At 38.6% G+C, this 144,179-nt stretch overlaps 1 protein-coding gene across 1 annotated transcript; it reads right to left on the reverse strand.

The window, feature by feature from the left end:
- Positions 1–12,838: 12,838 nt before the first annotated feature.
- sema4ba (sema domain, immunoglobulin domain (Ig), transmembrane domain (TM) and short cytoplasmic domain, (semaphorin) 4Ba) lies at positions 12,839–93,007 on the reverse strand. The gene is made up of 15 exons (XM_063004558.1): positions 92,854–93,007; positions 68,996–69,357; positions 45,589–45,749; positions 43,167–43,229; positions 41,290–41,388; positions 39,649–39,760; positions 39,310–39,426; positions 38,670–38,827; positions 30,287–30,468; positions 28,193–28,343; positions 25,656–25,866; positions 22,420–22,535; positions 15,992–16,149; positions 15,767–15,858; positions 12,839–14,645 (listed from the first exon to the last, which is right to left on the reverse strand). The coding sequence occupies exons 2-15, from the start codon at positions 69,141–69,143 to the stop codon at positions 13,885–13,887; spliced, it is 2,529 nt and encodes an 842-aa protein (XP_062860628.1). The 5' UTR covers positions 69,144–69,357; positions 92,854–93,007; the 3' UTR covers positions 12,839–13,884.
- Between the last annotated feature and the right edge of the window lie 51,172 nt (positions 93,008–144,179).

The following is a 144,179-nucleotide window of genomic DNA, read 5'->3' on the forward strand; positions in this document are numbered from 1 at the left end:
ATTTTTGCTTTACAAAAGGCTTACACGGTAGACACTTAAAAACCAACACACAGTCATGTGAAAAAGTTAGGACACCCAATGAAAACCTTTGTCTTTTTTAACATATTTAAACATATGAACATTTGAGCTTTATTTGAACAGTACTGAGAGACTGAGCTAATATAACACCCCCACATTTATTACTACTTAAAATGTCTAAAATTAGAATCCGGTGCACCACATCAGCTCCACTGATTAGACCATCGTTAGAGGACATTGGAGTTTTATTTAAACATCAGACATTAGTTTGGTTTGCTCTTGATTGTTGAAGTGAGTGGTATCACCATGGTGAGATCTAAAGAGCTCAAAGACCAGGACTTCTGGAAAAATGTGCTTTGGACAGATGAATCCAAAGTTGAATTATTTGGGCACAGTAACAGAAGACATGTTTGGTGCAAACCTAACACAGCATTTGAGCACAAGAACCTCATACCAACTGCGAAGCATGGCGGTGGAAATGTCATGGTTTGGGGCTGCTTTGCAGCAGCAGGGCCTGGCAAGCTCTCCATTATAGAATCCACGATGAATTCTTCACTGTATCAGAAGGTGCTTGAGGAAAATCTGTCCAAAAGCTGAAGACCATCTGTCCAAAAGCTGAAGCTGAAGCGGAGGTGGACCATGCAACATGACAGCTACCCAAAACATTCTAGTAAATCCACTCAAAAGAAAGAAATGGAGAGTTCTGGAATGGCCAAGTCAAAGCCTGGATCTTAATCTTATTGAGATGCTGTGGGGTGATTTGAAACGGGCTGTACATGCAAGATACCCCTGAAACCTCACACAGCTGAAGAAAGAAGGAGGAGTGGGAAAAACGTTCTCCCAGTCGATGTCAGAGACTGGTAGATGGTTATAGGACACGTCTACTTGAGGTTATTTCAGCCGAAGGGGGAAATACCAGCTATTAGGGCAGAGGGTGTCCTAACTTTTTTCTCACAATTTCCATTTTTGTTCATGACATTTTACAGCTTGAGTTTAAATGTAATTTTTTCAGTTTTATTTGTTTAGTTATATAAGCTCCATCTCTCAGTACTGTTTAAATGACGCTCAAATGTTCATATTTTTAAATATGTTCAAAAAGACAAAGGTTCTCATGGGGTGTCCTAACTTTTTCACATGACTGTACATGGTAGGCAATTGAGCAAAAACAAACTTCTTTCAAGAATTATCCAGGCATCAGTTATTCCACTCAGCTGTTTCTCTTTAAGGTGTGGACTAGTTCTTATCTAGAGCCAGTTACCTTTCTATTGTTTCGTAGTTATTTGTAAAGTGCCACTTGATATTGACAGTGAAAAAAACTGTTACAAGTCCCTGTGCTAAACATATTCTCTGCAAATTCAAATATTTTAGTGGGCATATGATACTTGAACAACATTAATTAAAAAATTATGTAAGTCACTATTGTGTCAGATCTTAACTTACTACATCCATATAACATTCCTCAGTGTGGGTTGCTTCTCTTTTTCTCTCATCTTAGTCACTGTGCAAACAGAGTACTCCACCTATACCTACACAGAATTGATATGTTGTTAAAAGATTCAGTTCTAGTTAAATTTTTACCGCTCCCTGGAAAATATACAAAGGCAAAGGTTACAACGAGGAAACAAAGTTATTAGCTTCACAGATTTGGAGTGTGTAATTTGTGTAATGGATGAACCTGAATCACAGGTTGATGGATATGCAAAGACGGTAGAATAGAATAGAATAGAATAGAATAGAATAGAATAGAGCAGAACAGAATAGAATAGAATAGAATAGAATAGAATAGAATAGAATAGATAGATACTTTATTAATCCTGAAGAAAATTAAGGAATGGTGCTATGAGGTTTTGTTAAATTTTGCAATTTTAATAACATCTTGCATTCACATAAGGCAACTTTATACTTATATGGGTGTCCAAACTACAGCCTGCGTGCCCTTTGTCCTGGGAGGTATTTCAGACATTTATTTAAAAGTAGCCCGCTATTAGGCCGTTTTTTTTATCTAGTTTGAACACTGGGTGTCGCTATAAACCAACCTATAATGCTCCCCATGTCCTTACCTCCAACTTCATTAACTTCTGGACAGACATGGCAGCTCCAAAGAAACTCCAAAGACAGACTTTAGGCACGTTAAGAAAATGAATATTTGTTCAATGATTTCAGAGAGAAGTTTTATTGTTTAATTAGTCAGTGGCTCTAAAGTGTGTAAGTGTAAAATGTTTCCATTAGGTGAGTGAAATTTGCAAAGTCTGTCAAAGATCATTACCGTTAGTCACTCAAGTAAAAAGCATGTGCTATTGATAGTAATCAAGTAGGCCTTTTAATTTTTTTTAAATTATTATTACACAGCATCTGTGGCCTATCATCTGGCCCCCAACAACAAAAGTTTGGACACCCCTGCTTTATACTACAGTATATACGCTAGACCCTTGAGTTACGAAAGGTTTACCATACGAACATTTAGGTTACGAACAATATTTTTCATTTTAACGTACAAACACGTTTTGGATTACGAACAGAAATTCACGAAACACGTGACGTCACGAAGAAGTTGACTCCAACCGTCTCTCTCTATATATACAGTGAGCGAACATTTGGACAGCGGACAGTGTTTTTCCGGTGTTTTCTTTATATTTTGTAAAATTCAATATTAAAAATGAGGAGAAAGTGAAAAAATTTATATTTGTTGTTGTATAATTACTCCTGCCAGTAGCTGTCACTGTGTATCAGACAGAGGGGACAGTGAATGAGAGAGAAGAAGGAATTCGGCTCAGTAAAGTATTCTTTCTTTCGTGCAATGACATCTACAAAATACAACACTATTGAAATAAAGAAGGAAATAATAGAGAAATATGAGAGTTGTTGTTTCTGGTTGATACATTTTATATTATTATTTAGGGACAGTGGTAGCCTAGTGGGTAGAGCTTTGGGCTATCAACCGGAAGATTGGCGGTTCAAATCCAGGCAGCCACTGTTGGGTCCTTGAGCAAGGCCCTTAACCCAGTTTGCTCCGGGGGCGCCGTACGATGGCTGACCCTGCGCTCTGACCCCAGCTTCCAAACAAGCTGGGATATGCGAAGAAAGAATTTCATTGTACTGTACATCTGTATATGTATAAATGACAAATAAAGTATATCTTCTTATATAAAAAGAAGGAAATTTATTATGGTGTATGGTACAGCACACGTACTGAAATGTGATGTGGTGTGCTTTTATGTACAGTACTACTGTGTATTGTTGTTTATGATTGTTTATTACAGTAATGTCTATTCTATAATTTAAGATTCAAGGGAAAATATACTTGTATTTATAACAAAAAAGACCATTTAAGACATTACTTAGGTAATAAAGGTTAGGTAAGGGGGTGGTTTGGGAGGTCTGGCACGGATTAATTCTATTTACATTATTTCTTATGGGAAAAATAGGTTTAACTAACGAACATTTTGACTTAAGAACAGCCAGTCAAGTGTCCACTGTACTTATTCCACCACAAGGGGAGGCTTAACCACGCATTTAATCATGGTCACAGAATGGTCACAAAAGTCGTGCACTTCACTGTGATTATTTTACACGAAGGGTGATTTCATTGCAGGGTTACATGTTTGTGAGTGTATTATAGATAATGTTTAATTTTTTATGTATTTTCGTTATTGCGTTATGCTTCCTCTCTAATGGTCCTGACCCACGCCATGATTGAGAAGAGCGAACTGACACACGCCCCCTCCAACACGTGAGCAGTAGCCGAGTGCATCTTTTCACCTGCACGAGACGAGTTCATATGCCAATCAGCCTTGTGCACAGAGAGCCACACCCAGCATTATTCCTCCACTCTGTGCAGATGACATCAGTCAGCCAGCAGAGGTCGTAATTGCATCAGTTACGAGGTCCCTATCCGGCTCCCTACCTGGATGAACAACAGCCAAACATTGTTCATATGTTTACTTTTTACTGTAATTATTAGTAGTTAACCAAGCACATCTTATATTAAAGAGTTGTACATCTGTACATTTAAGTTCATTCCATTAAGCAACACACACACACACACACACACACAAACTTCCAAGCATGTTACTTATGTTACATGTTACTTACTTATCATACACCTTGGATTGTTCGAATTTGCTACATTTCCATGTTTAAGTTGTATATTCAGTGCATTGTATCGCGAGTGTGGGTTATGGAAGGCAGTAGATGCCATTGTTCATGAAAATTGCCATGTCTGTTATTTAAACTGTAAACTTTGGTATGCCGGCACCCCAGGGCGAATGCTTTAAGCATTGAACCAAACTAAAGTCCACCACACCAACTACTTATGCTGTTATTTCTAAATATTACACAGAGCCCGAAAGATAGCAACAGAACACTGGCCCAATATTAAAGAACGTTGTCACTGTCACACATCATATCTCACTGTCAGAACAACGTTGGCTGGTGTTTAACTGCACTTTCGAAATGTTGGACAATGGTTGTTAAAGAACAGAGGTTGGGGTCAAAATGCCTCTTTTTATCCAATATCAGCTGTATGTTGGTCTGTGGCAAACACAATTAAGTTACAATCAAATTAATATCCTTATAGACTATCATAGTCTAGTACTGTGTTTTGTGTCTGGCAGTCACTGGTGACATCCTCTAGAGTCTAAAGACTTAAATCATCACTAATTTTGGCTCCCAAAATGACTCATAAAGGGTAAGGTTAATGTCAATGGCAGGAAAAGTGGTGGTGATTGTGTGGGCGCTGATGTCTTGTAAAAGCTTTCATGGCTGTGTTACCACCTAGTTCTCTCTTTTAGTTATGCTGTAATAATTAGAGGTGTCAGAGTCTTGTGCTACTCTCTGCAAAACTGGTATCTTACTATTAGTGACTTCATATTACATTTTAACTACATCTTCTGTTTTTTTACCGAGTTAGTTTTGACAGGAACTTGTTTACCCACCTGTAAATTTGCAGTGCCAACAATGCTACATCTGCTGGATATGATGGAAATCTGCTGTCTGTGCACTCAAAATGTCCACAGAACGTGCTGCTGACTTTATATACACCGATCACTCATAACATTAAAACCCACCTCCTTGTTTCTACAATCACTGTCCATTTTATCAGCTCCACTTACCATGTAGAAGCACTTTGTAGTTCTACAATTACTGACAATTACTGACTGTAATCCATCTGTTTCTCTGCATGCTTTGTTAGCCCCCTTTCATGCTGTTCTTCAATGTTTAGGACTCTCCCAGGACCACCACAGAGTAGGTATTATTTGGTTGGTGGACTATTCTCAGTCCAGCAGTGCCAGTGAGGTGTTTAAAAACTCCATCAGCGCTGCTGTGTCTGATCCACTCATACCAGCACAACACACACTAACACACCACCACCATGTCAGTGTCACTGCAGTGCTGAGAATGATCCACCACCCAAATAATACCTACGCTGCGGTGGTCCTGACCATTGAAGAACAGCATGAAAGGGGGCTAACAAAGCATGCAAAGAAACAGATGGACTACAGTCAGTAATTGTAGAACTACAAAGTGCTTCTATATGGTAATTGGAGCTGATAAAATAGACAGTGAGTGTAGAAACGATGTGGTTTTAATGTTATGGCTGACCGGTGTATACTTTCTATAATTTTAGATTATCTTAACGTTATGCCTCTTTTTGGAACTATGCCTAAAACAGTTAAAATCAGTTGCATGTTTTAGTAAAATCGAATACAAAATTTTTTCTAAAAAGGTCAGTATACTCTGGTGCAAATATATTACTAAAAGATGTCAGATGAAGGCAGCACTGTGCAAATAAAATCTTTGCAAAGCCAAGCAGCATTGAGATAAACTGTTAAATCTGTCTAATGTTAACCTAATGTTAATCTAACCACATTTATTTCCAGATGGAGAGGTCTGAGTGTTGTCCATGGAAATAACAAGATCTTGGCATGGGGACATTGGCAGAAATATATGTCAGCTCTGTTTTGCTTGGGTTAAACACAATGTGTCAACAATGATAAGATATTTGCCAGACATGCAAAAACCCGAACTAAAACCTAAACCTATGGGGGGTGAGTTGAGTATGCCAGCATATAAATAGTAAATGAAACCATGCAATGATGGCTTTACATGGAAAGCAGGCCAACATACACACACCTGTTAGCATGGGCATGGTTAAAACAACTGATCTCAATAATTAGCAGAGGTGTTTAAATAGTTTAGTGTTATTGCTACAGGTTTGTCAGCTGCATAGTAATGCTGCAAATCTCACATTTGATCACATCCTAACAGTGCTACAAGATTCAGGTCTGGTGATCAAGGAGACTTTTGAAGTACAATGAACTTGTTTATCACTTTAAGATAAATTGTGTGATCTTTCTCTGTGGATTTGTGTCTGCCCAGCACTTGTGTCTACTTGTAGCGGCCAATGTTTGTGAAAATTCCAGATCAATTTTGCAAGAGCAATTTTAGCCTTTTTTGTATTTTGTTTTTGTTTTCTCCCTTTTTTCTCCCGACTTTTAGCATGTACAATTGCCCGAATTGCGTAATGGTTCCTCTCCACTAATGCTGACCCCGGCTCTGATTGAGGAGAACGAAGCTAATTCACACCCCCTCTGACATGTAGGAAGCAGCCATATGCATTTTGTCACCTACACTTGACGAGTGCATTTGTGGATCAGCACTGTGTATGGAGAGACACACCCTGATCAGCGCACTCTTTCCTCGTCTCTGTGCAGGCGCCATCAATCAGCCAGAAGAGGTCGTAGTTGCTTGCATTAGTCATGAGAGAGTCCCTATCCGGCTTAATATCCCACCCCTTTATGAACAACAGGCCAATCAATGTTCACGTGGCCGCTCAGCCCAGCCTGCAGGCAGAGCATCTTTTAAGCCTTGGACAATTTGTTGTTTTTCTTGGAGGCTAAATTCTGTTTGGTGTTAAAATGCCAAATTTATACTGAATATTTATAATGTATATCTACATTTATATTTAACTCCTTTACCACAGACACGGCCTCATAAAACAAGAGACGTACCGGTTTCTCTTCTTGAAGCACAAACTTGAATTCACTTTCCCATCTTTCATTAAATTACCTCCTGTGTCAATTTTCTCTTCTTGTACATTTTGGGATTACAGTGGAACCTTGACTTACAAGTGACCCAATTTACAAATTTTCCGAGATACGAGCTGTCACTTGGTCAATTTTTTGCTTTGTGATACTAGCCGAGATCTGAGTTACGAGCGAGCGAGCTTACGCCACCCGCCACTAGGTAGCCCAGCGAGCGTTCAGTTCACCTGGTTGCCGTACAAGCAAGTGAAACCGAGGAAAGTGTGGCGAAAAAGCCAAACGTCAGTGAAGAAGAAGAGTAAGTGAAGTAAAAAAAAATATATATTTTTTTAAAAAGTAGCAATTAAGTTAAAGTGATATTAAGCGATAAAGTGTAGCATAGTGTGTAAGTTAAATTTAGCAATATACTGTAGCATTAAGTGTGTAGCGAGTAAGTTAAGTGATAGAGCATGAAATGAAACACTCCCTCAACTTCCTCCGCCAATCTCCACCTCTGCCAGCATCTTCGTCTGATTTTCAAGGTAAATACTTAATAAAACCAGTTTATTTCTTTACATTCTCTTCTATTATGTATTATTATTTTTTTATACATTGTTATTTATAAAATAAATGTATCTTATTTAAAAACACATAACAAAAAAATCGGTGTGGGTTTTGGGGGGCTGGAACGGATTGATAGTGTTTCAGTTCATTTTAATGGGGAAATTTGATTTGATATACGAGCAAATTGAGTTACGAGCTTGGTCACAGAACGAATTAAACTTGTAAGTCAAGGTTCCACTGTATTTGTAAATATTTCTCAACATCACTTGTTGGAAACACTGCCATCTAGTGGCAGGATGCAGTCACTTTGCGGGTCACAAAATCGGCATGCATTGTGGGAGATGCAGTTTATGTACGATTTTACAGTGTATTTTAAGACAATCATACTTATTTTAAGCTCTCGCCGTGAGTTTGACACATGTGCCCCAGATTAATGGAGACTAACATACTGAAAAAACTGTTTGAAAGCTCAAAGGAATCCAAAACTGAATGGAATCTCAATAACTTGTCATTTAGTGTAGAGGTTCAAAAAGACAAAATCTTTGTCATATTTCTTTTATTTAAATAATTAAAGTGCACTTTTATGTATAGTACAATAAAAACAAAATCAGTAGTTGATGAATAATACAAAAAAGTACATTTACAAGTTTTTTCTTACACTGGCAGCAAAATTTACAAATATATCTTTACAACAAAGTATACAAGACATAAACTTAAAGTAAGTCAGTGACTTGGTGTGCCATTATAAAAAAATAATTTGGATTAAGCATATAAGCATATACTTAGCTAGCTCCATGACAAAGACAAAATAAAAACCTTGGTGGTGATTCACATTTGTTCAAAGAAGTGGCTTATTTTATAATGAATGCTGCTCTTTCACATTTCTCTGCAAATGATTTTCAGATCATTTAATCATTTAAACACAGACATGACTTCAAATGTAAATACATTTGACTTTTGTTCTTAAATCATCGTGTTTTGAGGGATAACTAGAGAGGAAAAAACAAGAGAAAGACACAGATTGTTGTTCAGTGGTGAAGGATCTGGACATCCCTAACACAATAAAAGAGGCATGCAGCTATGTTCTTCTGTTTTTTTAAGGGATTGTGGCCACAAAAAGATGACAAGAATGTCTTTTATGACTCAAAAAACAAAGTCACTTTCACAAAATGTACCATTAATGCAAAAACCTTGCTGCAGAATTGTGAACAAAAAAACAGCAGCCCAATTTAGCATTAACTGGGGCTTTAGAATATTCTGTGAGAAATATCTTTTCTGACTCAAAAACAATATAACATCATTAAAACCCTTTAATCAGACCCAGGAAAAACTGCTGAAATGTACACATTTACACAAACACAATGGCAGTTCATCTGTAACACAGTAGCAAATTTAGCAGATGGCTGCTTTGTTGAAACATACCAAATTAGTTCATTTACATAAACATCTATGCTAACTTAAATAACACAGTTTTTGCTTGAAAATAATTTTGGAATACTTTAAAAGAATTTGTCACAACATACATTCCACTGTAAAAAAGTTTGTATGCTCATATGAGAGCACTACTGTTCAGTTCAGTTCATACGCACATATGCATCATACATACATATACTTAAAATGGTGCAACATGAAATCCATCTTTGGAAGATTATTAGATCACAATGTTTAAGAATCTATTAAAATGACTTTTTGTTTTCATCTTTGAATACATTTTATAATAGCAACTGTTCATCTTTTTCACATGAAGTATGGTGTTATTGTATTAGTACAATATTATTATGTAGTTTCATCAAGCTCTGGTCCAAGTTATTAATCGCACTCTTCCAATTACTAAAAGGGAAATGGTCACAGTTAATTTGCTTTGTGATATGTCCCCCTCATTAATGTAATGCTGAGGCAGAGATAGGGATTCATTCTATATAGAAAACAAAGCAGAAAATGTTACCAGATAAATGGCCACAAACATTTGGCTAGTCACTGTATTTCTCAATTGTGTTCTTACTGAATATGAATCTTGGAATGGTTACAAACAAGTAAAAGTTTGACTTTTAATAGAAAGTGCCATTTTGGCTGCAGACTATGGAAAGATGGTGTAGATGTTATGTATTATACATGGTTATTATAACTTGCAGTTAACACTAAAAGTGTAGGACGAATATAATAACTGACAAATTTTGTCTAATAACCATAATATGCTTTTTCATCCTGGCAATGATGGTCCCTTTTAAACTCAATCACTAGGCCGCAAACAAGTAATACCTAGTTCACACTACATGATTTTTGCCCTGATTTTCGCTCTGCGACTGGTCAGCGCTAAAATTGCCGGCTCGAGAGCAACTCGGCGTTCGCTCGGCGATCGAAACTCGGCTCTCAATCGCTATGTGTGAACTACTCAACAACTCGATCCGAGCGGCTCGCCAAGTGCTCGGCGACCGAAGCGAGATTTCTAGCTTGCCAGATATCTGGATCTGAGTTGCCTGACTGGCAATGAGTATTATGTCGAACAGCCAATGAGAATGCAAGATACGGTGTGAGGGGAAACGCAGGGAAGGAGTTGTAAAAAGGTGGGACAGGGGCATAATATAGTTTCTATCAGAATACATTGGTACACACACAAGTTTCACAGTATTTCTGACCTTATCGTTCTCTACAAAACATAACACCAACGCTGCATTGCAAAAAAAAAATTTTTAACCTCCTACTCACTATAGAACAATCCATGCTGCTCACGTAGCCAAATCTACTAATTCCATTTTTTTTCCTCTTTGATTTTACGCTGCACATCAGTGCACAAACTTTGATCGCTCGCTACTTTTTGGCATGCATTTTTGGACGTGGTATCATTAAATCTTTCATCACTTTTCAGGTGTATTTTCGCCAATCAGTGTGAAATACACAATGACTTGAAAGACTCCCGATTACAAGAGATCCAGTCGTGTAGTGTGAACTTGGCATAAGGCATCAAACACTAGGGGGCAATAACTAAAACCCTTTTTATCATAATAGTTTTAAAGGCAGTTAATGTCTTTACCAAATGTCTGGCAAAATACAGCATTTTCCTTGTCAAGAAAACCAAATGTGACCATTCTCTTTTAAGTGACCGGATGATAATAATAAATTCACAAATAAGCTTATAAATGTGTTTGGCTGTACGTGGCTCCATGGTGAACATGGTAAGGAAATGTATAAACTGTCTTATTCCTATGCAGTCCAAATGCAAACAAAGCTTCTGTAAAAGTACCTCATGATAATTATTTTTCCCTTTAAAATGCAAGAAGTACACTTTTTACATTATTTTGGCCCTTTTAAAACATGCCATATCACAGTTCATTTAAAAATGCATTAATTTATTGTAAGAAAACTTGGCACAATATACAACCAATTTATTTTGTAAACAAATATGATTACTGGTATTGGTCACTACCTTAATTGGTTTGCTTCTCAATGTCAGCTTCTCACATACTACCTCTACGTGCCATGTGGGTGGATAGTAGTAGCATTACTACCCAAGACGACAGCACACCATAATAATATTGATATTGATAGTCATAGAATGATATTTATTTAAATTATACAATTACTGTTAATTAATTGGACAATTAATTAATCCACACTGTGAACCAGTTTATTGCACAAGTATTTTTTTTCAATACTTTGGCCAGTTGTTTCACGTGTATTAATCAAGATAAGTTAAAGACCTAGCAATATTACCAAGGCAATATTATTTTATTTATATTTTTTGCTATATGTATATCTATGTATTTATATAGACTTTATAAAAAATTTATCAGAAACACCATAATAATATTGGAAAAGACCCTGAGGAGCAGTGGTGGTTCAGTGGTTGAGTTAGTGGATTATTGATTGAAAGACTGCTGGTTCAAGCCCCACTACTGTCTAAATGCCAATGCTGGACAACTGAATAAGCAAACCTTTATCAATAGCTTACATTGTATTTAGTCATATTTGAAGATTGATATAGATAAAAATGTAGGATCCCATTTATTCATTTTGCTTTTATGCTGGACATTCATGGAACGGTACAGTTTTGATGTGCCTGTATCCACTGTATTCTTAGATGTAGTTTTTGGCTGGCAAAAGTAAAACCAGATCAGTTATTGGATCTTTTAACCCATCTGCCTCAGGGTTTAACATGTGTATTCTGAGATTCACCTATTCACCATGGTTATAACAAGTGTTTATTTGAGTTATTATAGCTTTTTTGTCAGCTCGAATCTGTGTGGTGATTGTCCTTTGACCTTTCTCCTCAACAATGCATTTTGACCCACCCAAATTGCTTCTAACTGGATGTTGCTTGTTTTGCACATCATTATGTGTAAAGTCCAATGTTGTTCATAAACATTAGCAGATTTGCAGTTTTTGACATACACGAACCAACAACAAGGCTGTGGTCACTAAAATCCCAACTGATGTAAACATTAACTGAAGCTTATAAAACCACTAAAAACCACCTCCTTGTTTCTACACTCACTGTCCATTTTATCAGCTCCACTTACCATATAGAAGCACTTTATAGTTCTACAATTACTGACTGTAGTCCATCTGTTTCTCTGCATGCTTTGTTAGCCCCCTTTCATGCTGTTCGTTAATGGTCAGGAATCTCCCAGGACCACTACAGAACAGGTATTATTTAGGTGGTGGATCATTCTTAGCACTGCAGTGACACTGACATGGTGGTGGTGTGTTAGTGTGTGTTGTGCTGGTATGAGTGGATCAGACACAGCAGCACTGATGGAGTTTTTAAACACCTCACTGTCACTGCTGGACTGAGAATAGTACACCAACCAAAAATACAACTGATGAAGGTCTAGAAGATGACCATCTCAAACAGCAGCAATAGATGAGCGATCGTCTCTGTCTCTGATCCACTCATAACAGCACAACACACACTAACACACCACCACCATGTAATTGTCACTGCAGTGCTGAGAATTATCTACCACCTAAATAATACCTACTCTGTGGTGGTCCTGACCATTGAGGAACAGGGTGAGAGCAGGCTAAAAAGTATGAAGAGAAATAGACGGACTACAGTCAGTAATTGTAGAACTTCAAAGTGCTTCTATATGATAAGTGGAGCTGATAAAATGGACAGTGTGTGTAGAAACAAGGAGGTGGTTTTAATGTTATGGCTGATTGGTGTATATTAAAATAACCAAAACAGAAATAAATTCATGTCTGATTCTAATTTGATCATTTTATCTCTGCATTCAACATAGATTACTTTTTTTTATTTAATAATAGTTAATTTTAGCTTTTATTACCAGTTAACTGGTTAATAGCAAATTGCCCCACGTTGCTTAACCCATATCATTATACTGAGGTAGTATGTGTGAAGATGGCCTAATATCAGCATGCCATTTCCCCTAATAAGTACTGATTATAAGGTATTCCAACTGCTACATTATTTTTCTGTCTTCATATCTCAGAATGTTTCTCTCATTTGTCTTATTAAGCTATGTTATTATTTGGAGCTCACACTTTGCATCATCTCACATTTGCAATACTTTATGAACCTCATGCTCATACTTGTTTGTATCTCTGAAAAGCAATACTGAACAAAAACAATGTGCATTTTAAGAATTCTTTTTCCTGCTAAAATCCCAGTGTTTTGCATAGTACGATTGCCTTGTACTGAGGTCATGATGATTTACAACTACAGAACTTGCATATATATCATGATTTTTTATCAAAGCTAGCACACATTGCACCAGTTACACTATATATGCTGGTTTAGTAGACTATTAAACATAAGTTTTTCCTCTGACACTCTGCTAGGCAGGGCTCTTTACTTCTTTCTGGTTCACACCTTGACTTGTCATTCTGGTTTTATTTGCCATTAAGCTATAAACTGTATTATGGTTAAAGGAAAAGTGGCATAACCAATGATGTTAATGGGTGGGTGTCAAGATCCCTGAGGACAGGCCAAAAATGGTTTGGATGGAATTGGCAGAAACGTGGCTGATTTCATAGGCCATCCCTCATCCCGGATACATCTAGAGCTATGCTCAGCTCTATAAGCCTATGTTTTTTCCTCTCTGCTGATTATGCAGTTAGATCTCTACCACCAGTAACTTAAGAGGAATATGTGGACAGACCACGAGACAAACTGGGGACAGAGTGCAAAGAAAGTAATCCATTTTTCAAGATATTTTGAAATAGCCAACAGTTACATGTTTCATTTAAATCTGTTCCTCTCATGTTTTTCTCTATTCCCCAGCTGCACATCATATCACATAAGTTTGACCTTTTATGAGTTTTAAACAATTGAGTCCTTGATCTCTGAGCCAAGGCGTACCCGAGGACGTGGACAGGTGGGTGAGATCTCTACATGGCTCTCCTTCAAGTGCAATGGGCGGTGTTCTGATTCTGAGAAGCTCTTGCTGTTCTCAGGTGAGGAGCACTCCTGGGTAGGCGTACCGCAGAAGTAGTTGTCGTGTAGTGTTTGATAGCCTTTGTGGTCTGATGTTGATGTTGGAATGCTGTTGCCATTTAGTGGCAGACTTTCAGTGGGCTTTCCTGCCATACGTGCCTTCTTCTGCGGCATGTTGGGACACTCACTCTCCTTTAACATGAATTTCATGTGGTCCCGGTTCCGATAAATCACGAACAAAAACAGGACAAACAAGAAAAACACCAGAAGAGTGCACACCACAATCAACTCATTCCAGTAGGTTTTGGTCTCTATGAACGGCGCTCGAGCCTCACCCGGAAGTATTATCGGCTCTTCTTTGGGCACCAGTTGAGTGCGAGAGCGGCTAAGTAGGGTGGTGCTCTCCTCATGTGGCTCTGCCTTCACACAGTAATTGGCTAGGAGCTGCCAGAAGCCCTTCTCTACTGACCAGCATTCGTAGTACTCCTCCATGTAGGATTGGGCCACTACAACCAGAGCTCCGTCAGGTCTCAGGTAGAGAAAATGTCTTGCACTTTTGTTGTACTTCCATCGCCTTTCAGCCAGGTTGGAGCGCAGCTGACATGGCAACACTTCAAATGTGTTTGCTGGGATTATGATCTCCTGACCTATGAAAGAAAATATTTATTAGAGTAACAATGTTGTTACAACAATGTTGATATATATATATATAATTCATAAATCAGCAACAAAGTTATTATTATATTGCCCACCATACCTTAAGCGTGTAGCTACAACACCTTGTAAAATGATCATTTTCACAATGGTTCTGAGGTTTGTCCTTTCGGCCGAGCACCAGTTTCTGAATTTGCACTATGCTGTCATCAGTATGCATGCTTTTTGGTCGCCTGCTTCGCTTTCATCTTTAATAGCTACCAGTTTCATGGATCTTATGCAAGCACGTTTTAAGTCCTCTTTTTTCTGCCATGAGTGGTAAAAAAACATTTTATCTTATGTCTAGTTCACACTACATGATTTTTGTCCTGATTTTCGCTCACCGACTGATCGCCGCTAGATGTGGCAGCTCTCAAAAAAAACTCGGCTCTCAATCGGTATGTGTGAATGGTTCAACGACTCAATCCTAGCAGCTCGTCAATCGCTCGCCGGCTCGAGAAAAATATCTAGCATGTTAAACATCTGAACCAGTCGTGTAATGTGAAAGGCATTGCGATCAGGTTGCGAGTAGCAGCGAGTGCTATGTTGAACTACAGCCAATAAGAACACAGGATACGGGGTAAGGGGAAACCTGGGTGAGGAGTTGTAAAAACTTGGGACAGGGGCATAATATAGTTTCTATCAGAATACATCGGCACACACACAAGCTTTACAGTATTTGTGATCATATCGTCCAGGCTAAACCATAATACCAACGCTGCATTGCTGCTCATGTAGCTCAATCCACCCGGATTCATTTATTTTTCCTACTTGCTTTTACGCTGCACATCAGCGCACAAACAACTTTGATCGCTTGCTTATTGTTGACGTGCATTTTTGGACATGGTATCACTACACCCCTCGTCACTTCTCATAATGACTATCACTAAATCAGATTTATCACAAAATAAAATTAACAAATAAAGGGATTATTTTTGTTAACATCACACAATATGTTTATCCTTATTTTATATCAAAATGTACTATTAAAAAATCATAGGTTAAATATAATATTACTTTAGTAGAAAATCATTGAGTGCTATAATGATGATCAGCATTTGATTTAATCACTCACATATGGATGAGGAATGTGCAGCAGGGCGAGGGCTGCTCTGGGCTTCATCACATACTGTTGTATTGGCATCCTCCACATCTTGCAGCAATTCACTAGAACAATGAAAACAAGAGGGCCATTAAATCAAGGTCAGCAGAATAGTTAACCACACTTGTCTTGCCCTAATGTTTTATTTTCAAAAATATGCATGTATCTAAAGTGTGGCAATTTCCTGGCTCTGCTGACCTTTTTGATGTGGCTCTTCTGACATCTATGCATGTCTTTCCTGTCCAACCACAATATGGGTCTCTGGAGAGAATACAATCCCCACAGCTCTGGTAAGTAGAGCAGTTAGCAACAGGGATCTCCACCAGTCCGAAGTGAGATGACACAAATAACACACCCTAAAACACAGAAGACAGAACACAAGTAATCAGTAAACATACTTGATCTTCATGATGTGGTCACTTCTTGGAAAATTAGTCTTAAAGAGCCTTAAGTGATCTTGCATTCAAAGAACTATGTGAGAAAATGTGCCTTAGAGATGTGTGGTATGGCAAGGAAGAGAGTTAATGAGTTAATGAAGCTCTTGGGGGGATGGAGGGCAAACTGTAAATGGGTGGGATATGTATTTATCTTTCTATATATTGCCGGTGGCTACTCCCTTCTGCAGAAAAATTGTGTCTAAGCATTTGGGTATTTGCTTTTGCGGTGATCTATTGGTTCTAAGAATGAATTAATAGTCAGGTGGCATAATCAGTGGGATGATACAAGTCCAGGTGTTTGTATGGACCCACTTTTGCTGCATGCATGAAGGAGAGTTGAAATGTTTGGCATAGGTTGCAGTCACTGCTGAAAGAACGAGATGATGGTGGTGGTTTGGTTAATAAACTAAGTATTAGTTGCATTTTAGTAAGTAGCATTTTTATTCAACTTGTCCGGTTGTAAGACAGGCTAGTGTACACTGATTAGGCGTACCATTATGACCACCTCCTTGTTTCTACACTTACTGTCCATTTATTCAGCTCCACTTACCATATAAAAGCACTTTGTAGTTCTATAGTTACTGATTGTAGTCCATCTATTTCTCTACATACTTTTTTAGCCTGCATTCACCCTGTTCTTCAATGGTCAGGACCCCCACAGGACCACTACAGAGCAGGTATTATTTAGGTGGTGGGTCATTCTCAGCACTGCTGTGACATTGACATGGTGGTGGTGTGTTAGTGTGTGTAGTTCACCAACCAAAAATATCCAGCCAACAGCGCCCCATGTGCAGCGTCCTGTGATCACTGATGAAGGTCTAGAAGATGACCAACTCAAACAGCAGCAATAGATGAGCGATCGTCTCTGACTTTACATCTACAAGGTGGACCAACTAGGTAGGAGTGTCTAATAGAGTGGACAGTGAGTGGACACGGTATTTAAAAACTCCAGCAGTGCTGCTGTGTCTGATCCACTCATACCAGCACAACACACACTAACACACCACCATCATTTCAGTGTCACTGCAGTGCTGAGAATGATCCACCACCTAAATAATACCTACTCCGTGGTGGTCCTGTGGGGGTCCTGACCATTGAAGAACAGGGTGAAAGAAGGCTTAAAAGGTATGTAGAGAAATAGATGGACTACAGTCAGTAATTGTAGAACTACAAAGTGCTTCTATATGGTAAGTGGAGCTGATAAAATGGACAGTGTGTGTAGAAACCAGAAGGTGGTTTTACTGTTATGGCTGATCGGTGTATAACGCTGTCGCTTGATGTTGAGATTCTCTGGTAGCATAAAGCTACATGAGGTATGCCAGTTTGGGAGAATGTACTTAAGAGTTTGTGGTTTCTTCTCCCTGCTAGTGAGTATGGTGCTTGCATTCCTGAAATTACCCTAATAGCAGGGCTAATGGTTATGGAATCATTATAATTTCAGATACTGCATCTATAGGAACTGGGCTGTGTAAATTGCAATTAATTAATGTTCTTTAATCTCTTACATGGTTGCTGCTACAACCTATTAAATAAAGAGTAAACATTGCAAATGAATAGTGCACAGTTCTGCTGTGCTGGATGCAGATTGTTCAGAATTTAAACTGATCAACTGTGTAGCTGGTTTTACTTATTTGAGTGCCTGAGTGTGGGATCCCCTAACCCAGCCTTTCTCAACCGGGGTGCTGCGGCACCCTGGGGTGCCGTCTGGCTTCGTCAGGGGTGCCGTCAAAAATATTCTGATAGTGATGGGTCGTTCGCGACGATCCGATCCTATTGAACGGCTCTTTAAAATGAACAAAAGGAACCGAGTTGCGCCTCTGGGAGTCGCTATACATGTATAAATATATTTTTTTTAGTTTCTGCGCAGTTCGGCTGTAATCCACCCAGTCCGCTTCGCATCAGTACAGGGAATTAATCAGTCATAATAAGAGCTGTTTATTGTCGAATTTCAAATCCGAAAACAGAGAGCAGAGAGCGAGCGAGACACACACACACACACACAGAGAGAGAGAGAGAGAGACACACACACACACACACACACACACACACACAGAGAGAGAGAGAGAGAGAGAGAGAGAGAGACACACACACACACACAAACTGATCGTTATTACTACCTCATTACTGTAAATATTATAATTTTTATTGTTATTATTTTGCACTGTTTTTTTAAAATATTTTATTCTATTTTATATTTTTTTGCACATGTAACTGTTTTGTATATATTTGTTCTTTCTTATTGTTATTTTTATAATTTCTCTGTAACTTGCTTTGGCGATACGAATGTCCTTAATTGTCATGCCAATAAAGCTTCTTTTGAGTTGAGAGAGCCGTAACCGAGCTACAGAGAGAACATGCAGAAAAAAAGCAGTGCTCTTAGTATAATGACAAATAATTGAGAAATAAACTATAAACTCGTTTAATTATGTTAAATCTGATTCGTTCATGGTGCGAACTGAGCTTTTCGAGCCTAACTTACATCAAGAACAAGTACAGGGAGCGACTGAGGGCTCTGGACCAGGAGCTCCGTGTCTGCCTCTCATCCATCCCTGCCAGAATAGGGCGATTGTGTGCATCATCCCAGGCTCAGGTTTCCCATTAAAAGTAAGTCACGTTTACCCCTCCCTCCCTAAATGACACCTTATGGTGTGTGTGTGCGTGTGTTAGCAGTCCGAGGGATGCAGAGTGTAAGTTTTTTAATACATTTTAGACTGGGGTGACTTGAAATTTTGCATAATTTTAAAGGGTGCCGTGACTGAATAAAGGTTGAGAAACACTGCCCTAACCAATAAATTGGGGGGCGTAGTGTGTATTATGTAAGTCAGTGAATGGGGCACTGGGTGTGTTGAGTGCGAGTGTTGGAGTGCACCAAACCAAAGTTTGGTGTGGTCTAATCACTCATATGGGTTTTAGGAGGTGTTCCTCACTTGTCCCTCCCTTTTTTTCTTTTCCTTCCTTTTGGAGAACCTCCACCACACCATACCACAGATTGATGGGAATGGGAATGTAGACTTGGTAGAGCGTAAACAAACACAATTCAGAATTTACAAGCATTCCAACACAAGCATTTACAAGCTCATAGTAATGTTGATGATTGAAACTGGCTTTTTCCCAAACCAGAAATTGCTGTCATTAAATGTTCTTTAGTAAACAGAATGTAAACAGCCAGAAATTGCTACGGTGTGTTTGACATTGTCAACATGGATTTGAGCAAGAATGACTTATGTTGCCAAATGAAAAGGCATTAAATGTGCAACTGTAAAGAAAGTGTAGTAAAATGCAATATATTGTCACTATGCTGCTATCACTCAATTTGACCACCATGCCTACTGTTGTTCTAGACTTCTCCAGCACATTCTGCAGTATTTGATACTCTTCCCAAATAAGAAGTCAACTTGTTTTAATCCTGAATCTTCCTTCTAGCGGCCTTTTCATTTGTTCTCCAAGGACATTAAACAGACATGGTGAGATGTTTCATCCTTGTCGGACTTCCTCTTTTACCCTGAACCTTGCTAATGTGTGACTGGCTGTCCTGACAGCAGCATGTTGGCTATACAGATTCCTCAGTACCAGGTGTGAGGTGTGAAACTCATATTAAGCATGGTTATCCAGAATTGGTCATGCTGTGTCATGTCAAATGCCTTTGTGAAATCAATGAAACATAAATTTAGTGCCTGGTTCCTTTTTCTTGCTTTTTCAACTGTGATCTAAAGGTTTGTGATCTGATCCTGTGTGCCTCTTTTTGACCTAAATCCAGCTTGTTTTTCAGCAATCTCTTTTTAAGCTTGGTTTGCATTCATTTTAGGATTACTTGCAACAGGATCTTGCCATCATTTGAGACCAGTGTAATGGTCCTGTAAATGCTGCATTGGAGCAAGTCACCTTTCTTAAACAGTGGAATTGTGTCCATTCTTTGCTAACTTTAATTACCACTGGCCTTTTTTACACAGACCTTTTAACCATTGCTTTCAAAATTCAGCAGCTGTTACAAGTGCTTCACATCACCCTTCAGGCATATTTGTTAGGCAACTTATATATAGGTACAGGTTTATTAATGCAGTGTCAGTGACACTGTCTCCCATTGAATTCTTAAGAACCGCCACTGCAATTAGCAAGAGGAATATAATCTATACTCGGTCACTCATTCACTTTGCTTATCCAATTAGGGTCGCGGGGGGGTTGGGGGGGGGGGGGGGGTGCTGGAGCCTATCCCAGATTTTTAATGGGCACAAGGCACACAGTAACACCCTGGACAGGGACACCAGTCCATCGCAGGGCAGACACACATACACACACACATGTACACACACCCATTCACCTATAGGGCAATTTGGTGTTTCCAATTAACCTGACTGCATGTTTTTTGGACTGTGGGAGGAAACCCACGAAGACACGGGAAGAACATGCAAACTCCACACAGAAAGGACCCGGACCACCCTGCCTGGGGATCGAACTCAGGACCTTCTTGCTGTGAGGCGACAGTGCTACCCACCGAGCCACCGTGCCACACACTACAATCTATACATTACTTATTATTTAAAAATATAACGTACCACATCAAAATAAGCTGAATAAATTACGTATAAACAGTATATGTACAGTATATTCAGTATTTATTAATTAAGTATTTGTCTAACCACTTAATTTAGTCTTTAGTGTTATTGTGGCTAGAAAGATCATAAAACCATTTTAAGTGTCTTAAAAACACTAAGGTTCTACAATGATCATAAAAATGCTACAGAAGTACTATTTCAGCATGTGTTAAGAACCAATGGGGAAATTATTCTTTTAAGTATATTAAAATCATGTTTTATATTTTAAATAATTTCTTAAAATTTTTTTATCTTGGACATTATACAACGTTTCTCAATACTTGTATTGTGTTATTTATCTGCTCTGCTCATATGTTAGGATTTATTCTTTTTATTTAATGTTTAACAATAAACTGGACTGGTCGGATAATACACAAGCCCTGTACAAGAAGGGCCAAAGTAGACTCTATCTGTTGAGAAGGCTCCGCTCTTTTGGAATACAGGGGGCCCTTCTCAGCTCTTTTTATGACTCGGTGGTGGCATCGGCCATTTTCTATGGTGTTGTCTGCTGGGGCAGCAGCATGACAGCAGCAGACAGGAAGAAACTGGATAAACTGATTAGAAAGGCGAGTTCTGTCCTGGGCTGCACCCTGGACTCGGTGGAAGCAGTGGGGGAGAGAAGGATGATGACCAAGCTGTCATCCTTAATGGACAGCACTGATCACCCACTGCATGAAACTGTGACTGCACTGGGCAGCTCCTTTAGCGACAGGCTTCTTCACCCGCGTTGCTCAAAGGAGAGATATCGCAGCTCCTTTCTTCCTTCTGCTGTCAGGCTATACAACCAGCACCGTCCCAAACGTAGACAATTACCATCACAATAATTCACTTGGTTTTTAGTACTTCTCTGTGCAATTACTTTTAAATTATGTGCAATACTTGCTGTACCTGCTGTACTTTGTGCAATATTTTTTAATAACTGTGCATTTGGTTAACTTCATCTATAAATACTGTTTATATTTTTGTAATTTTTACTTTTGTAATTTTTTTGTAACTTTGCACTTTACTGCTGTACTTTGTGCAATATTTCTAATAACTGCAATATTTGGTTTAACTTCCTCTATAAATACTGTTTATATTTTTGTAATTTTTCCATATTCTTACTATTTAGTATATGTGTACATACATGTAAACATTTTGTAATTTTCTATTTTTTGTATTCTTGAAAGCTGCTGTAACACTACAAATTTCCCCCTGTGGGATAATAAAAGGCTATCTTATCTTATCTTATCTTATCTTATCTTAAAGACTACAGAGGTTGTAGGTCTTCTGACCTTACATGGATGTATATTATACTTATGCGATCAAGTCTCATTCTGCAAAACTACTTATCAAGTGGTACGTCATTGGCACAGACTGCCTGTTTTTTTTGTTGTAACTATACAATTGTTAAATTCATTTTTAAATAAACAACAGTACGTAAATCTAGTTTACATTCAGAACAATCTTCATACAGCACAGCAGAACTGTGCACTATTTATTTCACATCATACCTGTAAATTCCCAAAGAGAAGGCTAATGTGTTATTATTGCATGATCAGTAAAATGGTATCCATATCACTTCAATTTAGTGCCTTTGCTTAAAAAACAGTCATACCTTTTCAGCATCCAGCTTGAGGTGTTGCACAGGTTGTGATTCAGGAAAGAGCACCAGCTCCTCAATTATGTGCATCTTGCCATTGGTGTTTAAAGCTTTGTGAAGTCTACCATCATCTGTAATACATGTGAGAAGGTGTTTATATACACTTTTAGTGTTAATAGTGTTAAAAAGTGTTAACAAAATGCAAAGTGAATTAACAAAAGAGAAATCTAAATCTAAAACCAAATTAATATGTGCTGTGACCACCCTTTGCCTTCAAAACAGCATACACCTTGGGATTTTGTAGGATTATACACAGGTGTATGATTAACCAGTTATACCAAACAGGTGATAATGATCACAATTTTATATGTAGGTTAAAACACAGTCATTAACTGAAACAGAAACAGCTGTGTAGGAGGCTTAACACTGTGTGAAACTTAAAAGTTAGGTTTGTGGAAGACAGTTTTTGTCCCAGGCCATTCACCATGGCAGAAACGTATTCATCATGCAATATCATCAGGAGGCATCTGAATGGCTCCAGATTTACCCTGCAGCAGGTCAACGACCCAAAACACACAGCCAATGTCATTAAGAACTATCTTCAGTGTACAGAAAAACAAGGAGTCCTGAAAGTGATGATAGGGACCCCATAGAGCCCTGATCTCAACAACATCGCCTGAGATTACATAAATAGATAGAAGGATTTAAGGATCTGTGGTTAGTTTTCCAAGATGGTTGGAACAACCTACCCTTCCATCAAAAACTGTGTGCAAGTGTACCTAAAATAATTGATGCTGTTTTGAAGGCAAAGGGTGGTCACACCAAATGTCAATCTGATTTGGATTTCTCTTTTGTTTATTCACTGTGCACAAAATAAACAGTTAACACAACTATTTTTGAAAGCATTCTTACTTTGCAGCATCTTTTCCCAATTTTTTCATACTTATTTTTTCTTACTCGAACCTTGCAGCATTAGATATTTTTATGTATTTAATAACTGTTTTAAAAGTACAAAATATTAAACATATTACACATAAGATAAAGCCTACATACATACATTTGTTACTGTAATTTACTGTTTGACTGTATTCTAAACAGACTGAGACGGCAGGCCCATATGCAAGTTAGTTAATTTTAACTGCAGATGGCAGTATTCATCTTATGATACACTACATGACCAAAAGAATGAAGCTCTCCCGTCTTTATAATGCATTTGGCCACACTCATTGCCATCACTATTTATGTTTTGTCAAATAAAGATACCTTTCCTACGAATCATTTTCAATTCAGCCCTGCATAAGCTATATCTCCATTTACTGATACTGTAAAGTGATACACCACTAAAGTTTATAGAACAGGAGCGCAGAATGTTGTAATCCATCATAATTCTTACCCCTAACCTACCTACTTCTAAATAGTTTTTGGATGTAATTTTTGGATAAAAAACCCATGCACAATGCAAGTACTGCAAATAAATTTTATGGTAAGTTTTAGAATACACTTGTTTGTAAATGGGAAAAATACTCTGCAATCTACTAAAAACCTTCGTAGAAATCGGTTGGCTGTTAAGAAAACCAACTGCATTCAAATGCAAATAGGTTTGCATATGATTTTCAGGTATTTACAGATATATACAGTGTATCACAAAAGTGAGTACACCCCTCACATTTCTGCAAATATTTCATTATATCTTTTCATGGGACAACACTATAGACATGAAACTTGGATATAACTTAGAGTAGTCAGTGTACAGCTTGTATAGCAGTGTAGATTTACTGTCTTCTGAAAATAACTCAACACAGCCATTAATGTCTAAATAGCTGGCAACATAAGTGAGTACACCCCACAGTGAACATGTCCAAATTGTGCCCAAATGTGTCGTTGTCCCTCCCTGGTGTCATGTGTCAAGGTCCCAGGTGTAAATGGGGAGCAGGGCTGTTAAATTTGGTGTTTTGGGTACAATTCTCTCATACTGGCCACTGGATATTCAACATGGCACCTCATGGCAAAGAACTCTCTGAGGATGTGAGAAATAGAAGATTAGGGCTATAAGAAGATTGCTAACACCCTGAAACTGAGCTACAGCATGGTGGCCAAGGTCATACAGCGGTTTTCCAGGACAGGTTCCACTCGGAACAGGCTTCGCCAGGGTCGACCAAAGAAGTTGAGTCCACTTGTTTGGCGTCATATCCAGAGGTTGGCTTTAAAAAATAGACACATGAGTGCTGCCAGCATTGCTGCAGAGGTTGAAGACGTGGGAGGTCAGCCTGTCAGTGCTCAGACCATACGCCGCACACTGCATCAACTCGGTCTACATGGTCGTCATCCTAGAAGGAAGCTGACGCACAAGAAAGCCCGCAAACAGTTTGCTGAAGACAAGCAGTCCAAGAACATGGATTACTGGAATGCCCTGTGGTCTGACGAGACCAAGATAAACTTGTTTGGCTCAGATGGTGTCCAGCATGTGTGGCGGCGCCCTGGTGAGAAGTACCAAGACAACTGTATCTTGCCTACAGTCAAGCATGGTGGTGGTAGCATCATGGTCTTGGGCTGCATGAGTGTTGCTGGCACTGGGGAGCTGCAGTTCATTGAGGGAAACATGAATTCCAACATGTACTGTGACATTCTGAAACAGAGCATGATCCCCTCCCTTCGAAAACTGACATAAACTAACATCCACCAGCTCCGTGATGTCATCATGGAGGAGTGGAAGAGGTTTCCAGTAGCAACCTGTGCAGCTCTGGTGAATTCCATGCCCAGGAGGGTTAAGGCAGTGCTGGATAATAATGGTGGTCACACAAAATATTGACACTTTGGGCACAATTTGGACATGTTCACTGTGGGGTGTACTCACTTATGTTGCCAGCCATTTAGACATTAATGGCTGTGTGTTGAGTTATTTTCAGAAGACAGTAAATCTACACTGCTATACAAGCTGTACACTGACTACTCTAAGTTATATCCAAGTTTCATGTCTATAGTGTTGTCCCATGAAAAGATATAATAAAATATTTGCAGAAATGTGAGGGGTGTACTCACTTTTGTGATACACTGTATTTGTATGCATAAGCATTTCTTGTTTGCAGTCAGTGAGCAAATACTACTGGAAAACCATTTCAAACTGACACAGGTTATAAGAGTTTTACCATACTCTTGTCAATTAAATACATTTAGCAATTACCATTTAGAAAAATACATTAGAAAACACAATGAAAAAAAAGAAAAAGAAATAAACTGTAATATGTGCTGACCTGTTCCAACAAAAAGCACATTGTATTCTTTGTGCACGGCCTGGACATGGTGCACAGCAATTTGCGTGTAATGCACATTGCGTTTGAGCAGCAGTGGCTGGCTGCGAATGACGCTGTCCATCAGGAAGTGATCCTTGACAAAGTTCAGCACCTTGTCTGGCATGTGCAGTGAGGACTGGATGCCCTGAGACTGAGCTGCATTAGTTATGCACTGCAAAGAAAGAAATAAAGAGAGATAAGGGAAATGCTACCACAAGTAAAGGTTCCATTTCTACACATATGCTTGTTAAAAAAATCATACAAATAAATGCTGAGCATCCGGTATGAGTATGTACAGTGGGGTCAAAAAGTATTTAGTCAGTCACTGATTGTGCAGGTTCTCCTACTTAGAAAGATGAGAGAGGTCTGTAATTTTCATCATAGGTACACTTCAACTATGAGAGACAAAGTGAGAAAAAAAAATCCAGGAAATCACATTGTAGGATTTTTAAAGAATTTATTCGTAAATTATGGTGGAAAATAAGTATTTGGTCAATAACAAACAAGCAAGATTTCTGGCTCTCACAGACCTGTAACTTCTTCTTTAAGAAGCTCTTCTGTCCTCCACTCGTTACCTGTATTAATGGCACCTGTTTGACATCGTTATCTGTATAAAAGACACCTGTCCACAGCCTCAAACAGTCAGACTCCAAACTCAACCATGGCCAAGACCAAAGAGCTGTCGAAGGACACCAGGAAGAAAATTGTAGACCTGCACCAGGCTGGGAAGAGTGAATCTACAATAGGCAAGCAGGTTGGTGTGAATAAATCAACTGTGGGAACAATTGTAAGAAAATGGAAGACATACAAGACCATTGATAATCTCCCTTGGGGTCAAGATCTCATCCCATGGGGTCAAAATGATCATGAGAACGGTGAGCAAAAATCCCAGAACTACACGGAGGGACCTGATGAATGACCTGCAGAGAGCTGGGACCAAAGTAACAAAGGCTACCATCAGTATACACACTACGCCGAGAGGGACTCAAATCCTGCAGTGCCAGGCGTGTCCCTCTGCTTAAGCCAGTACATGTCCAGGCCCGTCTGAAGTTTGCCAGAGAGCATATAGATGATCCAGAAGAGGATTGGGAGAATATCATGTGGTCAGATGAAACAAAAATTGAACTTTTTGGTAAAAACTCAACTCGTCGTGTTTGGAGGAAGAAGAAAAACCCAAGAACACCATACCTACTGTGAAGCATGGGGGTGGAAACATCATGCTTTGGGGCTGTTTTTCTGCAACGGGGACAGGGCGACTGATCCGTGTTAAGGGAAGAATGAACGGGGCCATGTATCGTGAGATTTTAAGCCAAAACCTCCGTCCATCAGTGAGAGCATTGAAGATGGAACGTGGCTGGGTCTTCCAGCATGACAATGATCCCAAACACACCGCTCAGGCAACGAAGGAGTGGCTCCGTAAAAAGCATTTCAAGGTCCTGGAGTGGCCTAGCCAGTTTCCAGACCTCAACCCCATAGAAAATTTGTGGAGTCCGTGTTGCCCAGCGACAGCCCCAAAACATCACTGCTCTAGAGGAGATCTGCATGGAGGAATGGGCCAAAATACCAGCTACAGTGTGTGCAAACCTGGTGAAGACTTACAGGAAACGTTTGACCTCTGTCATTGCCAACAAAGGTTATGTTACAAAGTATTGAGTTGAACTTTTGTTATTGACCAAATACTTATTTTCCACCATAATTTACAAATAAATTCTTTAAAAATCCTACAATGTGATTTCCTGGATTTTTTTTTCTCATTTTGTCTCTCATAGTTGAAGTGTACCTATGATGAAAATTACAGACCTCTCTCATCTTTCTAAGTAGGAGAACCTGCACAATCAGTGGCTGACTAAATACTTTTTGGCCCCACTGTATATGGTATACAGATCTACTGATTTCTACAGCACACAAATGTGTTTTATATATACAATAAAATTTACATACAGTACATCCTTGGGTACATATGTTATGTATACAACATATTCATGATATTGTTACTGTGGACACAAAATACTATTCTACCAAAATTACCCCCGTGTATTAATGCACATAGTTTTGTAATAAAATGTACAAAATTGTAGGTAGGTGTCCACATACTTTTAGCTATAAATCATTTTTGTTACAGTAAGACAATAATAACTGCTATTTCTATGTCCATTTAAATGATACGATGGTGGCTTTAGAAAAGAAACTAATTCTATTCCTGAGAGTGGCACCATAACCTGGGGAATTGATTTCAATGCTCGCCTGTGTTTACTCTGTGCATGCATAAACGTTCAGATTTTTTCACAGGCTTACTGGATACTTACAAACATGCTACAATCTGTTAATTTAGCTGCTTATGACGGATGGAGGATGACAAAACAGATAGAACTATAGTAAGAAGTGGCACACCAATAAATTGCATGCATACAGTAGGTGTACCTAATAAAATGGTAGTTTAGTGTAAGTAGAATATTAATACTGTTTTAATATTTAGTATAGTTTGTGAGAACACGTACCGCTCCAGGCCTAGGCTCCGGGATTGGGTGGTTATAGGTGTACCACTGTTGTGTTTCCCTGTTAACCTCCTTAAAGCGACCGTTAAAGGCCTCCTCCACCTGATCCATAGTAAAGGCACACACGGCTGAGCTGCCTGATGCCCCTTTGTACCTGTTACAAAACATTCACACAAATACACACATTGTTATCTTATCTTAATTGATAATGTCAAATGTCAACACGTTGTAGATATTTACTGACCACTACTTCACACTTTATAAGTGTACTTGCACTAATCTGCACTGTTAGATTTTTAAAAATGAAATAAACATATAACAAAGCCAATAAATAACCCATAAACTGGTCTGTTTGTGTCTCTCATGGTTGCCTTTTATTTATTTCAGCCCTGTGTTCCTACACCGCCTCTCTAGTCAGTGCTTCACTCTGTGTTACACAGTAAATCGATAACCAAACCTCTAATGCCAAATGCAGATGGCTGTGGGTCAATAATAACGTGATATGAACTGGGAGTGACCTAAATGCTTTGTTTTGAAAGCTTTCTATTTATGCCGGACACCATTCAGTTCTGGCAAGTGGAAGTGATCAGAACACTATTGTTATTACACAATGTTTCTAGTATCTGTTGTGTGTGATCCTATTGTATTGAAGTTATAATGCAAGAAAGTGAAAACCGTTTGAAATTAACTGGATTTATTGTTTATTTATAAAATGCTGTCTGATTTTTGTTCTAGTCACAATAACAGACATACATCGATCAACCATAACATTAAAACCACCTACTTGTTTCTACACTCACTGTCCATTTTATCAGCTCCACTTACCATATAAAAGCACTTTGTAGTTCTACAATTACTGACTGTAGTCCATTTGTTTCTCTCCATGGTTTGTTGGCCCCCTTTCATGCTGTTCTTCAATGGTCAGAGCTCTCCCAGGACCACCAAAAGTAGGTATTACTTGGTGGTGGATCATTCTCAGCACTGCAGTGACACTGACATGGTGGTGGTGGGTTAGTGTGTGTTGTGCCGGTTGGAGTGGATAAGACACAGCAGCGCTGATGGAGTTTTTAAACACCTCACTGTCACTGCTGGACTGAGAATAGTCCATAAACCAAAAAAATTATCCAGCCAACAGCACCCAGTGGGCAGCGTCCTGTGACCACTGATGAAGGTGTAGAAGATGACCAACTCAAACAGCAGCAATAGATGAGCAATCGTCTCTGACTTTACATCTACATCTACAAGGTGGACCAACTAGGTCGGAGTGTCTAATAGAGTGGACAGTGAGTGGACACAGTATTTAAAAACTCCAGCAGCACTGCTGTGTCTGATTCACTCATACCAGCACAACACACACTAACACACCACCACCATGTAATTGTCACTGCAGTGCTGAGAATGATTCACCACCCAAATAATACCTGCTCTGTGGTGGTACTGACCATTGAAGAACAGGGTGAAAGCAGGCTAAAAAGGTATGTAGAGAAATAGATGGACTACAGTCAGTAATTGTAGAACTTTAAAGTGCTTCTACTGTATATGGTAAGTGGAGCTGATAAAATGGACAGTGAGTGTAGAAACATGGAGGTGGTTTTAATGTTTAATGTTCAGTGTATTTGTAACCCAGACAGACTACAAATATGTCGACCATTTTAATTTTTAATTGTTTATTTTGAATCTTGCCCAAAGTGAAAATGTGGACTTTTAAAAAGCTGCTACATCTGTTAGCTAAAAACATCTGTGTGAATCATTTGGAAATGAAAATTCAGTACTATTGCTATTCCAGTGCTGTTGCCTAGAAATGGTCTACCTGCAAATATTACCCCGAAGGCAGAGCATGCAATATGCAACAAGTCCAGTTAGATGTTCAGAGCAATCTCTGGAACAATAGTCTCTGTATTGACTATACAAATGTTAATGGGAGGAAACCAAACAGATAATTACTGTTCTCCAAAAAAACATTTATCCAACCTGGACTGTAAATGATACATAAACATTATGATTTGTATAGTGTCATCTATTATTAAGTGGATAATCACCAATATAGGTTTTTTGCATTATAAGGGCTGTTGTTCCACAAAATGGCAGATCTCCTACCATTGAGAAGTGAAGACTCCGTAGAACAAAGTACTCTTCCAGTTCTCTTTACTTGGGGTCAGAACAAACATGTCTTCAATGATGTTAAACGGAAAGCCGTCATCGGGCAGGGAGCACAGCAGCTGGGCTTTTAGAAAAGTGGTCCACTTCTTCTGCAGGACTCTCTCTCCTCCCTTATCACCCTGTAGTTACACACATAAAATCGTCTTCTGTGAGGAATGTATGTGCAGGACTGGATTAACAATCACATGACGCATCAATTCATGACGTAAATGGACCTGGAAACCTGGACCTGGTTTCATATTTCACCTTGGGGGAGAGTAAATTATTATTATTATTAAATTATGAGCTAATCTTTAAACAGATCAGATGTAAAATTTGTATCATCTGTATAGCTATGATAAACAGTTTTGTTGTCCTGCATGTAAAGGATGAAACAATCACAGGTGTGTGTATGTGTGCATGTGCAAAGAAATCAGAAAACAGCTTCTAGTGTGGCCTCCCCTTAAACTTGAGCAACAGCAGGAACATGGCTCTCTTCTTAATGAAATGAAACCCTAATTAATTTCATTTCTAACACCTATATTTGTCCTAATATCTCACATTAAAATGACTGCAGTAAAAATAAAGAAGAGGAAGAATGCCTCTATTTGTCATATTAATATATACACGTGTACAATACAATAAGTTTAGTTCATTGGAAGCTTGCTAATATAATTATGACCAGCTTTCAATCACATTATTACACTGAAAATGCCAAAGATCACAAACTTGACAGACGTAAAATCATATTTTGTATTAGCAAGGCCCTTCTCAAAGGGAAATCAGCAAACAACCTGGATACTAAATTTGTTGTTTGTATTCAAGCTCTTATAATTAAATCTGAAGAATCAGGAGAGCTCAAGGACCAAAACGGACTGGAATGCCAAGAAAATCTTCAAAATCTAATAGGAAGTTTCCCAGAGTTTCTTCTTTGATAGACCGGACAAAGTCAATCAAGGACCTGGCTCAGCATTTGGCAGCTTTATTGGGGTTTAAGGTTGATCCTTTTACAGTCCGAAGAAGCTTTATCAGGAGTGGTCTTTTTCGAAGGGAAGCAGCCAAGAAACCACTTTTATGAAAGAGGAGCTAGGTAAAAAGGCTAAGATATGCTGGAATGAAGACCAGTATGATGAATCCAAGTTTGAAACATTTGGGTCCAATCACCAACAACATGTGAGAAGAAGAGTTGAAGAAAGATGAGTGCTTGTATCCTTCAGTGAATCATGGTGGAGGGTCTGTCCTGGTTTGGGGCTGCATTTCTGCCAGTAATGTTGGCAATATTGTCCGAATTGATGTGATCATGAATGTTAAAAAGTACAGACTGACACTGAAAGTCATGGAATGGCATCTACAGAGTCCAGACCTGAATGTTATAGAAGCAGTATGTAATCACCTGGATAGAGAGTGAAATAAAAGACTAAATCTAAAGAAGAACTCTGGCATGCGTTGAAAGAAGCTTGGTATAATATACCAGAAGATTAATTTAGAAAGCTTTAGAACAGTTTCCCCAAATAAGTTCAAGATGTGCTTAGTGCCAAAGGAGGTCATACTAAATACTGTCCTTCATCTGTCATTCCCCACACTGCTCATTTTGTTTTTGTTTGTTTGTGTGTGTGTGTGCATGCGTGTCTGTGTGTGTGTGTGTGTGTTGGGCAACTGTAGCCTAGTGGTTAAGGCACTAGACTAGTAATCAAAAGGTTGCTGGTTCAAGCCCCACCACTGACAGGTTGCCACTGTGGGGTCCTTGAGCAAGGCCCTTAATCTTTAATTGCTTACACAAAATGTACTGTCACAGTACTATAAGTCTGCATATTTTGTATTTTCTGTTTGTATCTTAATAAAGAAGCCCCCCCCCCCAACCTAGTCTAACCTAGTCTAACCTAGTCTTTCCAGTATAGAAGTTCAGTATAGGAGCATGTGGTCAAAGGCAGCATTAAGATAATAATAATAGATAATAATAAGTTAATAGTACCAGTGCTAAAATATTACCTAAGCTAGTGTTTAGATGAATTACATTCCATTTATTCACTGTAATAAAATGAATCCAAATTCTGAACAGTACAAAATAAAGTACAGAGGAATTGTTCTTTCCACTTTGTAACCAAAGGTACATTAACTCCAGTGCATATCTAACACATGGCGGTTCATTTTCCAGTCTGTCTCAAAATGCTAAAGTAACTTAAAACTCCACACAGACTAAGTTTGTGGAAATGTGCTTTTCTACATGTCATCATGTACTCGTTTCAGAACCACAGACAAAATGTTGTTAACCTGTTCAGTCAAGCATGTGATCTAAAGTGAAACTGCTAAACCACATGGCTAAAGAAACTGCTACAATTGCTCTAACAAGAAAATTTATGACCTACATAAAAGATGAAGAGGCAACACAGGACTGCAAATACTTAAGATTAAATTACAGAACATGGGCCTCTGAAAGGAAACTTGACCGTTTTAAGAGGAAAGAACATACAGAAAAGCGAAGCTCAGTGACACGTACATAATGCTCAAGTTTCTGAGGCAATTACTTGCTTCACTAACCCAAGCATATTATCCTACCTCCTCCCCTCTGTCCCAGACAGAGCTTGTTATCGTCGAATACCTGCATGTGGAAAGCTTTAACTTCACTCATCTGTGCTCTTTAAGATACACTATCATTTTTAGGACAAGAGGTACTGCAATTTAAGAATAAGATTAAATTAACAAAAGCAGAAAAAGGCAGAGAAATAAAGAAAATAGCAGAGAGAAATAATATTTATAGAAAAGTAAAGGGAGATGTTTAAACAAAAGATCTGACATGTTAGGAACAGAGTTGCACTTGTTTTCTGGAGCAACTGTGTGTTAATCCCAAAGTATAATTTTTTAGCCAAGTTCATAAACAAAGGACATATGGCGGACCTTAAGCAACAAAAATAAATCAAATAAAATATAAAGAAAAAAAGAAAGGAAAAAGGAAAAAAACATATTACACATGGAAAGAAACACAAGCAAAAGAGAGGCAATTTGGCTAACTGCCAGAAGTTACATAAGAGAGAGAACAGGGAAAATGATACTGACCCTATGCTCACTTGGCCTCTAGAAAGCATGTGCCTCACCCTTGTAATGTTTTTTAATCCAGGAAATAGACAACTCCTTACTGACAGTGAACAACATGTTCCATTGAAACAGAAAAAAACGTTCCTCTCAAACAGAACACGCAGAAGTGATCCATTACTAAATATTAACAGTGAGAATGTTTGGTGCAGACAGAATACACCCATCAGCCGTAATATTAAAACCACCTCCTTGTTTCTCCAATCACTGTCCATTTTATCAGCTCCACCTACCATAGAGATGCACTTTGTAGTTCTACAATTACTGACTGTAGTCCATCTGCTTCTCTGCATGCTTTGTTAGCCCCCTTTCATGCTGTTATTCAATGGTCAGGACTCTCCCAGGACCACTACAGAGTAGGTATTATTTGGGTGGTGGATCATTCTCAGCACTGCAGTGACAATGACATGGTGGTGGTGTGTTAGTGTGTGTTGTGCTAGTATGAGTGGATAAGACACAGCAAAGCTAATGGAGTTTTTAAACACCTCACTGTCACTGCTGGACTGAGAATAGTTCACCAACCAAAAATATCCAGCCAACAGTGCCCCGTAGGCAGTGTCCTAGGACCAATGATGAAGGTCTAAAAGATGACCAACTCAAACAGCAGCAATAGATGAGCGATCGTCTCTGATTTTACATCTACAAGGTGGACCAACTAGGTAGGAGTGTCTAATAGAGTGGACAGTGAGTGAACATTTTTAATTTAATGAACATTTAATTTTAAAAACTCCAGCAGAGCTGCTGTGTCTGGTCCACTCATAGCAGCACAACACACACTAACACACCACCACCATGTCAGTGTCACTGCAGTGCTGAGAATGATCCACCACACCACGGGTAAGAGGGGAAATCCACTTGTAGCTAGCTCTTTCTTCCTGTTCATCTGACTATGGATAATAAACTGTAATTAGTCTAATAATGATAATTTTAGAATCTAGACTTGTAGTTAAATGTACCTACTTTTACTACATAGTGATATAGCAGGCATACGGGAAATCTTGAGTAATCTCAGTCCATGTAGGGCAAGGCTGGAAAACACTGTTGAATGTACATGACCTTGGAGCCCTCAAACAGCACTGTATGAGAAACTGCTGTGCTACTGTGATAAATATAGCTACAAAGGCTTGGGAGTACTATTACACGAAGCCATACAATCCTACGCAGTAATGTTATTAAATAATCTGTCTGAAATGACACGAGTCCAGCTTAATTAACACATTAGTGCCATGAGTCACTTGTCACTACAACTGACAAATTTACAAAGATTATACATTTATTGTCCTCAGATTTTTGTGCTTAAAAGAACCTTAAAACTGTAAAATAATCACACACTCATTGGTACATTACTACACTTGTTGCAGGGCGGTAGGTGGCTAAGTGGGTAAGCACTGTTGCCTCACAGCGGGAAGGTCCTGGGTTCAAACCCCAGGTGGGGTGGTCCGGGTCCTTTCTGTGTGGAGTTTGAATGTTCTCCCCATGTCTGCGAGGGTTTCCTCCGGGTGCTCCGGTTTCCTCCCACAGTCCAAAGACATGCAAGTGAGGTGAATTGGAGATACAAAATTGTCCCAGACTGTGTTCGATATAACCTTGTGAACTGATGAACCTTGTGTAATGAGTTACTACCGTTCCTGTCATGAATGTAACCAAAGTGTAACACATGACATTAAAATCCTAAAAAACAAACAAACACTTGTTGCAACAGTATTTTTTTACCCCCGATTGCAAGGCTCATTCAAATGGTATGTGGGATTACTCTGTTCGCTTCCTATTATGTGTTGACCAATGTTAACATTATGTTCAGAGTTTTTGGCATCTGTTTTTTTCAACACTTGAATATGGGGAAGGAATTTGTTTGCTATTCATTATTATACCTAAGAATTTAGATTATTTTTTTCCAGTAGTAGTTTGGCTCTGGATGGAATGGTCTTATTTGACAAAAGTGATTAAAGGTTGTCTTTGTTTTTGATAGTTTAAATTAATTTCATGTTTCTAGTTTCTGTTCCAGTGTTTATAGGTGTTTACTTTTGTAGCATATGCATAGTTCATCTTCATGAAAACTCTTGTTTGGATCGGTATACTGTGTTACTGATAAAATGCTACCTTGAGGTATTCCCATTTGTTGTGTGTGTAGGTCCGAATAGATATTGTTTATTTTTAAGTTAAAATTTCTGTCTGTCAGGAGGTTCAAAATTAAGATGGGTAAACATCCACGTAGTTCAATTTGTTGAATGTCCTCTAGGATGCCATGTCTCCAGGTGGTGTCATAAGCTTTATCCAAGTTAAAGAATACCGCCATTATATGTTGTTTGTTTAGGAATACATCTTTAATGTATGATTCTATCCTAATGAGGTGATCTATCATACCCTTTCCTCTTCTTTAGTTTTTATTTATAATGTCCTAGCTTACTAGGAACCAGACTAAACAATGGTTTACCATTCTATTAAACTAAGTGGATTGTCTTTATATCAAATTTCCTTACTTATTGAAATCCTGCTAGTTTATTGCTGATGAGTTCTTTCCAAAAGTTCTTGTTAAGTCTTTTGCCATTTCAGTGGTCAGCAGGGTTCCTCGATATTTTAGGTGTTGAATTTTGAAGTGATTACTTTGGCATATTATGTTTCAGACTGTTTTGGTTGTTGTGTTCGTTTTAAGTCCTGAAACAAAGTTCTTCCATGTTTGTTTTTTATTTGGTTTGTTATGCTTTTTGTATTTTGTTTGTTGAGGTTTTCTATGGTAGGAAATTTATTAAAGTGTTTTTTCCGGTCTTTGCAGTCTTAAACTTGTCATTAAACCACAGACTAGGGGTTTCAGGATTTTTATGGTTGTTCTTGGTATGTTTTGTTGAAGTATTTTTATGTGTTTGTAAACCATTTATCAGGGTTGTTGGATGGATGGAATTTCTCTATGCCAAATCTTACAAACTCAGACCAGTTTGCTTTTTCAAGTTGCCTTTTTGTTTTGCGTGTTGGTGGTTACTGCCGCATAAGTCGTCCCATATTTTTCACCAGATGTTAAGTAAGATTTTTAAGTTAAGTAAGGTGGTTGTGGCCATTACAGTCTCCCATGAGTATGAACAGTGTGTACTTGATTTATTATATTGTCTAATTCTCGTAGGATTGTATGGGAGTCTGGGGGCATATATACTGTGCCAAGTGTTATACTGTAGGTCTATGGGGAATTACATGTATTTCTGTTGTTTGTAAGTTAGATTGTATTAAGATTAGGCTATGGATGGTTTTGTGTCTGATACAGATGGCTGTTCCACCACCTAGATGTTGTAATGGTGGTCTGTATAAGTAGTAAGTGGAGAGTAGTATTGATGTGCTTGGTTTTGTTCTGCTTCCTGGTGATTGGCTTCTGGAGTGTGATGCAGTTGGTTCAGTCACTTCTACATCTTTTTGAGTTTCTTTGTTTCTATTACCGTCTTGGTTAGTTAGTTGTATGTTTGGTTTCTTTTTAGTTTTATACCTATTTTCAGGTATTTTGTTTTCAATGTTTGGGGAATTGGTTAGTTTTTGAGGTTAGGATCTTTAAGTTTGAAATTGTTTCAGATTTATCTCTGTTTACCTATGTAATAGTTGACATTTTACTGTGGGTTTGGACTTGACGATTTCTGCACAGGTTTTGACAATAGGTTGCACCTTTTGACATAGGTGTATTTTCCACTAGTTTTATTGCTTCTGGGTAGCTGATTTTTGGTGTTGTCCTTTGTCTTGTTCTAGATTTGGTATATATAATTCCAGATATCCCATGTCAATTTTCTTGGGGGTGGGGGGGAGGGGTATGGTCTGTTGAATATAAGGATGTATGTATCTGTTCCTTGTCTTGTCATTTGATAATTTCTCATTTGATGTTTGTGATTCCTTGATTAACTAGTTCGTCTGTGATCTTTTCTAATTCTCCTTTGCTGACGTTTACATGGGGAAGAGATTTATACTGTATTCCAGCCAAAAAAGAATGGTGCAAAAAATCATTTCCATCTGGGCACAGTCAATTAGTATTTTCCCAGATCCTGACATTCTTTATTATTCCTGCTATTCTGATTATTGCTTTATGAATAGCAAAGTGTTTAAAAGAAACTTCCAGTGTTTTTGATTCCAGTAAAGTGAAGCGTTGCCAGTTGTCAATTCAATTGGAAAACATTTCATTGTTCACTGTCTTGGTCTGTGATTTTTTCCATGATGAGTCATGTATTTTTCATCATCCCTACTCCCCACCCCCCTCAGACCCCAACAAGGGAATGCCCAGAGCTGCAGATCTACAGCAGATGTGCAGCAGGGCGAACAACCAGGTGTAATTGGCGATTGATTGACCCTGAGCCAGAGTCACAAAAGATACAACCTATGACACGCTGACCAGCTGGTTGATTGGAGCAGGCTTCTCTAACCTCCCTGGGTCCCCACAGGGAACTATTTATCACTGAACACAACATTTAAAACAAGTGAAAACTGCACAGCCAAAAATATTGGTATTCTTAGCTTAATATTTTGTAGCATAGACTATTGAGCCAGTGGCTGTAATCAAACATTTTTTAAGATTTATTTTTTGCTGGTAGTTTGACCCAGTGGTAGCCCAGTGCTAAAGGTAATGGACTAGTAATCAGACAATTGCTGGTTCAAGCCCCACTGCCAGCCCTTAACCCTCAATTGCTCAAACTGTATCCAGTACATAAAACCATTTGCTAAATGCTGTAAATGTAAATCTGCTTTACTCATTTTCCTGGTATGCTGGGTGAATGAGCTACATAAGGTTGGTAGAGATATTTTAATCCTAATTACCTCATACATTCTCAAAGCAAAATTGCAAATGATGCAAGAAGCGTGTATAGGTGTATGTATGTATTTGTGTGTAAATGGAAGGCATATTAGACTAGACTCTACAGTTACATAATAATATTCAAAAAGGAGTAATAGGAGTAGAAAATGTCTAAGGTTGGTGATCAAGGGAGTGAACATTAGAGAAATGTGCTTGTGGATTTCCGTTGTTGGAGTCTCTAAAGGCTGCTGAAACTCTACTGTCTGATCTCTATGGCAGGTGTGACACTTGACACTTGGCTCCTACTCTGTCAGCCACATCTGCATACACTAGAACACACACTTTTTCATACCGCATTGAGAGATTCCAATACTCTGACTAACAGAATAGGGGAAAAGTAAAAAGTTGAGGGGTGTGGTCAAGTGTGTGTGTGTGTGTGTGTGTGTGTAAGAAGCGCATTATAAGAATTGTAAACACACCCGTATGGTTCCTCACCTTACACACGCGAGCTATACGTGACACAATGGTGCTGTCGAAGAAATCAAATTCTTTCCCTGCCTCGCTAAAGAAGAAGTAGATCTTATCATCGTCACCCACCACATTGCCTTTGGGAAGGCTCTCCTGGATGAATGCAGAGCCTACAAAAGCTGGGTCTGTGGAAAGAGCAAAGACAAACTGTACACTGCAATATTTATATTATATCATAACAAGGGATCACACACAAACTCACATAAAGGGGCAATTTCAATAAGGCGGTCCATTAGTAGTTTAGAAGCAAGTACCTGGTGGAAATCCATGGAAAACCAGGGTAAATGTCTCCACACAGACAGTAACTTGGGTTGTGTTCTTTATTATTTCTAATCTTTATTCTAAGTCTTTTACTAAGAGACATATCTGTTGTCATACCTGACTTAATTAATTAAGTTTCTGTCACCCAAACTGTCTTCTTTTTCTCAGCCAAGTAAGAAAACATTCATATTTATGTAGTCATTTATTTCATTCTTGGATTTTCATTCAGGTTTTCATGAGCATGAAAACATCAGCATGAAAAACACATTACATACACTCATTCTGAAAAAGGAAGAGGGTGGGACCAGTGGGACTTTGAGCATTAGCAGATGGCCTTGGCTCTTACCTTGAAGCCAGTTCAGTGAGTTTTCAGTCTTTAAGGCAGAGCCCTGGCCGAGGCTCTTGTAAATGACAGGTTCATTTCCTTGAAAGTTACTGACAGTGCCAGCATACAGATCCCCATCTACAGACAAATGATGAGTTACAGTTAGATTGCACATACATACATACATACATGCATAACTATATACAAATTACACATTACAAAAGAACATTTTAAGACATTTTAAATAATCTAAACCTTAATGTTGACCCAAACCACATTTATTTGAGTCTTCCATGTACTGTATTTTACAACAGTTTCAATGTACCTAGTCACTGACATCCTTTATTTAGCACAACATACCGGCTATAATGGCAGTAGACTTATATTCAGGATTAAAAGGGCAACGATTTCGCCCATCCTCTGTCACAATCTCCCCCGTCCCGCTGCGCACCAGAGAAAAATCTGCTGTTTCCTGGGAACAAATACACACACACATACACACACATTACGAAGGCAAAGTCAACATTTCCTGTGTTCACTTTTCATTATTAGAACCAATTAGATGTGAACAGAGAGTCTTATAGTAACGGATGTGAATAATCTAAACTGAGAGTCTCGGAGTGATGTGATTATCTAGAGGAAAGGCAATCAGACTTAAGACTACGTCACAGATTGCATGTGTGCATGTGTTTAGGCCAAGACTTTTGATAAGAGGCCTGGAGGAAGGAAATAAGTTGGGGTGTAATGTGAAATAACTCTAGGACATCATTTACTCTGCTATCACCAGAATTTCTTTAAATTCAGCATGTCAAAACACAGAATTGGGCTTGAAGTTTTTTGGGTCTCTTGAAGGTTTTTGAGTACCAAAGCAAGAGTGTAGATTCAAAAACAGTTTGTTTTGTAGCACTAACCATCCCAGTAAATATAAGCAAAACCATAAGCATTACTATGGTGTTGGTTCCTGCATTCTGCTTTAATAGTCTTCACTTTTCTGTAAAGGCTTTAATTAGATATTGAAACGTCGTTGCAAAGATTCACTTTTATTTAACAACATTATTGAGTCAGATGTTGAGTTTGTACAATAAGTCCTGGCTTCCAAATTAGGTACCGCCACTCCTGACTTCACTTTGTCTTCTGTCTTCACTAGTCTTGTCTTGTTATACACTGAAACAAAGTGTGTGACCTTTTACAAACTGTTGCTACACATCTGAATCTGAATCTGTGTTATGACCACTGAAAGGTGAAGTGAATAACACTGATTGTCTCTTCATCACAGCACCTGTTAGTGGGTGGGATATAATAGGCAGCAAGTAAAAATTTTATCCTTTAAGTTGATGTGTTAGAAGCAGAAAAAATGGACAAGTGTAAGGATTTGAGCGAGTTTGACAAGGGCCAAATTGTAATGGCTAGACGACTGGGTCAGAGCAGCTCTTGTGGGGAGTTCCTGGTCTGCAGTGGTCAGTATCTATCAAAATTGGTCCAAGGAGGGAAAAGTGGTAAACCAGCGGCAGGGTCATGGGTGGCCAAGGCTCATTAATGCACGTGGGGAGCAAAGGCCAACAGACGAGCTACTGTAGCTCAAACTGCTGAAGAAGTTAATGCTGGTTCTGATATAAAGGTGTCAGAATACAAAGTGCATCACAGGTTGTTGTGTATGGGACAGCAAAAGGGGGACCAACACAATATTAGGAAGGTGGTCATAATTTTATGCCTGATCGGTGTACATATATAACTGAAACTGATGGACCCAGGCCAAACTATCAGAAATGACCTCTGCTATCTACTTTTTAGGGAAAAAAGTTTTTGTAGGTCAAGAATTAAAATTTGTTCTCAAAAATTTAAGCTGAGCTTAGGCATGCAGGTGCTGCACTACAGCAGATCATTTTGAGGGAAATTTCGATTGACTGAGGAAATTACATAAATAATTCATCTGTGCTGTCTGCTGAAAGCCTAGAAAAAAGAAAAGTTAGGCCTGCAGTGCGGGGCTGCAGAAACACTTACAATGTATGCACAAGTAGGGCTGAAGGCATATGTCCCACACACATACAGATGAGTAGCATTAACACGGAGCAAAATCTTAATGTAGTTGAAACAGTCGGTCTGGTAGAGCAAAAGAAAGAGAGAGAGTTAATGTAGCATGTGAAATGTTTATCAATTCATGGTAATAAATGCAAATTCATTCAGAAAGCAGTAATTAACAATGTTTTGCAAGCATTTAATTAAACACAGTTTAAAGAAAAGATATTAATGTTTTACCTTTTTAATTCTATTGATTTTAGTAAATAAAAAACACATTCCAAAAGTTGAGACAGGAATTTTCAAAAACACTGGTCACCACTGGTGATGCCATCATTACTGGGTACAAAGGAACACCAATAAAAAGCTTTTTGTTCACAAGTCAGATATAGGTAAGGTTACTTTGCAAAAACTACATCAGCTAACAGTCCAACAGTTTAAGAACATTGCATGAATAGAATGATTTAAGGATATAATTTTTTCCCTCTTTTTCTCAGATTTCCCCCCCAATTTTCTCCCATAATCTAGTTGTATCCAATTACACTTTTTGCGTTACGCTTCACCTCCACCGATACAACCCTCCACTGCTGACTGAGGAGCTTCACAACTGACACATCCTCAGTACCGACTGCCTCTTTTTACCTGCACGAGGCAAGTTTACATGCGGATCAGCCTTGTGCACGGAGAGTCACACCCTGATTAGCATTATTCCCCAACTCTGTGCAGGCGCTATTAATCAGCCAGCAAAGGTCGTAATTGCACCAGTTATGAGAAACCCTGGTCCGACTCATCCCACCATGTGAACAACAGCCAATTGTTATTCATATGGCCGCCCAGCCCAGCTGGATGGCAGAGCTGAGATTCGATACAATGTATTCGAAATCCCAGCTCTGGTGTGCTAGCGTGTTTTACAGATTTACCTGATTTTATATAAATTTTAAAGAATACTGAGAACTCTTTGTGCATGGCAAAAATCAGGCGGCACATCATAAAAACCTTATTCTAAAAAACCCTGTGGACATTGTGTTCTCTGGGTTGAAAAGGAAAAGGATCATCATGTTTGCTACCAACACAAAGTTTAACAGTCAGCATCATGGTTTAAGAGTGTTAGGTAACCTGGATGTCTATGAAGGTACATACGTATTTTGGAACAACATATGGTGCCATGTAGACAAAATATTTTTCAAGAACATCATTGCTTATTTCAGGAAGACAATGCCAAGCCACCATCTTTAAAATTATGAATGTTGATATACATTTATTTAAGAAAGCAATAGATAGCACACATGTGAAAGTCATGTGTCGAGTTTGCATGTTCTCCCCGTGTCTGTGTGGGTTTCCTCCGGGAGCTCCGGTTTCCTGCCTCAGTCCAAAAACATGCAAGTGTAGTGAATTGGAGATACAAAATTGTCCATGACTGTGTTTGACATTAAACTTGTGAACTGATGAACCTTGTGTAATGAGTAATTACCGTTTCTGTCATGAATACCAAGTAACCATGAGTAACCAAAGTGTAAAACGTTAAAATCCTAATAAACAAACAAACATAGCTAGCTTTTAAACAGGTTTACATTCTGTGTGATATTAAATCATTCATAATTATTAATTTAATATGAATTTGAATATATTTTGTGTTATTTTCTTTTATACAGTTACATTTTCAGCATTTAGTAGAATCTCTTATACAAAGCAACTTATAGCTGTGACAGTACACAATCTAAGCAACTGGGGCTTAAGGGCCTTGCTCAAGGACCAAACGGTGGCAACCTGGCAGTGGTGGGGCTCAAACCGGCAACTTGTCCAGTACCTTAGCTGCTAGGCTACAACTAGCATTAGGATTTTATTGTTTTAGCATTACTTACATGTAAGGTTTTGCCCTTAAAGCTGCACTCTTCTCGCTTACTTTCCAGCGTCCTCCATGTGAACTGCAACAAATGATTGCAATGACGACAAATGAATTAATATGAATTTTATCTGTTCATTTGCACAATACTTGCACTCCAATATGGTTTATTTACGTTTTGATTTTGAGAGTACCTACACTGGTGGCCAAACCACAGAGGGAAATGACCTCTCTCTCTTTGTCTCTCTTTCCCTCTCTTAAGGGTGGCACAGTGGGTAGCACATTCGCCTCACAGCAAGAAGGTCCTGGGTTCGATCCCCAGTTGGGGGAGTTTGTGTGGAGTGTGCATGTTCTCCGCGTGTCTGTGTGGGTTTACTCCGGGTGCTCCAGTTTCCTCCCACAGTCCAACAACATGCAAGTAAGATGAATTGGTGACACTAAATTGTCCAAGACTGTGTTTGATATAAACTTGTGAACTGATGAACCTTGTGTGTAATGAGTAACTACCGTTCCTGTCATGGATGAAACCATAGTGTAAAACATGATGTTAAAATCCTAATAAACAAACAAACAAATCCCTCTCTTAAAGTCTCACTGTCTGACATGAAAACCCCAAATCTTTTTCAGCTTTATTTACACGTTTTCACATTTCACATTGAAGTAACATGAAAAAGGGTAACATTTCTCAAAATAAAGAACATTAAAAAAACTAGAATAACAGGGTTGAATAAGTAACCACACCCCTGATTTAACTTTTCATAGAGCAACATTTCAAAGAGCAACATACATTTCAATAAAAAAAAAACCTTATATCATCATAATATTACTAACCGAAGAGGTAGTACACCAAACTATGTAACAGACATTTAGTTTATTTTGCACCTTTAACTATTTCATGAGTCCCTAAAATTAATTACTAGTACTTGCACTTTTAATCTGGTGCACCAACATACTCCTCAAACTCATTAAAGCTGCCCTTAAAGAGCGTATAAACAGATGGCCAAATAACAAGCGTGCTCAGGGAGTATGGAGGAGTTCAAGACCAATTAAACTGACACAACCCTTACATACGCCCAAACGCAGGTAAATTTAAAAGGCACACATCCTCCCAGAATGCAAAGATGTATCCGCATCCTATTTCTTGTCACCACCAATAACCAGGCACATATGTAGAACAGAGGAAAGTGTAATGTTCTAGCACAAAACTTGATTCTTTAACAATAAAACCATACACAGTTGTATGAAAACAACTAACGTGTTTAAATTGCAGCATTATAGTTTAGTTTTTACCCATTCCTCCATAGATATTTGATGGCATTCAAGTTAGGAAATTGGCTAGCACATTTACCACATTTACTTTATATATTTATTTATTTTAAATAAATGAAGTGTTTGGCTTAACAAACAAAACTGGCAGTGTTTGAGGGATGGAATGTCAGAAAAGAAAGCTTATTTTTTTAAAGGTGGTGGGCTAGCAAACAAGACAGCTCACCAGAGCACCCCATATTTACATTAATTAGATATATTTCCCCACTTAGTTTTTAACGTATTTTTCTTTAGGCTTATAGCCGACTAGGCATAACATTATGACCACTGACAAGTGAAGTGAATATCCACTGACAAGTGAAGTGATTGTCTCTTCATCATGGCACCTGTTAGTGGGTGAGATATATTAGGCAGCAAGTGAACATTTTATCCTCAAAGTTGATGTGTTAGAAGCAGGACAAGCATAAGGATTTGAGCGAGTTTGACAAGGGCCAAATTGTGATGGCTAGACGACTGGGTCAGAGCATCTCTAAAACCGCAGCTCTTGTAGGGGTTTCCCGGTCTGCAGTAGTCAGTATCTATCAAAAATGGTCCAAGGAAGTAACAGTGATAAACCGACGACAGGGTCATGGGCGGCCAAGGCTCACTGATGCACGTGCAGAGCGAAGGCTGGCCTGTGTGGTCCGATTCAACAGACGAGCTATATACTGTAGCTCAGATTGCTGAAAAAGTTAATGCTGGTTCTGACAAAAAGGTGTCAGAATACACCGTGTATCTCAGTTTGTTTTGGCAGCAAAAGGGGGACCAACACAATATTAGGAAGGTGGTCATGTATACATATACAGTGTAAGTACAAAGTCAAAAGATCATACATGTGTAAATATAAATATAGTTTTACTTAAATTACAGAGAGTTTAATAATTGTTATTCTGAAAATGTTGTATTTTATTAGTAGTAGTAGTACTGAGACTGAAAGTGAAATTGCATTTGTAAGAAACTGTAAACTGAAAAATTTTTTGAGTGATCTTTATCTGTTAAACTGAAATGCTTGTATAAAGCAACACCCCAAGTAAACAATGTCTACCCCATAAGAATGCACACATATGCATGCAGTACACACAAAAAAATTTCATGTCAGCAAACATGCACGAACATGTACAAATGTACATACTTACATTACGTTGCAGTTCTGGCTTGCTGATATCGCTGAGGTTAAGTGCAAACAGAGTCTCTCTTGCACCTACATACAGTGTGTTATCTTCTGGGCTCAGCAGTAAAGTGGTATAATTGAGAACACCATCAGCTGAAAACCTTTTTACTGATCTGTCCTTTGCATCTAAAAAACAGATAGAAACAAGCATAAATGAAGGGAGATATTTTAAAAGACAGCTTAAGTAAACCTTATTGAGACAGTTATGATGAAGTCTTTGAGGAATAGATACAGATGTGCAGATACAAAACAAGTATTCAGCATCTCTTGGGGGAATGGCTAAAGCACTTGAATGGATTGGTGCCCTGTCCAGGGTATTTATTCTCTGTACCCAGAGTTTACTGGTAGAACTTGTAGAACACTGACCAGAATAAAGCAGTGAAATGTTCATAAATCCACTAGTAATCTTTCACAGACATGTGCACCACACAATTTTTTCAATGTTGACTTTGAAGGAGCAAGACCAACAGTTACACACAGAACAAAATACAATAACCATATCTGTAACCATCTCCCTTCCTACACTAGGGATGTAACGATACTAACTATATGTAACTACCCATGATGCAATGCGATTCACGATATGATTTTTTCCCAATTTGTTAAACTGAAACTGAAGACAAATGATGACAAAGTTTCCTTTTATTATTTCTCTTAAAAAATAAAATAAAATACTGTATTTGTGATTATCTTTTATTCATCTACACAAAGAATGCCCTTTTATTTCTGAGGTAGGTACAATCTATGCAAAACAATTTGGCTGAAAAACTCTAAATCTGGCAACCAGGCATATAGCACCAGTGACGTCAACCAGGCGAGGTGTATAGCGCCAGTGCCCCCTGCTGTTTAAAGTGAATATCAATTCAAATCAATTTGAATTGTGGAATTTTTTGAATTGGTTATTAACTGTCCTGTGGTGCATCATTACATCCCTATCCTACACACAAGACTCTGAACAAGAAGAAAAGAGGCACAGATGTAAATACATCAGGACACTGAAATGTAATGAGAACTCACAGTTAAAAAGGGTTGTTTAGCTGCTCAGGTGGCGCAGCAGTAAAACATGCAAGCACTAGAGCTGACATATCAAACTACGGGCAGGCTGGGCAGCTACATGAACAATGATTGGCTGTTGTTCATACAGGGTGGGAGCCGGAGCTGGGACCTCATAACTGATGCAATTACATTCTCTGCTGGCTGGTTGATGGCACCTGCACAGAGTCGGGGGATAATGCTGATCAGGGTGTGGCTGTCCGTACACAAAGCTGATCCGCATATGAACTCGCAGGTGAAAAGATGCAGTCGGCTACTGTGCACGTGTCAAAGGGGGCGTGTGTCAGTCTCGCTCTCCTCAATCAGGAGTAGAGATTAGCATCGATAGAGAGGAAGCGTAATGCAATCGAGTAATTGGATAAGACTAGACTGGGAGGAAAACTGGGAGAAATGCAAAAAAGGGTTGTGTATATAAATACAATAACAAGTATACCCACATACTTTCCCCCAATAAACTGCATTAATTGCTGTATTTATAAGAACAAAGTCAAAATACTCTGCACATTTGTAGTAGATACATGAACTAAAAGAATAATAAATAACAAATGGTTAAATATGCCTTCCCTGGTTTTCCCTCACTGTGACTGTATTAATTTACATTTAAAACTGCTGCAGGGTGTCTACAATCAGAGCAAAGTTAACAAAGAATCAAACACCATCTACATGACTGATTATCTCAGCTTTGGTCAATATTTGTCTGTTTAAAATAGCTGAACATGCACTGATTAACCATAACATTAAAACCACCTCCTTGTTTCTACACTCACTGTCCATTTTATCAGCTTCACTTACCATATAGGAGCACTTTGTACTTCTACAATTACTGACTGTAGTCTATCTATTTCTCTACATACTTTATTAGCCTGCTTTCACCCTGTTCTTCAATGGTCAGGACCCCTGCAGGACCACCACAGAGTAGGTATTACTGTGGTGTGTTAGTGTGTTGTGCTGGTATGAGTGGATCAGACACAGCAGCGCTGCTGGAGTTTTTAAATATCGTGTCCACTCACTGTCCACTCTATTAGACACTCCTACCTAGTTGGTCCTTATTGTAGATGTAAAGTCAGAGATGATCGGTCATCTATTGCTGCTGTTTGAGTTGGTCATCTTCTAGACCTTCATCAGTGGTCACAGGACGCTGCCCACGGGGTGCTGTTGGCTGGATGTTTTTGGTTGGTGGACTATTCTCAATCCAGCAGTGACAGTGAGGTGTTTAAAAACTCCATCAGCATTGCTGTGTCTTATCCACTCATACCAGCACAACACACATAACACACCACCACCATGTCATTGTCACTGCAGTGCTGTGAATCATTCACCACCTAAATAATACATACTCTGTGGTGGTCCTGACCATTGAAGAACAGGGTGAAAGCAGGCTAAAAAAGCATGCAGAGAAACAGATGGACTACAGTCAGTAATTGTAGAACCACAAAGTGCTTCTATATGGTAAGTGGAGCTGATAAAATGGACAGTGAGTGTAGAAACAAGTAGGTGGTTTTAATGTTATGGCTGATCGGTGTATGTTCAACTCTAAATCAAAGCCACTGCTTTGTATCATTATAGTGATGCAGATTGTCACCATGGCAACCATTTCCTTTTTTTTTTTGTAGGCTAGTTTTTACCATTGCTTTGTCATCCAGGAGTGGTATCCGATAAATTAAAAAATCTGAGGTTTAATTTCAAACAACGGACCGCCCCACCTGGGGATCAAACCCAGGACCTTCTTGCTGTGAGGCGACAGTGCTACCCACTGAGCCACTGTGCCACCCCAACACCATACATTAAACATGAGGTCACACTGCAAGTCAGTGGCATAACAAATGTACATTTATTTGTACTAGATGAGTGGAGTATATTTAAGACAAAACCAGGGAACACACCTTGGATTAGGGAAGGCAGCAATTTATCACAGGGTAGCACACACCTAGTAATACATGCAATGACGCATATCCATGGGTAATTTAGTGTAATTACCCACTTTCTTAGGACCCATGTTGCTGTGCGGCACCCACTGCACCATTGAGCCACTTGTTTAAAATACATTTTAAAGAACAAAAGGACATTTTGTAAAATCTGTAATATGTTCATTCTTTTATCTATCTATAAGTTGCTTGTATTTTTTTAAATATAAACACATTTTGAGGTTGATGCCTATAACACAATGAACAACAGTTAAGAGATGGGCAAAATAAGAGTCAAAAGTTTCTAGAATATTCAAGTTACACCATTTGAAACATTCCACAATAAACAGTTAAATTGGTAACAGGTGAGGATATCATGATTAATTATAAAATGAGAATACACCAGAAGCTCAGTTAAAGACAGGTCATGACTCACCAATCTGTACCAAACTTAGAGAATGAATTGTAATAAAGAACATATTGTAGATCTTTTACAATCTACCATACATAATATTGTAAAAAGATTCAGAGAATCTGGAGAACTCCCACTCTGTGTGTTGAATGAGCGTGACATTCAAGTCCTCAAATAGCATTGCAATAGAATCATCAAGCTACTGTGATAAATACAGCCACACGGGCTTGGAACTTTGGAAAACCCATGTAACACTATCTAAGTATTTTGTTAAGTTAAAAACTAAATGTCAAATTCACATTTTTTTTTGTATTTTGTTTATGCATTTTCTCCCTTTTTCTCCCGATTTAGCCCAATTGCATCATGCCGACCCCCACTCTGGTTAAGGAGAACAAAGCTTACCCACGCCCCCTCCGACACGTGGGTAGCAGGCCGTATGCATTTTTCCACCTGCACTTTGACGAGTGTGCATACAAATCAGCACTGCGTACGGAGAGACACACCCTGTTCAATGCACTTTTCATCTCTGTTCAGGCGCCATCAATCAGCCAGCAGAGGTTGTAATTGCATTAGTTTTGAGGGAGAGAAACCCTATCCAACTTAGTCCCGCCCCTATGAACAACAGGCCAAATCGTTGTTCATATGGCCGCTCAGCCAAGCTGGCTGGCAGAGCTGAGACTCGATACGATGTATTAGAGATCCCAGCTTTGGTGTTCAGTGTGTGTTTTACCGCTGCGCCACCTGAGCGGCCTGTCAAATTCACATTTAAGTGTTACAGTGTATATGACCCTGAAACATTTTGACGGTAAGCACTCTCCACCTTAAGGCATATTCAGTGGGGGCCAAACATCTAAAACCACTAATAAAATTGCTTCTCTTTTTTTGCTTTGCTCCTTTTTTCAAATTTAATGCAAATGTTTTTTAATGTTTTTGATAGGACAAATAGTTTTTGATATAGTCATATTTGTAATACCCTCTACAAATGTATAAACTTCTTATGAGTAGATCAAATTCACCTGGCAACTACCTGGTAACTAGTAGATCTATATGAGGATTTGTCCTCCAAGGAAAAGAAAAAATAACAGACTTAGTTTTGTGAGATATGGGAAAAGTCCTAAAACAGCTGCATCAGAAATGCAATGCTTTTAAAAAGGTATTCTTCATTTCACCAGGAAGTCTTATTATTGCTAACTCTAGTTTAAGACTTTTGGGTTATATTGTTTCTTTTTCTCCCTTTCGAGAGGAAACAGGCTGGCACTGGTTGTCACTACAAGCTTCAGGGAAATTTCATGGTGATTTAGTAAAGCAAAGACAAATGGTAACACCAAACCCAAATCGGGGCTTTGGAGGGATTTGTGCTGAAAGAAGCAGCTTGGCCAGTTATTCTATAGAGTCACGTCAGCACATCTTTTCTCTCATCAGAGCATACAATGAGGCGAGTAATTGAGCTCTATTAAGAAAAAGGAATGCAGGGCCAAGCAAGATTAAATGTTCTTTTTTTTTATTAATGCCTGTTTGCTGTCATTACATTATAAGCTTTAGTCATTATTATTGCATTGCCATGTTAACAGCAAGATAAAGAGAGCTCTAGAAACATTGAAAAGACAATAATCTGTTATACACTACACCATTCACTACATGCACTATTCACTACATGACCAAAAAAGTAGGTGGAATAAGCGTTTCCTTTTTCATGGTCTCTAGTATAATTGGGTTTGGCTATTTCAGTCACAACATTTAACATACGCTTAAAATAAAATCTACAAAGAGGCAATCTTCATCTACACTACTTTGCCAAAAGTATTCGCTCGTCTACCTTCACACGCATTTGAACAACTTGAGTGACATCCTATTTTTAATCCATAGTGTTTAATATGATGTCGGCCCACCTTTTGCAGCTATAACAGCTTCAACTCTTCTGGGAAGGCTTTCCACAAGGTTTAGGAGTGTGTTTATGGTCATTTTTGACCATTCTTCCAGAAGCGCATTTGTAAGGTCAGACACTGATGTTGGACGAGAAGGCCTGGCTCGCAGTCTCCGCTCTAATTCATCCCAAAGGTGTTCTATCGGGTTGAGGTCAGGACTCTACGCAGGCCAGTCAAGTTCTTCGCTCATCCATGCCTTTATGGACATTTGTGCACTGGTACGCAGTCATGTTGGAAAAGGAAGGAGCATGAAACTGTCCAAAATCTCTTGGTATGATGAAGCATGAGTTCCTTTCACTGGAACTAAGGGGCCAAGCCCAACTCCTGAAAAGCAACCCCCCACCATAATCCCCCCTCCACCAAACTTTACACTTGGCACAATGCAGTCAGACAAGTACCGTTCTCCTGGCAACCGCCAAACCCAGACTCGTCCATTGGATTGCCAGACAGAGAAGCGTGATTCGTCACTCCTGAGAACACGTCTCCACTGCTCTAGAGCCCAGTGGCGGCATACTTTACACCACTGCATCCGACATTTTGCATTGCGCTTGGTGATGTAAGGCTTGGATGCAGCTGCTCGGCCATGGAAACCCATTCCATGAAGCTCTCTACACACTGTTCTTGAGCTAATCTGAAGGCCACATGAAGTTTGGAGGTCTGTAGAGATTGACACAGACCTCTGTGCACTATGCACCTCAGCATCCGCTGACCCCGCTCTGTCATTTCACGTGGCCTACCACTTCGTGGTGGAGTTGCTGTCATTCCCAATCGCTTCCACTTAATACCACTGACAGTTGACTGTGGAATATTTAGTGATGAGGAAATTTCACGACTGGACTTGTTGCACAGGTGGAATCCTACCACGGAACCTCGCTGGAACTCAGTGAGCTCCTGAGAGCGACCCATTCTTTCACAAATGTTTGTAGAGGCAGTCTGCATGCCAAGGTGCTAGGTGCTGTGGCCATGGAAGTGATTGGAACACCTGAATTTAATGATTTGGATGGGTGAGTGAATACTTTTGGCAATATAGTGTAAATGTATGAATCTTCATATAAATGTATCATTTACGTAAACTGAAAACATCTAGGAGCAACAACTACTTAGCTGCAAAAATGTAGGCCACTAAAGTTCACAGAACTGGACTGTAAATTGTCCGTCCTTGGTTGCAACAGTTAATAAAAGACTCAAAACTGTCACAGAACTGTTTAGCAAAATGGATTGTATTTCAATAGGCAAACAGCTTTGCAAAATTCTAAATAAAAGCATGCTTAATACAATCAATGCATGTTTAGCACACTGCCATTGGAAAAGCTTTATAAACGCATTTTCTAAAGTAATAAATCAGAGCTTTCCATTTAGACTGCTGGACGATTTTGAGTTCGATGTAATTTAAGGTAAAAGGACCTGCAAACGTTGGCAATTACAGCCTAGTATTCATGTAAACAGCTGTTAGATTTATTGGCTGTTTACAAACAAGATGCTGTACAGTGAAAGAAGACAATAACCAAAACAGACCAATAAGATGCTTTAGTATTTGATAATGACGCATTGGTCCCACACAACATAATATTCTGAAAGGTATGGCTCAAGTACATTAATCAGAGTCAACTGTACCCTGACAGGTTTTACACTGGGCTTTTCATTAATGACATTGAACTTGTGTCTTTTTAGGGATGTTGACATTATATACACTGATCAGCCATAACATTAAAACCACCTCCTTGTTTCTACAATCACTGTCCATTTTATCGGCTCCACTTACCATACAGAAGCACTTTGTAGTTCTACAATTACTGACTGTAGTCGATCTGTTTCTCTGCATGTTTTGTTAGCCCCCTTTCATGCTGTTCGTCGATGGTCAGGACTCTCCCAGGACCACCACAGAGTAGGTATTATTTGGGTGGTGGATCATTCTCAGCACTGCAGTGACACTGACATGGTGGTGGTGTGTTAGTGTGTGTTGTGCTGGTATGAGTGGATAAGACACAGCAATGCTGATGGAGTTTTTAAACACCTCACTGTCACTGCTGGACTGAGAATAGCCCAGCAACCGAAAATATACAGCCAACAGCACCCCGTGGGCAGCGTCCTGGGACCACTGATGAAGGTCTAGAAGATGACCAACTCAAACAGCAGCAATAGATATCGATCGTCTCTGACTTTACATCTACAAGGTGGACCAACTAGGTAGGAGTGTCTAATAGAGTGGACAGTGAGTGAACATGGTATTTAAAACTCCAGCAGCGCTGCTGTTTTAGATCCACTCATACTAGCACAACACACACTAACACACCACCACCATGTGGTGAGCAGTGCTGAGAATGATCCACCACCTAAATAATACCTACTCTGTGGTGGTTCTGTGGGGGTCCTGACCATTAAAGAACAGGGTGAAAGCAGGCTAAAAAAATTAGACAAACAGATGGACTACAGTCAGTAATTGTTCATATTCCAAAAATTTTGCCTAAACAGGTCTAAATAAGAATTTTTTTAAGGTTTTCTAGCAGCACAGTATTGCATTATTTGATATTATATTTTTGGCTGTACTGTAAAATGCTAAAACAGTAATTACCCTCAATTATTACAGTTATGTTAGATAAAAGAAGCTAATTTTATTATTATTACAGTTATTGTTTATATTATTATTATAAAAGTCCTGTTATCTACTGGTAAATACTGATGTCTGTCACCCTACTGCCTATAAATTGTTAAGGCAAAATTTAGAGAGGGGTTACACGTCTTTCCCAATTTTACACACACATTTATGAAACTTTTTGAAAATGAAACACTGTTTTAATTTGTTTTTCATGTTTTATTATAAAAAGGACATGTTACACTTTTTCAAACTAATATTGGTCAAGCTAAATTACACATGAACCTCATATACACTGTGACATCCAGCCTGTTACGTATTAGGTCGTAACAGGGTGGACCATAAGAGACATAAAATTAGCCATTAGCTAGCAAGTGAGCAAAATCATGCTAGCATAAAAGTGAATTCAGACAAAGAATTCTCTGCTTTTTAGTATGATTATTTTTTAAATGATCAAATTGTATTGCTTTTTCTCATATATCCCATAACAGGGTGGACATGTTATGGTTGACCATATAAGACTTTTAGGATAAAATGTGGAAAAAACAACATTAAAATGAGGAGTTAGCCACTCATCTTCCACAGTTGTTTTCCCTCTAAAAAGATCATGTGAATGCCAGGAAATTATGTCAGTATGCAAAACAGCTCTTCATTTTAAGAGACAGTAGTAAGAAATAACAGGGTGGACAGCAGCCTGAGGGACGTGTGAAAAACCCTTATAATTAGCAATAAAATAAAACTCATTAAGAAAAAAAATCCAAGGTTTAGAGGGACTTAAGCAAACCTTTTAAACAGTATTGAAAGACATATATTACATATGATTAAACCTCATATATCCATCACTAAATCAGAACGTACCTAAGAGATTTTATCTCTGGTATCTAAGAGATAAAAACAGTATGTATACAGTCATTTTATTTTGGGGGGTAAAAAACATTGTGTTTAGTATTTGAAAGTGTTAATTATTTCAGTAAGATGTTTAGACAATTGTATTGTTTATTTACTTAAATTTACTTAATAAATACAAGGAATGACCCTTATCGGAAAGATATTTTTGGCTTGACAACCTTTCTACTGTAGCACTTTCTGTAATAACTTATCCCACAAACAGACGACACAATCACATAATGACATGATACTACTACCTTAAGGCATCCACAGCCTATACAGGTGCAATACCACATAATTATGCAATAAGGAGACCTGTTATTTTCCAGTGACTGCCCCTGCTAAAATGAATTACCTCTTTGCTCTTCTCAGTAATCAATTTAGGGAAGAATGAATTATGTGGGTTTTAAGGAACCTTCCTTCTCAAGCTTGCTTCTCCTTTCCTTTAAGCATACTTTAAGCATAAGCGTGCACACACACCTGTTGATCACTTCTGGAGTAAAACCACCTATTTTTTGTGTATAATTTTTTGTGTACATTTTTTATTTTATTTTATAACTAAAAACATAAACAAAGAGCATTTTTGGCAGAACACCACAAGTACATAAAAGATACTTTTGTATGTGTCCCAAACCACTTACAGTTGTACTAAATCGTAAGTCAGATTCCCAGAAGTGTCAGTTAGTGCTTGGCTTGATTTACACAGACATGATTGGCTAGGGGAAGGTGTCCAAAGTCCTGCACCATCCTACACTGACCAGGAAAAAGTGGCTGATAAAAATAAAATTAGCTTCCAATAATTCCAATTTGAATTTTTGATGTAACTGGTTCATAGTTGTGGAGCTTAGGTTAGTTCATTTAAATGGCACATCCACATTTTATGTTTGTTTGAAACTACCTGGTGATGAAAATGACCTCTTCATTGAGATGAAAGATTTGATTAAAATCCAATTAATTAAATCCACTTCAAACACCCTAATGCTGCTTTGCAATTGATTACTTTGTCTTTCCGCTTGGTAGGTCCTCAAAAAGATATCTGCAATATTTACACCAGGTGACAATTATACAAGCTCACTCCTGCCTTTTTGAGCAGCTTCCAATTTTGTGTCAGTCTAGCAAGACTAATTTACCACCTCCCCTCTAAATAGTAATTTCATATCTTGCATGTTATTGGGACCTTATTCATATAGCTGCAGAGAAAATAGGGCCTATATTTATCAGTCTTGTAATTACACAGACAAACATAACTATAGTCACACTGCAGTAATAAGTTATTTTATGATTAAGGCTATTTTATGAGTCACATTTATTGTTAAACCAGTAAAACTGTAATTAAATACAAAATTGTGTTGAAGAGCATTTTAAGAATAGATTTTCACTTTTTTATTTCCTATCCAAGTATGAATACAGTGTTTAAAAAGACAGCAAAACCTTTAGGATTTATTAAGTCAATCCACATCAAGATGGTGAAAGAGACCAGAGTTCCTAAAGACCCCTAACAGAACATCAGGGTTAAAGATGAAAAACAAGATGTAGTGCCCCTAAATTATCTGCCAAGCCCTTTAACAAAGCCAAACTAGTTGTTTCTGCCAAGTGAGTGCTGAAGTCAGCCTCTTGCTTGAGGGGTATTGGCAGAGGATACCTAAACTGCCATTCAAATGAAGATAAAATGTTTAGTGATGAATGCCATTGGGTGTTGTGGGGCTACCCTGCCCAGTGCAGTTGTTTTGCCCTGGATAAAGAGGTAAGCAGTAATCAGGCATCAAAGCATTTCTTCAGTTTGTCGCCATCGATCAGCCAGCAGAGGCCATCATTGCGGCGATTTTGAGAAAACCTATTGTCCAGCCCCTTACAGACACACAACCCAGCCAGCTGATAGCAAAACCGAGATTCGAACTTTGTGGGTTTAACATATTTTACAGCTGTGCCACTTGAGTGTTCTGCTATATTAACTGATTAATTAAATATCCATAAATAAGTTTAAAAAATATTATGGACACAAAGCAGAATTTGTCTCACTACAGGTAGGAAAACTGTCTGTCTCATTGCTGTTTATTTTAGCAGTTAACTGTTAGGCAATTAATTTAATCATTCAAATTATGGTATAAATAGAAAGTCAAGTGTTTGGAGTGAATCAAAACTACACAAACACATTAACTGAAGTCTAGAATTACATACGGCTCCACTATGCTGCCATGTTATGTGATAAAACCATCAAAAAATTTGTAGCCATAATGTACAGCATTCAAAATTCATTGCAGACTGTATGAACCCAAGACATCTTATGTTTTGTCTGGCCAACCTTATAATATTTGTTAATACTGTATAAATACATGCATTTCAGGCCTGCAACACATCCAAAAAGTTGGAACAGGGGCAATTTAGGGCTAGACAGACAAACAGAAAGAATGATGTAATTTCAAGCAGATGATGTCAACAGGTGATTGTAATCATGATTTGGAACAAAAATGGATAATTGACCTGCCTGCAGTCCTCACCTGTCCCCAATAGAGAATGTGTGGATTTTGAAATGAAAAATGCAACAATGGCAAGCTTGTACAGTTGCTTTACCATCCCAACTTTTTTAGAATGTGTTGCAGGACAGAAATGTAGAAATTGATGTATATGAACAAATGAAATTAAGTTGACCGTACAAAACATGGGCTCGGTGGGTAGCACTGTCGCCTCACAGAAAGAAGGTCCTGGGTTTGATCCCCAGGCGGGGCAGTCGGGGTCCTTTCTGTGCAAAGTTTGAATGTTCTCCCTGTGTCTGCGTGGGTTTCCTCCAGGAGCTCCGGTTTCCTTCCACAGTCCAAAAACATGCAGTCAGGTTAATTGAAGACACTGAATTGCCCTCTAGGTGAATGGGTGTGTATGTATGGGTGTGTAAGTGTGTCTGCCCTGCGATGGACTGGCACCCCGTCCAGGGTGTTACTGTGTGCCTTGCGCCTACTGAAAAGCTGGGATAGGCTCCAGCACCCCGTGACCCTAATTGGACAAGCGGTTAAGAAAGTGAGTGAGTGAGACAAAACATGAAATATCTTGGGTTCATACTGTCTGCAGTCAAAGCAAATGTAAGAAACACTCCATTTTTTTAATTTCTATTTTTTATACTGTCCCATTTTTCTGATTTGGGGTTATATTAATAATATGAATATAATAAATCAAAACAATGACAACTCTAAATCTATATCTGAAAAACTGGTTTCAAACTTGCTTCTCCCTTTCTTAAAATACATCTAAACAGCCTAACCCAAAAGCAACAAACTAATTCTACGCTGTGTTCTATCTGAACCATTCTCATGCAGAACATTTAGAGATAATGATCAGCAGAAGAAACCATACGCCATTCCGTTTAAGAAATTGCTCGCTGCTTCTCCAGAAAGAGCATTAAAACAACGAGAGAAAACATAAAATAGAAAATGGAGAAGACTTAAGAAAATGAACGCTTCACCTGGAAAGCATAAACAAATCAGGCACAGAGGTTGATATCCATCAAGAGTTTGGTTAGATGATCTGTGAGGGTTTTGTGTTTGTTTAGGGAGCTCCTCCAGGGGCCCGTCTACAAGTAAACTGAAACCTTGGTGAGTCTTGGAGTTCAGAGTAGGCCAAACAAGATTGAGGAGCAGAACTCAAATAAAGACCTCAAAGCTCTCTTAAAGACAAGCAAGATAAAAACAGACTAGTGTCTGAAGTTTATGTATGGTTTAACCAATTTAAACAGCAAAACAGCACCTACAAAAACTTGTGATTTGCAAGCAAAGTTCTTTACATGGGTCAGAGCTGAAAACATGCCATGGTGCCATAAAATAATCTAAACTGGGTTTAAATTTTCTACTCTGTCTACTATACTTAGCATTCCTTGCAGATTTTACATTACTCATCATTATTGAATAAATATGCAATTAACATGCAGGGGATTGGCTTTAAACATTCTATTAAACAACCAAAACAACAGGATATACAGTGTATCACAAAAGTGAGTACACCCCTCACATTTCTGCAAATATTTCATTATATCTTTTCATGGGATAACACTATAGACATGAAACTTGGATATAACTTAGAGTAGTCAGTGTACAGCTTGTATAGCAGTGTAGATTTACTGTCTTCTGAAAATAACTCAACACACAGCCATTAATGTCTAAATAGCTGGCAACATAAGTGAGTACACCCCACAGTGAACATGTCCAAATTGTGCCCAAATGTGTCGTTGTCCCTCCCTGGTGTCATGTGTCAAGGTCCCAGGTGTAAATGGGGAGCAGGGCTGTTAAATTTGGTGTTTTGGGTACAATTCTCTCATACTGGCCACTGGATATTCAACATGGCACCTCATGGCAAAGAACTCTCTGAGGATGTGAGAAATAAAATTGTTGCTCTCCACAAAGATGGCCTGGGCTATAAGAAGATTGCTAACACCCTGAAACTGAGCTACAGCATGGTGGCCAAGGTCATACAGCGGTTTTCCAGGACAGGTTCCACTCGGAACAGGCTTCGCCAGGGTCGACCAAAGAAGTTGAGTCCACGTGTTCGGCGTCATATCCAGAGGTTGGCTTTAAAAAATAGACACATGAGTGCTGCCAGCATTGCTGCAGAGGTTGAAGACGTGGGAGGTCAGCCTGTCAGTGCTCAGACCATACGCCGCACACTGCATCAACTCGGTCTGCATGGTCGTCATCCCAGAAGGAAGCTGACGCACAAGAAAGCCCGCAAACAGTTTGCTGAAGACAAGCAGTCCAAGAACATGGATTACTGGAATGCCCTGTGGTCTGACGAGACCAAGATAAACTTGTTTGGCTCAGATGGTGTCCGGCATGTGTGGCGGCGCCCTGGTGAGAAGTACCAAGACAACTGTATCTTGCCTACAGTCAAGCATGGTGGTGGTAGCATCATGGTCTTGGGCTGCATGAGTGTTGCTGGCACTGGGGAGCTGCGGTTCATTGAGGGAAACATGAATTCCAACATGTACTGTGACATTCTGAAACAGAGCATGATCCCCTACCTTTGAAAACTGGGCCTCATGGCAGTTTTCCAACAGGATAACGACCCCAAACACAACCTCCAAGATGACAACTGCCTTGCTGAGGAAGCTGAAGGTAAAGGTGATGGACTAAACCCAATTGAGCACCTGTGGCGCATCCTCAAGTGGAAGGTGGAGGAGTTCAAGGTGTCTAACATCCACCAGCTCCGTGATGTCATCATGGAGGAGTGGAAGAGGATTCCAGTAGCAACCTGTGCAGCTCTGGTGAATTCCATGCCCAGGAGGGTTAAGGCAGTGCTGGATAATAATGGTGGTCACACAAAATATTGACACTTTGGGCACAATTTGGACATGTTCACTGTGGGGTGTACTCACTTATGTTGCCAGCTATTTAGACATTAATGGCTGTGTGTTAAGTTATTTTCAGAAGACAGTAAATCTACACTGCTATACAAGTTGTACACTGACTACTCTAAGTTATATCCAAGTTTTATGTCTATAGTGTTGTCCCATGAAAAGATATAATGAAATATTTGCAGAAATGTGAGGGGTGTACTCACTTTTGTGATACACTGTACATCTACACAAAACAGGTGCTAGATGGGAGCTATGTTTAAGACAACATGTATTAGTGCAGGTCACACCTTTAAGTATAGTGAATGAAGAGTGATAGATTATAAGAGTAGAGAGGGGAACTCTTAGAATATTGGGCTGTTCATAGTGGCTATTTCTTTGTGCTGGGCAGCCAAACCTACCTTTGTATTTATGTATTTATTTTGAAACACAAAAACGTAAAATGTTGTAGAAAATAATGGGGAGACGGTGGATGCAAGTATCCATCATGGTGATGAGTCAATTTCTCCAAAACTGACTCATCAGTTATTTCATTTCTGTATTTTATGAATGGGATGGGAATTCTTTGAATATTGGGCAGCCAAATACTAAAAGTTAGATTAGTGCTAACTGTTCACAGGTAACTTTATGGTAAGACCTCAAGGAAAGCAGCAATAAAAATAGAAAGAATCTTACACTGTATCAGTTGGTTCGTGGTGTCACGTGATTGGTTCTCATCCGCTAAACCGCTACCGTAAAGACTACAAAAGCTGCGCCGGTTAAAATAGAAGCGCTCCGTCAGGTTTCAAATCCTAACTTTCTGTTTTGGCTGTAGGTCCGGGTCCGTATGGGACAGCTTCTGGGTCCGGACCCGGACCGCGGTCCGCCTGTTAGTGACCTCTGGTCAAGAAGATGACCAACTCAAACACCAGCAATAGATGAGGGATCGTCTCTGACTTTACATCTACAAGGTGGACCAACTAGGTAGGAGTGTCTAATAGAGTGGACAGTGAGTGGACACGGTATTTAAAAATTGATCCACTCATACCAGCACAACACACACTAACACACCACCACCATGTCATTGTCACTGCAGTGCTGAGAATGATCCAACACCCAAATAATACCTGACCATTGAAAAATGACCACTGAAGAACAGGGTGAAAGCAGGCTAAAAAAATATGTAGAGAAACAGATGGACTACAGTCAGTAATTGTAGAACTACAAAGTTCTACAATTGATGCCATTAAAATGGCATATAAACTGCATTTTGACAAATATGCCAGCCTCTTACATACATGCAGGGTTGCAGTGCACAATAATTGTACCTTAAACTGAGCACAAAAAGTTAAAGTATTTTTGGCATGACTCTGTAGATCTGATGTCTGTTTATTTATCAAATTATTTAAAGAAATGTAACTCCACTAATGAAATTAACCAGGATTCCTTCCTGAAACTTCATGTTTGTTTTATCCAGCTTTAAGTTGTCAGAGCATGTATGAACAGATCCAGATAAATCTTTTTAAAAAGAACCTACTTCAGAAACACAGCAATAAAGTCACGCACAAACATATCTCCAGCACATACAGTGTAGAAGCTTTGGAAATCTGTATGGTATTTGGCATAACTGTCAAAACACTATGGTGTCTGATACTGTTTGGCTCAAATTGCAGATAGTTTTAATACTGGTGATAATGGTGAATGTGTCACAACACACAGTGCTTTGAATCATCTTGTGTATGGGGCTTAATAGTTACAGACCAGTTAAAGTGCTCATGCTTACTTCTGTCCAGCTTTAACCCTTTACTGCACTGTGTTACATATGGCAACATACCATTCCTTTGCAACTTTCGGATATTTAAAAATAAACTTAAACCTTGATTTGCCCTTGCATGAAAGGTGGGGCATTGTTTTAACTAGTTATGTACTTGGACGGCATAACTCTGATGAGTTTGAGTCACTTGCAGAAGGGCTCCTTACACTGCAATGATTGTATCAATTATGCATATATTTGCAGCACTTAAAAAATACTTAAATAATATGTGGTAAATTATGATGTTTTCATCTTGCAAATCTAGTTTATATAAAATTATTGTCTTTTTATTCAATAAATTAAGTATGTTGCCAAACAGCAACATTGTGCAACAATGGAATGGAGCCAGTGTATTCTCTAGTTACTGACACCTGAATATTTTTGAACTAATTACACAAGAGACCTAAACAGATTGATATATGAATAGAAAAATTATGCTTGCGTTTTTGAAATTATGAATGTATTTTTTTTAGTTTAGAACATAAACCTATCAATGTTTTATGGCAAGGCTCAAAAGAGGGTGGAAAATAGGGCTGAAAATAGGGCACAGGTGGCTATTCCTCCAGATGAAAGTGAGTCTAGCTTGCTTGCTTCAAGATAAGTGTGGCAGGCTGTCTTACACAGCAGAATAAAATGTACAGCAAACGTAAAGGGAGACCGTCTCAAAGTGTTGAGTTCTGTCTTGAGGAGAAGTGTCACAGGTGACACATTTAATGGGTAAGCAGTAGGGATGTCCCGATCACGTTTTTTTGTTCCCGATACCGATCTTTAATTTTGATCCCGATCCGATACCGATTCTCAAACCGATACTTGTATTTTCTAGATATTGTCTAGATAAGAACTAGATAACACTGTTTACACAGTGCACACTTCAAGTACATTACAGTTATTCAAATTAATCCAATGTACATGTTTAACAACTGAATAGCTCTGCAGTGCTGTAGGAAAAAAATTGCCTGCATCCAAGCTATTGCTTAATGTTCTTTTACAAAATAAAAGTAAACAAACTTAGTGCAGCATTGTAGTAAAAATGAAGTGAGATAATTACAGTTTCACTTTGAACTTTATATTCAAAGAACATAATTCTGTTTAATGCAGTGATACACTAAAAATTTACTCGGTTACATAACTAAGCCAATCAGAGTGCTTGATACTGAGATGTCGTTCAGTCTTGTAACACGTAAACTTGTAAAAGCTGTATGTTATGGTCCTGAAGTTTTCATACTCGGATTAAAAGTTATTGTTTTGTAAACCGGAGTGATCCTCGACTCACACACCATATAAATAGTAAAATTCTACAGTAATGAACGCAGCTCTGCTCCTACCGCCTCGTGAAACGCTCGCATTGCAGACATTACACCGCTGTTGGACTCGTTTCACTTTCCAATTTAAAGTATTTCCACACAGCGGACATGCTGACGTAAAACAAAAGATCGGGTTATGATCGGCATTAGTAAAGCCGATTTCCGATCAGTTAAAAATGCCTTGATTGGCCCCGATCCTGATCTGTGAGATCGGATCGGGACATCCCTAGTAAGCATGCTATGGAAATGGAGCAATAAGAAAAGGTTGACTGGTCCAACAAATCTTGTTTTCGCCAAAATTATGTGGACGGCCGGGCATGTGTGCATTGTTAACCTAAGAAAGAAATGATCCCAGAATGCATTGTAGGACAATCCACCACAATTCAGTGCTCATAATGTCCTGCTACCAGATACCACAGGACTTTTTCTAAATATATATACACACACAACATCCTGGAATACAAGAATACAAATTAAAAAGTTTCCTTTACTAGTCTCAGACGTTATCATCTTTATGAAATAATTTATTTTTCTTTTAGCTGATCTTGTATATAGGGGTTGCCACAGGGGATCTGGTCCGCATACCAGACTTGACAAAGCTTTTTCACCGGACGCACTTCCAGACACAACCCTACTATTTTTATCCGGGCTTGGGACCAGCACTGAGAGGGTGGCACTGCAATAAAAATGTCATTGTTCTGCACCAATAACAATAAGACACTTCACACCAACTAAAACACACACATGACAAATGGCAAAGGGATCATCATGATTTTCAATTAAGACCAGACATTCTTACCAGAGAATGTCAGATTAAGTAAAAGCTTCATAAATTGACTTGTAAATGACTTGTATGCAGCAGCTAATGAGAAACAGAACAACGTTTACACTAAGACCCACGTACAGATGCACACAAATTGGATGAATTCGATATTTATGCCAAATAATTTTTTTTATTAGGAAAGGGTTGAGCAAAATGAAAACAGAAAGAGAAAGGACAGGGAAAAGGAGGCTAAGCAGGAAAACATTTATAGATACTAGATCTTTCTTTCCTTATTATGAGAGAAACCCATGTGGCTTAGCCATACTCACAGAGAAACATGAGGCATGCTATTGTGAGAATGTGTGGAAGTATTGCATTTATCAAAGTGCAACCACATTACAGAGACACAGATTGACACAGTGACAACATTGTCATCTAGTCACCACACACAGAAACCCATTTCACACATACAGTTTTTATGAGCCAATTTAATTTCTCAATGATGACCCGTAGCAAAACTCTTTACTTTACGACCTGTAGTGAAACTGTTTACTCTAAACCCACATGTGGCTTTGATTTTAAAATCTATTTAAAACTGTTTGTATGTTCTAACATTTGATATCAGTAACTACTGATTATTTTGCCACAGACAGTTTTCTAAAGAGAGTTTAGAGGAGTTTATGTTTAGAGGACTTTTTTAACATACTCTTTGTTAATACAAATAGGACCACTATTGATAGATACTAACCACTGAAGACCAGGAGGATATTAAGCTGTTTATTAATTACAAATTTTTATAGTGAGATTTTATAGTCAGTTCTTTTAAAATAAACAGTTATAATTAGTTAAATAAAAACTATTTAAAGTATAATTTCTTAAGTGTGCTTAACACATGGTTTAATTTTGTTCACTAGCATTATATATGCTACAATACACAATAGTAAGTATTTCTTGCTGTATTGTTAAAAGTACAATTATCTCAGTAGTTTATAACAAACACACTTATCTATATTGCCTTATTTTATGATAAAAACAGCACATTTTATGTTTATGCTTTAAGGTTCTTTAGTAATGCAGCTTACTAAATTATAGTGCCACTATTTTTAATTTACATTTTTTGGTGTTCTACAACAAACTTTATTAGACTTTGCTGAATGCAGCCTTATCAAACCAAAGGTCTCAGTTGCTAATAATAATAATAATAATATTGGTCAGATTACCTCTACATGAGCCAAAACACTGATTACTGGGCAATAATAAGCATAGCAAATCCTGATTGCTCATAATCAGAATATCACCCAAATCTCTTCAAGAACATTTAATCAGATTAATCAGATTACTGCCAGAAACTGATCGTAATGAAATTAAAAACATGCCTGTAAATGCAGTCAGTTTGACCTGAACATTTTTAAATTTGAATGCTTTCACCACACATTCTTGTAACAAAACCAACAATACAAAAGAATACAGTCCATCACAGTACCTTACCATAAGGGTGACAGGATGTTTAAAGGTTCAGCATTGTCTACTAAATATTTCTATGTAAGCATACACAATAGCTATAGACAAAAATATGTTCACAAAGGCCAGGTTAAATTCTGCACAAACAAAAACCCAAGCAAACACCTTTGCTGATGTGAAAGGATTTAGTGAAGAGGATTCCATAGACGTACATTAAAAAGAACTCTGATGTGTTTTTATGCGTGTTTTATGCAGTTTAACTACAACCCCAAATCAGTAAAAGTTAGGACAGCATGGAAAATGCAAATTACAAAATGCAGCATGAACCCAAGATGTTTCATGTTTTGTCTGTTCAACTTTATTGTATTTGTTGCATTGATACATTCATACATGCACTTCAGGTCTGCAACATATTTCAAAGAATGTTGGGATGGTAAAGCATCTCCCACTTGGTAATATAGCCATTTCTTCTCACAATACATTTAGCACTGTTGTCACTATGTCCTATTCTTCATTCAAACATGTCTTAAGGTGTGAAAAAGTATGGGCTTGTCGTGGTCACATTTTTTCATTTCACATTCTCTGTTGGGGGCAGGTCAGCACTGAAGGCAGACCAGTCCAGTACTCATACCTTCTTCATCTGCAGCCATGTGTTTTTAATGTGAGCAGCATGTGGTTTTGCATTGTCTTGTTAAATATACTGCTTTCGTAACCAAACAATGATTACAATCATTAGCACATGATTACAATCACCTGCTGACATCGCCTGTTTGAAATTACATCATTATTTACTAGACCTAAATTGCCCTGTCCTATCTTTTTTGGAATGTTTTGCAGGCCTGAAATGCAGGAATGGATGTATATACACAAACGAAATGAAGCTGACTAATTAAAACATGAAATATCTTGGTTTTATACTGTCTGTATTGAAATAAAAGTGAAAGTAAATGTAAGAAACACTTAGTTTTTATTTGCATTTTTCATACTACCTCAACTTTTGAGGGATTGATTTGGGATTCAGAAAATACAGAACAAGTAAATATTTTTACAAAGAGAAAAGAATAAAGAATAGGTTTTATTATTTATATGGTTGTGAAATATTCCACCAGCACTCTGCTGCAAGTTCTTTGTCTAAAACTGGCAGGTGAGGAGGATTACATGTACAACTCCTTAAAAAGACAGGAGGCTTGTATAGACATGCATGATTCCTGTCTTTTAGCTTCATTTAGTCCATGACTGTGAACAAGTGTTGAAGAAGGTGGGGGGAATAGTGGTATTTTTACAGCACCATCTAGGATTTATTGTCTAACATGTTTGACTGATGGTGTGCAACAAAACTGAAGAAGTAAAACACTTGCCCATGAAAGGACATAAATCACTTTTACAAAAACCATACCAAACTGCTTGTCTTGTTAAGTAAAAAAACACTCTTTACCTTAAACCTAGACATATATCATGTTCTTGTAGGGAAGAAGCACCGATTACCATTTATTAAAGAAAGAAGCAAACTATAGGGTGAAATATTAAATAATAATATTGATTCTCCATAAAAATTCACCTTTAGCCTAGGATTAGAACTATACTTATACTTACAAATATGCTATTGTCTAAATGATGAATAAAAATTGAAAGTCCTCTTACTAAAGGGAAGGTTGTTACAGAGACTTAAACAGGAAGGATTTTGGAATAGATTATCAAATAAGCTTATAGTCAGGTGCTGACACACATTTGGCCACATCTTTAATGTATCTTCTTTAATGTATATGTTACATATTTTGGTCTAAGTCAGTGCTAAAATGCTTTTTCAGTAAAGGAAGTGTTTAGTGATTACAGAGTGACTTTTGTCAGCAATATCTTAGTATTAAGTCCTAAGTACTGAAGTACTTAAGTACTCAAAAATAAAGAAATCATTAATTTAGAGTTTTATAAGACAATAACCTTCAAATGTCACATATTGTTAGTTATTTCACATATGACTGTTTAATAATTGCTCAGAGAGCTAAGTATGTTACTGTAATGATAAACCAGAAACACCCCTGGCATTAGAAGTTTGTTTTTGATTAAGCATATCCTAATCTCAAGTCTTGTCATATAAACAGGCCGATGTGTTTAGTTGAGTACAGGAATTCCGTACTGCTATCGTGACAAACCCAAAACTGGCACTGGTGTTTACAAACGCCATCAAACAATGTCCTGAATGAGTCAGGTTACATTTCTCTATCTTCCCTGACAATCAACTCTGAGCAGCTAAATCCACAGTCAATGAGGGGAATTATACAGACTTTACTGTGACTTGGTCCTGGATGTTGAGTAATACAAAGGGGTGGAATGCTGCATACCAGGGTGCAACCCTATTTAATCCAGTGCAGTTTAGTGTTTTCCACACCTTAAAGCAACTAATTAATTAATATAAATAAATAACTATCAAACTATATGAATCAGGTGGGTTTGAGCAGTATGTGGTTAAAGATCTGTATAATAATATGATTTTGTCTGGCCAATTTGAATTACTGGCATTATGGATGAAAGCATTTTTACCAGTGGTCTTTTGATGAAAAGTCAAAGTTTAAAAGCATTATCATTAAACACGCACTGTTTTGCTAGGTACATAAAAATATTCAAAATCATTTAGAACTATTTAAGACCACATGCTTTTTTAAGCACAAGTGCTAATCACACAATGCCATCAGGCAGGGAACAGGGAATGATATACTACAGTATTTGGCTTGTTAATCTAGCTGTTGATTAACTAAACTCTTGAGAGAGAGAGAGAGAGAGAGAGAGAGAGAGAGAGAGAGAGAGAGAGAGAGAGAGAGAGAGAGAGAGAGAGATTAACAATGCACCACAAGACAGTAAAAAATCGGTGCACATGTGCCACGATTAGAATCGGTTATTCATTTAAGATGAATCGATATTCACTTTAAACAGCAGAGGGCACTGGCGCTATTCACCTCGCCTGGTTGACGGCACTTCACAAAGTTGCCATGTAGGGGATTTTCCAGCCAAATTTATTTATGTGAGGATACTTTCTTTATTTGTATTATTCATTTATTTATATAATGTTGGATTTATTTTTAAATTTCATTTCAGTTTTGCACAATAAGCATCATTTGGCATTCATTATTTAGATAAATAAAAGATAAGCACAAATACAGTATTTTGTTTAATTTTTTAAAGACAAATAATAAAAGGAAACTTTGTCCTAATTTGTCTTTAATTTCATTTTGTTTAAATGCCCAATGTTTAAAAATCATATCGTGAACCCAGTATCATGAAGTATCGTATCGCATCATGGGTAGAGTGTATCGCTACATCCCTAATAGATAGATAATGCAGTAAAATTTTGTTGGACTTGGGCAATTCAGGGTTTTAAAAAAGTAACGATCTAGATGATCAAACAGTAGCTCAGCTAAAAGAGAACAGCTCCACACCAGAGGTTATTTATAACCTGACAACAGCCACTGTAGCCAGAGCTCTTACATGCTTTCAGGAAACTGAAAACATATGGGCCAGTGAGGGCAAAAATGCCACAGAATAAACATGGCTTTTACTTATAATTAACTTTGCAAATTGTACTGTATGTGACTTCAGCACAGATTTCATTTACCATACACTGTATGGCCAAAATGTTTTTGGACACCTAACCATGAGCTTGTTAGACATCCCATTGAAAACAAATGGTTTTAAAATAGAATGACCTCTATTTGATCTTTTCAGTTAAAACAACAGCTGCTTCTTTAAAAAAAAAAGGCTTCTCACAGGACTTAAAATGTGTCTGTGAGAATTTGTGCCCATTTAGTCAAACAAAAATAATCACATTTATAATAATAACAAATTTAGATAGACTAATATCTTTGCGTGTAAACAATTAGTGATTAAACCAATGTAAACGTGGATTATATGCTAAACCCATGTACTGTATGTGTATACTGCTGTACTTACTGAATTTAAAACGTATCCGTGGCATGACGTCATCCTCCATACTTTGTGCTGATGCAGCCAGATGGAAGATGATGTTGAAGAGGAAAAGAGAGCAGACTGGTGTCACCGTTGCCATCTTAATACCACTCCTTGAAGGTTTTGCTACCATTATTAACACTCAGGAGCTATGAAATGCATGAAGGACATCTCCTTGCTTGCTCTCAGTAGTATTCCAGTCACTGGATGATGTGTTGTGATGATAGATCACCGAAACTTAAGATCTGCTCCAAACTTCAACATGGCATGCTTTGACAAGGCCTCTAAGAAATGCCAGTCTCCACATGTTAGCCACCATGTGTGTAAAGTGCAATCTTCTAATAAATCTGCAATTAAAACAGAGGAAAAATGTCAGGTTACTCATGTGCTGCAAGGTAAGAAGGGTTTATTCATCATTACTGAGGGATAGTACATAGTTAACATGCAACAGAACACTTTTGGCACCTTGCTTGGTTCAAGCAACACAATGCATGTGGTAATAATTTCAAAAGCATGTGTTGGTTTCTAAATTGAACAGATGGCATTTTATGGGAACTAAAGCAACTACACTAAATGCTATATGCACTTACTGTATATTAACACTATAAACAGTTGTGTTACTTAGACACAAACCAATATATTTCAGTTTCATTAGTACCATGAGTGAGCTGAAAACCTAGGACAAACTGAACAAAAACCTTAAAGAATTTAAAAAACTGTTATCAAATCTTATAAGTTTGCAAAAGATACGAGTTTAACTTAAGGTACCCGAGCTGTTCTGCTCTGCCAGCCTGAATGATATCATTTGCAAGACATGCAAATATGCTTTTAAACAAGATTTAAAAATGAACAACAGTTGGGTAAATGTGTGTGTGAATGTATTTAGACATATAAATGTACGTGTACCTTCTTTTTATTCAGTTAAATATGAGCATATTTTATTTATATAAAGTAACTGTTGCATTCAGTATCGTGGTCAAGAGCCAGTCCCTAGACAGGGCCAAAATCCTTCACAGGATATCACACACTTACCCACTCACTTATACTCAATTACTCAGTTTATTTCATTTCAATTCAATTCAGTTCAATTTAATTCAAATGTAACATTATTGGCATGACAAATATGGACATTTGTGCTGCCAAAGCTTGGCTACAGATTTCAATAGTAACAAGAACAAAATAATAGTAAAAATGGTAACATGCTGTATAACGCACGTCCTGATATTGCAGAGTGAGATGTGGCCCTGGGTCAACAGGGGAGGTGCTTCAATCGAAATCGTTCAACCAATCACAAACTAGCCGCTATGACATCACCACATTTGCCGGGCCTTTCTCGTTTTTCTCCTTTTTTTCTATTTTTCTAATTTTTTAACCTCAACCAGAGAAAAAGCTCCGTGCCATGCACGCACTGAATCCCCTTGTTATAATACATGCTTAACATGTAGTAGTACCGTTTTTTTTGCTTACACAGAATAATATTTTACATATTGTAGCTAGCCTTGGCTTGGCTAATCTCTCATAGCTTTTTGCTATGCTAGCTAGTAGTAGTTAAGCTAGCTGGCTAACCTAATGGTAAATCTGAGAAATTTATTTCATGCTTTGCACACTGTTAATATTTTGCTTGGAACAATGATTTCCAACATTCTTTCAAATACTGAAAGTAACACAGTTGCCGGATCTTTTAGCTTGCATACTCATTACCTAGCTAGGATTAGCTAGCCCCGGCAAATGTGGTAATGTCATAGCAGCAGCTAGTTTGTGATTGGTCGAACGATTTCGATTGAAGCACCTCCCCTGATAACCCAGGGCCACATCTCACTCTGCAATATCAGGTTGTGCGCTGTATAACTATGCCATAATGTACTGGCTGTTTGGGCCAAATAAAAGTGCAATTTACTCTGTACTTTGCTTTCAGTATCCCAATCATTAAGAATTATATGATTCCGAAAGCTATTTTTATTGTGTTTGCAAATTTCTCCGTTCCTGAGTCTTTATTGTTTCAGTGTGGGTTAGTGATGTGTAGATTTGTGTAGTTGTCCGTCACTCACTTTCAAGGCAATTTAGAGTAGCCAAAAACAAAACTACTGGGATATTTTGGCAGCTAGGAGGAAACCAAACCATCAAAGAAACCAGACACATTAACAGGGTAAGGGTTAAACACTTGCCCTCTAGTTACCAAAACAATTAGGCATTAAGCTTGTATAGTCAGGTTTAGAACATGAAAGTCCTACTCCTACCCAAGATTTTTTTTTAAATTGTCTTTGCTAATTAGCTCAAGCCAACAGTTAGAATTAGGAAAATCAGTTGGGTGTTAGAAAATATAGACAGGAATTCTTCAACTAATTTTATCAGGGGTACTATACCACTTAAGGTAGGAACTGCAGCAAGCAATGAAGAAGCAGTCTGGATTTTTAACCTTATGGTTTATAAGGCTTCCACCTGAGGTTTACCAAAGATAACTGACCCATACTACCGTTCCTATCACACTACGATCACCACACATTCCCTTTAGCCTTCAACAACCAACACTATCAATACTGTAAACAAAAAGAATTGGGTTCAATATTGGGTAAAACTAATAAGAATATTTAGTTGGTTTTACCATAAAGAATTGCTCCAGTACATTTCATCATTGACAGCCACATCATTGGGCATATTAAATAAGCTTAAACAGAGTGTAAATTAAATAGGTAGTGAAACATTTTATTATAACACTTAACAAAGCCTGTAAGGCTACAAAGCAGAACCTGATCCAGCAATCATCCCTATGCATCAGTAGAGTAATGCTAAAACAGTTCCCTTTACAGCTGTCTCCGGGGCTAACCATTTAAGTGCATATATTGGGCTAATCCAATACTGCCCGTTTGAGGTAAAAGAAATAAAGAGAAATAAAAAGAAGGTTTGATGCTAACAGAACAATTGCTTTTACAACCTACCAAAAGAATGAATGGACGTAAACTTTGGGTGGGTATTCCAATTATTTCCAATATTATTAAGGACCCATTTTGATTCTGAGTCAAAAGGAATACAATTAAAGCATCCAATTTTAGGAGAGTCCAGGGCCTTTAACATGTAAAAAAGAAAACTCTGGAAAATGTAGATGTTGTGATGAACATTTGTATAGAGAGGGAAACTTGTGAGCAAATTTTGGTTTGGATCGTCAGTAGGCCATAATAGACCAGAATGCCCAGGGCAAGGCAGCAGTGTGTATGATAAACATTTGTATGATGACCCTGGATAGATCTGACTATAATAGAATGATGTCTAGGGCCAATATGATTGGCAGATGCAATTTTTTTGGGATAACTACTTAAAATGGACTGGGATGGGCTATCCATATTTAAGTCATAAGAGGACATGGCAGAGCTGGAGGATGGCGTGTATAGATTTTGTGGAGGACAGATGTTTGCTGCCTCTGACTCAGAAGGTGTAACCCTCTGCTTTGTGTTAATAAAAGTGCCACAGCGCTCAAGAGTGGAGGCATCATGCACTGGGGTGCCTGTTTTTAATGAGTCATCTATCTATGCTGGAATATTTTTCAAGCTAACTGAATAAAACTCGTATGAGCTTCGGTAAAATTATTTTATATCTACCCAACAAGCCAGTGACTACCAACAAACCAGCTGTAGCTTGCCTGAAGCTGGTAGTGAGCTAGCAACTTAAAAGAAACATGCTGCTTGCAAAACGTGCAACCTCAACTGTGAAACCATAAAAAACTACTAACTTTGAGGATATGAACAATTTTACTTGGATTGCTGAGCACAGCTAGCTAGAAACAGGTTTAGCAGTTTACTTGCTGGTGCCACATGTATGAAGAAGTGTTGTGGTTTGGTGATAAGGGTTGCCAGGTCCAGAAAAAATATTCAGCCCAAAATCTGTGTAAACCCCACCCTTCAGAAGCTGAAAGGCCCAAAATCTAGGGTGTCACAGATGTTTAAAAAAACAGGCTATAAATCGCTAAAACTACTACCAGTATACTACTCCTAAATCTCTCTTCTGTACTTCCAAACTCTTTGTTTGACTGTCTTACATTGCAGCTTCTTTGACTTAAGTTTGTAAAGAGCTATTTACAGGCTTAAAGCTTTTTTTCTTTGAAACATTTGTGCTCATTTCCCCAGCAAGTGCTAATTACAAAAAACTGTGAACACTCAAAATCTTTTTTTTTGTTTTTACTGGATGGGCAGATGATTCCTCTGAGTGGGCAAATTCTTAACTCAATTGTAGTCCACCTATAGACATGCCCCTGCAACTTACCAACACTACACGACCGACAGACTTTTGTCTTTGAACACTTTTCTTTACCACAAAACATTAGGTTTGATTTAGATGCTGGAATTAATGGCAAGTTCACACTACATGACTTTCCAAGTCGTCAGATCGCTGTACGGTTCACACTACATGACTGGATCTCTTGCAATTGGGAGTCTTTTAAGTCATTGTGTATTTCACACTACACGACTGACAGGCAATAAAGGATTACACACTACACGATCCATCACCGGGAGGAATCGCAGGCGAGTCTATCTGGTCTCCCAAACTACGTTTTGTTACAAAAACACATACAAGAAGTGACGAGGGGTTTAGTGATACCACGTCCACAAAAGCACGTCAGCAAAAGCGAAAGATCAAAGTTGTTTATGCGTTGATGTGAAGTGTAAAAGCAAGTAGAAAAAATAAATAAATCCAAGTGGATTGTGCTACGCGACCAGCATTGATCGTCTGTTCTGTAGTGAGTTGGAGGTTAATAAATATTTTTTGCAATGCAGTGTTGGTATTATGGTTTGGTGTGGACAATAAGATCACAAATACTGTAAAGCTTGTGTGTGTGCTGATGTATTCTGATAGAAACTTTATTACGACCCTGTCCCACGTTTTTACACTCCTCCCCCGGGTTTACCCTTACCCCGTATCTTGCATTCTCGTTGGCTGTAGTTCGACATAGCACTCGATGCCACTCACAACCTGCTCGCAACGCCTTTCACACTACACGATTTCGAGTCGACGACTGGTTCAGATATTTAACATGATCAATATATTTCTCGAATCGGATCGAGTCGTTGAACAGTTCACACATAGCGATCGAGAGCCGAGTTTCAAGCCTAGAGCGAACACCGAGTTGCTTCCGAGCTGCCACATCTAGCGGCGACCAGTTGGCGAGCAAAAAACATTTAGTGTGAACTAGGCATAAGATGCACAAGGGTAAAAATGCACATCAATAAATGATACTGCAAATTGATACTCTCTAATTTGGAGACAGACTACAGCCTGATTCTTTTGCTTTTTTCTAAACAGGCTTTTAAAAGCTTTCAATACTTTGATAAGTGCTTTGCAATTATCAAAATTAAAAATTACAAAAATTTAAAATGGTGGCAATGGCCACCATTAAGAAAAAATGGTTACTTATTGTTTTCTTTCCCTAGATAATAAATGCTATTTTGTTTTACTGCAAAAAAAAAAAAAAAAAAAATTAATAGCTATAGATGTTTTTATTATTTTATTAGATAGTGAAAATTATTACGTATCGTAGTAACACTGTGATATTAATGTGAACTTATTTTGTAGTTTTTTATTACAAAAGACTAAAAGAAAGAAAGAAAGTTAACTTCTTATTTCATCATCTTGAGTGCAAACCACAGACTCACTTCCGTACACCTAGGGTCAGTCAAGAGAAGCCAGTCAACCTACGACATGTTATTGGAAGGGAGGGGGAACAGGGTGTACCCAAAGAATACCCACAGCCACAGTGAAATGACCCAAAATTTCTTACAATGATTGGACGTAATATTTGCACTCAGGTCCCCAAGACCCCTAAGCTGCAAGACACCCACTTTACCTGTGTCGACATCATTTATTTTTTAATAACTTTGAGCAGTAAAACAATACGGAATTGCTAATGCTGGTTTTTACTTAGTCCAGTGAATTTGATCTATTACGATGATGAATAATGAACTGGTTTATGAACAACTGGACAAAGTTAATCTAAGCACTGTTTTCATGCTGTACTATACACTGACCTCACACTAATGTGCAGTGTCATCACTATGACCATTAAAGTTGTAACTCTCTTTAATTGGCTCCAATTTAGTTAGTTCTTGATTTTGAACATGCAGTGGGCAAACATAAAATAATATTCTCTAATCTATAATGTTATGCCAAGTTCACACTACACGACTTTCCAAGTCGTCAGGTCGTTGTACAGTTCACACTACACGACTGAATCTCTTGCACTCGGGAGTCTTTCAGTCGGTGTATATTTCACACTACACGACTAATCGGCGATGGGGGCTTTCACACTACACGATCCATCACCAACTGGAATCGCAGGCGAGCTTTTCTGGTCTCCTTTTTTTTCTTCTTTACAAAAACACACGTGAGAAGTGACGAGGGTTTTAATGACACCACGTCCAAAAATGCACGTCAGCAAGTAGCGAGTGATCAAAGTGTTTGTGGTCTGATGTGCAGCGTAAAATCAAAGAGGAAAAATAAATGAATCTGTCCGAGTGGATTTGGCAACACAAACAGTATATGGCTTGTTCTGTAGTAAAGTGGATGTTAATTAATAATTTTGTAATGCAGCGTGGGTGTTATGTTTTGTAGAGGACGATCAAATCAGAAATACTACGTGTGTGTGCCGGTGTATCCAGAGCGGTAGAGAGAACAGAGTGGCGACACTCCCATAGGGAACCGTTGGAAAGGGGGCGGGACATTTTTTCTGCGCAGCTTCCGGGTTGTGGAGCTCTGTATAGTTCCAAACAACCCATAGAGCCCCATTCATTTCCACTACTTATCAAACATTTTTAGCTGTATGTTGCTTTGTTTTAAAAAAATTATGAATTTAATGTCATTAATATACTTAATACTGTTATTGTTTAGCATTTGCTCAGCACTAAATGTTACATGTTTATCTTAATTAATAGGTATAACCCAATTTAGCTTAGTCAGTTAAGCTTAATTAATGACACACGAGTCTTTTCACCTAAAATGAGTTGATTAATCAAGAGTCTTGTTACAGAAATGATCATAAAACATTAGAACCACAATAAATCATTATACTTTTACTTTCATACTTAAGTACATTTGAAGGTAAATTTAGTTTAGTACTTTAGTGGAGGTAAAGAGTATTTTTACTTTTACTACTACTTTTACTGGAGTAATATGTTACCTTGGATATCTCTACTTTAACTCAACTAAATGGTTTGTGTACCTTGTCCACCACTTACATTAGACAAAATGAACTAGTGCATATTCATAATGAATTCATTAATGTATTACATGTAGGAATCAATTATTAATCACTCATGAAATAAGAGATGAATGAATGCTTTTTCATGTACCTGCACTATAATGTTTTTGGTACGGTAATGTGTTTATCAATCTGTTCATTCAGTGCAGGTAAACCTTATGAATCCAGCACATGACTTAGTGTTTAGCCAAAATGATTATTATTATGAATCCTCAGGAAAGTGAAGGGAGATTAGTTTATGCAAAAAACAAAACATAAAAAACTTTAATGTCTATACTGTATATTGTCTCTACTACTTAATGATATCGCATTATGTAATGTATGCTATTATAATGTACTGTGTGTTAACAAGAACGACCTATTAACAAGTCATTATAAACATCAATCTTCCACTTTATATACCAAATTGACATTAAAGCAGATGCAGTAAATGTAAACGCAGTTGAAAATACCCAGAAATTGTACAAATGTTTATTATTTGCCGTTTAATATTTCATTTACTGCTGCCTGTCCCATTTGAGAACATGACAGCGCCGGGTTTGTTTGGAACTATTGAGGGTGACATGAACCACGTGACCGCGTAGCGGCGAGATCAAGGAGTGTCGCAACTCTCTCTATCTACGGCTCTGGGTGTATCCTGATATAAACTATATTCTCTTCTGCATTTCCCTTCACGCTGTATCCTGCGTTCTCATTGGCTGTTCGACATGTCACTCATTCCCAGTTGCCCATCTGAGATCAGAAATCTGACGTGCTAGAAAACTCGATCCGGTCGCCGAGCGGTCGGCGAGCCGGTCGGGTCGAGTTGTTGGATAGTTCACACTTAGCGACTGAGAGCCGAGTTTTGATCGCCGAGTGAACGCTGAGTTGCTGCCGACCCGGAAAATCAATCGCCGACCAGTCGCCAAGCGAAAATCAGGGCAAAAATCGTGTAGTGTGAACTAGGCATTAGTTACCATCCATCTAGTGTTTGGCTCTAGTCCTCGGCCACTTCCCAGAAATGCAGTGCATTTCACAGGGTCATTCCTCCCTTTCACAAAACAGACGCTGGGGTTGGAATGTTCTGTGCCCCGGTCAAGGCTGTGGGCTGAGCCATATTGCTATAACAGGTTCACTTCAAGCATCATTAGCCTTTACTTTAAGAAGCATATTGCTGAGACGTCCCTGCTCACGGATGCCAGTGCATTCCTATTAACCTACTAACTAATCTCAAGGTAATCTAAAAACAACTCTGTTTATTAAGGACGTGTCTGGCGCACACACAGTTGTTGCATTTAAGTAAAATGTACCACTACTGAACCAGATTTATGTGAACTCTTACACAATGCTTGCTTTTTCAGCTGACTTCAGATGACTCATCTAACTGAAGGTCTATCTAGAAAAATAAAATGACAAATAGTAATTAAAGCAATATGTATGTACATTAATCATCATGTTCAACCATTTCATAAATGTTTCCCCTAAAACTCGACAGCTTGCTTATGCCTGAATTTCACTGTGTAACTTAAGTAAGTAGGGTTACATCTGTTAAACCAGTTTTATTGGAACAGTGATAAAGCAAGTTGTAGCAACAAAATATTAGGTAATAAGAAACCTAGATGATAGCTACAAATCTTTGGCAGCACTTCTAGGACAGTACAGGATTAGTTGCATAAAAAGAAAAAAACACACTGTCTTAAGATCTACAGATTGATGAATCATTCAGAGAATTAAACTGTGTTTGTGATTCTGTGTTTAACTGTCTAGTTCATTGCATTAATTAGCTCATATTTAGTTCATATTTAGCTACAGGTGGATGGTGAGACCTAAACTGTTGTACTTTGAGCTTAAAGGTGCACTTGAATGTGGTTTAAGTTTTGTTTTGTGGGTTTTCTTAACCATTGAAATAAAGTGTGTGTTCAATTTGGGTCATATTTTTCTGCAACCATGTCCAGCGATGTTGGCTTTCAGTTCGATAGGCCTTAAACTTCTTCATGATACTGGCAATTGTGGCCACAGGAACATTGAACAGTATAGATATGGTCTTATAACCTTTATGTTGAGCATGTTTTAATATTTCCTTTTTCTTATCTCTTGAATGCATGTGTGATTGAAAGGTTAAAAACATCTGTATTTAAGCAGAATAGCCATCTTAAACTATTACCATAATGCAATAATTTCTGATGACCTTAAAAGGCCAATCACACATTCAGTTGCATTTTAAAAGCTAATAGACATCTAGACATAGGTGTCTATTATGACAGACCTGACACTTTTGTCAGAAATCCTAAGAAAAATCTGATGCATCTACAATGATAAACTCATCTAACAATAGTATAGTTTGCTTTGTACCATAAATATATATTCCAAAAAAAACAAATGAATGACTAGTAAATGTTTTCAAAGAAATAAACAAAACATTGTAATACTCACAGTAAGACCCTTGCTCTCCAGAATCAACAATGTCTATGTTTACATACAAAGAAGCTTGGGTGGCACAACCACTGGAATCTCATGGGTGCTTTCAACCGGTAGGGTGTCTACATACAGACATGATTGGCTATGACAGAGTGTGGGATGGATCTGTGATGGATTGGCATTCTGTCTGGGTGTGATAGACGTTAAATGCTTAGATTGATGTTAAAAGCAACAAAACATCTTACAACTATATCAAATTTTTTTAATCATCCCAATCCCAATCAATATGAAGGCAAACTTATTTGTTTTTGCCTCACATGATGTTTGTTTTAAAATCTTTATTACATGTCCAACATGAACCCTTTCTGATATTATATAAATATTTACTAAACAGCTTCTATTTCCCTACAACTCTAATCTGCTGATGAATCAGGTTGTGAGAATAACCAGTGATGGACTAAAGTGTTTTTAAACTGTCTTTTTAAGTGGTTTAAACACAAACCATCCACATTTTTCCAGTATATCTTGGATGGCCCAAAATAAAGCATAAAAGTTTTCTTTCCAAACTCAAAGCTAAGCCAAGAACCTACACTAAATACCAACTGGAATTTCAGTTCCACAGCTTAACACAAGCTCCAGCTGTTTGAAGTACTTGCTGCTCGGTATGTCAGAAGCTAAATTTGCATGCGAGAGGTTTAAAAGTAGTGCTTAGTGTTCATGACAATGTCTGTTTCCATGTGGTTATACACTGTCAACACAAAAAAATGCATACATGGTTCATAAGGTCCTGAGTTTGGTCGTTTCTTGCTGCTTGTGAGCAGTGTCCCAAAAAGTTTGGACAGGAATAAAATAAAAAGTAAATGTTTATAGAATTTTCAAGTTACCTCACTTCAAAACAATCCACAATGTGCAGGTGAACTGATGATAGTTTAGGGTATTGTGTCTATTGTCACTCAACACAGTTTGCAGCCGCAAGAATACAATCTGAAATTACATTATGCAAGGAGAAAGACATACAGTAATTACATAAAGAAACACCTAAGAGTTCTCTGGGCCTGAGCTCATCTGGGATGAAGCAAAAACAGTGGAAACAGTGGGAACAACACAGGGGGGGATCCTAATGTTTTGGCTTATCAATATACAGTAAGTGCAACAAAGTAATGTTAAACAATGCTCCTGCAGGCTAATACATTTGGATGTACAACTTGTTTATAGTTTATAGTCAACAACGACAGAAAGGTTTAAAAGTGGAAAATGTGTTTTGAAATTGAATTTCAATTCTGTGGTCTTGGTAAAAACTACAAGAGAACTGTTTATTAAGGACAACCAATAATCTGATCATCATTCACACCACTGTGCAAGCCTTACATCCTTGAAAAAAATACAAGGATTCTAATATTTTATTAATTTGTTTAATAAAGCTATAAAGGTGTATTTTAATACATACATACGCAGCTGTCTGAGCCTCATACAAATGACACGAAGGGAAACCTGCTATCAGTCTGATTATCTTTGGTCAGGGAGTATAAAGCCACCCAGGCAATGGAATTTCAGCCTTTATTCTTTAAATATTTTAGGCAAAATTCCTACTCCCAGGCATCTGTATCCTAGAAACCAGTTTGTGACCTAAGAAGGCCGTCTGCTCTGCAATTAATCAGGTCATCACAGGTCATGTATATTCAATATCTCACTATGGGTCTTCCAAAATGACATCTTTGTTAGAAAACAGATTTGTAAAATATAAGCAAATTAAGGTGCACATAATGTCCTATGTTTACCTATAATTCCTGAGGAACCATGCACCTTCAAATTTATGGTACAATGTTAATCATTGGGAGTTTTTTCCTTGCTTGGTATCAGAGATGGGGACAGCCAGCTTCCGGCGTAGTGATGAAGCATCGCTCCCTACTTAAAATGGTGGAATACCCTACGTAGTGCACTTCACAGTAACAGATAATGTGAATGGAATGCTCCTACAGAATTGGCGCTAATGATTGTAAAAACCGCTTTCTGAACCAATGCTAAGAAATGCTGTTATTTGCATGTATTTAGTTTGCAGCCTCACACAAATGATTGTCAATGAGATGCTTGATTGGCTTTCTAATGAGTTAGTGTTTTACTTCACAACTGGAAAAAGTTTGGAGGTTTTTAATTATAAGCACATTTACAAAATAACGGATTATATTCCTAGAGGGAGACACGGTTATAAATTTAATAGCATCTGGAACAACATAAGCTAAGGTAAGCAGTATTATGGATTTTTTGCTGTGTTTGGGATTTGGGCCGCTGTGCCGTGATTTATCACGCTTTTGTTTTGCAATGAAAACTTGACTCGGACTCTAGCCTAAAGACTCTTGACTTGACTCAGACTCTAGCCTAAAGACTCGTGACTCGGACGCGTATTTTGTGACTTGTGAACATCTCTGCTTGGTATAGACCAAATGTCTATATTTTTTTTAAATAAAAAGTTGAAGCTTAAAGTTGGGGTCACTGTGGTTACTAAATGTAGGTCTACAGATGATCTCAAGTCTGCAACAGAAAAGTGGTTGCCCTGATGTCTGATACTGCCATAGCATCTGTGTCAAGAAGTCCAAGAGAGCATAACTGGCCCTGCTCGGTCTTCTGTTTGGATTGCTAAATTTGGTTCTTTACATACAAATCAGTTATAAAAAAAAGCATCTTGTCCGCAAGTCACCCACCACATGTTTAAAGCATAAGGACTGTAGACGGGCATAACATTTTCTGTATAGTGAGATGGAATTACATTTCCTGTCTTGTTCCCTCAGGAACACTGGGGTCTGTTCACACAGGTGGGAACAGATTTCATGGAAAGATGGAAGATGTTATGGCAGACTGATCATTTGCTAGTACTTTCATTTAGTACCTACAACAGACTTCAAGTTGCATCACCTAATTTCCTCTGAATCAGCAAGCAATAATATTTCTGGGAATGTGTCTAACATGTCAGACCAAGTGGGATGACGTGGAGTTTAAATGAAACTGCTATTAAGGTAGTTTATATCTACTTTTCCAAGAATCATACCTAGTATTTTTTTCTTGACATCCAGATTGGAATTATGGCAAAAAACTTCAGGCAGTGTTTGTGTTGAAAAACTTCCTAAATTTGGAATTTGGTCCTTTTGTCTGGTTACCAACTGTGTTGACTTCAGCACATTTACTGTGTGTCATTGTGGTTTTCCCTCTGGTTGTGCAGTTTTCTTCCACTTCCCAAAACATTCCACCAACTAGACTGGCTACTCTTAACTGCCTCCAGGCATTGGTAAATGTAAATAAGCAAGAATGAGGTGGCCTGAGATGAATCAGTGCTCTGTGCAGGGTACAGGGTAAGAGTACTGAGTAGCTTGGATAGGATACCTTCAGACCCAGACAGGCTTCAATGTCCTGACCATAATAAAGCAAGGAAAAATTCATTACTAAGGACAAACAAATATATATTAATATACAAATATATATTAATAACATCTAAATTAGACTGTGTAATATGTGCCATTATGTCCAAATGCAGCAACAATAAAAAGCTAAAGAAAATATTACTGTTTTTGACAATCGAGTAAACGTGAGTGAAAAACTGTGTAAAACTTAATGTGAAGTGTCAAAAGTGGATTTTCTGCGTCTGTAATTGATATGATTTTTTGTAAGAAATGTAATAGATTCATACATTTTATCAATGCAGATACTGAGAATAATGTGATTATAATATCAGTTAACATATAAGCAATGTGTATTAAATGATCTCAAGCTGTTAGAAAACAAAAGCGTATCAGCATCTTAAGTAGGGGCAAAAGTCTTTAGCTTCTGAGTCTAAGCACATGACATATGGTGAAGGTCTCATTAAATTATTCACTATGTACTCTTACTCTCTTCAACATTAAGCCTACTCCAAATGACTTTCCAATTTCCCTTCTCTTCTTTTTAAAAAAAAAAATTTGTTGTTAGTGAAGCAGTAGTGGATTGCTGGAATGCATTTGGAACTGTTGAATCAATATGTTTTAACAATAGCAAACTAATAGCTATAGCTATTGTATGTATTTATATATATTTAGGCATAACATTATGACCACCTACTTGTTTCTACACACTGTCCATGTTATCAGCTCCACTTATTATATAGGAGCACTACAATAACTGACTGTAGTCCATCTGTTTCTTTGCATGCTTTGTTAAGAGGTCAATAGGCTCAAGAGACTTTACTGTCATTTCAGCTATATACGAGTACATATTGAAATGAAACAACATTCCTCCAGGACCAGGGTGCAACACAGAACAAAAGTGCAAGACAGTACAGTACACAGCGCAGATAGACAACAGTACAATAAATTCAAAAAAGGCCTAAAATAAATACAAAAAGACATTCATAATCTAAAGCAGAGGTGTCAAACTCACGGCCCGCCACGTCATTTTATGTGGCCCGCGAGAGCTTAAACGACTGTATGATTGTTGTGATGGTTCGAGTCATTACAGAGACGCAGTTATAATTTAATGGCACTCCTGCGCCTTTAAGCCTTTAACTGCTGACATCGTAGTCATGGCAACTAACTTTGACCTTCGCTGAGAAGCCATGTGACTTTTACGGCAAAAGAACGCGGGTAGTAATGTAAACAATAATAATAAATATAAATAATTATCTTGCAGCATAATACCAAAGCATCGTCTGTAAGTAGTGGCGTTTATATTCTCAGTTGTTAGTAAATGTTTAGTGAGTATATCACAGCGGTTTAGTTATAAATTTACCGTAATTAAATACAGTTGTTACCGTTACTATAGCAATTAGTATCTTTACACAAAATTTTAACTCGTTAGCGCTATTTTACGTTTGGTTAAAGCTCATATTGTACCAGATGTAACACTTGACTACAACTGTGTGCTTTTACTGTATTAAGTTCTTTATTGTTTTTATTGTTTGTATTTTTACTTCATTCTGGTGCACACAGTGAATCACACAGCTGGGAAGCAAATAAACCAACTGTATTCTGAAGAAAGCTGTCTGTGTCTGTCTGTCTGTCTAGCTGAGAAAGGGGGATAAACTATTAGTGAGGGCAGAACAATTGTCTTAAAATACACTGTAAAAGCCTACATTAACTGCATCTCTCAAAACGCATGCTGATTTTGTGACCTGCAAAGTGACACATCCTGCCAGTAGATGATGTTAAGAAATATTTACACATGATCCTACAATGTACAAGAAGATAAGTAAGAAAATTAAGCAGAAGGAGGAAATTTAATGAAAATGAAAACAAGTTTGTGCTTCAGGAAGAGAAACAGGTGCGTCTCTTGTGTTATGAGGCTGTGTCTGTGGTAAAGGAGGACAATATAAATGCAGAATTCAGCCTCCAAGAAAAACAACAGACTGCAATCACAGCAGGATACGTTACAATCGGCCCTTTGAGGGGCACAATAATGCTGATGTGGCCCTCTGTGAAAATGAGTTTGACACCCCTGATCTAAAGAGTAATTAAGGAAGACAAGACTAAAGATAAGTGTTGGTCAGTACATGGTACTGAGTAAATGATGGGTGAGGTAGAAAAAAAATTTCTGATATGCAAATGTAGTGTTTCAAGTATTATTCCGGCATATAACGTTTCAGTTTAGAATTATAATAATTTATAATGTCCAGATGTGCAGGTATTGTACAGAATAAGTTATGTGTATCAAGTCAAGTCAGACTCATTTATATAGCGCTTCTTACAATAAACATTGTCTCAAGAGAACAGTGTTAGCCCCCTTTCATGTTGTTCTTCAAAGGTCAGGACTCTCCCAGGACCACCACAGAGTAGGTATTATTTGGGTGGTGTATCATTCTCAGCACTGCAGTGACACTGACATAATGGTGGTGTGTTAGTGTGTGTTGTGCTGGTATGAGTAGATCAGACACAGCAGCGCTGATGGAGTTTTTAAACACCTCACTGTCACTGCTGGACTAAGAATAGTCCACCAACCAAAAATATCCAGCCAACAGCGGCCTGTGGGCAGCGTGCTGTGACCACTGATGAAGGTCTAGAAGATGACCAACTCAAACAGCAGCAATAGATAAGCGGTCGCTTCTGACTTTACATCTACAAGTGGGACCAACTAATATATTTTTATTTTTAAGTGTGTCACTATATTTTGTGCATATTTCTTTAATGTGTGGTTCTCTGTGTTTCTGGTTGGATATGCTTCTAACTTCTTTTCTTTTTGTTTTGCAGTCTATATTGAACCATTTTATTTGGTGAGTTTTCATTAGTTTCTTCTTCCTAACAGTTATGTTTGATATCTGAGTTGCCTATTGGAAGATATTGTTTAAGTTGGCTAGGGCTGCATTAATCTTTATTTTGGGGATAGTTGTTTATTAGATAGGAATGGGGGAGTGTGTGGATTTCTTTGCTGTTCATCATGTTCACATATTTTTCAGTGCTTCTCTGGGTCTAGCTGGGAGCTTGTTTATAAAGATACAGTTTACCGTCCTATGATGGTTCTTCGTTATAATCACTGGTCTGTTCAGATAGACTGTAATTTGGCTATGGTCAAATAATAGTGTTAACGATTTAACAGTGAAAGCTGTGAGGTAAGTCAAGGTCCAAAGTCCAGGTTGGAAATACTGTAGTCTATGGCACTGCTGTCGAGAGCCGAAGTGAATAAGTGAATTGACCGAATGAGTCTCCTTAAAGTAATCCGTTCTTCCCATGTGAATTTACTGATGTGTCGCGTGTTTCAGAATTTCAGGGGTTTAAACCTTAAATATTCCAAATACAAATACAGAAATATGCCATTTTACCTTAATTTAAATGTGTGAGATTTTGGGTACTATGTCCAGCAAGATGTGTGTAGATGTGGTTGAGCTTCTGCTGAATGTTCCTGAGCTCACAGGTGTTTAGTTTATTCTCCTCTATTAAAGGCTTGGGCATAGATCAGTGTCTCTGGTCTGGTTTGAGAGTTACAAGGTGGTGAGGTATTCTTTAAAATCTTGGCAAATACAGGGACTACAAATTTGAATAAATGTATGTGGTCATAGAGGCAAAGAGCGCAGTCATGATGGCTTTGATTTCGTGAATGGTGTCTGAATGAAAATCTTTGCAAGGTAACAGAGTGGAGATGATTTTTGATTGGAGAATGTGTTTCTAGCTTTCTCTGTGACCGCTCTCAGGGACATTGCCACTCTTACTTGTTGAGTCCTAATGTTGTTTGTTCATGTGTGAATTATGATATGACTCTGCTGTGCATGTTTCCAGTATTTTTAGTTTAATCACTCGGTGCTTCGGAAAGATTTTTTCTAGTTCATGAATTTACCATTAGAGTCTATTAGAAGCACAATGTCCACTTGTTCTGAGCATTTTTCTTCTGTCTAATTTCATTTTGTTTGCTGTGTCTTGGGTGTGCTGGGCTGGGTGGGCTTAGTGTGCTTATTGTCTGTGTTGGCTGTTGAGAGTTGATGGGGGTCAAGGGTAAAAGTTGAATTGGGATATCAGGGATGATCTGAGTGGGGTTTCCCTGTTGTTGAAGGACAGTGTTGCTGGTTAAAGGAGAGTAATTGTTCTTTTAGACTTTGCACAGTGCTGTCTGTGCATTAGGTCTTCTCTCATAGCAGCCGTCTCCTTTCTGTAGTTGTGTTTGTCTTTCTTTATGACCTTTTGTTCTTTATGACCATCTCTCAGATGTGCACTGTCTCCATTTCTAGGCATGTGAGGTGTTTTTTTTTTTTTTATCAGAGTGATAGAGGTGTGGAACGAAGGCCTGTGTTCCATCTCCAAGTCCCTTTTATCTTCAGATGAGGGTACAGTTGTGGTGAAGTGTGTGGGGGTGGGGTGTATGAGGTGTGAATCTGGGTCTTCATTCTCTGGAGTCATCTAATTTCACCTTTTCCTCTGCAATTTTCTTTGGGATGATTAAATGACTCTTGGAATTTATGAAGGTTTCCTTGTATTGTGGCTGTTCTGGTTTTGTAAATGCTGACTGTGGATTGTGGGTTAGCTGCAATGTTGGAGTTATTCAGTTGTCTAGTCTGTTCTATATTGAACCCCTGAGGTTTACTTTTGTTGGCTTGATGAAATGGTATGACCCTTTTAAAATATTTAACAGCTACAGCATTAAAATTCATCATTCACATTAATAAAGTTGTAATATTAATCTAAAAATAATAAGTAAATACTTAAGTAAAGGATATGTATAGCTCTTACACTATTGTCCACCTACAGTTTAAGAGTACACTGTGCGCCGATGCTTCACCTTGTTTGCTTCGTGTTATGACCTAGTCTTGCATGAACAATTTTATAAGTTTATTTATGTTCTTGACTGTTTTATTGTGATCAACAGCCAGATAAAGTATGGAAACCAGTTGTTAGACCATGACAATAACGGAACCCTTTTTGACGCTATATAGTTTTCATTTCCAGCACATTTGCCATCAATCTGAAGAACCATTTCATGATGCAAAGAACCTTTTGAGCATGCAAATGAGCCACTGTCTTGATTCAAGAACCATAGTTTGTGCAAATGAGTGGTGACAGTAATCAAACACAGTAATGTAAAATTTAAATATCTGTACTTTATTTGCACTTAGAAGTAAATACAGACAAAAACAAAGTAGAGCACATCTTTGTGCAAAATAAGCAGCATCAAACATACAAACATTATTGCTACAAGTGGCAATATCGTCACGTTTCCACCCATGCGCAAGCAACTTATGCCTAGTTCACACTACACGATTTCTGCCCTGATTTTCACTCACCAACTGGTCGGCGCTAGATTTGCCGGCTCGGGAGCAACTCGGCGTTTGCTCAGCGATCGAAACTCGACTCTCAATCGCTATGTGTGAATTACTCAACAACTCGATCCGAGCGACTTGCCGAGCACTTGCCGAGCGTTTGGCGACCGAAGAGAGATATCTAGCATGTCAAATATCTGGCTCTGAGTCGCCCAACTGGCAATGAGTGCTATGTCGAACAGCCAATGAGAACGCAAGATACGAGGTGAGGGGAAACGCAGGAGAGGAGTTGTAAAAAGGTGGGACAGGGGCATAATATAGTTTCTATCAGAATACATCGGCACACACACAAGTTTTACACTATTTCTGACCTTTTCGTTCTCTACAAAACATAAAACCAACGTTGCATTGCAAAAAAAAAAATTATTAACCTCCAACTCACTATAGAACAGAACTGGGGCCAGTTGTAGCCTAGTGGTTAAGGTACTGGACCAGTGAACAGAGGGTTCCTGGTTCAAGCCCCACCACTGCCAGGTTGCTGCTGTTGGGCCCTTGAGCAAGGCCCTTAACCCTCACTTGCTCAAACTGTATACTGTAACTGCAATGTAAGTTGCTTTGGATAAAGGCGTCTGCTAAATGCTGAAAATGTAATGTAAATGTAATGTAGAACAATCCATGCTGCTCACGTAGCCAAATCCACACAGATTTTTTTTTTCTCCTTGCTTTTACGCTGCACATCAGCACACAAACTTTGATCGCTCGCTACATGTTGATGTGCATTTTTTGACGTGGTATCATTAAACCCCTTGTCACTTCTCGCGTTTGTTATCGTGACAAAACGTAGTTTGGGAGACCAGAGAAGCTCACCTGTGATTCCAGTTGGTGATAGTTTGTGTAGTGTGAAACCCCCTATCGCCGATCAGTCGTGTAGTGTGAAAGCCACACCGACTTGAAAGACTCCCGATTACAAGAGATCCAGTTGTGTAGTGTGAACTGTACAGCGACCTGACGACTTGGAAAGTCATGTAGTGTGAACTTGGCATTAGCTCATCAATGCTGGTAATAGATGATAGTTTATTCAAATAAAGCCCATGGCATCCTTGCTGAGTCTGTTTTGGCATGGTATCCTTTAATTTCACTAATATTTCTCCAGATTTTACTGCTATGAAAGAGTTGCAAGTAATACAAGTATCTTTGCTGATACTTTCACTGCACCGCTGACTAAAACAAAACCTGGGCCTTGTGCAAGAGTTTAACAGTGGCAACCTGATAGGACTTTAGATTAGTAATCCAGTACCTTAAACAGTAAGCTCCAACTGCCCTGTTGTGAACACAGCTTTAATGCAACCACGTGTAGAGTACACTAGCTAGCCACATTTGTATAAAAACAGAGAAATGTGCTTGAGAAACATTCTATTCCCTTAGCAATTATAATCAACTCCAGACATGTGTGTACAATTGGAATAAGAAGTTGGGTGCATAATGTCAAAGCCTCAGGCCTCTTCTAATGTCAGCACCCCTTCTACTCACACACACAATGCCCATGAGATCTCAAACTAAGCAGGCCAATCTCATGCTCCTAGACTTTGGCCCTGTTCCAACTGTGCTGCTTGGTTCCCACATCATACCACTGCTAATGACGAGTGTATTGGGAAGCCAGGGCTCGGATATGACGTCCAAAGAAGATGCATGGTTATCAAGTTCCCAGCAGTGTATATACAAATCCTCCCCCACTCAGGCCTCCAAGGGTGACCTGTGTGCTCGGGCCAACTGCTTGGACCCTCCTACAGTTCTCTAATTAGACCCTTTACTCTGGAAATTAATCTTCTGGTTACAGTGAGTTACAGGATTGCTCCTAGCGGGAAGTCTTGAAGCCACTCTCTCTGTAAACACTTAGAATTTACATTTTAATAGTATTGTTGATTTTATTATAACAATAAAAGTGTCAGTGTTAGTGTTAGAGCACTGGCATAGTATTTATTCTGTTATAACACTAGATCATTGTGGCTGTGCTGTAAACCTTTTGTACTAAAAGAAGATTAGATTTTGTAATGATGATGCACTTTTGAATTTAGATTGGTTTCAATGTGTTTATCAAACCCATTGCTAACAAATGCATAAAATTAATTATATTAAAAAATATATTTTCCAACTTTATATCCCTCCTTTGGAAACATTAATTTTGAGCCAGACCTTCTCATCATCAGACTTTGTATTGAATTGGCAAATATTCTGACAGACACACTCCAAAATCTTGCAGACAGCCTTCTCTAAAGAATGGAGGCTGATACCTACACAGATGGTGGATGGGGAAAAAAAGCAACTTTATAGTAAGGCCAGTTGTTTTATTATGGGATATCTAACTAGTACATGATCAGGTTTCCACATACTTTTGGCCATTATAGTGTTTATAACACTACAGGGAAATAAAATGCATTATACAATAATAGAGGATCTTGACTACAGACAAGTATTCTGGAAAATCACCATAAACACACATTGAAATTTGTGGTCAACACTCGATAGACATAGCCTAAGTCTGGGTAACAACCTGACTTTGGTGACACCACAGCAATATGTAGTTACATGCACAAATGCCACTTAAAACTTTACTGTCCAAAAGCCAGGGTCTGTCATGGTATGGTATGTGTCAGTGCCCTTGGCAAAGGTCATTTACACTTCTGTGATGGCAGCATTAATGCAGAAAAGTACATTGAGATTTTAGAGCAACATATGCTGCCTTCAAGACGTCATCTTTTCCAGGGACGTCCCTGCATTTTTCAACAAGACAATGCAAAACCACATGCTGCACACATTACATAACTGTGGAAGAAGAGGGTACGGGGTACTGGACTGGCCTGTAGTCCTGACCTGTCCCCAAAAGAGAATGTGTGGAGAATTTTGAAACGAAAAATGCGACAACAACGACCCCGTACTGTTGCACATCTTAAGACGTGTTTGCAGGAAGAATGGAACAAAATTACCTGAAACACTAAATCACTTGGTATCCTCTGTGCCAAAACGTCTTTTAAGTGTGGTGAAAAAAATGCCAACATTACAAAGTGGTAAATGCTTTACTGTCCCAACTTTTTTTGGAATGTGTTGCAGGTCTGAAATACAGGAATGGATGTTTATTAATAAATGAAATGAAGTTGACCAGACAAAACATGAACTATCTCAGGTTCATCCTGTCTGCAATGAAATAAAAGTCATTTTTTTATTATTTGCATTTTCCATGCTGTCCCAACTTTTTCTGATTTGGGGTTGTATATCTCAAGAGTGAAAACAAGAAAGGCAGGTAAATGGAGGGCATGTGCTTGCCAAAATGTAATGGGAGGATAGCTAGAAACCAGCTTGGAGATTGAAGTCTGGGAGGGAAAAGGGGGAATAGAGGCCAGGAACTGGGGAGCTTCATGCCACGCAAAGATGCTTCGTAGTATACTGCTAAGCCCACCTCTATATCCCAGCTAAAGCACTGGTGTGTAAAGAGTGGTACCACACAGGCAGACTCCAAATCTCTCTTTTTTGCCTTTTTTGCTTTGGTATTTACAATTTTTATATATCACAAAATGTTTTCTGACTGCAAACATGCTTTACTGGGACTGAACTGTGGAAAAAACCCCTGCAGCCCAAGTCATGGGCTATCAACACAACCAGCACCGTATTTTCTCAGCCAACCAAATGCTGGTCTCACAAAGGCTCCAGCATTGTTGGGGCTCCTGTTCTGACTAAGCTGTTATTCTAGCAAATCCAACCCAAGCAAAACATGACTGTCAACACACTCTGTTTAGCTATTTCTGATATGTTTTAGAACCTTTTATTCAGCTTTTGATTTCTTGTCCTCTCTTTTTGATTTTTCCACTTATTTAAGCATTGTTTCTTTCTGATTAAAGCTTATTCAGAGATTCTTTTTATTTGTACCAACAGTTAAGTCAAACCGATAACTTAAACATTAAAGCCACCTCCTTGTTTCTATACTCACTGTCCATTTAATCAGCTCCACCATATAGAAGAACTTTGAAGTTCTACAATTACTGACTGTAGTCCATCTATTTCTCTACAGTGGTGGATCATTCTCAGCACTGCAGTGACAATGACATGGTGCTGGTGTGTTAGTGTGTGTTCTACTGGTATGAGTGGATCAGACACAGCAGCACTGCTGGAGTTTTTAAATACCATGTCCACTCACTGTCCGCTCAATTAGACACTCCTACCTAGTCGGTCCACCTTGTAGATGTAAAGTCAGAGATGATCGCTCATTAATTGCTGCTGTTTGAGTTGGTCATCCTCTAGACCTTCATCGGTGGTCACAGGACGCTGCCCACAGGGCGCTGTTGGCCGGATATTTTTGGTTGGTGTACTATTCTCAGTCCAGCAGTGACAGTGATGTGTTTAAAAACTCCAGCAGCATTGCTGTGTCTTATCCACTCATACCAGCACAACACACACTAACACACCACTACCATGTCAGTGTCACAGCAGTGCTGAGAATGATCCACCACCCAAATAATACCTACTCTGGTCCTGATCTTTCATTAGATCCTTAAAATACTTTAATCTATCTTTTTTTTTTAATTGTTACCTTGTTGCACAATGCACCCAGTTTAACTAGATAAAAATATAAATAAATGCCCTTTTTCAATTTAAAACTAATGCAAACTTGCTTAAAAATTGAGTCATTTACTGTGTACTCGCTGAAACGGTCATCCATGTATAGCGCTCAGCTGTCCAAGTACAACCCACGAGTACAACATTGCAACAGCGCAAAGGTCATCCTGAAAAAACTGTCAGCCTCACGCTTAATATTCGAAACTTTAAATATGCCAGGCATAAGAATTTATGTGGACATGAAAAAACATTACCAGACGGTATATATGTGGGTAAGATTCCAGACTGTGGTTAAGAAGTAAAGTCTCATACAGCTCTTGTCCTCAGTTTATTCTCCTTATGTTAAAAGCCACACTGGAATCAAAAATTCCTTTGTGCAGAGAGTGAACTGCTGTGTCTCAGGAAGAAAGCCATGTATGTGTGTGTATTTGTGTAACAGCTTAGGGTGTTAAAGACAGCTTTGTCTCCAGTGGTTAAACCACATCTTTACCATAGACAGGACCAGCAGAAACTCCAACACACCCTGGAAAATTGCTACTTTCTCACATGGAGCCTGTGAGCCAAACGGTTGGCACCGCACCACCACCACCCCCAACACACAAACAAAAACTTGCTTCCCTCACTGCCCTGAGATCTTAACACCTTGCAGATAAGGTCTTGCTGCAGAGAGACACTTATGTCTCACGTCCCCTCCCCCTTTATTAGACTTAAAGATAGCTCTTGCAATAACAAACCACATGAAACCTGTGCAAAGGCACATTTAAAGGTCCTAACAGGACAAAAACTGCATTTAAACAAGAATGTACACACTAAGCAAACACCATGCAGATCCTGATCAATCATTAACAGCTGTCAGATAATGAGGCTTCACAACTAACTGTATTGACTACTCACTCTCGTCCAGGGTTCACAGCTTTCCAAGGCACTCCTCATATGAGAAAAGCGGGAATAAGTACTCCTTTTTGTCGGTTAAGTCGGTAAACCAGGTTTAAAATAAATACACCTGAGGTTGGTGTAGCCAAGAGTAGCCACCGTTTACTGAGTTAGGTTTCACAGTGTCGCAGACAGTCGTGTGCACGGTGCATGCTCGTGTGTATCTGATACACTAGACTGGTCTGCCCCTCCCCTTACACACTTCCACCAGGAGGCAAAGGGGGGAGGTTTAGGACACAGGGAGAGGGAGGGACAAAGGGTGTGTGCTACTCCTGGTGATTTAACAGTCACTACACTTAGAAGTAAGAACCAGGTTTTGCAACTTGCTGTGCTTTTTTGTCTTAAGCTCTGACGCACTTCTTGCTTAGCTGACTTAACCTGTATTTCAGTGTTATGTGGAGCAGCCTTTATATTTTCAATGAGGTAAAAAAAAAAAAAAGAACATTTAAATGCAGTGTTTTACACTAATCCTTACTCAGGTAAATAGGAAACGTGTCTTTTGTTCCATTCATCTCTATTGGTTTTGCTGTGTAATCCCTGCCAAAACAGCACTTTTAACCCTAAAATGTCTTTACATTGTGGATTAAACTGAAAAAGATTAAACTGAAACATGTATCTAGGGTTACTATTTGGTTAATATACACTGATCAGCCATAACATTAAAACCACCTCCTTGTTTCTACACACACTGTCCATTTTATCAGCTCCACTTACCATATAGGAACTCTTCGTAGTTCTACAATTACTGACTGTAGTCCATCTATTTCTCTGCATGCTTTGTTCGCCCCCTTTCATGCTCTTCTTCAATGGTCAGGACTCTCCCAGGTGGTGGATCATTCTCAGCACTGCTGTGACAATGACATGGTGGTGGTGTGTTAGTGTGTGTTGTGCTGGTATGAGTGGATAAGACACAGCAACGCTGATGGAGTTTTTAAACACCTCACTGGCACTGTTGGACTGAGAATAGTCCACCAACCAAAAATATATCAAGCCAACAGCACCCCGTGGGCAGCATCCTGTGACCGCTGATGAAGGTCTAGAAGATGACCAACTCAAACAGCAGCAATAGATGAGCGATCGTCTCTGACTTTACATCTACAAGGTGGACCAACTAGGTAGGAGTGTCTAATAGAGTGGAGAGTGAATGGACACAGTATTTAAAAACTCCAGCAGCGCTGCTGTGTCTGATCCACTCATACCAGCACAACACACATTAACACACCACCACCATGTCATCTGGTAATTCAAACACATGAGCTTACACAATAATTTTAATTGTTGTTTTTTTAATTGATGCTACTTAAGGTAACCCTGTTTTACATACATTTACATACCTACAGAAAACAACTTTTATATTCTAACATACAACAAAAATTTTACAGTGTGATGCATATTTAATAATAATAATAATAATTATTATTATTATTATTAGCTGCTATTGGTAATGGTTTAAGCTGCAGCCTTCAATCAAAATCCAAAAATCAGTGATGAAGAGTTCAGTCAATGACAGCAAGGATCTTACTGTTCTGCAGAATTTATATTATCTTAATATTTATTACAAAGGGCCCTTTTTATTATAGGGGCTCATAATAGAATTATAATATTGATCTAGCAAACAATATGGCTAACATGAGTAGAAGAAGATAAAGTAGAAAAAAAACAAGTGCAGTTTGCAATTCTTGCCACTGAAAATAGCTGGGTTAATTATATACTGAGGGTGCGATGTTAAGCAGGCAGATGGAATTGGCTCAGGCTACATAGCTAGATCACATCACATAGCAAAGGATTTCCAAAATATGGACAAGATCATCTCCAAAGGATTGGAGATTAGGACTTGCTACACTTCAAACGTCAAAATTATTCTTATTCAAAATATACTATTAGTTATTAATCAATCACTGCTTTTCAGTCCAGCACAGCAGAATATATTTCTTTCAATGATCTTACCTCTAGGCTGACTGATTTGGTATAAACATTTTAATACAGCTTTGTGAGACGCCCCTTCTCAATTGAACAAGCTTATCTGGCATTACCATATTCAGTTACAGTACTGCCAAAACAATTAGAATAATAAAGAGTATAACATAAACATCACATAAATAGTAAGAACAGCATAATAATAATATACAAAGAGAATATATACAGAATGATAGAATATCTCACCATTCCTCTTACATTGATAATCTGGCTACTGTCGCCTCACAGTAAGAAGTACGGCCATGGTCCTTTTTGTGTAGAATTAGCATGTTCTCCCCATGTCTACGTGGGTTTCCTACAGGTGCTTAGGTTTCCTCCCACAAGTACAAAGACATGCAGTCAGGCCAGTTGGAGCTACTAAAAATTGCCCTGAGTGTGAATTTGTGTGTGTGTGTGTGTGTCTTATTTGTGATGGACTGGAGACTTGTCCGGGATGTTTCCTGCATTTCGCCCAATGATTCAGACTTACAGCCACCCTTAAGTCATCATTTATCTGAAGTCATCTGATGGTCTATGGTCTGAATTAATCATACATATGTTCATTTCTTTTGGCAATAAAGTAGCTAGATTATCAGGAAAGGAACATTGAATTTCATTTCCTCTATACTAGTGCAGCAAGCTCACTAAGGTGCGTTCTTGTATTACCTTTGTCACTCAAAATTCAATAAAGCGTACATCTATTATGACACCTCCAATATGTATAAACACTTGATTTTAATACATTGTTAAAAAGCATGTATTAACATTCTGATCAGTTAGAAGCAGTAAAACACATTTTCTTAGATGCCCAACATTCTATCTGACTATTCTTGTAAGCTGTGTCTTTAGTCTTCTTCTACTTGGGTGAACTTATCATAATGACCCATTTAAAACAATTAAAACAGTTAATTAAATCTTTCAATATGAATTAAAGTGACTTTTACTGAATTATCCAAGGAGTATCCATAAATATCGGAAAAAAAACTGCTAATTAAAGATTTTTTTTTTTTAATGTAACACCAGACCACTTTACTAGAGCATCTCTTAATTTAATGTGTTTTAGGTAAAGAAACATTGTGCAGCTCATTGTGCTGTCTTTTGGTCCATCAGAGATAAGCAAAGAACTCTGTGGCATTTCTGTATAGAATTGCTGTTTGGCTTTGTATTTGTGTAATACAATTTTAGGTTGCATTTCTTGATTTAGAGGCGGATTGTGTTAAGTAACAATGGTTTTCTGAAGTACTTCCAAAGTACTGCCAAAGTGGCTAGATTTATCATAGTACCATGATGGTTTCTTATGCAATGCCATCTGAAAGCTTGAATGTCATGGATATTTATTGATTGTTTCAGGCCTTACCCTACACAGACTGAAATTTTTTTGGATTTTCTGAATGTTTTACTGTATTGTGTACTGTAAATGCTGTAAAATACCTAAATAATTTGTAAACTTGCATTGAGAAATGTTCAGTTTTAACTGACTTTGGTACAAAGTGGTGAGCCACAACCCATCAGTGCTTGTACAGACTGATCCTTTGGTGGATTCTCTTTTTATACCTGATCCGTTATTAACAATGCTGCTCATTTATTTATCTATGGAAAACATCAACAACCAAATCAAAATAATTTATAGCTGCCATCTTTGCCCTTTGCACATTTGATGAGGGTGAATCAAACATTTGTCCATTCGCAAAGATCCAGTATGGGCTATAGGCACAGTTTAAAATTCATATAACATAACAAGAGATCTCCTGTATGCCAATATCTTATTGATTTCCCCATCCCATCCTGTGTGATTATTTTTAACTTTTCTCAATCAAATGTAACAGGACCCCCCTCTAGGCTCACTGAGACCCATAGTGGGCTGCGACCCCCCAGTTAAGAAACACTGGTCTAGAGGAACTGTAGTGGCCTGCATAAAGCCCTGACCATACACCACTGAAGTATTTGTGTGAAATGGAATGTCAATTGTGAGCCAGCTTTTCATGATGAGTGGAGTTATACCCACAAGCCACATATTAATGAGAATGGTCTTGGATGTCACTGAAGCTCATTGTCTTATTTATACTTTTGGAAATATAATTAAGTGGCCTAAATCAAAATCTAAATTCTGCATTTGGAAATCAAGCTTGCTGGAGTACAAAGCTCATGTACATTTGTACAAAACCTTTGTTAGTTGCTTACAGACTGCACTAAAGTTTTGGTTTCTACTGAATGTACTGTGCTAAGTATGAATTTTACATATAGACTACACATTAAGGAATTTGCTTCTCAGGTGACCTTCTACAGTATGTCCATATCAAATGAGCTGTGGTTTCCCTTTATGTATGTGCTAAAGCAGTCTCTCTGAAAGGATGAATTGGATTGTTTGTTTTCGGGCTCCCTTTGTCTATCACCCTTGATGACACTTATGGTCAACATAATTAAGCAGACAATACTGGTGTCAGGTTCAGTTTTTCATATATTATCATCAATGCTTTTTATCTTTTTAGCTATGACACACATTACAATAAATAATTACTAAATCAGCTGACTTGCTGTAGAGTAGAAGATCAGCACTGATAAAGGCAAATATGTTAATTTGTCAAGTAAGCAGTTAAGTAAATTCCTGCTAATATCCAGGGAATAATACATGTAAAATTTGGAATCAGTAGCCATCATAAAAGGCTGAAGTCTCCGATTTAAGATAGGCCTCCAGTAACCATCTAATAAAGTACCAATTACCTTGAATAAAACTGAAATACCTAAAGGCAAATGATCTCTCCCCTGAAAAGAAGGCTTAACTACAGACTAATACATCTTTTGGGAAAAAAGGCACATCCATTTTTTTTCTTCTAGTGCTGCTGACCCTCTAAAGAAAAAGCTAATTTCAACCTTAATGGGCATAATTGACTTGGGCATATCATAAACCATGGCTGAAAATATTAAGTCAATACCATGGGTTAAAAATAGCCCAAACAATAAAATGGTCCGTGAAACACTTCAGTGTCTGCATATTAGTCTCAGCAAGCCACGTGTCATATTGTGTTTTCAAAAAGTCTGGCAAAGAATGTGATAAGATATATTGCCAGAAACAGGGAAGACCATGTGGCAGAATCTAAACAGATATTCCCTCCTTATGTTGATAATAAAGCATATTTAAGTAGAACACACAAGGGAATACCACAAGAGAATTATCTATTAATATTATTGTTATCATTATTTTTAGGTATAATATGTAGGCATTAAAGCGTGCTGTATGGGTGGGGTGAGAAACAGTCCACACCAATAATTGATCAATGAGAATCACCACTGGAGTAAGACAATACAAGCTCCTTATTTAAAACAACTGCAATATAATATATTTTATTTAAGCTGTGTCATAAAAAAAAACATAAAACCTAACAGGGATAAAAAAAAAGCTGTGGCATGAACTCCTACTTTCACGGGTACTCTTGTGCGATTAGAAACGAACAATACCACATTAGATACAGAATGTATAGTTCTGAATTTGGATGCCTACTGTATAGTACTGAAGGATACTGTGCAATGGAAAATAGCATTAGTAGCTATTAGTGGTCTTAGACTTTGTCCATAAAAACCTGATGGTGCTTAAGTTGCTTCCAGATGTAGTTTAAAATGCTGAGTGTTGTAACTGAGGACAGACAATTTCTACACACTACGTGTATTAACAACACACTTGGGTGGTGCAGTAGTAAATTGTGCTAGCCCACTACCACTGAAATCCAGGGTTTAAATACCCAAGGGTGCTGTCAGACGTCTACATACATACATGATTGACTGTGTGTTATTGGGGTGAAGCCCTGCGATGGATTAGTGGCATGTCTGGTGCTGATACTGCATAAATAAAATAAAATGTGTTAACTATTGGTGGTCATAATTGTCTTTGTCCTCCAGCTTTACTGCTCATGTGCATTTGATTATTGATGTTTCTAATACACCGGTCAGCCATAACATTAAAACCACCTCCTTGTTTCTACACTCACTGTCCATTTTATCAGCTCCAGTTCTCAGTTCTACAATTACTGACTGTAGTCCATCAGTTTCTCTGCATGCTTTGTTAGCCCTCTTTCATGCTGCTCTTCAATGGTCAGGACTCTCCCAGGACCACTACAGAGTAGGTATTATTTGGGTGGTGGGTCATTCTCAGCACTGCAGTGACACTATCATGGTGGTGGTGTGTTAGTGTGTGTTGTGCTGGTATGAGTGGATCAGACACAGCAGTGCTGATGGATTTATTAAACACCTCACTGTTACTGCTGGACTGAGAATAGTCCACCAACCAAAAACATCCAGCCAACAGCGCCCTGTAGGCAGTGTCCTGTGACCACTGATGAAGGTCTAGAAGATGACCAACTCAAACAGCAGCAATAGATGAGTGATCGTCTCTGACTTTACATCTACAAGGTGGACCAACCAGGTAGGAGTGTCTAATAGAGAGGACAGTGAGTGGACACGGTATTTAAAAACTCTAGCAGCGCTGCTGTGTCTGATCCACTCATACCAGCACAACACACACTAACACACCACCACCATGTCATTGTCACTGCAGTGCTGAGAATGATCGACCACCTAAATAATACCTGCTCTGTGGTGGTCCTGCAGGGGTCCTGACCATTGAAGAACAGGGTGAAAGCAGGCTACTACAGTCAGTAATTGTAGAACTTCAAAGTGCTTCTATATGGTAAGTGGAGCTGATAAAATGGACAGTGAGTGTAGAAACCAGGATGTGGTTTTAATGTTTTTACAAAATTTTACAAACTGATTGATCTTGATCATCAGTTTGCTAATATTTTACATTTTACTGCTTTTATGGCAGCATTCTTAAATTCATGTAATGTGTAATGCATTTGTTTCAAGTCTGTGTATCACTATATAAAGCTATTTGGGTTATTGATAATCTCCTTTTAGAACCACCTGGCTTCATTTCTTTGGTTTGTGTGTCCATAGGGGGGTATTTTTGCACACAATTAGGTCAGCTAAACTGATTTATACAGCTAGCCTTTTGAGCTGTGGTTTAATGCAGACAAGACAGTGTTCTTTTCTTGACCTTGCACTGTGGCAGGGGACAGTGGATCCTACTGCAGTATCTGTAAAAACAACATTCCCTCCCTACTTTCACACTAATTGAAAGGCACTCCCATAAAAGCCCCCCATTAGGTTTCTTCATATACAGTAAAGCAGGTTGTGAAACATATGCTTTCAAACATTTGTTTAAAGTAGAAGTAAAGGTTTCATTTTATGTACCACCAATATAATTTGTTAGCCCTTAAAATTGTACATAAATAAATGAATTAATTAATTAAAAAAAAAAACTTATTTGCACAAATGCTTTTGTCTAATGTAACTTATAAACAAGGCACAAAATCAAAATCTAATCAAAGCACAGAGCAGACAAGCTAAGAGTTTAGAACCCAGCAGTTTATCTGGCAGCTTTGAGACAACTTTAACAGATTTACCAACCGCAGACATCCACACCAAGTAAACATAGCCTTTTCTTAACTATGCTATCATAAATTGAACAGAGTCCGTTATCTCACTGTTGCAGTCTTACTTACAGCTCATCATTTTTCTGAGGTCAGCAACTTTCACAGCCATCTGTAATGTTTCTACACTATATTACACACTATATATTAGTCAGATAGCACCAAGTTTGATCTTCTGTAGAAAATCTGTTTCACTAAATTCACTAAAATAAATGTTCCCTACTAAAACTGCACTTCTCCCTAATTGAATATGTATGTCTGCTGTTGCACCGATCATAAAACCTTGGTATTACTTATTACTTATTTCGTGAGGTAATTCTTGCTTATAAAATCTGCATAGGTAAAGATAGAAAAAGGAATTCCTCTTAATAAATTAGCCATGGCCATAAATATACTTAGCAGACTTGATACAGAAATGAATTAATTAGAAGAGGGTTTGCACAACACTACAGCTGTGTTATATACAGTATAAATAAAAGAATTTAAGAAACAGTAATCACATCTGTAAAAATAATAATATAATATAATATAATATAATTAATATAATATAATATAATATAATATAATATAATATAATATAATATAATATAATATAATATAATATAATATAATATAAAATATAACATAATATAATATAATATAATATAATATAATATAATATAATATAATATAATATAATATAATATAATATAATATAATATAATATAATATAATATAAAAATCAGCATGAAGCTATTTAAGGTTCAAAGCCCAAGAATTTACATCCATGGTGAAAGGAGAAAATGCATGTATAAGGAGTATTATGCATGCACACACCAACCAGCCCCAATTCCATCCCTCAGGGAAATGAATCGTCACAACTGTCCACCCAGAAACCTGTCTCAAACATTCTACAATTGATAACAGAAAAATCTATTAAATATATGTGAGTAGCATGCTGTGCAGAAAAAAACCCTGCCATGAGTTTCTCTTTAACCTTCAAGTGAAGAAACTAAAATACATTTTTATTATAAATCTGTATCAGAGATTAAAAAAAGAATCACATTTCGAAGCATTTTCCTATGGTGTAATATGTTAAACCAGATTTGATCCTGCACAGGAATCCATTCTTAGCTAACCATGATTATCCACACCTTACTTCAGCACACCGCTGAGAGAAAGAAGATAGAGAAGGAGGGGGTAGTGCCAGCTACAGGCAGCTGAATTCAATCTATTGCCATGGCACCTGCCGCTATGGTGACAAGCAATACTCATGCTATTTCCATGCATCATTACCATGTCCTTTTCCTTTTGGCTCAGTACAAGGACCAAACTCCTGCCCTGGACCTGTCTCTTAACCTCTCCCTAAAATGTATAATTTCTCCTGTTCTCCCTTTCTCTCTCATTCCACATGTCATTTGCATTATGTGTGAGCAATTACCTTGGCAGACCCATGGCAGATTTCCTCTTTAGTCAGCTCAAGCTCCAGCTGTCACGGGTAAGAATGAAGAAGCACGGCAACTCTGCAGGAATCCCCAGTGATGTTTAGGGCTGCGGCTCATACTGCAAATACACCAGCCACTAGAGCCAGCGACAGTAGCAGGGGATGGGAGGAGTAGGGAGAGAGAGAGAGAGAGGTAGCCAGAGCAAAAGACGAGGGGGGTTGTTCTTTCAGCGGCATTTAGGACCATTACATCATTGCATTGCGTTTCTAAGAAGGTGGGGATGGGAGGTGGGGAACCAGCGGCATTCCCCTTCACACCTTTAATTTGAGGCAACCAGAGCTGACATTGCTGTTCCAACAAAGTGGACTGTGCATCAAATGCACCAAAATTATTAATTAAGCCCACAAAGATGTGCAACTATTGTGCAACATACAGATTAAGCAATGCAGTTTCACTGCTGTAATTAAGATTCAATCATCTGGACCTCTCTCAAACATAAAGAAATTTATTAGATATAAATTCTTACTACATAAATGCAACAATAGGTTTACAATAGGGTTTAAAACTTGCGTAATAACTGGCCATAAGTGTCAGCATGCACATACTTTTCATGTCTGTATTAACAAAGATAAAAAAAGCCTGATTGTTCATCAATCAGTGATGAAATAAACTGTCAAGTGAAATTTACTACTGTTGCTGCAATAAACACACCAAAGACAAATTATATACATTTTGTTTTAGATTTTGTCCATGTCTACAATATAATAGAAACGTTGAACAAAAATGGTCTTAAGTCTACCAAGGAGCTCATCTTAATTGTAAATGAATGTACAAAAAAGGGAACATCATGGTTCAAGGATTCTTTGCTGTTTCGTGGCCTAGACAATTTGCAGTCATTAAGGTAACAATACATTTTACAATTAAATAAATTTCTGCACTGGCCAGGTCAAAATCCAGACTTTAACCCATAATTAATGCTATAACAAGTCCTGACACATCCCACCAGATCAACAGCCTTAGAGCGGTGAAGTTCAGCAGAAAAAATCACCTCTTTAGCCACAACCTTTTTAGAAAGCAAAGATAAATAAACATTGTATTAGCAAAAGTTTGACTACACTTTTCATAATTATTCAGTGTAGGTATTTCAACCCAGTGCTAACAGGTGTAAAAATCAGTTTTATACTACAAACAATGACATTCAACATTAATTTGACATGTTTAAAAACTAGAAATGTGCATTTCCCGAAGTGGTAGATTATGTGGTGAGTTAAACACCTTTGGTAAGAGATTTAAATGTGTGAATGTAAGTATGTGAGGGGTTACATACATACATACATACATACATACATACATACATACATCCACATCTCAATATTTTTTTCCCAGATACATGATTTTGTGTGTGGAAGCATGTATTAAGTGGGGGGGTCTAATGCATTTGCTCAGATAGGTGATTGTGTGTGTGCAAGCATGTATTTGGTGAATACTCAGATGAGTGATTGTGTGTGTGCAAGCATGTATTTGGTAGAGCGTGTGAATACACAGATAGGTGATTGTGTGTGTGCAAACATGTTGTGCACATAGTCAGTCCCTTCAGCAGGGAAACTTACCTCAAATCATTTAGTTAGCAGATGTCAGGCTGTTGTTAAAAAACAGAAATCTTGACTTTTCTGTGCTAAATAAGTCCTGCTGTTCTCCAATCTTTAATTTTTACAAAAAATTTTATTTAATAAAAAGTGTCTGTTTGACCTTAGGGCTTGTCACAGCACTGCACTTCTCAAGTTCTTAGATGATTTAAGTAACAACAGACACATGGATACTATCACTGTTTTGTTCTACTAGATTTAGGTGCTTACTTCAATACAATTGATAATGAAATCCTACTTGATCAAACTTGACTTGAGCAAAACAGGGTTGGTGTCACAGCCTGAGCCTTAATCTGGTTTTGATCTTATTTCAGTGGTCATAACTATTATATTGCACTGAGAACCTGTGCTTTGAACATGCTCCAGGCATAAATTCTAATGCATTTGCATTTTAACCTGTGTATTACAACCCTTCTGCTGTAATTAAGAGAAATAACTTTGGTTATCACCAGTATGCATTTGATACACAGCTTAATATATCCCTAGAACCAAATGCTTGTAATTCTATTAGTTCATTGTTGAACTGCATAAGCGTTATCAATGTGTGGATGTCTAACAATCTCCTGCAGTTGAACAGTAAAAAGAGGTTTTTATTGCTGGAAGTAAGGAAGGTTAGACAGTTAAATCGAGAACCAATTTAGAGGCCAAACAGTGTGTCAAAAATATAGGACTTATTTTTTTTATAATGAGATACATTCATTAATATATATATATATATATACAGTGTATCACAAAAGTGAGTACACCCCTCACATTTCTGCAGATATTTAAGTATATCTTTTCATGGGACAACACTGACAAAATGACACTTTGACACAATGAAAAGTAGTCTGTGTGCAGCTTATATAACAGTGTAAATTTATTCTTCCCTCAAAATAACTCAAAATACAGCCATTAATGTCTAAACCATCGGCAACAAAAGTGAGTACACCCCTAAGAGACTACACCCCTAAATGTCCAAATTGAGCACTGCTTGTCATTTTCCCTCCAAAATGTCATGTGATTTGTTAGTGTTACTAGGTCTCAGGTGTGCATAGGGAGCAGGTGTGTTCAATTTAGTAGTACAGCTCTCACACTCTCTGATACTGGTCACTGAAAGTTCCAACATGGCACCTCATGGCAAAGAACTCTCTGAGGATCTTAAAAGACGAATTGTTGCGCTACATGAAGATGGCCAAGGCTACAAGAAGATTGCCAACACCCTGAAACTGAGCTGCAGCACAGTGGCCAAGATCATCCAGCGTTTTAAAAGAGCAGGGTCCACTCAGAACAGACCTCGTGTTGGTCGTCCAAAGAAGCTGAGTGCACGTGCTCAGCGTTACATCCAGCTGCTGTCTTTGAAAGATAGGCGCAGGAGTGCTGTCAGCATTGCTGCAGAGATTGAAAAGGTGGGGGGTCAGCCTGTCAGTGCTCAGACCATACGCCGCACACTACATCAAATTGGTCTGCATGGCTGTCACCCCAGAAGGAAGCCTCTTCTGAAGTCTCTACACAAGAAAGCCCGCAAACAGTTTGCTGAAGACATGTCAACAAAGGACATGGATTACTGGAACCATGTCCTATGGTTTGATGAGACCAAGATTAATTTGTTTGGTTCAGATGGTCTCAAGCATGTGTGGCGGCAATCAGGTGAGGAGTACAAAGATAAGTGTGTCATGCCTACAGTCAAGCATGGTGGTGGGAATGCCATGGTCTGGAGCTGCATGAGTGCAGCAGGTGTTGGGGAGATACATTTCATTGAGGGACACATTAACTCCAATATGTACTGTGAAATACTGAAGCAGAGCATGATCCCCTCCCTCCGGAAACTGGTTCGCAGGGCAGTGTTCCAGCATGATAATGACCCCAAACACACCTCTAAGACGACCACTGCTTTATTGAAGAGGCTGAGGGTAAAGGTGATGGACTGGCCAAGCATGTCTCCAGACCTAAACCCAATAGAACATCTTTGGGGCATCCTCAAGCGGAAGGTAGAGGAACGCAAAGTCTCGAATATCCGCCGGCTCCGTGATGTCGTCATGGAGGAGTGGAAAAGCATTCCAGTGGCAACCTGTGAAGCTCTGGTAAACTCCATGCCAAGGAGAGTTAAGGCAGTTCTGGGAAATAATGGTGGCCACACAAAATATTGACACTTCAGGAACTTTCACTAAGGGGTGTACTCACTTTTGTTGCCGGTGGTTTAGACATTAATGGCTGTATATTGAGTTATTTTGAGGGAAGAATAAATTTACACTGTTATATAAGCTGCACACAGACTACTTTTCATTGTGTCAAAGTGTCATTTTGTCAGTGTTGTCCCATGAAAAGATATACTTAAATATCTGCAGAAATGTGAGGGGTGTACTCACTTTTGTGATACACTGTATATATATACAGTATATATGCAAAACTGAAGAAACGTCTTTGTCAAATCTGTACTTGACTATTGCAATGCTCTATTATCTGGTCTAAAAGCTCTATCACATACCTGCAATGAGTTTAGAGTGCTGACGCTAGAGTCCTGACCCGTACAAGAAAGACAGATCATATTACACCAACACTTCAATCACTCCACTGTTTACCTGTGTTATTTATAATAGATTTTAGGATTATCTTGTTTTTCATGGTCTTGCTTCACCATACCTTAATTAAATGTAATTGAGTAATTGAACATTAGATATGTTCCAACCAAGACACTTTGATCATCTAATAGTAATATGCTGTTATTCCACAAAACATGACTGAAGAGTGGGGATTCTGCATTTAGCCAAGCTCTGGAATTCTCTCTCTGTGAAGCTGAAACCCAATCACTCACTAATTACTTTTTAAAAAAGCTTAAGACCCATCTTCAGCATTCTAAATCAGCATTCTAAATTCCTCCTTTAATACCATGTTTTACTTTTTATCTGTTAATGCCAAGTTATACTTAGCATTACAGTATATTTTAATTTAAACTAGCATTTTTATTTGATTTTTAATGAGCATTTTTGCTTTTAATTTGATTCTTACTTTTGAAGGAGAGATAGTATTTTGGTAGGGGAAACATTAAATTGGAGGAAAGAGGGATGAGGGAAAAATAAATAAGTACAGTTTAAGATGACTTTGAAGCTGTGAGATAGTAAGTGTCCATTGGTCAAGCAAAAGTACAGTAGATGGCTGTGCCTTTCAAAAAATGAATAAAAATGAATGGGACAAAAAAAGGGATAAAAACGAGCTTGGCATGTACACAAAGCTGTATAAAGCCATGTTATCCTCAATGGTATGGACATTGGAACATTGGAACAGAGTTGGAACAGTGTCTATATCTTGAAAATTGCTGAAGAAGAAAGCCAGACAAAACACAGGCTGAAAAAGAATAATAATAACTAGAGAGGTGCATTTCCTGAAGAAAATGCAAGTGTGACTGCCGCTCACTGGTGGTAAAGTGAGATATGTGATATTATGTGTTCAAGTATGTATTTGTTGGGGGTGTAAATACTTTTGCTCAGGTAGGTATTTGTGTCGGTCAGCATGTATTTGGAAAGGTTGTAAATACTTTTGCTCAGGTAGGTGATTGTGGCTATAAGCATGTATTTGGTGGGGGTGTAAATACTTAAGCAGGTGGTTGTGTGTGTATAAGCACACAAACATGCTTGGCAAATGCTAATGTGTTGCTGGGCGGTTGCCAAGGTGTACTTGTTGGTTGTTAAAGTTTTTCTTAGGAGGTTGCTAAGGTATAGATAAAGAGTCGATAAAGAGTTGATAGGCAGTTACTAAGATGATGCCAAATGGTTGCTCAGGTGTTGCTAGGCGGTTGCTATGGTAGAGTGTTAATTGGTAACATGCTTAGAGTTGCTGGGTCATCGCTAAGGTTGTGCTATGCAGTTGCCAAAGTGTATAGTGGTTGCTAAGTTATTACTACAATCACACTAATAAATAGAGAGATGTGAATACATTTGCTCAGACAGGCGAATGTGTGTGTGTGTGTGTGTGTGTGTGTGTGTGTGTGCAAGCATGCAATTGGCGAGGGTTTGTATGCTTTTGATTGGGCAAATGACTGTGTGTGTGTGGAAGCACATTGTTGATGGTGGTTTAAATATGTTTGCTCAGGCAGGTGATTTTGTGTGTGTGTGTGTGTGTGTGTTTGTGTGTGTGTGTGTGTGTGTTATTAGGCATAACATTATGACCACCTCCTTGTTTCTACACTCACTGTCCATTTTATCAGCTTCACTTACCATATAGAAGCACTTTGTAGTTCTACAATTACTGACTGTAGTCCATCTGTTTCTCTACATACTTTTTTAGCCTTCTTTCACCCTGTTCTTCAATGGTCAGGACCACCACAGGACCACTACAGAGTATGTATTATTTGGGTGGTGGATCATTCTCAGCACTGCAGTGACAGTGACATGGTGGTGGTGTGTTAGTGTGTGTTGTGCTGGTATGAGTGAATAAGACACAACAGCGCTGATGGAGGTTTTAAACACCTCACTGTCACTGCTGGACTGAGAATAGTCCACCAACCAAAAATATCCAGCCAACAGCGCCCCATGGGCAGCATCCTGTGCCCTCTGATGAAGATCTAGAAAATGAAAAATCAAACAGCAGCAATAGATGAGCGATCGTCTCTGACTCTACAAGGTGGACCAACTAGGTAGGAGTGTCTAATAGAGTGGACGGTGAGTGGACACGGTATTTAAAAAACACCTAAATATTACCTGCTCTGTGGTGGTCCTGACCATTGAAGAACAGGGTGAAAGCAGGCTAAAAAAGTATGTAGAGAAACAGACGGACTACAGTCAGTAATTGTAGAACTACAAAGTGCTCTTATATGGTAAGGGGAGCTGATAAAATGGACAGTGTGTGTAGAAACCAGGAGGTGGTTTTAATGTTATGGCTGATCCGTGTAGTTGGTGGTGTGAATACTTTTGCTCACTCAAGTGATAATAATAACAAGAAGTAAAGGAAGAGGAAGAAGAATTTTGTGTACTGCAATCACACTAATAATGTCAACAAGCTCATAGTAAAGTGTCTACATACTTTTATTTTAGTCTAGCAAATTTGTAGAAGCAGTTAAAAGACATCCACTAATTGTGGCACTTTAGTCATAGCATATATTGTCCTCCTCCCAAAGGCAGCATCATTACTGTGGTCCATTTTCTCTTTCCTAACACACCCTTTGTTAATAGCTTTGGGCATGCAGACATGTTGTTTGATTTCTCTGTACTTTCGCCTGCTGTTACTCATTGACCCATAACTGGAACATAATGATTATAAAACTCAATCATTACACAGTGGGAAGAAGAAGCTGCTGACAATAAAAGAAGACAAATCCCTGATACCATCTCCAATTATTCTCCATTATTCTCATCTATGAGTTCTAGGCTGATTTGGTCTACTTGTACTTGTTCACATTGCTTATTTTACACATGGTATATTGCTGTTAAATGCTGACACTGACTTTTGATAAAGACAATTACAAGCTTGGTTCTGGAGAGGGGGACATAACAGAATGCAATGGCAAAATTACCCCTGTGCTGGGGCAAATCTAACTAAAATACTGTATCATGATTAATTTGTGCAAATTTGACACTTCAAAATAGTCACTGATTTGATGCAAATTCTGTCATTAAAATAATGTAGGTTTTTTTTTTCCGATGAATGGTCCTCACTGTTTTGGCTAGAGCTTAAGCTTTAAGATGTAGCTCACTCAGAGTCTACTTGAGCTATGGGGTGGCACGGTGGCTTAGTGGGTAGCACTGTCGCCTCACAGCAAAAAGGTCCTGGGTTTGATCCCCAGGTGGGGTGGTCTGGATCCTTTCTGTGTGGAGTTTGCATGTTCTCTATGTCTGCGTGGTTTTTCTCCAGGAGCTCTGGTTTCCTCCCACAACCCAAAGACATGCAAGTGAGGTGAATTGGAGATACAAAATTGTCCATGACTGTATCTGACATTAAACTTGTGAACTGATGAATCTTGTGTAATGAGTAACTACCGTTTCTGTCATGTGAAAGTGTACAACATGATGTTAAAATCCTAATAAATAAATAAATAACTACTAGATCTATGACAGCCTTTTATTGAACATTTAAATTGAACATTAAATAAATAGGAAAATATATATATAAATGTGTAATGACTTTAATAATCAAAATGCAGCTGTGTTAAAGGTACACAAGGAAAGTGTGCAGATATAATGGATATATTGTATCATGCTTCCCTCACCATGCTTCACAGTTAAGATGAGATTTTGGTGCTATTGTATTGCTTGGTGCTGGTGTATTGTTTGGTGCTAGTGTATTGTTCCTTAAACAAAAGAAAACAATCTGGAGCCATACAATGCTGAATTTAAAGATGTAAACAATTTACATGGTTTGACTGATAACAGGACTTTTGGGCAGTGACCATAAAGCCATCCATGAGCTGTATTTCCACAAGTCACTGGCTAGTAGTAAACAAACATGTTCTGTGAGCTATCTTTAACTTTCCTGACACATATGATCCAGAAGACATTTACATTTTCATAAGACAAGGATTGACTAGATAAAAAGCCCCAAAAAAGTCTCTGTTCAAGCTCCGACTTAACTGTAAATGGCAGCATAAATGCAGTTGTGCATTTTGCCAGAAAAGTAAAAGGCAACATCCTACTTTTGTTCAAGAAGCCAATAAAAATACATAAAAACAAACATACGTATCACTTTTAAAGGATGTACTTGATACCAATCTTTATAAATCTTTTTTTTATCTGGTCAGATTATCAGGATAGACTCATGGAGCATGATGATCTAGCACTCTGTTTATAAAGACTATACTACACATCTGTTAATATTTACTGCAATGAACACTTTACAACAGTTTAGTATATTACATATTACATATCTCATCTAACAATATTTACTGCTAGGATACTTTTAAAGTGTTTATATTACATACTACATTTTTATTCTATTTATTTAATTACACAGTGTAGGCGGCATGGTGGCTTAGTGGGTAGCACTGTCGCCTCACAGCAAGAAGGTCCTGGCCCTGTCTATCTATCTATCTATCTATCTATCTATCTATCTATCTATCTATCTATCTATCTATCTATCTATCTATCTATCTATCTATCTATCTATCTATCTATCTATCTATCTATCTATCTATCTATCTATCTATCTATCTATCTATCTATCTATCTATCTATCTATCTATCTATCTATCTATCTATCAGGTGCTGCAACCACAAACAAAAACTGTTCAAACATGCTAGCATAAAAAATGCGTTACAAACAAATGTGTACATAACTATGTGATGCAAGCAAACTTTGTTACAATTTATTATTAACTGCAGATGTGCCTTTTGGCACATCAAATCATATGTCTACGCCCAAACAGGACCCAGTAAAATACTCTATTCTATTCCGTAACAGATTTAATGAGGGTGACTGTGAGAAAAAGGAAATCTTTTTCTCTGCAGCCTGTGCAAGACCTTTGCTGTTTTGCAGGGCTGTGACTAACATACCACCTACACTACATCTGAAATGCAAAATAATGCTTAAAGCAAACTGTTGTCCAGAAGGAAAAGCCCAATGTATGCAAACACAAATCCACCACTTCTTCAGATTGTAACCATGTAAATGATTGCATAGTGGTGGGGAGACTGCTGAGTCTTAAAATGTTTGAGTAAAAAATGAAGGTTTGGATATTTTCCCCCTGCTACAAAATGTTAATTCCTGTTAATGCAGTTTTGTGTAAATAAATGCCATCATTGCATAAATGTGAGGTAAATAAAGATGGGACCCCATAACTTCTCAACATAGTTTTGAGAAAGTAGCTGATCAGTAAAACTGTATTATGTTAAGTGCATTATATACTTATATAACTTATGAAATATTCATTATTAATAAAAGTACAATATAAACCATCAGACAACAATTTAAATTGCTAAATGAATGAAAATCTGAAATTATAAATCTGCAACAGCTCTGAAGAAACCCTATGGAAGAAAGGCAAGGCATATATTGTATCTAATAGCAGCAGTCAGGCAGTCCTTACCACTTTACTAATTACAGAGGTCATCGAGTGGCCTCTTTACATGTTCATTAAACTAAGTCTAGCCACAGTAGGCTTCACAGACAATTGCTTTGTGCATAAGATATATTTACATGTATTTAGGAGATGGGCATGGAATTAAAGGTGTTTTTTTGTTTGGCCATATAATTCATTTAAACAAGCTTCAATGTTAAACACTCCCCTATTATACACTGATCAGCCATTAAAACATTAACATTAAAACCACCTCCTTGTTTCTACAATCACTGTCCATTTTATCAGCTCCACTTACCATATAAAAGCACTTTGTAGTTCTACAATTACTGACTGTAGTCTATCTGTTTCTCTGCATGCTTTGTTAGCCACCTTTCATGCTGTTCTTCAATGGTCAGGACTCTCCCAGGACCACTACAGAGCAGGTATTATTTGGGTGGTGGATGATTCTCAGCACTGCAGTGACACTGACATGGTGGTGGTGTGTTAGTGTGTGTTGTGCTGGTATGAGTGGATAAGACACAGCAGCGCTGATGGAGTTTTAAACACCTCACTGTCACTGCTGGACTGAGAATAGTCCACCAACCAAAAACATCCAGCCAACAGCGACTCATGGGCAGCGTCCTATGACCACTGATGAAGGTCTCGAAGATGACCAACTCAAACAGCATCAGTAGATGAGTGATCGTCTCTGACTTTACATCTACAAGGTGGACCAACTAGGTGCGAGTGTCTAATAGAGTGGACAGTGACCACCACAGAGCAGGTATTATTTAGGTGGTGGATGTTTCTCAGCACTGCAGTGACAATGACATGGTGGTGGTGTGTTAGTGTGGATTGGGCTGGTATGAGTGGATCAGACACAGCAGTGCTGCTGGGCTTTTTAAATACCGTGTCCACTCACTGTCCACTCTGTTAGACACTCCTACCTAGTTGGTCCACCTTGTAGATGTAAAGTCAGAGCTCATTTATTGCTGCTGATTGAGTTGCTCATCTTCGAAATCTTCATCAGTGGTCACAGGACGCTGCCCACGGGGTGCTGGAGCTGGATATATTTTTGGTTGGTGGACTATTCTCAGTCCAGCAGTGACAGTGAGGTGTTTAAAAACTCCATCAGCGCTGCTGTGTCTGATCCACTCAAACCAGCACAACACACACTAACACACCACCACCATGTCATTGTCACTGCAGTGCTGAGAATGATCCACCACCCAAATAATACCTGCTCTGTAGTGGTCCTGGGAGAGTCCTGACCATTGAAGAACAACATGAAAGGAGACTTATAAAGCTAGCAGAGAAACAGATGGACTACAGTCAGTAATTGTAGAACTTCAAAGTGCTTCTATATGGTAAGTGAAGTTGATAAAATGGACAGTGAGTGTAGAAACAAGGAGGTGGTTTTAATGTTATGGCTGATCAGTGTATATACAGTGTATATATATATATATATATATATATATATATATGTGTGTGTGTGTGTGTGTGTGTGTGTGTGTGTGTGTGTGTGTGTGTGTGTGTGTGTGTGTGTGTGTGTGGTAAAGAAACATGCATAGCATGTTATAGCTTAGTAAAAATCCCCCAGTGTGGGTGTAGTGCATGCAGCTTTAAATAAACAGAAATATTTACATTTAGGCAGTGTCTACATGCTCCATGAAAATGTAGAATAGAACTTGGCAAGGTATCAGATCAAAATACTTTTAATATTAGACAAGGATAATAGTAAACAAAATGCTTTTTTTAATTATTTCATTTATTGAAGGAAAAAACGCTGTTTAGAGAGAATGAATGATACAGTGCTTATTTGGAATATCACAAACATTCTGCATAAACAGTCACATTCTGTTGAATTTATTCTGGCTTTGTATGAACCTCAATCACTAAGCATTCTTGATGCAATCATTATAGCCAGACAAATGTCTTCAGTATTTCATTTCCAAGCACATTCAATAATGCTGCTGAAATATGGAGCGCCATCTGATTTTTCTCACAGTAAATAGTTTATGGTTTCTCACAATGTCAAAGCACTTTAGGTCAGTGCTCGACGTGAAATACAACTTCTGAAGACAGGGTGTTGTCACCAGCTGTCCATCAGAAGTGGATATCTAAATGATCCTGGAGTTCAAGCTAAATTAGGATAGGTTCTTAGCAAAGAGAGTCCAGAGTCAACATTGAGGTTAGGTTTCCAGGATCACAAACAGTAACACTGTAAGGGAAGCACAGCATTTCCATCTGTGTGTTTCTAGCAGATGACCTTCGATAGAGGTTCACGGTTTACTTGCAATTCAACAGACACTGGCCCAAAAATGTGATCAATAGGTCAGGCTAAAAGTTTGCTCATTAAATAATCTTTCAGACCCTTAATTGCTTTTGTATTTTAGGGGTCACCACAGCGGATCTGGTTTGCATACCAGACTTGGCAGAGTTTACACTGGATGCCCTTTCAAACACAACACTTTTTTTTATCTGGGCTTGGTACCAGCACTGCCTAATGTCTAAGCTGTTTTGGTCACTCCCCCACCAATGTTATCCACTAATGTCCCTACAGACAATTAACCAGCAAATAGCACCCTTCACATTCAAACCCAGGATTACTTGATTTCAGTAGTAGCATAATTTAACACTGCACCACCAAAGCATACACTTATTCAGTCACTTTTAATAATCGCTTAATACTAGTCAGGGTCCAGATAGGTCCAGAGCCAGTCGATAATACATTTTAAAATCCACTATGACATAAAAAGTACATGCCAAGCTTTACTCAAATGATAACTTGAGACAAGACTTTCAATTAGCCACAAAAGCTTTAGAGATGTTTGGCATGATAAGACCTGCCTGCAGCTGGCATTTCAGTTAATCCCAAAGGTGATTAATAGAGTTAAAAGGTTCTGGGAGTGGCATTGAGTTTAAAAGGCATTGACTTTTAAGGTATTTTTTCCCATAAGGATGTATGGGAAACCTGTTAAAGCGTTCCATAGTCCCGTGGAACTGCATATATTTTAGGCTTATGTAAAATAATGGGGTGTTTTGACACTCATACACTGAAAATAACACAAATATAATATAAAAACACTGAAATACAATTGAAAACAGTCTAAAATCAATAAAAAATACAATAAAACCTGCAACCTTCATTTCTTGTTTCCTTATGCTTCTTAATCGTGGAGATAAAAAATACAATAAAACCTGCACTTTACCTTTATTTCTTCTCCTTTTCATAGAATTTAATGACTGCAACACACTCCAAAATAATTGGGACAGAGGCGTGATCACCACTGTGTTCCATCCCCTTCTTTTTAATGAGACTTTTTAATGGTTTGGGAACTGAGGACACCAATTGTTGCAGAGATATTTCACAATGAGCAAGTAAATAGAAAACAAGTAAGAAAAACATGATTGGGTATAAATTAAGGATCCACCAAAGGCTCAGTCTGTATAAGCTATGATGAGTCATGGCTCATCACGGTGTTCCAAACTTCATAAGATAATTGTCTGTCAGATCAGAAGGAACATTTCTCAATGCAAAATTCCAAATAATTTAGGTGTTTCGCCATCTACTATTCATAATATTGTGAAAATATTCAGGTAATCTAGAGAAATCTCAGTCAGTGTAAGGCAAGAACAGAAAGCTCTACTTAATTTGCTTGACCTTCATGCTATCAAGACAAGATTGCGTATGGGCTTGAAGTTCATGTCACCCTTATAAATACAGGCATATAGGCTTGGGAGTACTTTAGAAAACTGTTGTCACTTAACACAATCTACCTCTGTCTCAAGAATGCAACCTGAAACTATTTTACTTGAAGAGAAAGCTGTATATACAGAAATGCTGCATTCTTTGGGCCCAAGTTCATCTCAGATGCTCTTAAAGACAGTGGCAATGTGCTGGTTCAGATGAGAAAAATGACATTGAGTTCTCTGTGCCAAATATGAAAATGACCATTCAGGCTGTTACCAGTGACATGTGCAAAAGCCATCAGCTGTTATGGGGGTGCATCACTGCCCATAGCATGGTTGATATGCATATGTATAAAGGTACCATTGATGCAAATGTACATATTATGATTTTAGATGAGACACGCTGCAATTAAGATGATGTCTTTTCCCATGCCGGGCCTTATTTTGTTCCCACTACAACAATGTGGTTTCATAGACACAGATTACTTGTGCTTGACTGGCTTGCCTGCAGTTCAGATCTGTCACCTATTGAAAATGTTTAATGCATCATGAAGAGGAGAATCAGACAATGTGAACCACATACTGTTGAGCAGTCGAAGTCTCACATCAAATAATAATGAATAGGAAAGGAGATGGAACACAGGGGTAAACACCTCTGTCCAAACATTTTTAGAGTGTGCTGCTGGCACCAAATTTATGGACATGCCGTTGTTGGTAATTAAGCAAACTTTATAATTGTTCTCACAGTGTTAAAACAAGCTACACATCATACCTGATTGCTAAACTGCAAAAGCTGACCGCCATTCTTCCTTTTCACTTCAACCTGTCCTGCCACTTCCCTCCTCCCTCATTCCCCTGACAGCCTTTCCTTCTTACTGCAGTATTTTGTTCCATGTTGCCTTGGCAACATGGCGGTTGTGTTCTGCTCTCCTTTCAGCTGATGGTCTAGTATCTTAGAGGCCAATAGCTCACATAGCTGACGAAGCTCACATGGCTCATGTTATCCACACTGTAAAACGTATGCGCGCACACACACACACACACACACACACACACTAATTAAACATAATACCCTGAGGAATATGTTTATTCATTTAAGTCTCCTGGGGGGGAAAAACCCAACTAATTATCAAAAGATTTGTGCATGGAACAAACCTCGTTTTATCAAATAATAGAAAATATTCTCTAATCCAGTGCATTCATGCCCTGATTGGGGCTTGTGGGTGTGAAATTACAAGACTGTCATTGCAAACAGATATACTTAATGCATATTTAGTGATGGGGTGAGTGCTATACCTTTTATTGCTTTTTAATTTCTGCACAGAAGTGTTTGTTTGTACTGCATCTCACAGAAACATTATCCATGCATTTATCAAAAATAATTTCAAATTCTTTAAAAAACATACATTACAGAGGCACAGTACATGTGCCACTTCAGCCGTTTTGTGCCCTGATTGCTATAACGATAAACATATTATAATAAGGATATTGATCAAGCTTTAGTTGTTCACACACTGCTACAGAATTATTACCCAAGAGGAGACTGATGGGTTAAATAATATCTATAAGGCTTCCTACATGCTCCACTATTTAATTAGAAAGCATGGTTACCATGGAAACACAAATAATGCTGAGAGAAGGTGAGAGTAGAACACCTTGCTGCTAAGATTTCCCAGTGGGATTGATAGAACCAAAGAGCTTTCAAAATGCTTTTAATTATCCTTTGCTTGACTTCATTTACTTTAGTACAGTATCAACAAGAGAGAAAATTCAAGAACATAACAGCTGTAATTTGACATCTTTGCATAGCGTTTCAGACGTGAATTGTTCGCTCTTTGCTCACAGGCCATAAACTTTGGCTTGCTTTTCTCAGACAAGACGTGAGGTGGAAACAATAAATATAGGACTGAAAGTTAAGAGCAGTTACACCTCTATGATGTGGGGTGAGCTCATGCTGCCTGAGTAAATACCTAGAACCTGTCTATTTTGTGTCTCCCTTGAGTCTCACAAATGCAAAAAAAATGTTCAGATGCAGTGGAAGTCAGAAGTCTTAGATAACTAGTGAACATACTTTTAATATGCTTTTTAAAATTTACAATCCAAATCGGCGGCATGGTGGCTCAGTGGGTAGCACACCGGGGCGGTCCGGGTCCTTTCTGCGTGGGTTTCCTCCAGGAGCTCTGGTGTTCTCCCACAGTCCAAAGACATGCAAGGGAGGTGAACTGAAGATACAAAATTGTCCATGACTTCTTCTGTTCTTATATATATATATATATATATATATATATATATATATATATATATATATATATATATATATATATATATATATAGTTTATGCATTTTCTTCCCTTTTTCTCCCTTTTAGCATGTCCAATTGTGTCATACTTCATCTCCAATCCCGCTCTGATTGAGGAGAACAAAGCTAACCCACGCCCCCTCTGACACGTGGGCAGCAGCCATATGCATTTTGTCACCTACACTTTGACGAGTGCAATGCGGATCAGCACTGTGTACAGAGAGACACACCCTGACAGCACTCTTTTCCCATCTCTGTGCAGGCACCATCAATTAGCCAGCAGAGGTCGTAATTGCATTAGTTATGAGAGAGTCCCTATCTGGCTTTAATATCCCACCCCTATCTGAACAACAGGCCAATCGTTGTTCATGTGGCTGCTCAGCCCAGCCAGCAGACAGAGCTGAGATTCGATACGATGTATTGACTGTGTTTGACAATAAATTTGTGAACTGCTGAATCTTGTGTAACAAATACCGTTGTAACGTTTCTGTCATCAATGTAACCAAAGTGTGTAAAACATGACGTTAAAATCCTAATAAATAAACATACGACTTAAATCAGAAAAAGCTGGAAATGCAAACAATAAAAAGTATAGTATTTCTACATTTACTTTGACTTTTATTTTATTGCAGACAGTATGCACACAAGAGATTTCATGTTTGTCCTACATTAGTTGATATACATCCATTCCTGCATTTCAGGCCTGCAAGAGATAAAAAAAAAAAATTTGTAACAGTAAACCATTTACCACTTCGTAATGTTGCCATTTCTTCTGACAACATTTAAAAAATTTGCTCCTATAAATACGTCTTAAGGTGGGCAACAGTACAGGATTGGACTTGTTGCTTGTCTCGATTGTCCTTTTTGTCCATTTCTTCTAAAAATATCTGAAATACTGATTACAGTTGTAATAGTCATTTTTTTTATTACAGATGAGAATCAGCACAACAGTTCGAGTGAAAAGTTGAATCCTTATAAAAGAAGCTAAGCATATGTGTAACGCTGGGCTAGGACGAGACAAGTGGGGCGGACACACACAGATGTTGACTAACAAAGTATAATAAGAACTGACAAGACCAGACACAAACACAGGAACTAAACTAAATGCTAAGCTAAACACGAACTATGCTAAACTAAACACACATGGACTAAGCTAAATGCTAACCTAAATGCTACACTACCACTAAGCTAATGCTAATCTAAACATACAGGAAACATATACCCTAAGTCAAGCTAACACTAACTAACAAGACAACATGACATTTTACATTTACATTTTCTGCATTTAGCAGACGCTCTTATCCAGAGCGACTTACAGAAGTGCTTCCATAGTAAACATTTCATTTCTCAAGTTTTAGTAAACAACAGTCAAAGAACACAAATCTGCTGAAACCTGTTAGAACCAAAGTGTTTTTTTTTTGGAAATGGAAGAAAAATGTTAGTACATAAGTACAAGTCAGCTTAAGTGCTTAGTAAAAAGGTGGGTTTTTAATCGTTTTTTAAAGACAGCAAGAGACTCAGATGTTCGGACAGACAGAGGAAGTTCATTCCACCACTTGAGTGCTAGAACAGAAAAGAGCCTTGATGCTTGTCTTCCTTTAGTCCTGGGTGGAGGCTCAAGTCGAGCGAGACTAGTAGCTCGGAGGTTGCGTGGTACAGAGCGGGGTTTGATTAGACCACAAAGGTAGCTTGGGGCTGGTCCATTTTTGGCTTTGTAGGCGAGCATCAGTGTTTTAAACTGAATGCGTGCAGCTACAGGAAGCCAGTGAAGAGAACGCAGCAGTGGGGTGATGTGGCAGTGTTTGGGCTGGTTAAAAACCAGACGGGCAGCTGCATTTTGAATGAGCTGCAAGGGTTTAATAGTGGACATGGGAGCTCCTGCCAGGAAGGAGTTGCAGTAGTCCAACCGTGAGATTACAAGTGATTGGACCAGAATCTGGGTAGCTTCCCAGGAGAGAAATGGCCGAATCTTCCTGATGTTGTACAGGAGGAACCGGCACAATCTTGTCATGTGGGCTATATAAGGAGAGAAGGTCAGCTGGTTATCCAGGACAACACCAAGGCTTCTTACCTTATCAGATGGTCTGATCTGGGAGTCAAGATAAATGACTAGGTCCTGGGTTGGAGACTGATCTCCGGGAATAAGCAACATCTCTGTCTTGCTGGGATTAAGTTTTAGATGATGAGCTGACATCCATTGTGAGATATCTCGCAGACATGCTGAGATGCGAGCTGAGACTTGTGTGTCTGAAGGAGGAAATGACAGAACTAGCTGAGTGTCATCTGCATAGGAGTGGTAGGAGAAGCCATGGGAGGCTATGACCTTACCCAGAGAGCGGGTGCAGATAGAGAAAAGAAGTGGGCCAAGTACAGAGCCCTGAGGAATACCGGTTGAGAGAGTGCATGGGGGAGTTATGGATCCTCTCCATGACACTTGGTAGCAGCGCCCTTCAAGGTAGGAGGCCATCCATTGCCATGCTGAACCTGTTACTCCAAGGTTGGAGAGAGTGGACAAGAGAATGCCGTGATTCACTGTGTCGAAGGCTGCAGAGAGGTCAAGAAGAATAAGGACCGATGACAGTTTGGCTGCTTTGGCTGCATGAAGCTTCTCAGTAACAGCTACAAGTGCTGTTTCCGGAGAATGCGCTGCCTTGAAGCCAGACTGGTATGGATCATGGAGGTCATTCTGAGTAAGAAAGGCAGATAGTTGGTTATAGACAGCACGTTCAAGAATTTTGGATAGAAAAGAGAGGAGTGAGACAGGTCTGTAGTTGTTAATGTCTGTAGTGTCTAGTGTAGGTTTCTTAAGAAGGGGAATGACCTGAGCCTTCTTAAAAGCAGTAGGGACAACACCTGATGTCAGGGAGTTGTTGATGATGGGTGTGATGAAGGGGATTAGGTCCTGTGAGATGTCTTTAAGGATGGTGGATGGTATAGGGTTGAATGTGCATGTGGTGGGATTGCTGGATGAGAGGAGCTGTGTAACCTCATCCATGGTGAGTGGGGTGAAGCTGGTGAGTGTGTTGGTAACAAAACCAAAATCATGACAAGTGTTACAAGACAAACCAAAAGCATGACAAAGCCAAAGCTACATGAACAAAAAGCATAAGCAGAGCAAACCAAACTGTAACAAGGCAAAGTTACGTAAATCAAACCAACATGACAACATCATGTAAAAATAGTCTCCAATCAAGGCTTGGAGACTGCCTCCTTCAATACACAGAGAATTATCCCTCAACATAGTTCAGCTGTGGGTCCTTAACAGGTGACCAATCACACTGAGAGGGAGCACAGAAGAACACATGGGCTGGATACGTGACAACATGCTTAGATTACTTTAAGAATTTGGATTTTATCTACCCATCAGAAAGTCATTTGGGTTAATACATTTGCAGCAGCTGTTCACCTATTATAATTGCGGCTATAGAAAATATTGACATTTTTGTATCTTTCATATAAATTGTCCAAATCCTCAACTTCTTACTTACATTATGCTAATGTAATTTGTGATGAGAAACTGTAATCTCTTGCATTGCGTCAAGTGTTTCCAGGTGGTGGACACACTGAGACACTGACTAAAATCGACCAAGTAGTTAGTTAAAAGGACAATGTGCAACTGAGACTAGCTATGAATGATGAGCAAGGGAGTATCATGGTTTTGGGCTGGTTTTCTGTAATTTGGCATGGACAGCATGCAACCATCAAGAAAAAAATGACTTTAAGATTGTATTTAGACATTTAACAGAAAAGTGTCCATCACATGAGGCTTAAAGAAGGTTAGACAAAAAAGCAAGTAAATCAACATGAGCATTGTTTAAAATAAACTTTGGCTTTTGGCCCAACCCAACTGAGAGTGCTGTGGCATTACCTGAAGAAATCAACAATGGTTTGAGAATTTCCTCTCACCATTGTGCAACTTAAATTAACTGCAGCAGGAGCAGCTACAGAAACCATTAATAGCTGATAATGAAGGTTCTACCTTCATGCAGTTGTTCTCATACCTTTTCCAACCTAATGATTTTCAGTGTGTTTAATATACAGTAGTTTGAGTCTTCTTACATACATACTGGAGGTAGAATAATTATTTTGCCGGAAAGTCAATTATTATGACTATAACATATAACATATAACTATAACAAGTAATAAATGCAGAAAAACCAAGTAATACAAAACGTTTAATAACCACTTCCAGGGCTTTATCTGAGTTATTGAACTAAAACTTGTATAAATACTTTTTATAGAAAGTGCTTATGGGTCAAGTAGTGGTTAACAAAATTTTATTTACATTTCATAATACTTTCTTAAAAGTAAAGAATAGAAGATATAAGTAACAAACAAAACAGTTTGTAGTGATAAATAGTCAATGGTTTTATAACTGGTTAATCAAAAAGTAACTTAGGCTATTAAGTTTAAGGCAATTAATAAAAGGTTATAGATTCCATTACAGATTCTGAGACATGCAGTTTACATAGCCTGATGGTATCTTTGGTCCTCTTTAGACACAGCAGTGCTGCTGGAGTGGTCCACTCACTGTCCACTCTATTAGACACTCCTACCTAGTTGGTCCACCTTGTAGATGTAAAGTCAGAGACGATCGCACATCTATTGCTGCTGTTTGAGTTGGTCATCTTCTAGACCTTCATCAGTGGTCACAGGATGCTGTCCACAGGGCACTGTTGGCTGGATATATTTTTGGTTGGTGGACTATTCTCAGTCCAGCAGTGACAGTGAGGTGTTTAAAAACTCCAGCAGCGCTTATCTACTCATACCAGCATAACACACACTAACACACCACCACCATGTGATTAAGGTGATATAGGCACTGATGGGCCTTCTTCGCCAGGGAGGTGGTGTGGCAAGACCATGACAGGTCTTCCGAGATGTGGACTCCAAGGTATCTGAAACTATCTACTTTCTCCACCGCAGTCCCTTTGATCCAAACAGGGTGATAGTTCCTCTCCTGCTTTATGCTGCAGTCCATTATCAGATCCTTAAGGAGGAGATTGTTATCCTGGCACCAGTGTTCCAGGTGTTTAATCTCCTCCAGGTAGGCCCTCTTATCATTGTTAGAGATCAGGCCCGCCACAACAGTGTCGTCAGCAAAGTTGACAATGGTGGTAGAGCTGGAAGTGTAGAGTGTAGAGCTTAGCTACTTGAAAAGAGTAGTGCATGAGCCTGATTAGTCCAGAGTCCTCCAATAGGAAGGAAAACTGCTTTCTGTCTCCTAAATAATGCAAATGAAGGACTGCATTATCAATCATTGCTTCCTCGTAAGTCTGAAGCCCTGCAATGGATTGACACACAGTCCAGTGTATTCCTGCCATTCCTTTTTCCTGGTAGAACCAGACCCACTGTGACCCTGACCAGGATAAAATAACTGATTGAAATTGAATTAAAATGAACAAAGAAGAGATCTTTAATGTTTTACCTTATTAACGTTATTGCTTTTTTGTACTTATAATTTGAATTTGATGCCTGCAAAACATTCAAAACAGGACAGATGAAGAGCAGAAACACTATACAGTCTAAAAAAATCTAAAACAGGTGATGCATATTAAAGGAGCATTAAAGAAGCTGTTGTTTATGACCAACATAGCATAAGCAGATAGTTTACTTGATTTAAAATTAATAATAAAAAAGCAAGAGCTTGTCTGGCTTATCAACTAATGCAGGGTCACCAGGGCAAATGCTACTGTCTGTTAGACGCTTGTCTGGATTAAATGCAACTAGATCCAATAATAAGTCTCTAAAGACTTGTGTGCAGGCATTTGCAGTATCAGTGTCCTAAATTAAATTTAATGTAATTGTTACTACAAGAGTAAGAGTTCTTTTACATAAGTCAGATCAGCCATTAACATCATTAGCATTTATGCAGCACATTTAAGAGCCACCTTCTTTCCAAATCAGAGTAGACATGTGGGGGCTGGCAGATGTGTTTATAGCGCTCCAGGATGAACAGTGATTACACAGACCATTGACACATTATCCGCTATCTCTTCCTTGCTATTAGTTGTGCAAGCAGAAGGATGGGAGTAGCCCTGATATAGCCAACCAATCTATCACTTTCAGCCTTTCACAATAACATAAACAACACGAGAGAGCAATGACTTTTCCTCTTATTAGTTTTGATTAATGTCCTAACAGAGACACATTGCATCATGGCATGAATCTCTGCCAGTTTCTGTGATCTGTTTATATGAAATTAGAAACACTTCCAAGCAGTCTGAGAGGGGCTCTGTGTTAATAATTCCCTCATGTATTAATAGAAAATCATGCATATACGTGCCTAATGTTACAACAAGAAATATTATTGGAAAAATCTACTTAAGTCGATTTGAATTTACCATGACAGCATTCTTAACTTAGCTTCATAGTATGTAGCTACTTATCATCGACATATAAAGATATTCTAAGCTTAAAATCTGTTAGGCTGCTAAATTACAGCAAAAGTGCACTATATGAGGACACTCAGGACAAAATGTACTAAGCTTTTAGTGTCATTTTGGCTGCAAATCAAAGATGTTGTGTGCTTTGTAATGAGTGGTGCACGTGCTTAAATATGCAGCTTACATGCTGTTTACATGGCATGGCAAGCATTGTGCCAATATCTGCATGTGCAAATACAGTATTGCGCAAGAAAGTGTAAAGTCTGCACAAATAAAGTTGGAGATATTTAAAGTGTGGCTAATTATACATTTCATTAATTATACAAATGTTTGAATGTTTGGGCAATTACTGGCAGTGTATATTAATTAGCTACATAATAATGTGGTTGGCAGGTTATTCCGCTAACACACCAGCACCGAGTTTCTGAACTCCCGAGTTTCGAGGCTCGGTGTTGCCACCGGTCGGCTGGGCGCCATCTGGCGGGCATAATTGGCAGTGCCTGCAGCAGATACTTATTGGCCACCGTATCTGCGGGGTGTGGACCGGACTGTATGTGGGAGGGTGGGTCTTCATACGCTGTGTAAGGACCCTGATTGGCAGAAGAGACGCCTGTGCAGGAAGCGCGGACGAGAAGAGGAGGGCTGTACACGTGTGAAGAAGGTGTGGGCAGCGGCGTGCTCTCCTTGGATGCAAATCTGGAGTCTGTCAGCAGCGGAAGACAAATCGGATGTGCTAAATCGGGAGAAAAAATGGGGAGAAAAATATAGTTTGACTTCTTTAGTGTTTTCTTCTGCTTCTTAATTAGTGGAGAGAACTTATGAGCAGTAATTATTAAGAGAGTTTTAGTGTTTCGATGTCGTTCTTTTAAAACATTAAGTCACATTAAGCTTTTTTTTTTAACAATAAGCGTTTTAGACTCTCTTGGAAAAACTGATTCTCACAATTTCTCAGAACCTCGAGCTGTAACACAAGTTTAAAAGTGAAACAGTGAGGATAATCCAGATAAACACAGATACATGTGGAGCTTTCAGATTGGATTTGACGGTTATTCCAGACAAATGCAGATTTGTCTCATATTCACACTTTGATGACGTTTTGCCGCGGCAGTCACTCACACGTTGAGTTTAATGGAAAAGTTGAGTTTAAGGGTACAAATTTCTTGACGAAATGGTGTTGAGTTTCAAGTATGTTGATGTATGTATTATAGTTATGTTTGTTTCTGTTCTTAGCAAAAGGACATCAGAGCAAATTTAAATCTTTATTTAGTGCACATTTTTCATTCTCATTAACACCTACTTGGAATGGTTGTAGATTTGCCTATAATTGTGGCCAACAGATAATAAGTTTAGCTATAATCTGCTTAGGACTAAGCACAAACATCATGACTCATGTTAGTGCTTGGATGAGAGATCTCCGGTCACATACTAATAATATACTAACCAAGAAGCAGCAGCCAGCAGCCCCCACACTGGTCCAGGCTTTAAAAACACTAAACATAGATTTGTGAGACATAGGAGGAAATATGAGTAGGTGGGCACATGGTTTGCCCTCTGTCATTGGAACGCCTTCAAAGACTTGAGGCTTTTCTGACAACTGCTTGCATTCCAGCAGAGGAAAAAAATGTGGACAGCTCGGCTCTGCAGCAGCAGTCCTAGTCCCTCAGCGTATGCTGGTAGTACAGCTGACGATTCCATTAAGCCTTTTAGGAATCAAGCCAAAAAAGGCAGTAACAGCAGAACTGCTTCATACTGTTGCCTTGAAAAATTACAAAGCCCATTTCCAGAAAAGTTGGGACATTTTTTAAAACACAATAATAAGAAGAATTTGTGATGTCCAATGTTTATGATCAATTTCACTGTATTTTGTAAATATAAACACATATAAAATATGATGTCTGGAGCACACTCCAATAAAAAGTTGGGACAGAGGCGTGTTTACCTGTGCTCCATTGCTTTTCCTATTAAAGAGACTTTTAAATGGTTTGGGAACTGAGAACACTAATTGTTGCAGCTTTGCAAGTGGATTTTTTCTCAATTTTTGCTTGATATGAGACTTCAGCTGCTCAACAGTAAGTGGTCGTCATCTGATTCTTTTTTTAATGCTGTGCCATACATAGACTGCAGGCAGGCTAGCCAAGCACATGCAATCTGTGTCTATAGTTGTAGTGCATACAGAAGGAGGCCTAACATTGCCTTTTTGAAATAATCATGGACTTCTCCAGAAAACACCCATTAATCAAGCATTAATTAAACATTATTTACATTTTGGAAATTTATGAAAGATTTTAAAATTGCGAAGCCATAAGTGTCTTATCAAAGAGACACCTGTAACCATGGGGATGTGCCAAAATTGATGCAAAACTCATCTTATTTATTCCAAGACATCTTAAAGCACTAAATCCTAACAACAGCTTTGCAACAAAGTATTTATGTGTTTATATATTTAAATATGCCCGCCTTTTTCAGTTTGGTTTAAATAAAATTTGAAAAAGACATTGTGTATAAATTTGTGGCCCACAAGCTTAAAAAGTGGAATTTGTGTAACATGGCTACATTTTTTGTATTATTAGGCATTATTGTTATTATTATTATTATTATTATTATTTTATGTGTAAATTCCGCTATGAACATATTGATTTTTAATGAGCAGATAGGTTTTAAGCATGTGCAGTATTTTTTAGTGATTGGGGCATTTTGTAACATGCAATAAAAACAAGAACGGGTCATTTTATTTAACCTTTATTTAACTGACAAAAGTTGGCAGTGCCTGAAGGGAGGGATGACTGGAATATGTGGACGGGGTCTTCAAATGCTGTGTAAGGACCCTGATTGGTGGATAGAGGTGCTGTGCAGAGTGCATGGGTGGAAAAGGGTTCCATTAAGGGCTGCGTGCAGGCGTGAGCAGCAATATACCCACCTCAACTGCAAAATATTGGGAATGCCCAGCAGCGGAAGACAAACTGACTACACTAAATTGGGAGAAAATAGGAGAAAAATACATAAAATATATTTAAAAAATAATAATAATTGATACCTACAGAGGCTTGCTGGCCACTAAGTTATATTACCTTTTTAAGTAATTACTCTTTTAATTGTTTAGAAACTAAAATACTAATTGTTGTGGTTTTGCAAGTGGAATTTTTGCACATTCTTGCCTGATTCAAGACTTCAGCTGCTTAACGGTCATCAATGTCTTATTCTTAGCTTCATGATGCAGTATACATTTTCAATTTGTGGCAGATCTGTACTGCAGACAGGCCTGTCAAGCACATGCATGGTGTTTCCAAGTGGCAAGGGGCAAGCTGTAGCCAAGTGGTTAAGGTACTGGACTAGTAATCAGAAGGTCGCTGGTTCAAGCCCCACCACTGCCAGGTTGCTGCTGTAGGGCCCTTGAACAAGGCCCTTAGCCCTCAGTTGCTCAGACTGTATACTGTAACTGTAATGAAAGTTGCTTTGGATAAAGGCGTCTGCTAAATATGTTTAAAAAAAAAAAGAAAGTAAAATCTATTAATCCACATTGTTGTCTCTTAGGTCACACACATGTAGAAAGTCAAAATGATAAAATCAAATGCCAAATCTGTGGCAAGTCACAGTATACCTTCACACATGCAATTACCCCATTGTTCTGAGCACTCATGCACTGACATTGAAGATTGAATGCAACAGGTAATAAACACACAGAATAATAATAAAGACATGAGAAAACAGTGACTAACTATTACTAAGTAGAACTATTACTAAGTAGAAGGGGTGAGAAACAAAAAAAAACGTGTCCATGTGCTTGGTGAAGGTGACAGACATTGTGAGAGTGTTCATAAAGTGTAACACATCTGTATTTGTATTATGCGTCTAAAACAAATATTAATTAGAATAAAGAGAAACTAAATATAATACCATTATGAAGTTATGCATGTACAGTCAGGCAGTAGTTTCAATACTGTGTAAATTCTAATTCAGTCCCACCACTAAGTACTCCAAATACATAGGGATTTCATAGGGATTGCATATGCTGTGACATCTGTATTTATTTAATTTTATCAACCGCTTTATCCTGACCAGGGTTGAGGTAGGTCCGGTTCACACTGAAACATTGGGCACAGGGCAGGAAATCAATCCATCTTAGCCAAGCATAGCCAAAAATGACTGTGTAGATGTTCCTTTACATAAATGTGTAACATTTACAAATGTTATTATTTTTGGAAAAGATGAAGACCATGTGCTTTAGGACCATTAACAAAAAGAACTAGAGTTGGGACGATCGATCGGCTACGAATCGGTATCGGCAGATTTTTAATCAAAATATGCTATCGGCGATCGGCGATCCGATCGTGTGATATATAAAGACCATGTTAAGTTAACAGCTCAGTGGATTGATCCAGACTTTGAGCTACGAAGCACCAACCATCACATCACCATTCATCAACAATCGTACAGAAACCATCGTGAAAGCTCTTACGATGTAATTTTGCTGATTGTAATATTTACTTTAAAAAGATAATTCAACCCGGTCACATCTGAGTCGATTCTATCAGCACGTTATATAAATTCCTGGTTCACTTTGGTAAATCGTAAGTGGTTCTTACTTGTGATGTAGATGAGAACAGAAAACGTTACAGAGCCAATCCGAGGTAAAAGTTTATTCATTACCAAATTCGTTAGTTCAGGATCATCTGCTGAACTTTTAGAAAACTTTTAGCTCCTTAGACGGAACGAGTCTGACTCGGTTACAGATCTGTGGTAATAGCAGTTTAATTAAGCTTTTTAATTAAGCTTTTTAATGTAAGAGAGTCACACAAAATGTTCTGTAGTAGCTGGTGTTTATTTAAAACCACGACATTTAATTAATAACAGTAAACACGGAGAGATAACCGATAAGAGAAACTTACGCTTCACATAAAAACGAATCAACTCATGAATCAATGAATCACTTATAGCGATACTGTGAACTCTGCGTCTCTGTAACTCTGTAACTGCGTCTCTTCTAAAGGCACAAACACACACACACACACGCGCGCGCGCGCTGCTCCGGTTTATCTTTACTGTGAGGCTCTTTTTAAGTTTATTTACTGCTAATCCCCCACGATCGGAATCGGCTATCGGCCGATGTCCCTGAAAGGAGATCGGAGATCGGAATTGGTGCCAAAAACCCCGATCGGTCCATCTCTAAAAAGAACCATACTGCCTTGAAGAAATCTCAGTGCATGTTTTAACAAGACAATGCAAAACCAATACTTCACACATTACAAAGGCAGAGGAAGAGGGTACAGGTACTGGACTGGTCTGCCTGCAGTCCTGACCGGTCCACAATAGAGAATGTGTGAAGAATTCCGAAATGAAAAATGTGACAACGAGCACCCAAATGGCGCAGCGGGATATTCCGCTAGCATACCAGCCCCGAGATTCTGAACTCCTTGGTTCGAAACTCAGCGTTGCCACTGGTCTAGCGGGCATAATTGGCAGTGCCTGCAGCAGACACGGTTCTGCTAGGGTGGGATGACTGGACTAGGTGGGTGGGGTCTTCAAACGCTGTGTAAGGACCCCGATTGGCAGATAGAGAGGCGCCTGTGCAGAGTGCATAGGTGAAAAAGGGTTCCGCAAAGGAATCAGGAATCCCCCAGCAGCGGAAGACAAATTAACTACGCTAAATTGGGAGAAAATGGGAGAAAAAAAAATGTGACAACGACAACCCTGTATTGTTGCACACCTTATGATGTGTTTGCAGGAAGAATGGAATAAAGCAGCGCCTGAAACACTTTATTGCTTGGTATCCTTGGTGCTAAAACATCTTTTAAGTGCTTTAAGTGTTTTTGAAATGTGTTGGAGGCCTGAAATGCAGAAATGGAAGTATATTAACCATTGAAATGAAGTTGTCCAAACAAAACATGAAATATATATGAAATATACATAAAATAAAAGTCAAATTAAATGTAAGAAGCACTCCATTCCTCTGAGTTGAGGTTGTAAAATGTCACTACAATGGTTTTTCCCCATTTATTTACAGATAAACTTCCAAGACAATCATCCTTGCAGGCAGAACTTGTCACCTTGCAGCCTGCAACAAAACCCTTATATGTGCACCCAAGTATTTATCCTCCATATGGCTGATCTCATGAGCAGTCCTGGACAATCTGGACAGACCAACTCTTGAAACACAGGAAACACAGAGAACACATTTGGTGTCCAAGTTCAACAGAAATTAATTGATTGTTTGTAAAAAAGGATTTCAAATTAATTAGACTTTTACAGTATTATTGCTTACAGTTCATTTTATAAAGAAATGCACCACTTATTTAAACAAATGGGTTTTAATGCTTATGTTTATTGTTTTAATTTGTTGCACATTTGAAGTGTCTCAGAGACTGTGACCAGTGTTGAGTCTGTCTGTGTTTGGGCAAGTCTGAACGGACATCCTCCTGTTGTGGTGGCTCAGGGGAAAGTGGTACACCACAATTCTTGGCAATATTGTGCAACAGAAAGCAGGTCATAATTATCCTTTAAACCTAAAATAATGAAGATGCTTAAAGATTACAACATTGAAAAAAAGGTATATGGCAGATTTTGGTGTTGGTAGTCTAATGTTTCTGCAAGAATAAAACACAGTGTTTACAGTTCAACCCTCTCTGGTTTCTAAAGCATTTTGACACCTGCGTGCAAACACATCCAGCATCCTATTAAGATGCCAATGGTGTGCTTGATGGTGGAGTGAGTATGTGTGTGCTGCTGATTACAGAACACCTCCAGCTGAGTCTGAGGATTGGTGAGTGGTGTCATTAACCAGGGGGCCAGGGCATATCCTTAATCTCCTAATAAAACAGGAATATTACAGGAATAAAATGTTGCTGGAATTTATAATTAATAACTCAAGATACATACGAATACATACAAATGAGCCATGCATCTCCAGCAGCTCCTTGTGTGAGACGCATACCAATAGAACTGTTTTGTGAAAAGTAGGAGTCATGTGCACCTCTGGGGAAGCGGGAGACCACATTCAGACGGTGGTAGCAATTGAGTTGTACATTTATGAAGTGGTATTGCTTATAGTTAAGATATGGGAACAGATCTGAAGAGTGTACCTTAATTCACACAAGTGCAATCTATTGTGCCAATTATGTTGATAAAACCAGCAAAAAGTGGAATACTCTCTTGACTGCGAACTGTGCTACTGCTATATAGGGAGGGGACTTTTATGTATTGTGTGGCAAATGTATTCCATCCATGACTCGCACAGACATGGAAATTGGATAGCAAGCAGATTATCCATTTAAATAACTTGAATAAGCTGATTACTTGGCAGAAATAAAAGTAGCTTCATTGGGTTTCTTAGTCTCCAAATAATGTTTTAATCAAATTAAGATACTCTAAGTCTGCTATCTACATGACCATTTGGATGATTCAATTACTGCCAAAACCTGACCTTGCACTGTCTATTTCTGCAGAGAGTGCAATCAGAATGTAAATAAATAAAGAGGTCAATACATTTAAACAGTTTAATTCTATCACAACACTGATGCTTCTGATACACTCATACCTGACCAACACACAATACCATGTCATTACCATGTTAGTGTAACAGGATGTCATACCTTGTGAGTGAAGTGAGAGGTGAAACCCCGTACCAGCAAGAATAAAAATGAAACCAAGTGCAAGATGCTTGACCACTAACAAAAAGGGAGTCATCTGCAAATACAACCCCAAATCAGAAAAAGTTTGACAGTATGAAAAATGCAAATAAAATAAAATGCAGTGTTTCTTACATTTACTTTGACTTTTATTTGATTGCAGACAGTTTGAACCCAAGATATTTCATGTTTTATCTGCTCAACTTCATTTCATTTGTTAATATACCTCCATTCCTGCATTTAAGGCCAGCAACACATTCCAAAAAAAATTGGGACGGGGACAATTTAGGCCTAGTAATGAGGTGAAAAACTAAATAATGATGTTATTCCAAACAGGTGATTGTAATCATGGTTTGGTACAAAAGTAGCATCTAGCAAAGGCTGAGTCTTTGATGAGCAAAGATGGCCAGAGGATCTCCAGTTTGTCAACAAGCGCGTGAGAAAATGATTGAAATGTTTAAAAACAATGTACCTCAAAGAAAGATTGAAAGGAATTTGCATATTTCTCCCTCTACGGTGCATAATATCATTAAACGACTTTCAGTGCGTAAAGGCCAAGGACGCAAGCTTTAGCTAAACGCCCGTGATCTTTGATCCCTCAGATGGCACTGCATCAAGAACCACCACTCAACAATAGCTAATATAACCACATGGGCAAGGGATTACTTTGGCAAATCTTTGTCAAGCACTACAATACAGAGTTAGATGCACAAATGCCACTTAAAACTTTACTGTGCAAATAAGAAGCCTTATGTTAACCATGTCCAGAAGCGGCGTCGACTTCTCTGGGCTCTGAGGCATTTGAAATGGACCATCACACAGTGGAAATGTTTTTTTTTTGGAAATTTTTCTGATTTGGGGTTGTAAATAAGGTGGCTAAATTAACAGAAACAAAGTAACAATACATAATAAACACCCACACCATGCAACGGAGAAAATGGATAGAACAGGGATAGCTCAGAACTGAGAACTGGTTGTTACAATATGACAGGCTGCGACAACCCAGTTCTTGAAAAGGTCTGATCCAGAAAAAGAGACATCACACCGCCTCTGGGGTGATTTGCTCTTCCAGGGCTTTTCTGTTGTGAGGCCTGAAAATGCCACACAACCAGATATGAGTTTCTAGAAAAAGCTGAGTATGCTGGCCTTATACTAACACATCAATCATCCGTGCTCCCGTGCCCCCTCTGCTGGCCAAAATGGCAACACAAAAAGACACCACCTGGCTTACTGCTGAGCTTCTGCAGCTGAGTCATGTCACTGTTAGTCTCATTGCAGTGCTAAGCATGGTCCACCACTGAAACATCATCTGGTCAGGGATCAGGGGTGTGACAGAGTGTTCAGAGAAACAGATGGCTACAATCAGTAATTATATACCACAAAATTGTATAATCCAGATAGCTTTACCTAATAAATTGATTACATTATAAAAATATTTGTGCAGTGAACTATTGCACTGACCCACCACCCTGACCCTGACCAAGATAAAGTGGTTAAATATACACTCACATATATATATATATATATATACAGTGTATCACAAAAGTGAGTACACCCCTCACATTTCTGCAGATATTTCATTATATCTTTTCATGGGACAACACTATAGACATGAAACTTGGATATAACTTAGAGTAGTCAGTGTACAGCTTGTATAGCAGTGTAGATTTACTGTCTTCTGAAAATAACTCAACACACAGCCATTAATGTCTAAATAGCTGGCAACATAAGTGAGTACACCCTACAGTGAACATGTCCAAATTGTGCCCAAATGTGTTGTTTCCCTCCCTGGTGTCATGTGTCAAGGTCCCAGGTGTAAATGGGGAGCAGGGCTGTTAAATTTGGTGTTTTGGGTACAATTCTCTCATACTGGCCACTGGATATTCAACATGGCACCTCATGGCAAAGAACTCTCTGAGGATGTGAGAAATAGAATTGTTGCTCTCCACAAAGATGGCCTGGGCTATAAGAAGATTGCTAACACCCTGAAACTGAGCTACAGCATGGTGGCCAAGGTCATACAGCGGTTTTCCAGGACAGGTTCCACTCGGAACAGGCTTCGCCAGGGTCGACCAGAGAAGTTGAGTCCACGTGTTCGGCGTCATATCCAGAGGTTGGCTTTAAAAAATAGACACATGAGTGCTGCCAGCATTGCTGCAGAGGTTGAAGACGTGGGAGGTCAGCCTGTCAGTGCTCAGACCATACGCAACATACTGCATCAACTCGGTCTGCATGGTCGTCATCCCAGAAGGAAGCTGACGCACAAGAAAGCCAGCAAACAGTTTGCTGAAAACAAGCAGTCCAAGAACATGGATTACTGGAATGCCCTGTGGTCTGACGAGACCAAGATAAACTTGTTTGGCTCAGATGGTGTCCAGCATGTGTGGCGGCGCCCTGGTGAGAAGTACCAAGACAACTGTATCTTGCCTACAGTCAAGCATGGTGGTGGTAGCATCATGGTCTTGGGCTGCATGAGTGTTGCTGGCACTGGGGAGCTGCAGTTCATTGAGGGAAACATGAATTCCAACATGTACTGTGACATTCTGAAACAGAGCATGATCCCCTCCCTTCGAAAACTGGGCCTCATGGCAGTTTTCCAACAGGATAACGACCCCAAACACAACCTTCAAGATGACAACTGCCTTGCTGAGGAAGCTGAAGGTAAAGGTGATGGACTAAACCCAATTGAGCACCTGTGGCGCATCCTCAAGTGGAAGGTGGAGGAGTTCAAGGTGTCTAACATCCACCAGCTCCGTGATGTCATCATGGAGGAGTGGAAGAGGATTCCAGTAGCAACCTGTGCAGCTCTGGTGAATTCCATGCCCAGGAGGGTTAAGGCAGTGCTGGATAATAATGGTGGTCACACAAAATATTGACACTTTGGGCACAATTTGGACATGTTCACTGTGGGGTGTACTCACTTACGTTGCCAGCCATTTAGACATTAATGGCTGTGTGTTGAGTTATTTTCAGAAGACAGTAAATCTACACTGCTATACAAGTTGTACACTGACTACTCTAAGTTATATCCAAGTTTTAGTTCTATAGTGTTGTCCCATGAAAAGATATAATAAAATATTTGCAGAAATGTGAGGGGTGTACTCACTTTTGTGATACACTGTATATATATATATATATATATATATATATATATATATATATATATATATATATATATATATACAGTGGGGTCAAAAGGTATTTAGTCAGCCACTGATTGTGCAAGTTCTCCTACTTAGAAAGATGAGAGAGGTCTGTAATTTTCATCATAGGTACACTTCAACTATGAGAGACAAAATGAGGAAAAAAAATCCAGGAAATCACATTGTAGGATTTTTAAAGAATGTATTTGTAAATTATTGTGGAAAATAAGTATTTGGTCAATAACAAACAAGCAAGATTTCTGGCTCTCACAGACCTGTAACTTCTTCTTTAAGAAGCTCTTCTGTCCTCCACTCATTAACTGTATTAATGGCACCTGTTTGACCTTGTTATCTGTATAAAAGACACCTGTCCACAGCCTCAAACAGTCAGACTCCAAACTCAACCATGGCCAAGACCAAAGAGCTGTCGAAGGACACCAGGAAGAAAATTGTAGACCTGCACCAGGCTGGGAAGAGTGAATCTACAATAGGCAAGCAGGTTGGTGTGAATAAATCAACTGTGGGAGCAATTGTAAGAAAATGGAAGACATACAAGACCATTGATAATCTCCCTTGGGGTCAAGATCTCATCCCGTGGGGTCAAAATGATCATGAGAACGGTGAGCAAAAATCCCAGAACTACACGGAGGGACCTGATGAATGACCTGCAGAGAGCTGGGACCAAAGTAACAAAGGCTACCATCAGTATACACACTACGCCGAGAGGGACTCAAATCCTGCAGTGCCAGGCGTGTCCCCCTGCTTAAGCCAGTACATGTCCAGGCCCGTCTGAAGTTTGCCAGAGAGCATATAAATTATCCAGAAGAGGATTGGGAGAATATCATGTGGTCAGATGAAACCAAAATGGAACTTTTTGGTAAAAACTCAACTCGTCGTGTTTGGAGGAAGAAGAAAAACCCAAGAACACCATACCTACTGTGAAGCATGGGGGTGGAAACATCATGCTTTGGGGCTGTTTTTCTGCAAAGAGGACAGGATGACTGAGCCGTGTTAAGAGAAGAATGAACGGGGCCATGTATCGTGAGATTTTAAGCCAAAACCTCCTTCCATCAGTGAGATCATTGAAGATGGAACGTGGCTGGGTCTTCCAGCATGACAATGATCCCAAACACATCGCTCGGGCAACGAAGGAGTGGCTCCGTATAAAGCATTTCAAGGTCCTGGAGTGGCCTAGCCAGTCTCCATACCTCAACCCCATAGAAAATTTGTGGAGTCCGTGTTGCCCAGCGACAGCCCCAAAACATCACTGCTCTAGAGGAGATCTGCATGAAGGAATGGGCCAAAATACCAGCTACAGTGTGTGCAAACCTGGTGAAGACTTACAGGAAACGTTTGACCTCTGTCATTGCCAACAAAGGTTATGTTACAAAGTATTGAGTTGAACTTTTGTTATTGACCAAATACTTATTTTCCACCATAATTTACAAATAAATTCTTTAAAAATCCTACAATGTGATTTCCTGGATTTTTTTTTCTCATTTTGTCTCTCGTAGTTGAAGTGTACCTATGATGAAAATTACAGACCTCTCTCATCTTTCTAAGTAGGAGAACCTGCACAATTAGTGGCTGACTAAATACTTTTTGACCCCACTGTATATACGTATATATATACAGTGTATCACAAAAGTGAGTACACCCCTCACATTTCTGCAAATATTTCATTATATCTTTTCATGGGACAACACTATAGAACTAAAACTTGGATATAACTTAGAGTAGTCAGTGTACAACTTGTATAGCAGTGTAGATTTACTGTCTTCTGAAAATAACTCAACACACAGTCATTAATGTCTAAATGGCTGGCAACATAAGTGAGTACACCCCACAGTGAACATGTCCAAATTGTGCCCAAAGTGTCAATATTTTGTGTGACCACCATTATTATCCAGCACTGCCTTAACCCTCCTGGGCATGGAATTCACCAGAGCTGCACAGGTTGCTACTGGAATCCTCTTCCACTCCTCCATGATGACATCACGGAGCTGGTGGATGTTAGACACCTTGAACTCCTCCACCTTCCACTTGAGGATGTGCCACAGGTGCTCAATTGGGTTTAGTCCATTACCTTTACCTTCAGCTTCCTCAGCAAGGCAGTTGTCATCTTGGAGGTTGTGTTTGGGGTCGTTATCCTGTTGGAAAACTGCCATGAGGCCCAGTTTTCGAAGGGAGGGGATCATGCTCTGTTTCAGAATGTCACAGTACATGTTGGAATTCATGTTTCCCTCAATGAACCGCAGCTCCCCAGTGCCAGCAACACTCATGCAGCCCAAGACCATGATGCTACCACCACCATGCTTGACTGTAGGCAAGATACAGTTGTCTTGGTACCTCTCACCAGGGCGCCGCCACACATGCTGGACACCATCTGAGCCAAACAAGTTTATCTTGGTCTCGTCAGACCACAGGGCATTCCAGTAATCCATGTTCTTGGACTGCTTGTCTTCAGCAAACTGTTTGCTGGCTTTCTTGTGCGTCAGCTTCATTCTGGGATGACGACCATGCAGACCGAGTTGATGCAGTGTGCGGCGTATGGTCTGAGCACTGACAGGCTGACCTCCCACGTCTTCAACCTCTGCAGCAATGCTGGCAGCACTCATGTGTCTATTTTTTAAAGCCAACCCCTGGATATGACGCCGAACACGTGGACTCAACTTCTTTGGTCGACCCTGGCGAAGCCTGTTCCGAGTGGAACCTGTCCTGGAAAACCGCTGTATGACCTTGGCCACCATGCTGTAGCTCAGTTTCAGGGTGTTAGCAATCTTCTTATAGCCCAGGCCATCTTTGTGGAGAGTAACAATTCTATTTCTCACATCCTCAGAGAGTTCTTTGCCATGAGGTGCCATGTTGAATATCCAGTGGCCAGTATGAGAGAATTGTACCCAAAACACCAAATTTAACAGCCCTGCTCCCCATTTACACCTGGGACCTTGACACATGACACCATGGAGGGACAACGACACATTTGGACACAATTTGGACATGTTCACTGTGGGGTGTACTCACTTATGTTGCCAGCTATTTAGACATTAATGGCTGTGTGTTGAGTTATTTTCAGAAGACAGTAAATCTACACTGCTATACAAGCTGTACACTGACTACTCTAAGTTATATCCAAGTTTCATGTCTATAGTGTTGTCCCATGAAAAGATATAATGAAATATTTGCAGAAATGTGAGGGGTGTACTCACTTTTGTGATACACTGTATATACACCGATCAGGCATAACATTAAAACCACCTCCTTGTTTCTACACTCACTGTCCATTTTATCAGCTCCACTTTGTAGTTATACAATTACTGACTGTAGTCTATCTGTTTCTCTGAATGCTTTGTTAGCCACCTTTCATGCTGTTCTTCAATGGTCAGAACTCTCCCAGGACCACTACAGAGTAGGTATTATTTGGTTGGTGGGTCATTCTCAGCACTGCAGTGACACTGACATGGTGGTGGTGTGTTAGTGTGTGTTGTGCTGGTATGAGTGGATCAGACACAGCAGCACTGATGGAGTTTTTAAACACATCATTGTCACTGCTGGACTGAGAATAGTCCACCAACCAAAAATATATCCAGCCAACAGCGCCCCATGGGCAGCATCCTGTGACCACTGATGAAGGTCTAGAAGATGACCAACTCAAACAGCAGCAATAGATGAGCGATCGTCTCTGACTTTACATCTACAAGGTGGACCAACTAGGTAGAAGTGTCAAATAGAGTGGACAGTGAGTGGACATGGTATTTAAAACTCCAGCAGCGCTGCTGTGTCTGATCCACTCATACCAGCACAACACACACTAACACACCATCACCATGTCAGTGTCACTACAGTGCTGAGAATGATCCACCACCTAAATAATACCTGCTCTGTGGTGGTCTTGTGGTTGTCCTGACCATTGAAGAACATACTTTTAAAGCTACAAAAGTATGTAGAGAAATAGAAGTGGAGATGGGAAAATGAGTGTAGAAACAAGGAGGTGGTTTTAATGTTATGGCTGATATATATATATATTTACTTATGATATGATAACACCCACAAAAACAATCTGTTAATGTACCATTTAAATTTATTTGACAATTTCAGTTGCCAACTCAGATAAAACTATGAACCTTAGAGAATATTATGCCTCAGTATAATTAGGTAGGTGTATACAGGTCCTTCTCAAAAAATTAGCATATTGTGATAAAGTTCATTATTTTCCATAATGTAATGATAAAAATTAAACTTTCATATATTTTAGATTCATTGCACACCAACTGAAATATTTCAGGTCTTTTATTGTTTTAATACTGATGATTTTGGCATACAGCTCATGAAAACCCAAAATTCCTATCTAAAAAAATTAGCATATCATGAAAAGGTTCTCTAAACGAGCTATTAACCTAATCATCTGAATCAACGAATTAACTCTAAACACCTGCAAAAGATTCCTGAGGCTTTTAAAAACTCCCAGCCTGGTTCATTACTCAAAACTGCAATCATGGGTAAGACTGCCGACCTGACTGCTGTCCAGAAGGCCATCATTGACACCCTCAAGCAAGAGGGTAAGACACAGAAATAAATTTCTGAACGAATAGGCTGTTCCCAGAGTGCTGTATCAAGGCACCTCAGTGGGAAGTCTGTGGGAAGGAAAAAGTGTGGCAGAAAACGCTGCACAACGAGAAGAGGTAACCGGACCCTGAGGAAGATTGTGGAGAAGGGCCGATTCCAGACCTTGGGGGACCTGCGGAAGCAGTGGACTGAGTCTGGAGTAGAAACATCCAGAGCCACCGTGCACAGGCGTGTGCAGGAAATGGGCTACAGGTGCCGCATTCCCCAGGTCAAGCCACTTTTGAACCAGAAACAGCGGCAGAAGCGCCTGACCTGGGCTACAGAGAAGCAGCACTGGACTGTTGCTCAGTGGTACAAAGTACTGTTTTCGGAAATCAAGGTGCCAGAGTCTGGAGGAAGACTGGGGAGAAGGAAATGCCAAAATGCCTGAAGTCCAGTGTCAAGTACCCACAGTCAGTGATGGTCTGGGGTGCCATGTCAGCTGCTGGTGTTGGTCCACTGTGTTTTATCAAGGGCAGGGTCAATGCAGCTAGCTATCAGGAGATTTTGGAGCACTTCATGCTTCCATCTGCTGAAAAGCTTTATGGAGATGAAGATTTCATTTTTCAGCACGACCTGGCACCTGCTCACAGTGCCAAAACTACTGGTGAATGGTTTACTGACCATGGTATTACTGTGCTCAATTGGCCTGCCAACTCTCCTGACCTGAACCCCATAGAGAATCTGTGGGATATTGTGAAGAGAAAGTTGAGAGACACAAGACCCAACACTCTGGATGAGCTTAAGGCCGCTATCGAAGCATCCTGGGCCTCCATAACACCTCAGCAGTGCCACAGGCTGATTGCCTCCATGCCACGCCGCATTGAAGCAGCCATTTCTGCAAAAGGATTCCTGACCAAGTATTGAGTGCATAACTGAACATAATTATTTGAAGGTTGACTTTTTTTGTATTAAAAACACTTTTCTTTTATTGGTCGGATGAAATATGCTAATTTTTTGAGATAGGAATTTTGGGTTTTCATGAGCTGTATGCCAAAATCATCAGTATTAAAACAATAAAAGACCTGAAATATTTCAGTTGGTGTGCAATGAATCTAAAATATATGAAAGTTTAATTTTTATCATTACATTATGGAAAATAATGAACTTTATCACAATATGCTAATTTTTTTAGAAGGACCTGTATATGGTAAAGTAACAGAGTCTTTAACTGAGAAGCTGAGAAACACTAATGCATACAACACAAAAGATCGAGGCAAATGACTAATTAAAATAAAAAGGGTGAGATCACAGAAACTAGCTTATCCTGTTGAGGAAGGATAATTAGCTTAACCCTACCCTGTGTGTCTAACAAATTGAACACCCCTCATGAGTCAATAGGGACCTTTCAGCAAAGTCTGGTGTCTTCAGAAACACAATTCTACATGTAATGCATTGCAAGATGCAAACAATGCAACAACTAGCAGGAAAAGTGCATCTCTTTCTTTAAGCATTCAGCATTAAGGAATAATGACATGAGACACAATAACCTTTAGCACAGCAGTAAAGCAGAGAACACAAGACGTCGGATGTTCCAGAGAAAGAAACAGGAAACAAGTAGAATTAAGAGCTGAACAAGAAGTAACTTGAGTAAAGAGGAACAAGAAGGGATAGGTAAAATAGAAAACAAAAATGAGACATTCAGAGAGTCATGTTTTAATGCGGATCAGTCTTAAAATAAAAAGTTAAAGTTAGAGCTAGAATAATTTGTTAACAATTTGAATGCTCTCTAGCAGTAATATTCATTCAAATGAACTTTCTGTTTTTATTTAGTGGTTTTTCTTTTTTGTTTGTTTTGTTTTTTATAAAAAAAACATTAACCATCTGCAACCCCAGAACCTGAAATATTTCATGTTTTATCTGGTCAACTTCATTTCATTTATTAATAAACATCCATTCCTGCATTTCAGGCCTGTAACACATTCCAAAAAAAGTTGGGACAGTAAAGCATTTACCACTTTGTAATGTTGCCATTCCTTTTCACCAGACTTAAAAGACGTTTTGGCACAGAGGATACCAAGTGATTTAGTGTTTCAGCTTTTATTTTGTTCCATTCTTCCTGCAAACACGTCTTAAGATGTGCAGTAGTACGGGGTCGCCGTTGTCACATTTTGCATTTCAAAATTCTCCACACATTCTCTATTGGAGACAGGTCAGGACTGCAGGCAGGCCAGTCCAGTACCCGTACCCTCTTCTTCTGCAGCCATGCCTTTGTAATGTGTGCAGCATGTGGTTTTGCATTGTCTTGTTGAAAAATGCATGGACGTCCCTGGAAAAGATGACGTCTTGAAGGCAGCATATGTTGCTCTAAGATCTCAATGTACTTTTCTGCATTAATGCTGCCATCACAGAAGTGTAAATGACCTTTGCCAAGAGCACTGACACAGCCCCATACCAAGACAGACCCTGGCTTTTGGACTTGTTGCTGATAACAGTCTGGATGGTCCTTTTCGTCTTTGGTCCGGAGCACACGGCGTCCATTTCTTCCAAAAAAGACCTGGAATGCTGATTCATCTGAAAACAATACACGTTTCCACTGTGTGATGGTGCATCCTAGATGCCTCCGAGCCCAGAGAAGTCGACACCGCTTCTGGACATGGTTAACATAAGGCTTCTTTTTGCACAGTAAAGTTTTAAGTGGCATTTGTGCATGTAACTCCGTATTGTAGTTCTTGACAAAAGGTTTGCCAAAGTAATCCCTCACCCATGTGGTTATATCAGCTATTGTTGAGTGGTGGTTCTTGATGCAGTGCCGTCTGAGGGTTCGAAGATCACGGGCGTTCAGCTTAAGCTTGCGCCCTTGGCCTTTACGCACTGAAATTCCTCCCGATGCCTTGAATCGTTTAATGATTTTATGCACTGTAGAGGGAGAAATATGCAAATTCCTTTCAATCTTTCTTTGAGGTACATTGTTTTTAAACATTTCAATAATTTTCTCATGGAATTATTGACAAACTGGAGATCCTCTGATCATCTTTGCTCATTAAAGACTCAGCCTTTCCTGAATGCTGCTTTTGTACCAAACCATGATTACAATCACCTGTTGACATCACCTGTTTGGAATAACATCATTATTTAGTTTTTCACCTCATTACTAGCCCTAAATTGCTCCCGTCCTAACTTTTTTTTTAAATGTGTTGCAGGCCTGAAATGCAGGAATGGAGGTATATTAACAAATGAAATGAAGTTGAGCAGACAAAACATGAAATATCTCGGGTTCAAACTGTCTGCAATCAAATAAAAGTCAAAGTAAATGTAAGGAGCACTGCATTTTTATTTTATTTGCATTTTCATACTGTCCCAACTTTTTCTGATTTGGGGTTGTAGAAAACCAGATCTTCCTAGGCTGAAATTTGAATGAACATTTGTTTGTATAATTGTATATGTTGGGGGCCTGTTGGTGAAGTAGTACTGTGGGTGCTTCAGAGCTTTAGGGTCCTTTGTTAGATCTCTGCCTCCAGTACTGTTTTATATGTATATCCCTGCCTTATGCCCTGTTTTGTTTTGTTTTTCCTGAATTGGCTATGGTTAACAATGACCCTGATTTAAATGATCGAAAGTGAATTATGTTATCTGGCATACTTATACCAGTATTGGATAATCTGATTGCTTTTAAAACTGGTTGCTTTTAAAATCTTGTTATCTTGTTATGGTTTTGTAATCATGCTGCTTATCAGCATTTATCCACTTTGATTGAAATCTGATCTGTCCTAAAATGGATAGATTAGATTACAATCAAAGTGGAAAAACGATATAAGGGAAAATGGCATGGATTTATGCTGGCCTTAACATGTATGTAGCTTGTAATATGAACCCAGTATGGTCCAGTTAAATGTAGCATGACTTTCTTTTTAGATCCATGAACTGCTTAAGCTTTTATCACACTGAGGATGACCTTACCTTAAGGGGACTAGCTCTTTCATGAAGAAATGAAGTGCCAATTGTAATAGGAAGGTGGTGATTTTGATAAAAAGTTAGTCACTACCTCAGTGCTTTGGACCCATAGGCAGAATAGCAGAGAGAGAAAAAAATTGAGTGTTTGTGACTAAATGGATCAATTCCTTATTTTCTCGCTTAAGGCAAGATTCGAATTAGGGAAAAAGCCCAAGATTTAATTTAATTCAATTTAAATGTAGCTTTATTGGCATGCCAAATATAGACATTCAGTTTGCCAAAGCTCAGTTAGAGATTTAAGAAACGAATTAGAAAGAAAATAATTACAGTTATAGAATATTTAAAAAAAACTATAACAGTGCAAATAGTAACAAGAATAAAAATGTATGGCAATAACGCACTTGCGGCCCCTGCTGGCTGGTTAAAGCACCTGTATGAGGGATGATTTTAGAGTTACTCTGAGCACTACACATGTTGGAGGGGCCGCATGATAGTCTGCAGTCATCTTGGTCAGGGTGGGGGTCTGCAGCAATGGAGGAAGTTCAAGTTGGGGAATAGGATATGACTAAAAGTAAGACAAATGGGAAAATGCGAAAAGCGTAATGAAAGAAATGGTCCAGCACCACCTAGAAACCACCTAGAAACCATGCACATGACAGAAATATACCATGAAAAGGGCGTAACTACCGGGGGGCAGGTGCACTGGGGCCCATGGCTGGGGGGGGCCCTCCACGACATGAACTCAACCCCCCCACCGCACTGCCCCCCCATTGGCTGCATTCGCCAGGTTGTTATTATTATATTACAATATTGTAGCGGCGATATGTGAGTGACATTCAGCTCAGCCAATCAGAATTTAGCATTCCTGTTTATACATGTGCGTTCGGACGTTCTGCAATTACATATTTTGTATATGAGACTGTATGCCCCAGCATTGTACCCAATAGGTAGTTTGGGTGCTGAAGCTAGGCAGTCTAAAGTGTTGTAACGCTCATTAACCCATTTAATCCCGAATTTTTCCCAGACTTGAAAACATCCAAATCATGTGTTATGAGTAACCCTTTGAAATAATCCATAATTATTTTTTTTAAAGTTCCATGAAAAAATAGGTAAAAAATTCTATTTTATGTGTGGTCACAATTGTGACCGGTGGGATAATGTGATGCATTC

This window comes from Trichomycterus rosablanca, chromosome 11 (assembly GCF_030014385.1).
Source record: "Trichomycterus rosablanca isolate fTriRos1 chromosome 11, fTriRos1.hap1, whole genome shotgun sequence".
In the NCBI taxonomy this organism is placed as follows: Eukaryota; Metazoa; Chordata; class Actinopteri; order Siluriformes; family Trichomycteridae; genus Trichomycterus; species Trichomycterus rosablanca.

What these genes read in the sequence shown, in the direction of transcription:
- sema4ba (XM_063004558.1), bottom strand. Translation starts at nt 69,143, where the DNA reads ATGGTAGCAAAACCTTCAAGGAGTGGTATTAAGATGGCAACGGTGACA. An exon ending in CTCACTGAACTGGCTTCAAG is followed by an intron (nt 38,828 to 39,309) that starts GTAAGAGCCAAG and finishes CTCTTTCCACAG; the next exon opens with ACCCAGCTTTTGTAGGCTCT. An exon ending in TGTGCTTTTTGTTGGAACAG is followed by an intron (nt 22,536 to 25,655) that starts GTCAGCACATAT and finishes CATGTATTACAG; the next exon opens with ATGATGGTAGACTTCACAAA.